Source organism: Scomber japonicus, chromosome 13 (genome assembly GCF_027409825.1).
Source record: "Scomber japonicus isolate fScoJap1 chromosome 13, fScoJap1.pri, whole genome shotgun sequence".
Lineage (NCBI taxonomy): Eukaryota > Metazoa > Chordata > Actinopteri > Scombriformes > Scombridae > Scomber > Scomber japonicus.
In genome coordinates, this window is record NC_070590.1 from 27,177,909 (window position 1) to 27,322,087 (window position 144,179).

Sequence of the window (144,179 nt, forward strand, 5' to 3'; positions counted from 1 at the left end):
GCAGCTTTTTTCTCTCCTTACACAATTCCCATATGGATCTTTTTCCAAATATAAACCCTTTCTATTATCTCTCTGCTTGGAACTCATCAGGATCAGTTTTATGTAAGGTAACATGAGGCGAGGGATTAATGGCACTAATCTGGCAGTGTGCCTTGATTATAATTGTAACTGATAGTGGACACCCTGAATTCTATAATGACATTGACGAGGCAGACCGGTAATGTGGATGTGGGTCATCACTCCTGGCCGATACCCAAATCCACTAGATGTGATGTGTGCGTCACTGCTACAAGATCTATGTTTTATATGTTGTGTTATTAAAGCGATAGACTTGAATGTTGCTTGAAGCATATTTCTGTGTTTACTGGTATTGAATCATTGTGTTATAAGGGAATACATGTTATGTTGGTTATGAGACCTTGCAGATTTCAGCTGTGGAACACATAAAGACTGATAAAAACTACTTTCAATGACATTTCTAACACTCTTCTGCTAGGATGAACTCAATTAACTCAAACTACTGTGCTCATGTTGAGACATCACAGTGTTTCCACTATCTACATTCAAATCTCAGCGCTTGTCATTAGTGTGGCTAGGTTACCAACACACAGCACCGCTGCTACAAAAATTTCTAGGGGAAACACTGCATCATATATACTACTCATGTATATATCAGTTCATTACAGTGGAGATCAAATCAGCCATTATCCCCGGTTATTGGAGTATTTCTAACAAAGCATCTTATTTCTTTCATTTTGCTTAAACTCCATTGAAAATAAAATGCCTTCACACAGTCTGGGGAATCTGTTGATTTTTATCGGTGGATGTTTTCAATGTGGAATTTTCATTTCAGTGCCTGCATGTCAACCTTAATCTGAAAGCAGCTTGTTGGAAACCACTTTGGAAACGACGTCACTTTAACAAAAAAAAAAAAAAAAAAAAAAAAAACTAAGATAAAGAAAACAGATTAAGAGATAGAAAAACACATCTGAGGGAAGGGAATTGCAACACATCTATAATTCAAAAAAGTGTTCTGTAAGAGGAAAAATTGCTCCAAAAAAGAGAGGTCAGGAGAGGTGAGGATGAGGTGAAGAGGAGTCGGGCGAGAGCTTTTTTTTTTTTTTATGACAGTCGGTGGACGAGAAACAACTGTTGTTTGCACACGGCTGTCGTTTCAATTGTTCACATACACTTTAATGCTTTGTGAGTTCACCTAAACCTAAAACACTCCAGGGGTTCAAAACTAGATGAAATATTGATTGAGTTTCTTTAATACTTTATGTCAGTGAAAGAGAGCATATATACTGTGTTTATGTATGCTTTTGTGTATGTGTGTGTGAGTGTGTGTGTGTGTGTGAATAACCCATAAGAAGCACCATCCAAATGCAGTTTGTGACTCCAATGTTATAATAACATTTATATCTTTTTTTTTGCCTCAGTCGCTTCTATTAAAAATCAATAACCCATGATGTAAAAGCAATAATTATTATAACCTATAATTATAATGAAGAGCCCACTGTTCATTGTATTATCATGTTGCAGTGGTTTGTGTTGCATGTTTCTGCAGCTCTGTAGAATATCATCTCCTACACAGTGCAACAGGGCATTGGTGTAACAGCTTACACTAAGTTGCTTAGCACTTCTCATCACCTCCTCAAACCACTGGAGAAATGCATAATGCATGGCCACTTCAGTACAGAGTCCCCCCCCCCCACCCTTTGTATCAAATATTGAACAAAGAATAGCAGACATGCAGTATCAAAAGCTCCGCCTCTATGATCAATATTCATTAGCCTAGTGAGATTGTTGTTTCTCTTTCTCTCCGTTGCCCGATCGAACTGAGCGCTGCTCGCGTTATGGCTCCAACCACGCGCCGACCACGGGTGGCTCGGCATGTTACCATGGAGACGGCCTCATTTTCACCGTGCTGTTGATGCAAGAAGGCGAGACCCGAACCGAAGACGGGAGAGGAAAGGAAATAATGAATGATGCTGTTCTGGTGAATGGGATGGGAGGAATAAACAGACAGACATCGTAGACACAGACACAGATGGCAGGTAGATGACTATCAATGCAAAAGAGTTTAAGAGACGCTGGGAGTCATCCGCATTAAACATGAATGTGAGGTAGTGTTTCAGGAGGTGCAGTTTGGATATAGAGAGAGTGAGAGAGAGAGGGAGAGAGACATCTGATCAATCCACCGGGTTTAAAACTGACACTGATAAGAACGCGGCAGGTGGGAGACAGGCTGATCAGTGCAGTGTGGTGTTATCAGTGGATCTGACAGGTCAGGAATGACAGCATGAGTTTCAGTTGGAGCTGAGATGAGAACAGGAAATTCATGAATGCACCTTATGTGAGTCACATACGCAAAAACAGAAAACCTCATAGAGAACGTGTGTGTTTGTTTGTGTGTGTGTGTGTGTGTGTCTGTCTCACCATGGCACTGATGGTTTCCTCCCAGTCTGGTCTCTCTCTGGGATGAATGTAAGCCAGTTCAGGCACAATGTCGTCCTCCTCCAGGTGACGTCCAGGCCTCAAGCCCCTATAGCCAACACACACACACACACACTAGTATCAGTATTTTAAGTCTACTTCTTATATATACTTATACTTATTATATATTAATACATTATTTATTGTTATTTCTAGCAAAGAATCCTTATTTCTAACTTCATATATATACATATAAATGTGTGCTTCTCTGTGTTATCTATAATATCACTGTAAATTAAGAATCTTTACAATCCAGACTGTTGATCAGACAAGCCTTTTTTTTTTTTTAAACTTTAAAAAAAGTATTGTATAAACCACGCAATCAATCGAGGATTAATGGATCATTAGCTGCCTTATTGGTGATATAGTTAAGACTCCACAGGGAGGAAGTGTAGAGTCTCCAGTGTCTGCAGGACATTTAAATATAATGTGATCAGCATCCAGGGAACAGCAACAGAAAAAAAGTCTAATCTGCTCTTGTTTACAGAAACACTGAGGGAAACATAAAAAATGGGGATGGAAATGAGCAGCAACCACAAAGTGACACACACACACAATATATGTACACACACACACACAAACACTACGTCAAGGACCATTTTAACCATCATCCTGAATGCAGCGGTGACTCTATACCTACATGAGTTTAATAAAGTGGAACAGACAGCAGAGAAGACGAGAGAGAGAGAGAGAGAGAGAGAGAGAGAGAGAGAGAGAGAGAGAGAGAGAGAGAGATGGAACAATGTGTAACAGCTGCAGGATGACAACGTCTAGCCAACGCTGAAACAACATCTCTGCATTATGATAATTGGACTTAAGGGCCGGAGAGTCTGAGTCAAGATTCAGGGCAGAAAAGTTTAGTAATAAGCTATTTTCTAGTCTGTGCTCTGCAAACCTCACTCAACTTACAGCATCATTCTGTCAAATGCTGCCAATGATGACACTTTTTTTCTCAGTAGAACAATTCTGTGCAAGACTTACTATATTTAAAGAGACTGTGAATAGAGTAGCTCTCAGAAAGATGAGACAAAATCCTTATTGTGATGCCAGTGATGGAGTTCAGGTTTCATTTAATTTAATTTATCAAAATGAAATCACCATTCTCATACAACACATTGATCCATAGACAGAAGAATAACATGCAGTGCAAATGCATCAATTTTATATAAAAAGTAGTAGATATGAGAGGCTAGTTTGCATTGCTTCCTGCCTTCTTCGCCAGATCCTCACAAGGTAACACACACACACACACACACACACAGACACACACACACACACACACACACACACACACACACACACACACACACACACACAGACTCCCGGTGGACCTTGTTAAGGTGTGCAGGTGAGCAAAGATCACTGAGAAGCTTTAGAAATGCTGCAGATACTTCACAGCGTTGGGAAGCAAAAGGTTATTAACATAACCTTGATCAGAAATGACTGAACAGCAGGTTCGGCAAGAAAACACTAACTCATATTCATCCTGATGAATCTTGGTTTTGACATCTGACGCTCTAAATTGTGGCTCTCCACTTAAAACCGTTTTATTATCATAACCTCCATGTAGATTGCAGTCAGTTAGGATTCAAATAATGACTCTTTTCAATTAAAGGGCATCACATCTAAGTGTTCAATATGACACATCAAACTGTAAGATTTGAAACCACGTAGCTTGTTGGAACTGTAGGCCAACTGTATTGGATTAGTAAAAAAAAGAAAAAAGGTGTTTCATTTGTCATTATGTGTTATATATGATATGAATATTTAGCAGCTTGACTGAACATCAGGGTGATTTGGTAATGAATGAACAGAAACATCTTTAAGCTTGGGTTTTCATTCTTAATAACTTGACCTGGATTCTCACTATTGCAAAACATGTTTATGGTATTAAACTTGTGCCTCAATTCTGAGCTCAAGATGAATTACACAAAGAAATAGTAAAAAAAAAAAATTTGGAATTTTAAAAAGACAAAAATCTCTTGGGCACGTCTCTCTCTCCCTCTCGCTCTTGTGTAACAACAATGTGCCATAACTTCAGCCAATCAGATAACTGGAGGAAGTCATTTCTGATCAGCTGTCATGTATCTAAATTGTTATGAAAGATTAATGGGGAGCACTGGCAGTGGCACAGTGGTAATACTAATGCATTTTTACCAAGAGACTGTGCAATACTGTCTATGTGCAATAATGTGGGTAGACTAGTACTGAACTAAGGGATTATGCAACACTGCAATGTATAAAACTGTGGTTAGATTAGAATTGAAATGAGTGGTTGTGTAATATTGTGATACACTGGTATCTGTGACTTGTCATGTCTTGATATCTTGATATGTGTATGTATGAATCTCACAGTTTCCCATGGTGACAATAAAATAACTAACTGCATCTAATGGATTACAATACTTACTAATAAACAACTGCTTTACAGACTAAAGGTTCATAAAACAACATACTACATTAACCAGTCAAAAGTTTGGAGCCACTTTCTCATTCAAATGAATGCGGAAAGAAATGTAACCACTCTCCCAGTGCTTCCTCATTTCCTTAGCAACCAATTCATTCTAGCCTTCTGATTGGAGAAAAAAAAAATCAGAATTAGCCTACTCTCATTTTCTAACTGGCTGCAATTATAGCTAATTGTGAAGCTCTGACAGGCTGAGTGATCACAAAGGAAACTGTGCGTGAGTGCACAGAGCAGAGATGTTGAGAGCATACTGATATTAATATCTGGATGTTTAAAAAAGAATTTTATAATGATATACAGACCCATTACATTTGTTTAATGAGCCAAGATGCATTCTTTTTTTAAGAGCTCTCACTATGTAAATTATCTGAAAGTATCTCTAGTTTGACGTTTCTCTACTGCAGTTTCTAGTTGTGCATCAGCCAACATATAGACCGATCCCGATATATAAGCTAATGCTGGCTGATATATGGAGTTATCAGTATGGCACTAACAGTTTGGGAGAAAATATGATGTACACGCTTCCAAATAGCATTTTATGTCTCATAATGCAGGCAGAAGAAGGGAGGCACAACTATAATAAAACACATGAAACAGTGATTTGAAATAACTTGTGACGAAGTATTAAGACCCTGGAGATAAAAACCAAAGCATCCACTTCCACACTGCATTTCACTGGCCGGGTATCACCTTCTCTGTTCTCAAGAGCGGTGCGCTCTCTGCATTCCTGGCATTCCTTGGTGAGGAGGAATGTAAGGAAAAGGAACTGCTCCTTCCAGCACCTGCTCCCAACACTCTTAATAACACTGCAGCCACAAAAACCTTGCTTTAACCTTGTGTTTAGCTGCACTCTGGCCTTCTAGAGCAGCAGATAAGAGAGAAAGTGACTTGAGGAATGAAGGAGGAAGACTTCCCTCATATTTTTTCTAAGCTTCAGGCCTGCTGAGTCTAGCTCTGTAATATGCAAAAGGGAAAACCTTTCAGTTGATACATTTCAATCTCGACTATTTCGAAAACATTTCTGACACCCTCTCAATTTTTGTGCAACAGCGGTTTCATTCGGCTCTGAAAATGAAGGCCATAAATGTCTCTCTGCATTTATCCTCAGCCACCATTTTCTCTAGCATTAGCCTGCCTCGCCACTGAATGCCTGACTCAACATAGGCTCAACCTGACACAGAAATCACAAGAGTTTCACACTTTAATGTTTCCACAATTGCTGAAGCCAGTTTAGTGCAGGTCTTCCCCTTACACAGATTAAGATATACTCTGCTATATAAATGTGCCTCAGGACGTCCCACTGTCGTACAACCTGTGATGCACAATGCTGTGGAGCAGAGTCACCTGTAGAAAGTCCAGTACACAGGTAATATGTGGAGGCTCATCACAACAGAGCCAAATACACTAATGAAGCTGTACTATTACAAGCTACTAAGATTGTCACTTGCAGTATACTGTAGCTACTACCCTTCAGGTTTAGTGTTAAGTCAATTTGCTTTGTATTACTCAATAGAACCATATTGTGTTATCATTTCACAAGATTATGTTGTCCAAACTTCAGATTACAAGCACATTGTAATTAAGAGCTTACAAAATGAGTTACATGTGTAAACAATAACAACTGATGTCAGTGACATTGTGGAAGATGTGGCAATGCACTTTGTTGTAGAGAGTTACATGAGAACATTGATACTATTCTCATGTACCGAGCGGCACAACAACCACAGCTTGAAACTGAAGCCAGTGCAGAAATCTCTTAGAGTGTAATACCACCAACAACCACTAGATGCCGGCTCCAATAGACTCACATTCAAAAAGCAGTAACTTCCCTGGAGAAATACTAAGTCGATAAATTCTTTCAATGAGTCATTCTGGTCTCACTCTCTCTAAGTTCAGGTCCTTTAATTAGCGTGCTGGGAGTCATTTTGGAAATGACTGGTTTCTGCCATGTGGGTGTTGTGACTGAAAGTTCACCCCGCAGGCTCCAGGACTCCCACTAAGTCGGACTATTGTCGCAGTATTTTTAATGATACTTGATATCAATAGCTGTCGTGTTAGTTAGTTAATGTTGGCACAAGTCTGCACTACCTCAGTGTTCCTGGTAAGTTAGCATTGGCTTGGGTCTGAGGTAGTGGGGTGTGAAAAAAAATACTCGCACTCCTTATTTGGAAAACAGAAAATATGGCACTGATCGTAAGTGGCAACTCTGGGCTTTAAACTGGATCCCATGCAAACCAATGGGACTTCCTGCTTGCTTGCTCTGTCCATCTTTATATACAGTGTATGGTCTGTAAGTTAAATATGAAGCTACAGTTAGAAACCGATTAGCTTAGCTTTGCATAAAGACTGCACGCAGAAGGAAACAGCTAGCCTGGCCCAAAAAAAAACAGCCTACCAGTTAACATGTTATATGTCATAAGAAATAGTTGTTCACGCTTACCTTATAGTTTTTTAACATACAAAACAATACAAATGTAACACCCACAATAGCAGCTGAAAAACAAACCTTTTTTTTCCCCTTAAAAATGATGATATGTGAAAGACTTAATTATATCATATTACTACCTTTTATCTGTAAATAAATAAACAGCTTGGATCCATTTCAGAGGCAAAAAGTGGATAAATTCAGCCAAACCAAGGCAACAAGTGCTGCCAGTTTGGGTGTCTGTGATCAATGTTTATGAGAGCAACTCTTAAGAGCATAGCATGTTTTCTGTACTAGACTGAACACACGTGGATACATTCCACTTTTAGAACTGCCAATAATACCCACTAGAGACTATCATGGCACTGGTCTGATGAAAGAGATATCCAGCAGGCAATGACAAGACACTGAGGGGAGAGAAGAGCCTCATGTTCAGCTCCACAACAATTAACTGCTGTTTTGGTTTGGTTCAAATTGTTCTTTGTAACCAATCATTTCTCCAAAAGGGAATAAAGTACTGAATGACTATCTTGGCCGTGTGAAGAATGAATCAGAATTTTTGCGTGCTATCCTGCCTTAAAAAAAAAAGATTGTAAGTACCAATCAGTTTTGGAAGAAGAACAAATCCATTCATCCACCCCCATTTGTGAGAAACATGCACTGCTTGTAGCATAAAGAGCTGTACAGTCGGCTGTGTGGAGATTGATTCAAAGACTATCACTACGACCATTGAAAGAACCTTTTTTTTACTTTGCAATGTGTTACTTTGTGAATTGAACACCTCAAATTAGCATAACCACCTGAAATGTCACAAAAGACCAGGAAAGACTACGAAGCCTAGGACTTACTGCCTTAACGAGCCATAGGTATGGTTCTGGTCAACACTGCAAAACAAAACAAAAAAAAACAATCAATGCACTCCCATAACTGTTTATCATGTTGGGCTTCCTGCTGGGATGGTGCTTTCCATTTGTACTTTGTACTGTTCCCAGTCAGAAATTTCATCTGGAATGCTCCCTGAAGTCAGATTTCTGACTCAGAAGGTTCTATGAACTTCTACCTGTGGACATGTTGCTATAATTGTTGTATGTGCAAGAAACAGCAAAATGCATTTTCATCAACTGGTTTTGCTATCAGTGTCAAACCTGGCAAGACCTGGTTTTCTGACTTCTTGAACTGGAGCACTTGAAACTGAGTGTGACATCATTCCCAGCTCTGATTTCCAACCTCCAAGGTGAATGGAATGCAGCATAACTTCACATTAATATTAGGTGTTGATGAGCAGTCAAGGCACAAATGCATCATTTTGAATCCACAACAGATTTGTGAGCAAACTGAACTATGGAATCATACTTCAACCTGACTGACTTTAATGAGCCACATAGAGTCTACATGCAGGACTGAAGCAGGCTGCTAATAACTAGAGTGTGGGGGTGGAAAAAGATATTCTAACAATGGATCAAACATCGTGCAAGAAGTCTCCCTTCTTGGTTGGACTAGACATCAGTGTTTTGGGGATTCAAGTTACATAATGCTACAGGCAAGATGTGTATAAGTTACATTTTTCAATCATTTTATATATTTGATCATAAAAAAAGCAGCTCCAAAAAGCACTGCCTGGACGTTGCTGTAATATAACCAGGTTTCTACTCACTGCCTCTGGCTGAAGCTATGACAGCAGAATTTTTGAGGGTGAAACCTAAGCTTGGTTTCAGCGGTCATTAAAGACAATCAGTGGCAAGAGAAGGCTGTACTTCCCTGCTAGAGACAGCAGTTAAGTTGATATAAATCAGTCACAGAGCACAGACTCTTCATGACTTTCATTGTCTGAAATCTCTGCTGCTGTGACCAAGTAGGAGGAAAGCTAAAAGGCAGATGCTTGTTAACTTTTGTCTGCACTGGCAGCAAAACCAATATAGTTCCATGTATATGTGAGAACAAAAAAGATGCTTCAGGTTGCAGCATGAGCCATTATGAGGCTGGCCCAGGCGGTTATTGTCTTCTTAAAAATGAACCTTGAAACATATCTCATGCTGACAGGTTATTACTGTGTTCTGAATGAAAGACTCAAACAATCTGCTGTACAAAATGTAGTAATGCCCATTACAGTGCCCAGTGTTTAAACTAGTGCTGCTCAATTTATTGTTTTAATACAGAATTACAATTAGAAAGAGAGCAATTTTCATATTTCAAGAGCCGCAATTTTAATTTAAACTCACATAATTAGCAGTCTTAATAAGCTGTATCATGTGAAAGATTTAGTGGACAACTACTGATTTCACCGGCTATAATGACTAATTAACATTCATTCTGTAGGCTGGTATTGGTATTGGTGATGTATTTGGGGATGTCAGTCCATATGTGAATTATTAACTTACCAAAATGCATCTGTTACCTTTATATATAACTAACTAAAACTTTTTGAATCATAGTATTTGAATATTGTTGAGTTCTATAGAAAACTAGGCTATTTTATTTATCCTTGAACCCTTGGAGTTCTACAATAAGCGACTGCATTATTTTATTAATGTAGACGCAAGTGGGTGATATGTGTTTAGTACAATTTTAACTTGTACAAACAAATACAGATTATACAATTAGATATAGATACTCCAATTGTTCAGCTCCACCAAAGAGTGACAAGTTTGAGCGCATAAGATAGAACGTATTACATTGTTTCTAAAGATACATGTGATGAGTTTCTTGTATCCTCTCTTGAGTAAATAATCAAAAGCCCCACAGCTCATTTCCACTGCGATGGAAAAAAAAATCTTGGAAAGCAACAAGCCTCAATAAACACACAGAGGGGGGGAGGGAGAGAGAGAGAGAGAGAGAGAGAGAGAGAGAGAGAGAGAGAGAGAGAGAGAGAGAGAGAGAGAGATGAGAGAGAGAGAGAGAGAGAGAGAGAGAGAGAGAGAGAGAGAGAGACGAGAGAGGAGAGAGATCGAGAGAGAGAGAGAGAGAGAGAGAGAGAGATGAGAGAGTGAGTGAGTGACGTGAGTGAGTGAGTGAGTGAGTGAGTGAGTGAGTGAGTGAGTGAGTGAGTGAGTGAGAGTGAGTGAGAGAGAGAGGAGAGAGAGAGAGAGAGAGAGAGAGAGAGAGAGAGAGAGAGAGAGACACTCTCTATGCATGTTCTGGATCTTGTCCACTGGCTGGAAGTCTCTCTAGTCAGCCAGCAGTTTAGCTTCTGTCCCACTGAGGCACTTTATCTGAACTGCATATGGCGTAGCAGACAAAACAGGGTCAACAGTCTATCTAGCCTTGTTTCTAGTCATTAACATTTACTCTAGTAACTTAATGAATTGATATCATCGTACAAGGGGAAACTGCCCAGGAAATCTGATCTGGTATATTGTGGTGTTCAAGTTGTACTTATGCTTAACTCAACTATGCCTTCATGTCTCCATAAATATCAGTACTGTTGATTCAAATTTACACAGAAGACTCAACATTTCCATGGTCACTCAGTAGTTATTTCTCCCTCAACAGAGCTCAGGCATGGATTTAATGAATCACTGAATTTGTAGCTGTTCATTGAAAAGCAGCATTGTGTCGCACTGATTGATAGAAAAGCAAATAGTGGAGGAGCTGCATTTTTGCAACAGTGCAGTGTGTGATGTGGCTGGAGAATACTGATGGACAGGACACATGCAAATATTAACTGTGAAGATGACATGCTCTGATTAGAAGTTCTGCTTTAAAAAGGTTTTGCATGCTTGTTGTCTCAATTTGTCTTACAAGGTTCAGTTAATGAAAAGAAGCATTTGGGTCAATACAAATGGGTAAAATACTGTATGAATCCTTGTGTAACTTGACATTCGAAGTGGTGACTTTGAAACCTTTCATTCTTCCGCAATGTGCAAAATCTATAGAACACCAAGCAACAATGAGCTACTGCTACAATATCCTTGGAATACTGCAGGAAGGATTTAACACCTCCGCAGTCAAATTAGACATCAGCAAATGTCATTGTTCCAAATGAAGTGACATTTTTCTTTCTCTGTAGACCTTAGTCTTAGACCTGCTTTAAAATGGAATGTCCAGAGGAAGAAGAAGCATTTTATTGATCCTATGGCATTTGACCCATCCTACCCAGCCACAGTGCAATGACCAGGGACTAACATACAGTTGTAGTCAAAAGTTTACATAGACTTGTAAAGAACATTGCAATCTTGAGTTTCCAAACAGTTCTACATCTCCAACTTGAATGAATTTTGGTTCTTTTATAAATGTATTATTGGTCTTCTGAAAATGTGACTAAATCTACTGAGTCATAAATATACATACAGCAATACTAATATTTGATTAAATGTCCCTTGGCCATTTTCACATCAGTTCGGTGTTTTTGGTCGCCATCCACAAGCTACTGGTAAGCTTCTGGTTGAATGTTTGACCACTCCTCTTGATAGAAGTGTTGCAGTTCAACTAAATTTGTCAGCTTTCTAACATGAACTTGTTTCTTCTTGTTCCTTCCACATGTTCTCTACGGGGTTTATATCAGGACTTTGGAAAAGGCCTTTCTCAAAACCTTAATTCTAGCCCAATTTAGCTACTCCTTCACCACTTTTGATGTGTGTTTGGAGTCATTACCCTGTTGGAACACCCAACTGTATCCAAGACCCAATCTTCTGGCTGATGATTTGAGGTTTTCCTGAGGAATTTGGAGGTAAGCTTCCTTTTTCATTATTATTTACTTTCTGTAAAGCAGCAGTTCCACTGGCAGAAAAACAGCCCTGGAGGGTAATTCTACCACCACAATGCTTAGTGGTAGGTCAAGGCCTTACCTCCTCTCCACCAAACATATTTCTGATCATAATGGCCAAATAGCTCCATTTTCTTTCTTCAGACCACAGAATTTTCCTCCAGAAGGCCTTTTCTTTGTCCATGTGCTCAACAGCAAATATCAGTCTAGTGTTAATGTGCTGCTCCTGGAATAAAGGCTTCCTTCTTATATGGAAGCCTCTGAGTTCATGGACATGTACAACATGCTTGATTGTTCACAGTGATGCCAGTGTTCCAGCACCTTCTAATTCATCACACACCTGCTTTCTGGTGATTCTTGGTTGACTAGTCTTTCAGCATCTAGTGCATTTCCTTCCTTATTGTTGCGTGTCACACAACTGTGCAATGCACCTTATAGTTGATCATGGGACCTGTAGCTGCTTTAAAAAATGCTCTAAGTGACTTTACCAACTTCAAATCAATGATCTGCTTTTTGAGATCCATGCTTAGCTCCTTAGACCTTCCCACTTTAGTGTTTGTGGCCAAGTCTAATAAGTGTATCAAACAACCCTGTTTAAACGGGCTTAGAGAAGTAATTCAGTTGTAGTCAATCATAATCACTCACAAGAAGTTAAAAGTTAAATGGCCATATCACAAATCACATTTGATTGAAACAACTTTCTACATCACAAAGATGATTATTTTTATGCAGCAGACTTGTAATAAATTTATAAAGGAACCAAAATACATGAATGCTTTTTGTGGCTGAGACATATGTGTTCAAATCATTCCATCACAGAAAAAGCAGCACTGCAGAAATGATTGGAAACTCAAGGCTCCTATAACGTACCTGTTCTGACCACTACTGTACATTTCTTTTAAAATTTAAAAAAAGAATAATCAAAATCAAACCAGCAGAGGCAGAGATATCCTGATTTTAAGATCCAAATATAGGTCAAGCTCCAAAAAAAAGCTACATTTCCCATAAAGCAGCCTAAAGGATGATTCAACAGACCCTCCCTTAAACTGGTACTATCAATTGAAAGATACCAAAAACATCAAATGACTAACCTTGAATGCTTGTACAAGTAAATGGAGCATGCACCCGGAGCAGCCTGCGTGTACCTCACAGCAGCTACATGATCTACTTTAGTTACAGATTGATGAGAGCTCGGTTGCTGCTGCGGTCCTCCTTCCACAGAGTACTGCTCTGCTGTTTGCTCACCTGTCTGACCGGATTAGCCAATCACAAACAGCATAATGTTTTACAGCTTTTTCAATCTGTTTCTCTATGTCACCTCCTGCGGGAGATTGTGTGTGTGTGTGTGTGTGTGTGTGTGTCCCCAATCCGCCCTGCTTGGTGCTGGCTACTGATCCTCTCATCCGCTCGCCCATCGGGATTCACCGGACAACTTTTATAATGCGCTAACCCCCCCGGCCAAACGCCCTCCCTGTCGTCTCTGATAGGACAAATAATCTGCTGCAATAAAGCACACTGAACAAATGCATCCTAATATGTATACAGCATATAACAATGATGATACATCGTTTGCATTGAAAAGAAGAACGTCTAATTTCCTTTATTGCTCGCTTGCTTCCCCTGTCTTTTCTTCATCGTCCTCTTTACCCTGTCTCTTTTTTATTTTTTCCCCCCCTTCTCTTCTTTTCACTCACTCACTCTCTGTAGTAATGTTGGACCGCTGTCTAATGTATGCTAAGCTGCTGCTGCCATGGTAACCTCAGTGCAGGATTTAGACCCAGTTCGGGACTGGAGGGGCGGTGTGCGAGGGGTAAGTGGAGGGGGGGCTGAGCAGCCTTAACTGTCAGCCACCATCCCAAAAAAAAAAAGATAATATACATTTGCAAAAATATACACATAAACACACACGCACATATACTGTAATCCAGCAGCGGGAATAAACCTGCCTCATGCCGCCTAAGCAATAATATGAGCACAGGAGCCATTGGCTACCTGGTTGGGTGACTTGAGGAACAGTTGTAGATGCAGAGGTATGATTTCACAGAGGCCTGCTGAAAATGAGTGGTGACTAACAGAGATAGTAAGTGAGTCAATGAGTCACGGCGAAAGCATTCATTTCCATCTCTGATTGTAGAGGATGTGTCAAAAAGGAGATCCCCAGCAGGACGAGGAGGAGATTAGTTATACCTCACTGGCTGAGAGAGGTAACAACTGTAATGTAGAGGAGATAAGTGATATCCAAACAGCACCTGCCAGGTGATGAAAGCGCTTGCCATGATGAGAGTGAGAGGGGGGGCATGCAGAGATGCCTCTAACAACAAACCCATTTGGGTGTTTGTTGTGTGTGTGTGCATGCGTGTTCATCAGTGACAGTGATGCTCGGCCTGAAACACCCCCGTGTGAAGCGTATATATATATATATGTGTGTGTGTCTGTGTGTAAGCTGGAGTCCATATATGTTCTTGTGAATGTACATGCTCGATGGTGGGTGTGTGTATGTGTATATGTGTGTGTATGATGACAGTGCACGGGCATGTGGGTGTGGGCGTACAGCTGTAGCGATGACGTAACTCGCTGAAAGCTGATACACTCGGCGGCAGCAGCAGCAGCGGTGGTGGTGCTGGTTGGAGCTGGGAGTTGACTAGCTACGTCAATAAAGGAAATCTCAATGAGGGGTTTCCAGCAGTGACGGTTAGTGATGGCTGTCGCCTAGTTGCTATGGGGTTGACAGGGGTGTGGGTGGGGGTTAAATAGGGGGTGGGATGGTGACTGTGCAAACTCGCCCTATCAGCTCAGCTGTAGCGCTCGGGCACATCTACCGTTGCCCCCCCCCCCCCCCATCCTCTCTCTCCTCCTCCTCCTCCCCTGCTTGCGCATACCCTGCTGTCATTTCTCCTTGAGGCATAGAAGCCGCCAAGTAACACCCCTCCTCTATCAACACACACACACACTCCAGCACATGCACATTCACACACACGCGCACACACAATCCAGCACACACCATATTCTCCCAACTGTCACCAGCTGAGCGTTTGAGTGCATTACAGTGAGTGTGATGACACAGAGGAACACACACACATACACATACACACACACACACACACACACTCACAGAGAGCATGTGATTTTTGTGTGCGAGTATGCACACGCACGCGCACACACACACACACGCGCGCTCACAGACATTCCATGCCCCCTACTCTGACTATAAACAAACTAGCATGCTCATCAAACCACAACCTTAGGTGTGGTTCCTCTCTCTCACACACACACTCTTCCTCCCCTCCTCACTCCGATGTGAAATGTTTGGGGGAGTTTGATCCTGAGGTGTGTGTGTGTACGCAGGCCTCGTCCTGTCCTCTTACCTGTCCAAGATGTCATGGCTGGACGAAGCTGTGGCTCCCAGCAGTCCTAGTGCTGCACTCCCCACCGCTGCGGCAGCCCCGCTGCCTGCCTCCATGATACTGACTCACTGCAATGAGCAGCCTGCCAGAGAAGTGGAGAGGGGAGGGAGGGTGAGAGAGAGAGTGAGAGTGAGAGATACAGAGAGAGAGAGGGAGAGAGGGAGGATGTGAAGGTAGATCGGATAGAGAGAAAGAAGAATGAGATAAAAGAAATCACATGTAGGAGCAAGAGGGAGGATGACGAGGCGGGGGGGGGGGGCAGAGGGAGAGAGAGGAATGTGCAGAATAATGAGAGGAGACAGGACTGTGAAAAAGACATGTGGTGAAAAGGGGGGTAAAAAAAAGGGAAGTGAGCGAGAAGATTGGCATGGGAGCAGCAGGATGAGAGAACGGGGTGGGGGTGAGGGCGAGGGGGGGAGAGAAAGGAGAAAAAAAATCATTAATTGTGTGTGGAGTCTGTAGATCAAATAAATGGTGCTGGTAGAGCTTTGCACAACGGGATTAGAGTTCAGTGTTAACACGTGGAGGCTCTGACACACACACACACACACACACACACACACACACACACACACACGCACACACACACAGCTATACTGTGGTGACTGAGCTCACTGAGAACTAACCTTAACTCTCTACTTCAATCTTCCAGCCAGCCCATTTCTTTTAAATCTCATTGTTTTGTGTAGACATTCTCAGCTTTCACAAAAAAACCCACTACACCACTTTCAAGTACATTAACTGTCCAATCGCAATTATTTCCCAACTAAGAACCACACCAACAACTGGACTACACCCGTCTTATGAACTCAAGCTTGTTGCAATATACGTTTTACAGTAAGAGACTTTAAAACATCCTGACAACCAAGGAGCACAACAGTTTGTTCCTAAAATACCTTTATGTCAGCAAATATAAGTGAAACTCCAGCAGAAAGTCAGTGAACCTTGTCCCAACATAACCAATGCTTGGAAAATATGTAGATTGGATTCACCCACAAACAAAGCATGCGGGTCAGATATGTGAGCATGCATAAAATCACACAACATATAGAGATCCTTGTATTACAGCTCACATTAAATATAGCAGTTAAAGTGTGATCTGAAGTTTGAATGATCTGAACCTTGCAGTGGTTTCACTTATCATTTCTGTGTTGTGAAATACTCAACTTTTCCAGAACTCAACACATCATGTGAATTTTCAAGCCGCTATTTAGGGAAGAGAGAGAACAGGTAATGAAAGACTCTAATATAACAGTACACCTGGACTGCCTGACAGTTATTGTATATTTGTGTTTTTTTTCCTTTTTTTATTTTTTCCATTATTCAGATATACAGATACAGATATAATTATCAGTGATTTTATTATGAAGGACAAAATAATAAGTCTCAATATTGGTGTGTATTTGCATTGTATTTGTAACTGACAATTATTGTCATCAAACTGCAAATATATTTTTGATTAGTTGTTTCATCTTTTAGTCTGTCAAGTGTCAGAAAATAGTGAAAACTTCCTCACCAGCTGACCTGAACCCTGAAGATTCAGTTTACAATCAGAAAAGTTTTTCTTAAAAAAAAGAGCAAATTCTCACATTAGAGAAGCTGAAATAATGATAAGTTATTGATCAAGCAAAAAAGCTAAGGAATTCACAGATTATTCAAACTGTTTGTCAATTAACTAATCAGTGAATTGAGTAAATTATTCAGTTTCAGTTCTTAATTCAGTTTCAGTTCCTCTGCTGTACCCATAATCCCAGCAGCAGACATCCTCTCAGGTATTACCTCCATAACACCACCCACCACCCACCACATGACAACCTCCCAATCAAGTCCACATGTAACGTTTTTTTCAGCCGACTAAAATAGACGACGGGAGGGGGAACGACCCAATAAAAATGGGGGAGAGGAGGGGAGAGTTGAGTCCTTCGCAGCCTTGTTTTCTGTGGCAGTCAATGCCGGGAGGGATGACGCCAAGAGGAGAGATGTGGAGGGAAAGGTGGGAGGAGGAGGAAGATGGGGGGGGGGGGGGGGGGAGAGCGGATCCTCACAGGCCACATTGAAGCAGCTGCTTGTATCTGAGGGGAGACTTGCTGGTCATATGTAATCCCCAGGGTTCTCTCTGCTGTGCAATTTAGCCAAGAAAGCATCATGCATACTGTCTAATATAGAAGACCTGAGGATAGAAGCAATCACACTGTAAAGCCCCATGAGAGAAATTTGTGATTTGTGATGTTGGGCTATAGTAATAAAATTGAATTGAATTATTGCTGTAGAGAGAAGACATTTAATAACAGACACAGCAAATATGATTTATGTTTTGTGTATTTATTTTAAACATTCGAGGAATTCCTCTAAATGCTCAAATTAAAAGTGAAAGTTTCTCCCTCAAAGTGATTCATGGATGTATGGTTCTAAAAAATAAACAGGGCAACAGTATGAATCACTGGTGATTAAGCTTCCCTATGGACCGATCATGTCACCTTGTTTTGCCCTGTGATTGTTCGCGGTGGTGGTGTAAGAACATCCAGGCGTTTCCCAGCAGCCTGTGAGTCTGGATGGAAAGAAGTTGCACGGCTGTGAAACGTGCTCTGGGTGAGATCTGGTCTATTTAAACCGGGCGGTGCAGTATTGAGCGGACAGCTGCAGGAGCGTGTGCTGATATGGACTGCTGGGGGGAAGAGTGTGTGGACGCTCACACAAGGCCGCAACGCTCAAATTCAGCTGGTGTCCTACCGTCCTACTGTAAACTGCTGCTCTTAAATAACACACACATAGCTGAGAGTCACGGCTCTGAGCTCCATCGATGTGACGTTAACACAGTGCATGTGAAAATACACACATCTCTTTTTATTATTGTGTGTAGAGGGAATGAAGCGGTGAGCATTGGTTAAAAGAGGAAGTGAGTTTGTGTTTGGTGGGCAGGCAGGCAGAGAGGCAGGCAGGCAAGCAGGCAGACAGGCAGGCAGGCTGGTAGGTAGGCAGACAGGAAGCAGGCAGGCAGGCAGGCAGGCAGGCAGGCAGGCAGGCAGGCAGGCAGGCAGGCAGACAGGAAGCAGACAGGCAGGCAGGCAGGCAGGCAGGGGGCAGGCAGGGAGCAGGCAGGCAGGCAGACAGGGGGCAGGCAAGGAGCAGGCAGGCAGGCAGGAAGCAGGCAGGCAGGCAGGCAGGCAGCAGGCAGGCAGGCAGACAGGGGGCAGGCAAAGGAGCAGGCAGGCAGGCAGACAGGAAGCAGGCAGGCAGGCAGGCAGGCAGGCAGCAGGCAGGCAGGCAGACAGGGAGCAGACAGGAAGCAGGCAGGCAGGCAGACAGGGAGCAGACAGGGGCAAAGCAGGCTGAGCTTCACACAAATACCTGATGCAGCACAAACCCATAAAATGGCCAACCTTGAGAGAGGACGAGGCCTCAGCTCCAAAGAGATTAAAAATCAAGGCTCAAGAGTCACTACACAGTAAACAGCCTTCATTTTCATCAGGATGGCACGATAAAAGATCCTGGTGTAAAGCAGGAGGATTTCAATTTGTTGAAATTCACAATGGCGTTTTCATTAAGAGCAAGAGATTTAAAGAAGAATCCAAACACTTAAGTTTTTCTTCAAATGATTCCCGTCAATGTGTCTGCTAATATTTGTATTGTAAGTGTGCTTCAGTGGAAATGATACCAAGCGTGATGAGAAGCTCCGGTTAGAAAACTCAACAGTTGACACACACACACACACACACACACACACACACACACACATTACACACATTAAGCTGATTGAGCTGTTGCATTAATAAGCAGCATCATGACTTTCAGTAACAGTAATGTTAGCTGAAGGAGAAAAGCATCACTCCCACTGAACTCTAGACAACAAGTGTATGAACTCATGCAGCATGTTGACACTTAGAAAAAGAAAGTAAGCTCATGTTAACTTTATCATGAGCCATAGTGTATATGGGTGTTACCCTGATTGAGCAAGAAGCTCTAATCAAACAGCATGAGTTCAGGAATAACAACTGGATATACTGAGGCTATTGTATTACTGCACAGCAAAGTGACGTAATGACTCTGAACCAGTGTGCTATTAAAAAAGTCAACCTCACAATAGATGAGAACACACCATCAACCAGGGGCTTTTAGAAGATTTCACTGACACAAACTAGACTGATATCTCTATTTTTAACTAACATGAAACACACACACACACAAATCTAATAACTAAAATGTGACTCAAGCTACATGTTTCAGTTCTCGCTGCTGTTGCTGGAGAATAAATCTGTTTTCCTCCCTCAGAAACAGAGCAGCTCTGAAGTCTTGGAGTGAGCCATGTAAATGCACACAGGTCTGTCTCTCTGTGTGTGTGTGCGTGTGCGTGTGAAATCAATACCAGGAAGGAGAAGTTCACTTTAAACGACCTCTTCCAGTTTAAGACACGGCAGCTAAGATTTACAGAGAGAATACTGACACGCGTGCTATAAACACGGCCTCGTGCCTACAGGGATGTTTTTCACCTCGCTATCTGGAGGTGGGCAGCTACTCCGCCATATTTGCTTTAATTCCCTGATGACATTGAAATTGAAAAACAATTTGAGATGGAAACATGTCACTACACCCAAACAACAGATGGTGTGTGACTTCTCTTAATTCCTGCTGTCCTAAGCATCAGTCTAAATGTAAGCTATTGCTGCTAGACAAATGATCACTATTAGTAACAATGATCAAACCTGTGATGTACAATTCATCAAATTAATATACTGCAGCGTTTCTAATGCAGTGTGCTTTACTGTTAAACTCCACCATGGCTTTGGATCATTTGGAGACTTTCCCGCTACACTTCCATCCATTCAGATGAACTATGGATTTTATTCTCAGACGCAAGAACATAAAAAGCAACCGATCAATAAGATGTTGTCTTAACACTACAGCTATTAAACCATTTGTGCTACTTGTTTGTCAAAAAAAAAAGCAGTGCATCCACTATAGTCAATCATGTTAGTGGCGACATGCCAGACCTTCATTTTCAAGTGGAACAGCAATCCTGTGCTTAATACTGCTTTATTTCATTTATCAATATGTTCCAGCTGTTATTCACAAGTGTAAAGAGTACTGCAATGTCCTACTCAAGTAGAAGTATTGTGACTTGAGTGAAATTGTACTTAAGTAAAAGTAAAAAAAAAAAACACTGTAAAAAATGACTCAAGTAAAAGTACTAGTGCAAAAAATGACTCAAATAATACTACAATGCACATAAGACATAATTAATGATTTAGATCCTTAAAGTACTTTTTGCTGAGATGGTGGTAAAGATGAATCATAAAGAGCATTTCTATATAAAAGACGATGAACTTTGAGTCAAACACCTGGAGGAACAAAAACAGCTCTGCTTTATGGTCAAACATAATATAAAAGGCTGCTCTGTTTGAAGTGACTCACTTTTCAATTATTATCAAAGATGCACTGCAGAGAAGATGGCAGCTACTGCACCACAACGTGTCACTGTGCCTTTTTAAAAAAAAAATCAGCCTCCTGTTGTTCAACATTAAGCAGGAACGTGTACAGAAAGCATGATGACTGCAGTGTAAAACCTTCTCCCCTTATTTGAAAGCACCAACTATTCAAACCTAAAAGCTATTGATATGTAAATTAAACTATGATGTCACCTGGGCAATAGTGGGACAGTTGATGGAGCAGCCAGCAACACAGTCCAACTTTCCATACAACGGCTCTCTCTCTCTCTCTCTGTGTGTGTGTGTGTGTGTTGCTGCCTGCTTAAATGTCAGCAGTGTGTGTAGATATTTCATGCTTTCTAATATTGATGGTGGTGAAGCAATTTGTAAAGCGTGTTCTGATTAAATAGCAAGAGACGGCTTGGAATCACATTACACATTTATTTACCATTTAACTGTGTCATATATTATTGTTCACTATCAGACTCAAAGTATATTATCAATCTCACAACAACAATATTACTCTTGTATATGTTGCTATTTTTTATTTTTATGACCAGTTTGTATTGTTTGTGTACTTACTTATTATTTATTCTTCTTCATTCCTTTTATTGATGCTCTTTCTATTTGTGCTATCCACTTGCTGCTGTAACACCGTCTATTTTTCCCAATCATGGGACTCATAAATCTTATTTTTCAAAAATGGGATTTAAGAACTACTAAGAATGATTGATTGCATTGTATTGTAGCTAATACCTTTGAATGCACACATCACTGATCCCCTTACAATCACAGTTCACAAATAACAGCTCATATTGAACCAGTAGATTCCACTAGTAGTAATCAGAGTATCTAAGCCTTCCAGCTAAAGTAACATATTCCATTGATTACTACGTTACTGTATGATTAGTCGATAATGTAACTATGGTGACAGGCCAAGTTATTATGCTCAAAGTCTAACCGAACATCACAACCCCACACACTCAACTGACGATTACACTTCATTGTAATAACGTGACTAAATCGTACCTGTATTAGCACGTGTAAGCTACATAGTGGATGAGTCATGTTGAGTCTCCATCCTCCTCGTTTTATTTCAAATCATTTGGAGAAACACATTTTTGGACTGAATTCTACTTAAGCAGATTGTTGGAACTGTACCGTTTTTTTCTTCTTCTTTAATGTTAAATGAGACTAGAGCATCACTCAACATCCCTCTAACTGTATCAAACCCTGAGCTCTGTAGCTTCTGCAGCCTCCTCAACATTTGCAACAACCCTGAAACGTTTCTGCTACAGTGTACAGAATACTAAATATGCTGAAATGTCTTCATTTGCTACAGTTAGTAAAGTTATCACACCAAACCATTGTGATGTTAGCTATCAAATGAACTTACAGTCTTACTCATTGTATCCTCTATCCGACTAGCTGTCTATATGCAATGCAGTAGTACAGCGAAGTAGTAACACATTAGAGAGAAACTGTGCAGTAAGGTCTCTCCACATAACTCAAAGGTTACTTGTTGAATCCTTGAGAAAACTGTTTGTTCTATCAAAGTGTCCCTGAGCAAGAAAATGAACCTGCACTCATCCATTCACTGCAAATCAAAGTACTAGCATCTAAAACTAGTGAAATACAGGTGAGCATAAGAAAGCTAAAGGAAGACGTGATTTGACATACGGTACACTGCGCTCCGTCTACCATGAAAATATGTGACTTAGCAATTCCTACTGTTTTTTTTCTTTCTTTTTTTTCATGACACCAGTCACGAGTTAGTAAGGAAGTGTGACCTGGAGCAGAAACTACTGAAGAGACTTTATGGAAAGAAAAGAGAGAGATGAAATGATATATTTGAGCAGAAGAAGCAGAAAAAAATCCTTGAAGTATGTTAACAATCTCTATAATGTGTCTTCATAGAGGAGAGTGTCTGATTCTTCTTCTGGTCTTCCACACTAGAAACAACAAAGAGATTCATGCAGAGTGGAATTGAATTGAATTAAGAGCATAGAATCTGGTGGAAAATCTAGACCATCACTTTTGTGCAGAAGTTTAGAAAAGCATGGCTGCGTTCTGCTTTGAAAACAATGGTCTTCCTCTGTGCGATGCCGTGCTTGGTTTGAAAGCCCCGGTTAGTCATAGAAGCCCGTTTAATACACTGGCATGTGGTTTGGTCTCGGGGGGATGAAGCAGAGGGATTTGACGAACTAGACTGCATTTGGGTTAGCATCGGGAGAGCTAATCTCACAGGCAGCGGAACATGAGAGGCTGCCAGCCAAACAAGTCTAGCATGAACATTTCAGTGCTGGTGTACAGAACACAGCCTCCATTCATTTGGCTCTGACTATTGATACGTTTGCATTGTTAAAAAGGAAAGATACACGCAAAAAAAGCCACTGGTTACATCAACTCACCAATGGATTCATTAAACCGAGGCGCATATTCAGGCTCTGAAAGTGAACTACGTGGCTTTTTTAATCTAGTCACAACCTTCTCTCAGTATGTTTTCAAAATTTCAACTTCTAAATCTTTAATTACAATACAGGATGAGCCAATAATCTCCACCTCACCTTCTTAAGGGCTCTTTCAAAAATTTCAATTAGATTCTGAGTTCCTCTCTGTTGGATCTGTTTACCAAATCAGAACAGAAATTTCACCAGTCTAAAATCATTAAATAAAAATGAACCATACTTTTCTTTTTGGATCAATGTAATGCAGCATCATAACTGCTCTCACAATCATATTCCATCTGTTACACTTATAACACAAGCCTTTGTCTTTGCATGCATTTCTTTATTCTTAAGTTTTTATGTTGTATGTCTTACAATAGGAGGACTACTTGACAAGGTCGTATTGGTTTTACTGGCTCCTCCTGCACATTTCTCTTCTGTTAGTTATTATTCTATTTTCCTACTCTCAATGCTCTGCATGTATTATGTGTGTTTCATTTATTATGTATTTATTTCTGTTTGTTTTGTGTGCAATAAATTAAAAATAATTAACTGTTTCCATATTTTTTAAGCAAGAATGCCAAACATTCTGTGGTTCTAGCTCTTTAATGACCAGTGTGTATGATTTAGTGGGATCAACAGTGTAGGAGCTAGCACACTAAACTACGCATGGTGTAGGGAGTCCTTTCAGGCGTGTAGGAGAAACAACATGAAAAACTTGGGTGGGGTATCAGTACTCTATACCTTTAAAAAGGTATCAACCAAAATAAATCAATGTCAAGTAGTATGGAAACGTCTTCTGTCAAAATATACCTGTAATCCAAATCCTTTTTGCACCCAGAGCTAGAAAATATGACTAATTGTATGGACTTGCTCACAGCCAATCAATGCAAGCGTTCGTCGATTACTAAATTTAATCATTTGAAGAATTTCAAAATGCATTTGTGTATAAATCTAGTCATTTTGATGTGGAGGAGTGGTGGCATTGTATGCAATGTAATGCTTTTATTCACATGATGGGTATGAAATGAAGTACTCTATTGGTATCAGTGTCACTTTAAGGATACTTGGATTGGTACAGGTATCATCATTTTTTAAACGATACCCAGTCCTACAAAAAACAAACTCTCTAGAGTCAGTGTTTGGTTTGTCCATTCTGGGCTACTGTAGAAATATGGTGGGCTCTGTGGAGGAGAACACACTTCCTGTGCAGCTCATTCTAAGGTCACAAAAACATAAACATTCTTATTTTCAGGTGAATATACACTAATTAAAACATGCTTATGAATATTATGTTCCATTTCTGCCAAGTCTGTTCCAATGATCAAAACATTTAAATCAACAGCTGATTAAACATCTTTTAGTTCTGGACGTTTGTTGGACAATGGAAGCAACTATTTTTTCACATATTATAAAAGCAAAAGATTAACTGAGAAAATTATCTGTAGATTAATCAATAATTTTTTTTAAATCATCCTAAATGAGGATGACCTCATTTGACTTCTAGCTAAGACACACACACACTTAGCACCTTACTGTGAATCATAGCTGGAGATGAGCTCATTAAAACATCATTTTGTGTGCAGCAGACATCAGTAATATCTCAACCCACCCACTTAAGTTTGCAGTGGGAGCATCAAAACAGATCCAAACCTTTTTTTAAAATATATATATATTGACCTCAGAGAATACAGGAGTTGAAAGAGAGAACATTTGGAAGATAAACAGGATGGAAGGCACTCAACAGGCAGAACACAGAGGCTCCCAAACAAGCCGTGAAGGACCTTGGAGCTGATCTAGCAGCTCCGGAGTTGGAGCACAGCAATAAAACTCATCTTGGTAATTATCGGGCTAAAATCTGATAAGGTACCCACTCGCAGCAGCACACTGATGAGGCCCAGTGAATCATCAGAGAACATCATCCAATAAAAAAAAGAAAAAAGAAAAGAGGTGAGGTGAGGTGAGGTGTGGAGCTGAATCTTCTAGAAAAGTTAGTTGGCGTGTGATCTGCACCTCTCTCTGTTTCTGAGTCTTTGCGTGCACACGAGTCACACGATGAAGCAAAGTTGCCGTGTTTGAAGAAAGATCAGCTTGGCGAGCGGTTCTGGAAAAATGACATATTTTTGGAGGAAATGGCAAAATCCTCCTTTCTTATTTAAATAAACAGTAAGAGGGCCTGAATCCATCAACACTAAATACATCCATCTTCTCTCCTTTTACACATTAGCTCACACAGGCTATTTAACATCCTAAAAACTAAAAGTCATGTTACAGGAGATGATGGGACAGATGTGTGGGGCAGATGTTGGGACAGTGCAACCTTTCGTAACATCTGAACTGAGCCATTTCCCACGATCTGGATATTCAACAGTCATCTGCTTTTGTTTTGTGTGTACACATGATAGAATAGGAATCATATTGAACATTATCTGACCAACCAAAGAGCAAAATCTGCTGACAGCATGTGTTTATCATTCTAGACGAGTGCAACAGCCAGCACAGGACACTGTTGACTGTAAACTGCAGCGAGCAGTGTCAGCATGCAGAGGAAAACAACTTCTTGACGCTATGAGAATAGAAAATGAAGCACGAAGTTGCTGCAAACTAAAAAAACTGAGCATTTTTAGATGTGCATTCCATCAGTGATACAGTGTTAAATCAGCGCTGTTGTAATGTTTTCGACAGTGCTGCATGGTGACTGAAAGCTGTTGAAACAGACAGTCTGTCCGTCACCACAGCTGAGAGGATTTTCACTGTGCTGTTCCACTTTTTGAGCCAATCCTCTTGAGGTTTTTCATTTTAAATGTGTTTTTTTTTATTATTAATATTATTTTTGCATCGTAAATACATCAAACCTTTCATCCCTCATCCCTGAGCCAATTGACTTCATTTCTCTAGTCCCCAGCTCAACCATCAGGTGTCAAGAAAGTAGAATGGGAAGCGATGTGAAGGCAGGTGAGCTCTTACTGGGGTCTAGAGGACAGAAGTTAAAGTTAAATGAGGACAGTTAACTCAGATTTACGACTGTTTCTATAAAACGGTGTAAAAACTATAAAGCTATGAATAACTGCTGGGGTTGGGGGGGAGGGGGGGGTTGTCACTTATATGAGCCTCTGGTCTCAGTCTACAAAGTGTAACTGCATGTTAACAAATCACTCAGTTCTTCAGGATGTCACTTAATGCTTGTAAGCTCCATGGAGTGGAACAGTAAAATGAAATAAATAAAGCTGTTTTTCTATCTGCTGTTTGAATTATTCAGACAGACTTATCATCCTCCATCCACTCACTGTGGCTTTCCTGGAAACTATTATTTTAATTGCGATGTTGACTTGGCAAAAGCTGTATGTTGTAATTACTCGGCACTCCGGAAACAAAACAGATAAGAATAAGAGGAGGGGTGAGAGAGAGAGAGAGAGAGGGAGGGAGAGACAGAGGGAGAGAGAGAGAGAGGACAGAGGAGCGGTGACTGAGTGAGGCCCGAGCATCACGTTAGCTATCTTTATGGCCTCTGCGGTCCATCTGTGTGAAGTCCTGCTGTGGAATAACTCCTGCCTGAGAGAGAGAAGTGTTTTGCTGAGGCGTGTCACCGGCACTGTGTGGAGGAGAGGGCGTCATCCTGCCCCCCCCACCACCACCACCACCACCACCACACCACCGCTGTGTGCTGACTCACTGTGACAAACACAAATAAATAAGTGATTTATCAGAGATCCTTCCACATAAATCTCCTGAAAAGCTGCGCTGGAAATACAAGCTGGGTTCCGACTCTAATCCTCTGTCCGAGTGGAGCGTCTTCACCCCTTTCCTCTCAATTAACTTTGACATGTTTGCAACAACAGGAAGACATGCTTGCACAGACACATGGCCTGTTGATTGGATGCTTTCCCTGCATGTCTTGTCTTCATTACCTTCCCTCCTGCTCTGATTAATGAGGCAGGATGGCTGTATGTTGTCACTCTGTCAGCACCAGTGCATCACTGACCAGCCTTTCACACCACCATCCATAACACACACCAGGTGCATGTTTTACTCCATTAACCTCAGACACTTCATCTGTATGGATTTACTAATGACACCATACAAACATCATCCATACAAACATCTCACATCTAAAACATGCAGAGAGTCAGCCTGAAGAGACTAAACTTTAAACTGTGATCAAACCTCATTAGTGAAACTCTTTGATAAAGCCCGACTGGACTAACACCGAGCCTCATGCAGCAACATTCTCTGACATTTCTGTTAAGAGAAAAAATAAGAGGAGTCAATTCCAGATGCACCAAACATTATTAACCAGCCACATCTGCTCTTACCCAGGTGTGCTGAATGATGTCATTTATTAGCATAGATACCACCATGTAAACACTAGGGGCAGGTGTGGTGGCACGTGCAGAAATCAGAGAGATGCCACCAAAAATAAGGTAGCAAGAAGAATTAGATGAACTTTAGCAGTAATTACACCAATGTACTTGCTAAATTAACTTATATGTATTATAGTCCTAATTGGCATCAATTGGCTAATAATATTTCTTTAACCCATGACTTTAATAATCTAATTATTATAATCACTCTGAAAAATAATCTAACTTTTATACTTTTCTACATCACATGATATTTGTGTGTTTTTTATGTATACATTTAAATGATGATGATGAATGATTTTTTTGACTAATGACTAATTTTTCTTATCTTGGTGTGAGTGCTCTTGACCTCTTCTAAAATCTTATAAAACGGAAAGAGGTGAATCCCAGAAATGTAATAAAAAATACTAATAAATAACTAAAATAAGCATAGATAAGAAGGGAATAGTTTATCTATATCTTCTTATATGAGGTTCATTGAGTGGGTGGGGATGAATGAGGTGATCCCTATCAATATTTTATACAAACGGGACTCCAAATGTATCAAAATGTCTTCTAAAAATCAAATCCTTTATAAATGAATACAGTCCATGCTTGATGTACTCCTGCTAATTTGGTTTGGGCTCCTACTACTACCAGTGATTTTCAAGAATAGGAACTTAGTATAAAAGGCATCAGCCATACAGGACATTACAACCAGAATGTCTTTTAAGCTATTTAAACAGAAATCTAGTTTTCTAATAAGCTATCAACAGTTGAGAGGCAACTTTAAAACTTAGTGGAACTTTATGACAGTGATCAACCTTTCTATAAAGCTATTTCTAGACTGTATAAAGCGCTGCTGTGTGTGACTCAGATTATCTGGGACAAGAAGATGGAGGAGAGATTGGAGAATAAATCTGGATGAGAAGTTATGGAGTGACCTGCACACAGACGGGGTCACATGTAGTCTGAACTTCAGCTTTACATGGCTCTGTGTAAGGTACACAAACATAACTCACATCTTATAGTCCTTCATCAAAAGTCTGGACACATTTTCTCATTCAAGTGAACAGTACTTTTTAATGGTACTGTATACAACTTTTAAGCAGATGTAAGAAATATTTATTTCCCAGTGGTTCCTGAATTTTGCATGCTGGGTAGTTATGGGAATCCTGTTAAGCTTTCAGAAATCATATTGATTACTGCCAAAACACTAGAAGCTAGAAAAATAAACACATGTTGGTTGAGAAACATAAGTGAAATGTTTTAAACATATGGCAGCCTTTTATTGATTATATGAAGCCAGACTTGCAGTGCCTCTGTGTTAATCTACATTTCATTATTTTGTTTCCCCATGAACAATCTCACCAATACATCTCTAATTGTTGTACTATTACTGTTATCTACATGGGTTTTTATTTCCATTTGAATATGTATCTTAGTTATATTAGTCTTTCTGTACTAAATCACACCAAATATCTATATTAATCAATTCATCACAGGCTTTCATTATTTCAATCTATCAGTGTCTCATATCCAGGTAAATTCCAAATGTGATTGAAGTCACACGTCATTTACACTTAATGACCTACCTGCTAATCAGGACCATCTCTAGTACAGTCCTGAGAGTGGTGTGAACCCCCCTGAATTGCCCCTCTGGGATAATAAAGATACCCTTGAACCTAATGAACCTGAACCTGTCTGATAGCTGCAAAAAAAAACAGAAGAAGAGTAACTTGTGTAAATTAGTAGTTAAGTTACAATAGCTGACAACTATCTATAAGTTACCAAAAACACACAAGGGACATGCAGGCGTTAACTTTAAGTAAAGTTTTGCTCTCTTAAATCAGAAAGTAGAATAGTAGCTGAACAGACAATAACAATTTTTACCTAGGATCCACATCCTGTTGCATTTTGGTGACTTTTGTTTAACCAATAAACCCCTGATATAATTATAGTGTTGGTGTTACAACGCTGTGGGTTACTATTATCCTGTGCAGTCACCTCCTGTCTGCCTGAATGTTACTGGTACAAGCCCTACAGAGGTCAGCCTCCTCTCAGGTCAAAGGTCAACGCTGGGTATTAAACCTGGCAGGTGCTGCGTGCCAGTTTCACTTGCACAGCTGTTGAGCGGAGCACAGCTGTTTTCTCCTCTATACAATGCTCTGCTTGTCACAACCTGGTAATGTTACATCCTCAACCAAACCTTCTAACTATGTTTAGTCATATATTTGCTTTGACCAAGTTACACTGGAAATCAAACTAAGAGCTGCCATGTAACTATGTGTAAAGAGGAGAGGTTCATATTCTCTCAAGTATGCTCTCATCTTCTTCATCAAGATGCAGCATGTAAGAGAGATGTGAGAAATGCCACTGTTAGCTTTTCAATGGATGATACTAGAAATGTAATTTATATTGCATTTATATCAAATGCATTCAAATCAGCTGCTCTAACATGCTCAAGGTTACAGAGAGCTGAAAAGATCTTGAAAAACAGACATGAGTTTCTAATCTTCTTTATAATACCTGCTGACAGAGGGCTTTGACCATAAAGTGTGTGTTTGGGTATAAAAATGGTTTCCTCTTCATAATATTCTTTCATTAGGCAATATAACGTTTTCTTCTAAACCTACTACAGTTAAAACATCATTGTTCTCACTAATAGGGACACATTTAAACTTTAACACTTACATACTGTTCATATTCTGACTCTCATCTATTATATTCATAACTTCCCCATCAGGCATTATTAATGGTTCATTAATCCTTAATAAACCTATCAGAGAGCAAAAAAAGACATTCAGGGTCACTATTGTGGTCCAGGAGAATATTTTTTAGAATATGAAGAATACATTCAAAAAGTTTTGAATTTTGTAGTCTAATTTGGACAATTGCATATATAAAAGTGTTTCATCTGCACAAAATTAAAACTAACAAACACAAATGATGCATTATAGTTCCATTTTTGTATATTTGGGGTGAAGAAATGTGTAGTGTGTTTTTACAACTGAACAGCATGTAAGGGCTAACTCTGTGACTGCATTAAGAGTTTTTCCTATGTCTTTTATATGAATAATTTATATGAGCTGAGTGTGACCAGCTCAGACTTTTGGTGAAAAAAAAAGAAGAAGAAAAAGATAGCTTGTCCTTTGCAGATGCACAAATGAAGAAGAGTTTGAATAAAGAAAAAAGAAAAAACAAGCTTTTCAGCAGTGTCACACTGAAGCAGGAGACTGCGGGAGATGTGACTTTACCTTCTAGACGAGCAGCAATTTTAAATTAGAGAGCGAGTGTGAAATATGCTGGCAGAGGGACGGCCTGTAAAATTAGAATCATTCAATCAAAGGATAAGTTTTAATGGTATGTAGACACAGCAGGTATCAACTTGCAATGCCTCAGAAACATACACTTTATATTCTATTAGTTAATCAGTTATTGTTATCCTTCTACATTTCAATCACTGAGTCTCATCACTAGTTACTTGTGCTGATTTTCTCCTGCACTACAGAGCAACCCCGCAGTGTTTGCTCATATGCTTTTCCTACTGTTGTTTTGTTCTCATGCTAACCAAACCCGGCTTGATATTGACCGTACTGACAGGCAATGACCCTAATTCCTCCAGTGGTGCATATTCATGAGGTAATTTGGAGCTTTACAGGAATTAGGCCGTGACAAGGCAGTCTGTCCTCAGCATCGTTCACTGACAACACCTTTTGTTGTTGGCTGCGGTTCGGGAACGTGTGCCGCAGTCCCGCGTCCAAGTTTGGGAAAAAAAGAAAATGCTGGTGAATGCAAAAGAAGTGTGATGTGTGATGTGTGTGTGTGTGTGTGTATATATATATATATATATATGATTGGGTATTAGCTGTAATGGCAGCTTGTAATCTGGGTTTACTCTCTCTGATGACTTCTCAGCTGCTAATTCATCTGGTGAGTGAAAAAAAAAGAAGTAAATCAGATGTGGTCATTAGGCCGAGGTGCCATATTGATGTCCACATGTCCGTGTGTCCCTGCTGGAGTCACACAGTCTGAGCTCTGCCGTCCCGGGACAAACTCGAGACAAAAATCAATGTGACGCAGCCTTTTTCTTTTTTAATGGTTCTTTTTTCTTCCCAGCGCTGCGTCTCCTTATGCTCGTCATCTGATACCTTCTCTAAAAGTCTACTGTCTTCAGGCCGCTGGGAACTGGATGTCATGACAGTGACCTTGTTAATTCAATTCACCTTCATTAGATGAATATAAAGTGTGTGTGCAGGGGGGGGGGGGGGGAGGATTGGGTATCACGTATCAGACACAGGCACCAAGCACTGCTGGAGACTAACAGCTCCACACCTTCTCTGCCTCATCCAGTAATCTAAGCTGACTAAAGCTATTTTGTATCATTATTATTATTATTAATATTGAAAGTGAATCATTGATATCAACTTTGAAATGACTCTCTGTGATGTTGAAAGCTTGGTAGTGCAGTCTATCCCACTGAGAATCAACAGCAGCTTTCACACAGTTCCAGCTCATTGTTCTGGTTTGTGGATGCAGCCAATAGTCCCAGCCAATAGCGTGCAGCCATTTCAGGTCACTATCTTACCCTGGTTACTTAGTATTGTATTATGTAGTATAGTATTATATTGTTAACTACCCAGCACACAAGGACAAAAAGCCAATGTAAATAACTGATGGCAAGAGGAGCGAGTCACACATCTAAAAAGAACCAGATGGACTGAGTTCATTTCCAATTATGTTGACTCATCTTAGTTTTGTTTGAACTAACCAATAAGAAGCATGTAAAAAAAATAAAAATCAGTCCCACCAACCCTTAAATCAGTGGACAACCACAGCTACTGGAACTGCTTAAAGAATGTGTTCACAGCATTTCAACTTTGTCTTAAAACAAAAATGTATTTAAAAGTTATGATATGAGGCTTCGGCCATCTGAGCTAAGTTTAATAAAGTGGATACCTTCCATAGGTAGTCTTTTTAGTATAAAGTCCCTTAGTGTTTCTCTGTTGAGCTGTGGTGGAAGTATAGTTACAAAAACTTTGCTACTAAAAACACTGTATCGTTGAAACATAGAAGACTTGAGCTGACTCACGGTCATTGCTGAAGCTTCATATTAGCTTCAGATCAACTTTAAATACATTTTAGCACAGAAGGAGGACTGTGGATTTTGTCTTCCATGACTTCCATTGTAAGTACACTATGAAAGGATCTTCTAATTGTCTGTATGAACAGGAGGAATCATTACAGCAAGAAAAACAGGTTTCAACTATTGTTATATGACGGCGTTAAAAAACTCTGTGCTCATCCTTTAACACTTTTTAAAGTTAATCTCAGAGGGATGATGTAAGAAGTAAAATAAGAGGGATTTTAAAGTTGAAACATCTGTAGCCATTCAGAGCTTCTCCTTTACAGACACACGAATGAATACAAAAAGCTAAGAGGAGCTTGAACAGTAAAGAAATGCTGGCTGTAGCGAGGCGGCTATAGCGATGTAGGTCAACTGCTTCTTCAGTCCTAACAAACAGCCGTCAATGAGCACATGAACAGCAGAACAGAAGAATTTAAACTGCTGAAAAAAAAACAAATGTGAGATGTGGTTTCTGAATCCAGACCAAACCATTGCTCTAAAAAAATGTTACATTCCTCCGGTGGCCGGGGGAAGCTAAATGGAATGACAATGTTGATTGAGAACACACAAGAACTGGATAATCTGATGGCATAATGCGGTTCTGCTGCTCCAAAAAAAACCAAAACAAAACTAATGCAGATTTGGTATGAAAGACGATGCAAGCTCCTCTTCTCCTCAGAAATGTGACCTTTAGTTCTGTCCAATTCTATTCTCATACACAAGACAGATGAGCTGTTCTTTAGTCAAGTTAACAGTTCATCTACAGTCTGAGTGCATCTCCATCTCCTTCTCTTATTCACAGATGTGGAGTCAAATGGAAATAACCAAACTACTTTTCTCGTCCTTTTGTCCTTAAATCACACTGACTAAATCTCTAACTTGGCAAAAAAAAGAAAAACATCCTTTATGAAGCCTTGTAGGTGTCAGAGAAGAAGAAAGTGGAGCTTTTCTGTCTTTGGCTCAGTACACACACAGATATCAAGGATGCGCACATTCAGACACGCTTGGAATTCAGAGCAGTGTGTGTCCTGAATAGTACCTGAATCTTGGCGAGAGATTTCAACCACAACAAGGAAAAAGCAATTAGGCAAGAGGACAGTCGGTTTCCACTCACATTTGCCAATTCTAAGCTATTCAACACCCACGTAAGACTGAGAGAGCTCATATTTAACAGCTTCTGGATTTTAAAAAAAGCAAAGATTGAAATCAGGAGCTAAAATCAAAGAATCAGACACTCTATTTTGAAAAGAAGCAGGAAATAATAAATGTATTAGGAGCTAGAGGCCTGCAGTATTACATAGAGTATAAAAAAACATCAGGCAGGGAGAGACACAATGTGCTTCACTGACCGGACAGTTTTAATGCGATGTGCCACATGATAAGGAAGTGAATGGCTCTGACTGCTGCCAACTGGCCGTCACTCTGTTGTTACAACCAAATCAGCTGCTGTTGAGCCGGAGCTGCTCGGCCTGTAAACATCACTCACATGGAATTTCCAGCACATGGGGGCTGTGCCGTCGCTGTCTAGGGATGAACGAGTTGCAAACTCAGTGAGTTAAAGTGAAGCTGATGCAGTGTGTCTCTGTTCAGCCAGCCAATGCACGCTGTCTATAAATACAACTGTTTGAGAAACAATGGGCCTGGAAGACATAGAACAACTCATTCTAACTGGATTATTAAATGGGTTAAAGTAATACTATTGGTCAATTGATCCCAATTAAGACTATAATAAGCAAGGCTGCATTAGTACCTCTGGGGGCCATGGGCTCTGAAGCTCATGTCCCCCTCTCATTTTAACCTTACTTTTACTTTATTGAGTGAATGACACTGCTATCGGGTGGAAACCTTGTATCTTCATCTTTGGTGTTTAGTGGGTGTTACCTATGCTAATAAATGATTGGCCACATGCCTCCAATTTAAGATCAAGTTGGATTTATCGTTCAGCAACCTGGGTAAGAGAAGATTTGGATTGGTTAAGACTAGGGATGGGCATGATTAATCGATGATCAATAATTGATCGTTAAGAATGTTGTCGATCGCATGAAATTTGTATCGATCAAACGCTGGTTTCAAATAGAAGTTGTGTTGCGTAGTGTGAGTTTTGAATTTCACTACGTGGCAACAATGAGACATCTTACCAACAGGGGGCGATATTTGACAGAGAAAACAGCTCAGCTACCTACTAGCTGCTGTAGATATCAAACGTAAACATGAAGAGGTCAAGGCTAAGTTTGGCGTGGGACTTTTTCAAACTACAAATGACGCAGTTCATTGTAAACCTGCACCTTGGCCAGGCGACCCAGGATAGCACCACAATGCCTCTGCATCCTGGCTACTCCAGTCCCGTCAGCTGCTCCACTGACTGTCACCAGGCTGCGCTCACTGATCCCTGAGCATGCTAACATGCTAACATGCTAATCAACAAGAGTCAGTAGGCTGGAGTTACTTTACTTTGTTAGCAGTGGACAGTCACTACTGTAGCCTTTAGGTGAGTCACTCTGGTTGTTTTATGAGGCTCTAGTCAAATAAGCAGAATTGTGAAGTAACACTATCTCTGTCACTCACTCTCCCTCTGTCTCTCTCGGCTCGGCTGGGTGCATTTTGGAGTCCTTTAACATTATATTTTGGTAAAAACTGTCAGTCGTAGGTAATATTCTGTTTTTTGATTAAGTTGTTATTAGATTTGATTATTTTTTTGGAAGTGTTTCTAAAAGAGGCTCAACAGTGTTTAAGAGCGCTGTATTGATTGATATGTGAAGAGGTTTGGCTCGTAGCTTCAGGCTCAGCTACTCTACAAGCGTCCTGTGTCATGGCATTTTTAAGATAAAAGATAATAATTAATCGATAATTGATGGTTAATTTTCCCGATGATCAATCAAGGAAATGTATTCAAATGCTCATCCCTAGTTAAGACTGTTTGGTGCATCTGGAGTTAACAGAAATGTAAGAGAGTGTTGCTGCATGAGGCTCACTGCTCAGTGTGAAACCTTCCTAACTGTAACTGAAAGAAGGTTGTGAGCCTGGACAAAGACACAAAAGGTCTACTTCCTACTACATTAGATCACATCTTAAAGGTTAAAGTGTTCATATCTGTTCAGAGTGGCCACACTGGAAGGCAGGCTGAAAATCCAGCTATCATACAAGGGAGAGAGACACAGGGCATTGCTCAAATTAGGTATACCTAAAACATTATGACTACATTTCAATGTAATAATAACAATTACATATAAAAAGGCTAAGTTCTCTAAGTCCCTCCCAAATTTCAACTTGTCTTTAGTTGAATTCAATGATTAAGATACAATAAGGTATTGATATTATATTTATTTTGTTTTCATTATCATTTATATTCAACCTCATTGTATTAATTAATTACTTACATAGCTGATGTGGTTATCTTCCTTTGCCTATACTGCTGCTGACTGTCTAAACTATTTTTTTTTTTTTTTTTAAATGTTCAAACTGTGGTGACAGATAGGACCGTATCTTAGTGAAAAACATGCTGTAAACTACAGCTAGTAAGATACTAGTTGTAGTTGTAGTTATAGCAGTAGTAGTACTAATAGTAGTACTAGTAGTCTTGGTTCATATACTCTCAAGCTCTCTGTGTGTTTTAATATCACAGACTCTCCACACTGCTGACAGCTCATTTCTATGACTTGGGGAGTCTCGTGCAATATACATTAAAGACTGAGAACAGCAGTGATAGATGGTGAAATAAACTGACTGTACATATTTACTAATTTACTAAATCAACTTACTCTTTCAACTTGATGTTAAAAAAAGAGAGAGAAGTAGAAAATGAAGGATTGGATGCTGTCAAAAAGTAGATTATAGGCCCTCTATCTGTCGCTGGCTCTCCTGTACAAGTGCTGTTAGGGACAAACTCAGATTTAAAATGAGCACAGAGAAATGTTCCTGAATAAAAAAACTAACTGCACAGTGCACACACATTCTGCACAGTGAAGAGAACATCGTTTAACTACAGGGACAAGAAGAGATTTTTTTTTTTTTTTCAGTGGAAGAAGACTTTAAACCCTCTTTCAACTTTAAACATCTGTCTAAATCTGTTGCATCAGGACTTGAAGTTACACAACTACATAAAAGCCTTTTGAAACAAGCCGTCCCTGCTCCAGTGAATGCAACACTAGGTTTTATATTCACAGGGCTCTTTTTAGGAGAAAATGGGCAGCACAGTACATCCAATGATCTTGTGACAATCTGACGGAGAGGAGAGAACACAGAGTTCATGTTCAGCAACAAGATAAGCCAGCACAGAAAATAACTGGTATTAAAAGCCAGGATTATGAAGGTAACATTCCTCATATCTACTGAGAGTACATCAATGATGCCTCAGAAAAGAGGGGATGGAAATCTAACCAGAAGATAAGAGCAGTGTATAAATTATGGCAATAGAGAAGAATAAACTCAATTTCTACACATATTTAAACATTTAAAAAAGCAATCATCCCTGTTTTTACTCTATTTTCTGCCTTCTTTTTTTTCTTTTTCTTGTCTCTGTGACTGAACCCCCCCCAAAAGGCTCCCTGGCGTTTTACATGAGCTCTACTCAGTAAATAATCCTGCAGCATAAACACGCACCAGGCATCTCTTGCTTGTACAAATAAGGTATTGACAGGCGTCTTGTTATGACACGATAGGTGAATTTGACCTTAATGCGCTCCGACAACTTGACACCCATCAACCTAATTAGTGGAATGGAGAAGAAGAGGAGGTCGGTGGGGGGGTTGGAAAAGTGGGTGTCCAATGAACGGTCTCAGCGAACGAGCAAGTGTGACCCACTAGACCCACTACGCTTTAGGGGGGGGGGGGGGGGGGGTTCGCTTTGACTGAGGCCTTTGGTGTCTGGAGCCTTCGGGGGGTTAAACGGCGCCCCTGGAGCTCGGAAGGAGTTCAGAAAAATAAATGAGGCGACGCCGTCAACACAACAGGAAACAGACATTGACAACTGTCTGCAATAATCTCCTTAATGGACAGATCTCATTCTTCTTCTAAAAAAACCCCACCCCCTATAACGCCTTTGTCATATATAAAAACAAGCAGCACTGGGGTCAACTGATGCAGGCCGACCCTCTCAGCGTGAACATGTGACCGCGCTGCCCTGTAAACCAATATACTCGACACCCTGGGTTTAAAGTTTAACTAGGGTGCTATTTTGTTTCACCTTTATCTTAACGGCTCAGGGGGGAAAAAAAGCTGGAGAAGAGGTGTGCTGGAGTGAAAGCTTGACCCCCACGCTCTCACTTATTAATGTATTCTGTGAGAGAAGCAGAGTAAATACACTGGAGTCCTCTGTGATGGATTTGTATATACAAATAAAACAAAAGGAATCTTAGAAGTAAGTCGTTATTTAAGGCTTTCTAATAATATGAATGAGCCTTTGTCTTTATGAGGAAAAAGAAAGGCACAGGAAAGTCACTGGAGACAAAGTGAAGGGGGGGGGGGGGGTGGCATGTGACTATATCTTAAATATTTCACTTTGTTATAATTTATTTATATCCTTTACCGCATTTGAGCTCTCGCCTCTATTCATATGCTATAGAACTTTTCTCTCTCTCTCTTTCTCGGCTTTGTACTTTGCTGCAGTGACTCAGTTTCCTCCTCTTGAGGATCGATGAAATTCCTGCTTGTCGTAAAGACTGGCAAATGAGGCTCATCTTACTTTTCTTTTTTTTCTTTTTTTTACTGCACCTTCCTCCTACAACTCCTGAGTAAATGCTGACACAAAAAAAAGGGAGAGAGAGAGAGAGAGAGAGAGAGAGAGAGAGATCACTGAGCTCAGGTACACTTTCTGTTGAATTGTGGTCGGCGGGCCTCGATTTTTCCCTCCAAAGCTTCCGAGTAGTTTCACACAACTTTGTTTGCCAGCGAAGTCTTGAATGAGCCGATGCCATCTCATTATCCTCCGCTGTGCCATTGTGGGAATACCCTGGCAACTCGCTAATCAGCGGCTGTGTCAATGCCAGGATTGTTTACGGGGGAATGGAATCTCCTTTGGGAATGTCGCCTGCGACTGCCGCGAGGAGCCAGGAGAGAGGAGAGAGGTGCTTTTTCACGCTTAGAATGGAGAGAATGAGTGTGTGTGTGTGTGTGTGTGTGTGTGTGTGTGTGTGTGTGTGTATAAGGCCTGAGGATAGCGGTGTATGCATTATGCATAATTAATGAACTTTTAGAGAAAGGGGGGGGGGGGCACAATGGATGCTCAGCCCCCGCGCAATGCGTCAGTATCTGAGACCGAAGGGGGGGTCAGAGGTCGACGTCTGGCTTTGTGTGTGTGGCCACAGAGGATGGAGACAAACAAGGAGAGCTTTGAGAGTGCAGGAGAGGTTTTCATGAGCACAACCAGAAAAACAAAAGAAAGCGGTTGGTTGCGTAACAGACCACTTACAATTCTGTTTGATTTCATCTCATAATACTTAATAAATGACTCAGAAGAAGAGCTGTCATAGTGCAAAAGTGTTTTACTATTAGTTTAAATACAACCTGGTTCTACTTTATAACTGCCTCTCTTATGTAAATGACTATATATCAGATATTAATGTCGAATCTAATCATGTCAAACCTACATCTTACTTTATCTTAAGGGTGATTTATACTTTATCTTAAGGGACATTGCAAAACACTGATGGAAAATGATCATTTCCAAGGAAATTCAAGTTATTGAACTGTGTCAAAGTATGATTCATCACTGAACGATGCACACGTTGCAAAATAAAAAATGATGACAGATGAATGATGAGTGGGAGCTCATGACACGCCTGATGCAACAGCTGTGAAAACAGCACATCAACAGACATGTGTAGTCCAGGACTTTTGGTTTTTCTGAGGAAAAGAGTGAGAGAAGAGAGCAGAAAAGAAACAAGCAGAGCTACCAGCTTCAAATTAAGGTCAAGATCACTGATGTTATTTAGAAACAAAGAGCATAACATCTGTGTGTGATCACTTACACAGTCCATACTACTTGGTATCCAGTCAAGCCTGGTGTGCTCCTCATTGGTTAGAATGAAAACCTGGAGCCACATGAACTCTTTATGGAATAGTGACATTCAGAGGATCGCCAGCAACAGTACAATTTATCATCTGAGGAGCAAGAACCAAACTTCATGGCCCCAGATACTATTTATCCATTCAATCCATTTAGTTCAGACTGACATGGACATGAAGTGTTTGAATAGGGTTACAAAAGTTCAAACTAGCTCACCAAGTCAACCCGAAAACACAAAGTCAAGGAGGATGTGACCACATCACTTTCTGCAGTTACTTCTACATTTTTCACTTTCACAGCCCTGCTCCTCTAGCTATCTCTTTTCTCTCTCTCCGTCTCTCTTCCCCTCTCATTTGTTCCTTTGACTTTTCCACAGCTACAGAATCTCAGACTCCGATAGAAACAGCTGAACCTGTGTGACAAACGTGCTGCAGCCTCGGAGATTTCCATCGGCCGTGCACAGCGACAACTCCTCGTCCCCTCTGTGTGTGAAGATAGGACTAATCCTGAAGTTACAGCTGCAGTAAATCTGAAATGGTTGAGTGTTATCTATTCCACCGCAGAGTGTGTTGTTATTTCAGCTGCAGCTGGCTGTCCAGACTTGTAACAGCGGCATCACTTTCCTCCTTCATTTCCATGTAATGAGAACAGTCCTGCTGAGAAAACTAGTTTAATCTCACAGATTTATGCTCACCAGGAATAAAATGGTGTAAATATATCTATAACTTATATTAGTTGTATGCAGGAGGGGTCAGAAAAGTGAGCAGAAGAGATATGACATGTATTCATTATGCAATGAGATAGAGTTTTGTGACTCGAGTCGAGCGTGTGTAGTTAAACTAAGAGGCTGTGGCTGCTTTTATGTGTCTCTCAGCTGTCATTTAAAACCAGTTCACATTCATCTGCTCCACCAGCCAGCACCAATACAGAGAGCAGGAGAGCCGGTTTGCTGGCTCTAATCACCTCATACAATGACAGACTGGGTCCAAAAGTCTGAGACCATGTTGAAAATCTCAAACAGTTTAAGGATTCAGAAATATTCAAAAATTAATGTTATGATGTAAAATGATGAAGAAGAAATATTCAAGATTCTGCACTATTTCTATGTCAGCAGTTAAAGTTCAACTAATTTGTGACACTGACCAACTGAACTCCTTTGAGTTGTGTCTCTTCCATTAAAGCGGTAAGATGAATTAGCTCATCACTTGCAGTGTTCACCTGTTATAAACACGGGTGTGCCTCACGTTTCCAGCAGGTTATTGCTCACTACGTAGCATTGTGATAGAAGAAACATGACATCACAACTAAGCAAGTGTCAGATTGTCATTCTAAGCAAAGAGGATCTATAAGGGAGCAAGGAGCTCTAAAGCTCTTTACAGAAACTGGATCAGGTGTATCCAAAGCATCAGGCAGACCATCAGAAGATTAATACATACTTATTAGTTTACTGAGAGATTGAAAGGCAACTTCAGAATTTGTTAAATAAAGAATGACTCTAATCACCAGACGTACTGTTTAAATGAAGGCTGGGTTGTTGTGGACTCGGGAGGATGAGTGGCAGCTTCTATACCACCTAACACTTAGAGTGGGCTCTAAGAGATACCAGCATTTCACAGTGGTTGACTGGGGACGGGGGGGGGGGTGTATACCTGATGAATCCAAGTCAGAGATGATGGCAGTAACATAAGGGTACATGTAATGTGATACTGCAGTGTATCAAACACACAATAATACATGACGGAGGGGATAATCAAGTATGGGGGTGTTTTGTCTGCTTTGGAGTTGGGACACCTTGCACCATATTGACTCCACCCTGAAGGAGAAACATGCTAGACCCTCTGGTTTGAAGTTATACTGCAACAGGACTATGACCCCAAGAACAAGGAGTCCTGACTGTCACCTGACCTTAACCCCACTGAGCATTTTATGCAGACACTTGAAGGAGGACTACAAATCTAAACTCTTTTTGTGTAATAATATAAAAGTGTGCCTTCAACTGTTTCAATTGTTTACGTATGGCCTGCTGTTACAACAAGTATTGCTTCTGTTTACACCTTTTTATATTGCACTTTATTGTCCTTATAGATTATCAATGTTTTATTTATGTCTTAAATTGTTTTTAATTGGCTCAGGGAGTGCTATCTAACTTCCGTTATATTGTTATCTGACCCTCAATATAATGACACTAAACTAAAGCACTAAAAAGCTGAGCAATCTGTGACTCATCAGGTTTTACACAGACCTGTGGTGTCTACGTCAGCTCCAGTGAATGACACATAACAAATATTAAAATACTATTCACAGTCAGCTTTTCACTCAAATTGTTAAACTGAGTATCTGACGTATTTTGACAAGTGGTCTGAGATGTTTGGAGCCTGCTGTAAATGTAACCATGTCTGTGCTTAATCACATTCATGATGTATGATATAATGAGTAATCAATGGTTAGTATTATGTCTACTATATGTATGTAACTCTAACAGTTCTCCTTTATAGTAGAAGAAACAATGAAAATTAATTGTGTGGCTTTAATGCTCGTCAGCTAACAACAGAATACTTATGATAATAGCTATTACAGCATCACTGAACATGAGTCATCAAAATCTCCAAAGAAAAGACATTTTTGTCTAAAAGCTGCAACAAAAGAAGAACTAAAAAAACGCAGCACAAGAGAAATGAAGTCGTGATTGAAATGGAAATTGATTGTTATGATAATTGTATGGCTGTGTAAGCGGTTACACATGACCTGATCTTTATGGAGGCCAACCGAGAGAGGTGTATATAATATGTAATATCCACACTGATCAATGTGTCATGTGATCAAAGGTCTCCACGCTGAAATGTCATATTTGATTAGAAATAACACTCATTTCTACCTGCTTACTCTCCTGCTGATCACATAGCAGCACGTTCATTCCTTCATATACAATGTGAAGAAACTACAATAGAAGGTTGAATCAAAATAGCATCAAGCAGCGACATGATAGGAATGCTAGCACAGATAAAATGTTGGTGTTTGTTTTTACAAATACGCAACAAAAAAAAAAAAAACTGGCTGGCACAGATGGACCATTCTGTGTCAAATCAGATTAGGATTGTTGCAGCATCGTCTCACATTCTGTTCAAGCCTTGTCTATATCATGAATGGATCCCAAAACCAACCTGTGAAAACACTTATTTCATTTTTATAGCCTCAAAAACACCTTAACTGTGAATGTTAGGGCATTCATATCATGACAAGTATTGTTCCTAGCCTCACCAAACTTTATAGGATGGAAGACAAACATTATTGTCATTGTATAATAAACCCATTTTTTTTACACCCATATGGTATCAATCATTCATTTTTCTTGGAATACAATCTGTTATTTTTTATGTGCCAATATTTGAACTTACTGCTACTAATGGACATGAAGATATTAGGAATAAAACAGGGCGTGGTAGCATATTTCGGTCATTTTCATAGGATTAAAATAGTATGTGGGGTCGCTAGTAGGAACATAGAAATGTACATGGACATTATTTGATGTTTGGTTAGTAAGTGCCAATGTCCTTCAGTGTTTCCTTCATACAAAAAAACAGACAGATATGAGAGGTATTTTACCAGTGGCAGAAAAACATCCATTTCAGGATTACATATCTCCATGATTACTGAATTTCTGAGTCACAGGGACTGGAAGAAATAAAAGATAAACATGTTTTCAGTATTGGATGGGAATTATGTCTCCAGTGATGTCCTGGATATTGAAAATAAGTGAAATATTTGGATAAAACCTCTGGTACACAGAGGAATAAAAGAGGCATACTAAATGGCCTCTCAAGCTCCTGTAGGAGTTTCCACATGAAAGGTTTGGATGTGTTTATACGTGTAATGTGTTTTACAGTGTGCATGTTAGAGAGCTATACACCCTGATAGTAAAGAACATAGGCTGCATTAATGACCTGTAATAAAATGAGCCTACAAAAAACATCAATACTTCTGAGGCTGGTAACACATCAGTACAGATAATAAGAGAAGACTCTGCTTCTACATTATGGATGTTTTTTCCTGGACTTAATACAAAGCCTTTAATATGTGTATTTATTTATGACTAGGACATAAAAGGACACTGTACTCTCAACACTATATGAACAAATATTAAGTTATTATCACTATTTTTTCATGTTCTTTCTAGCGACCCTATACCATTTTAGTCCTATGAAAATGACCGAACAATTCTACCACACCTCATTTATATTCCTAATATCTTCATCTCCATTAGTAGTAAAGACCTCAAATACGGGCACACAATTAGTAAAAGGTTGAATTTAAAGAAAAAAATAATGATTGATAACATATGGGTGCAAAAAATATGGGTTTATAATACTCTCAATACCACTCTCGCTTTGGACATTGTGCACTTTTTTTCCAAATCTAGAGTCTCATAGAAAATCAACATGCTTGCAGAAAACTTTGAATGCTTCAATCATGCTCAGAACATGTTTGTCTTCCATCCTACAAAGTTTGGTGAGGCTCGGATTCACAGTTTAAAGATATTAACGCCGCCCAAACATGACTTCCCAGAATTGGGTGTTTTTCGAGTGTCAAAATTTAAAAAATGGGCCAAAAAAATTATATAAAAACTTTGGAATCGAACAAAAATATTTGACAGAATATAACCTGAACATTACATAGGAAAACTTTTAACTAAATCTGAGACAGTGTGTTGCAACCACTTTCCTGGATTTGGTCTTGATTTGACACAGACTGACCCAGATATGTGTCCTCCCGCTGGACTGAAAACACACTGAACCGTGACCCTGGCACAGAAATCCATAATGAAGCATGACTTGTAAACTGTTCCTTCCCAATCATGGTGGAAGCAGCGATGTAATGTGGTTCAGAGGCGTGTTGCTTGAACTAATTCAGTCATGCTAACCGGGAAATGGTGCACGAGGGAGATGATAGGAAAATACTTCCTAAAAACTACACTCAACATGCCCACGAGCAATGCACCTACAACCAAAATCTTCCTTCGTTTGATGCTATAGCTGTATTGGGTGTATGTGCACATGCCTCCCTGTTTGTAGTCAGTGTGCATAGTTAGATAAGGATTAAAGGCATCCATGCATATCTGATTAAATCGGAACCTAATACAGGGAGATAGGCATCAGATGAGTCGACCATGGGAACTGTGGATCAAATGACTGGTGCGGGGAGTGGGTAGCTTTCACACAGTCTCTCGTGGATCACGCCTAATTTAGAATTCAACATTTAAGATGAAATCCTTTTAAAAGAGAATGCCAAAAAAGTAGACCCACTCCTCTCTGACAGATGCAGTCTCATCACTGAAACAGAGGCACTCAGTGGTTTCTGTTAGGGGACTTTAAAAAAGGTAAAGCAACACATAAAAATAAATGGTTTGAGACAGAATTAGACTTCATCATATCAGCTTGGGGAACGCCACAACCCAGACTCCATTTTAAAAAGAAGCATTTTAGTGTTTGCCATGGTTAACAGTTAACAACTAAAACACATGAGTATGAGTACATACAGTCACCAGGTGAATGCTGCATCATCTCATCCAACAAGCAGCATTGGAACATAGCAATTTAATATTTAGATCAAACTTTCAATATTAGCTATCCTGATTAGTAGGAGTTGCTTGTACAGCCGAATAAGAATAAAATATTAAATATTACTGAAATACCTTTTTGATGTGTGTGCTGGAGGAAGAGCGCAGAACTAAGGCAAAGCGGCGTTAAATTGACCCATTTTTGAATGAGGTTCTGCATATAATTATCTCACACTACACTGCCGGGGGATTAGCCAACTCCAAGCAAGCCATGACTAGCTGGTTAAACGTTACTGTCGCTTTGACTAATACCCCCTCTACAAACACACACACACACACACACACAGAGAGAGAGACAGAGAGAGAGACAGAGGGAGAGAGAGGGAGAGAGAGAGAGAGAGAGAGAGAGGCACACACATACACACAATACCCATGCCCGCCGTCTAACATTAGCAGATTTCACTGTCTACCCACTAAACACCGGCTACAGCTCCACACAACGTTATCTAGCAAAGTAATGCACAATTAGGCAGAGCATGCATCACTAGCATGTAACACGACTGTGCTAAGTTAAAGCGTGTGTACCTGTGTTTTTGTGGTCGAGGCTGTGGTCGCTTGGTTGGTGAGATAAGCCTTAGCTTTCGCTGTCTCCGTCTGGCGCTTCACCCCTGTTAAAGTCCCTCTTCATCACAGCTTAACCCGGCAGACTCACACACGTCAGGCAGAAAGTATTTGGGAATATTTTTCAATGACTCCCCAAACTGAAGATAACCGCGGCGACGGTTGCACTCACAGTTAGGTTCCCCCCAAACAAAAAGGCTCCCCACGGGACGGCAAGGCTGCCGAGCAGCGCTCAGTCAGTCTCTTTTTGCTCTTCAGGGGAAATAAAGACTACTATCTTCCCCGCGAACTGTTCCTCGCCTGTCGAAACAAAAGCCGGTTTACATTCGTCTTTTACCGGAGTCGCAGGACATTTATTTCCACGTTAAAACTTGTCTGGAGGCTCTCCTCCGTGTACAACTCAACGGAGAGGACACCTCGGAGTGGAGACTGGTTGCCGGAGCAGAGGAGAAGCGCTATCTCTGTGCTGCCTTCAAGGACTGCCGGAAATGTTTCAACCGTGTGATTCATACAACGGGGAAAAGAAGCAGCTCGCTATCATATTCCACTTGCCAAGGAGTGGAGGTTTATGGACACGTCTGTCTATTAATTAAAAGGGTTGAGACTATTAAATTCGAATCATTAATTGTATGGTTATCATTGCTCTCTATTATTATTCTTTTTTTTATTATTTCGTAGGTTTTTTACTGATCCATCCATTCACACATTTTTTGTAGATAATCCAATTTGCCATTTCCATTCAAATTTTCACATGTAGCCTACGGCGTATGAGCGTCATGGTGGCTATTTTCTTTTTGATGTCTGTTACATGGAGGCGATTAACATATTAATATTTTACTGTAGCCTACTCATTTTTGAATGAATGACTATGGGAGAGCGCTTATTCATTTAGGTTATATTTCAAATACTATACATGCTATAGTCCTAATACCCGGTACACAGGTGCTCCATGGCCATGTGTTAGTTATTAAGTATAACCTTTTGGTAATGACTCATGAACTTTGAGGCACAGAAGAAACTTTTTCGTTCAATAGGTTCCTTGGATGACGCTGATTTGAAAATAGGTCACGCCTATCTGCGCCTACACATTTTCCCGCCATTTTGGATTTTGTGGTAAACACATTTGTTGCCTCTTTTGACAAATATTTCATCGAATCTTCTCCAAATTTAGTACATATCATATTTAATAAAGAAATGTGATCACAATGTTATCCCATTTGATAAAATTGTACAAACAGGTCGCTACAATAACAATCAACATGATATTGCTCCAATTCTGTCGTTGCTTATTAAATGAAACTCGGTACACAGTTCTCCATGAGCATGTGCACGACATATTGAAGCATTGCATAAAACAGCTTCACCTTGTGGCCATTATTAAAACATCACCATAACTCTTAAAGGCAAGGATTCAATTACCACCAATATGAAGTGTTATCCTCAGATGTGAGCCATCAGCTCTTGCAGGGACTCTTTCAGAAGCTGGGCTGATGCAGCAATCACACACATTTTCTTCAAGTAATGCAAATATTATAGTTAATTTAACAGTGTTTAGATACATGAACTGAAGAGCATTTTTCTCCCTTTCATACCTTTCATCTGCTTCTGCTGGAGGAAGATAAAGGACTTTCAAAGACTTTTTTTTTTTTTAAATAATCAGGGTATCCGTTCTGTCATTGCCAGCATAAACAAAGAAAAGCGATTGGTTTTGAAATCCAAGCAGATTTGGCTGGTGCCATTTCCTAGTAATTGAAAAAAATATACAAATAAATGACAAAACCAGACCTGATTTGAGGTAGTAACTCCATAAAATAATATGAAATTATATATTAAATATACATATTTCACTGTATAAGAGGATAACATTTCATATCTTTGTCCCTAAAGGTTAGTTGTTGTGACAGTAATCCTTAGCTCCAGTCTACTCTGAAACTCTGTTTCATTAGTTAATGAGAGTCAATTCAATTCATCTAAATATAGAGTTGGATGAGCTTCCTTGGTCATATTAGCTAATTAGTATGCACATGTAGCAATGGTAGCAGTAACACGCTAGGCTAATGTGCAATGACTGGCCACTGATTTAGCTGTTGCCAACACACATTGTCTTTAATGCTAATTAAATACATCACCCAGACTATAAAAGCAAACAGTGCAGTTCCTGTGTTTTAAAAGCATGAGAGTTCAATGAAGCTTCCATTTGTGTTGAGACTGTCAGGAACCAGCCAGACACAGCACAGAAATCAAGCATGTGTAGACATAGACCTCGCCATCAAAGGCCTTGATGCATATGTATGATCGCTACTCCTCTCAGGCTTAACGGCCAAGAGCTGTGGACTTCCAATGTGGCTGCCGGAGGGCACATTACATCACCTGCAGGCTTTAGAAAGAGGAGAGATTTTATATTTGTTATAGAAGGCTGAACAGCAATATAACAAAGCTGCCATCTGCAACACCATGAAGTGGGGAACATACCATTAAAGTGTCTGAGATGAGCAAGGATCATACTTCTGTTGACAAGTTCCAGAATTTCAAGTAAGACTCTTGGTTTTCTTTAGTGAAGGCATCTCAGAGTCTTTTCTAAAGGCAAGCCAGTACAGAGCAGCAGAGCTTTATAATATAGAGCACAAGCGGTTAGTGTGATGGACAATCTGATAATGAAACATTACAAATATACAACAAAGCAAATTGAGACTAATGGCGGAATAAGTGGAATAATAAACAAAAAAATGATTAAACAACAGTACAATGGATAGATGATAAGATAACAAATAAAGCAGATAAAAAGGGATTAAAGGATTTTAAAACATGAAAATAAATAATGGCCGGAAAACATTCTAATCAAAAGTCAGGCCAGAGAGGTTTAAAATATCAACACATCAAGCTGCTCTCACATCCTCAGGCGCACTGCTCCAGCCGAGCATAAAAACTAAAAAGCTGTCTCACCAAAACATTTCGTCCTGCACTTTGGAACAACTACAGGACTGGTGCCAGAGGACCCGAGGGGCCGATCTGGTTCACACAAGTAGACGAGCAGGCTGATGCAAGACACACAAAGTGCTTTAAAAGTAGTATAAATGAGCCTGGGAAGCTCTGTTACATGGGTCAGTGTGTTGTGAATGGTGGTGATGATCAATGCAGATGCTGATATATCTTAAGTAGTTAACACAAAGTGAAGATGATGAGAAATGTGGGAAGATTTCACACAGATGCTACAAAGCTAGTGTGATGTGCTTCCCTGGAGAGGATTTAAAGCCACATCTGAGTCCAGCAGACAGATAAGAGAGATAAAAAAAGTAGCTTTTGGCCTCAATTTCACCTCACCAGACAGTGTCACTCACATCTCTCTTCTGTTCTACGACCCTCACAGCCTTTGTCTTTATTACAATACAGCCCCAGTGTCCCCAGCAACATTAAACCCAAAGCTCCTCTTACGTTTGAATCATAGCTGTATTTCTTTGAAAGAACAGAGGCCGTTCCACAGAAGTGAATCTACAACAGAGGAACGTTAAATAATCAAAATTCATATTTCAGTATAAGTCCAATCACCAGAAGCAGGCCATTCATGCAAGATGTTCCCAATTATCATTGATCTGAAACAGTGAGGGAAAGAGGAAAGGTCCAAAATAAGTTTCAGCTGTTGTGCAGGTCTGATAATCAAATACAGAGAATATAAACCCCACATGCACGCTATTAGTCATTTTTAGGTTATGCCCTTTGAAAATTATAACCTCATTTTGCACGGTGAAATACAGTTAGGTAGCTAGGACTTATAGTAATTCTACACGGCTGGAAAATAGTTCAACTATCTGGTGAGGTAGTTTCCCCTCAGAAAGATGGAGGATCATTAAAATCCCTCATATAGTTCCAGGGAGCTACTATAGGATCATCTAAAAAAAAAAAGAAGTAAGGAAGGAGTTTAAATCTCATCTCCCAGACGGGTTTAAAGTCACCGTCCACCTCGTAGGCTTCACCCAGAAGAATCTTAATGTTGCTTCTGTCAGCCCTGAGAGACGTTTCCCATGAGAGAGAAATGACCTGCTGCCACCAATAAAGGATTTCTGCATTTTATATGTATGAGTTTGGCCTTTAGCTCAAGATGCACAATCAACAAAACACCTAGAGTCACTAAGAACCTCTGCATGAGCATTGATTGGTTTAGAAGAGTGTCCTGCAGCAGATTGAGCCTCACAAGGGTTTGCAGGACTCTAGAAAGCCTCAATGACTACATAAATGTCCTGTTAAACACAAAAACGCTGCTATTCAGGAACACTTTCCTTAACTGCCAGCAGTAAAGTCCCAGATCATTACTGAGCATGCAAGGACCTCTGCCCTCTCTGTAAATTAAAGTCTATATATGGTTCAGTGTGGTAATCTACTTTGATTCGAGCAAATCTCCTCTTTCCCATTGTTCCTTCTGAGTCTCTAGTAGTTTTTCTTTGACTCTGACTATACTGCAAATGACTCATGATATTAAAATGTAAATCAGAAACAGAACATATTGCAGCTTCTTCTCCTGACCGAGGATAATTGTGTTCTCTGCCCCAGTTAAAGATATTTTTTGGTCAGCATTTCGTGACGTTGGTGAGGACGACACAACTCCCCCATCTCATGTTCCCTTCAGCAGTCCTCTGTGCACCTGCAGGAAGGAACTCATGGCTCCACTCTGGACAACATGACTGTCAGGAGGGTACCTTAAAAAAACACCCACACTCCTGCAGCACTGATTAAAGCAGAGCAATGACTGATTGTATGCTATCAACAACACCATGCACATCTATTATCATACAAGACAATGCAGATGCAGCACAATGTTGGAACTTTGTACTGTTTATATACAGGCTGAGTCAGTCACTTAATGTCAGTTACAATGTTATGAGTCATATTTCAATAAGCCTGCACGACATGATCTACTTCAATAACTGCACTGTATATTATCCACTCACTTTAATAGACATTCTACATCTAAGTTAATCGCTCCTCTGGCAGCTTAAAGACATGTTGTCATTAAATCTGTTAATATTCACGGCAAATATTATTACAAAGAGGTAATCATTTGGGTGTTATGATCCATGAGAGGACTAAAGACGTTTAGATATCACTGCTGAATTCAATCTATGACTACATCCATAACTGGCAGGTGTCACTTCAGTCTTGTGAACAAAGTCCAGCATGTAACTGTAACTACTCAGAGATTTTTATTCCAGCCCTGTCTGTCAAATAGAAGCAGTGTCTACCATCAGATAACCTTCACTTTGTATTCATTCAGGAACTTTTTTAAGCACTAAGGTTGTTTTTCACTTTCTAGATATGAAGGAGGCAATTTTTTACCACGTAATACCATTCCACAATATCATTCCTACAGAATCTGTTCAACTGCTTTTATAATAATTTTAAACTCTGAGCTGTCTGCACACCACAGAAAGGATTTCCTCCCCGTAGTGATGAGTTTTTGTAATATTTCAGAGGAAAAAAAGGTCTGTTTTGCACTCATATATTTCCTTGCAGATCTGTATTGCACATATTTTTCTAACTTACAATCCATTTCCCTTTAAATCATGCACGTTAATAACTGCCTTCACGTACAAAAAAGTACTATCTGTCCAGGTAATGTGAGAAACTTGATACAAGCCTGCCCTCTAGTGGCGGCATGTGCTTACCACAGTGAGAGTTATTTAACAGTCATGGGTGCTTTTTCAGCTGTAAAATAGCTAGTTTTAACGAAGGGGGTAAATTTCATATTAAAGGGTAAAAATGTAAGTTTAGAAATAGCTTTGAGTGCTTAAATACGATCTTTCAAAGATCCATGTATGTTTTGCTGCATGCCCAACTGAGCTCAGTTTGAGGACCTGTGTGTTGTCTCCCTGTATCTCTCTCCAAATTTACAGTAAAATGTTTAATAAAAGCAAAACCATTCCCTAAAACTTACACCCCTAATGAGCTTGTCACCATGGGGGAAGTGTGTCTCAACAGACTTTTGGTTATTATTGTAATTCTACATCTTATACTGTGAAATCAGATGCAAACAGTGCATTTGAAGCTGCCGTTTATGCCCAAGTCTGTTTCAATTATATCAAAATGTGAATTCCAATATTTATGATTTTGATGTTTCAGGGTTAAAAATATGCAAAAAAGCACAACATAATTGCATCCAGGTCACATTAGAGAACATTAACTTGTGAAATCTTGTTAAGTCCAGTGACTGAAACAAACACCCTCAGGAGGTTTTCAAATTCACTTTGTGCAGATCGGCATCAATTAAAAACAGAGTCAGTGTTTTTCACTTACTCCCTTTTAATTCAAAGAAAGAAAAAAAAACATGAATATAAAATGATTAAAATCAACATTTATAGATAGGAAGGAGAAAATGACATTAACATAACCAAAAAAGAAAAGAAAAGGAAAGAGGGTTGCATTTACATTGTGCATTTTATACTGTACATTTCATTATTCTTTCCTATTTTTTAATCTCATTTTACTCTCTATTACACACTGGGTTAGTTTAGCTACTGTTGTCTGTACCAGTACTGGCACATATTAAAATCACAGCCACATAAAAGAAAAACAAAAAACATGTACTGTATATTCTCCAGTTGCTTTGGGTTTGTTGAAAGGTGTAAGTGTAATTGTGTCAATAGAGGTAACTGCTAAATTAAAGGAGCAATGCAGGGAAATAATGCACAATACATTTTTATTGCAAATAAAGTTCCAGTTGAGACTGTAGAGCTTACAAGGCAGGGTTTTCTTTCTTCTTCTTCTTTTTTTTTAACAAGAAGCTTCATGAATCTAAATAAAAGCTTCTTATTGGCTCAAACACATGTCAGCCATCCTAAATGTTTTCCTATATTTTAGCAGTTACCTGAACAGCAGTCTGGTGACAGTTAGTTGCTTTAGTGCAACAACAGCATTCTAAAAACATACGACAGTAACTGTAAAGAAAAGTATGTAATATAAACTAGAATATGATACACAGTGATAGATTGAAAGCTTGTGGAGCAGGAAGCAGGCAACGCGATGCGAGGGCAGCAAGCTGAGTGCTGGGCTTCAGTTTCAGTGCTTCACACTTTATACTCAGTGTGCTTTTTTTAATTATTAACATGGAAAATATTACACTTTAGAACAGGAGACTAAATTAAAAGATGGCACAGGAACTTCATTATCTACTCAACATGATTATTAGAAAATATATTTAGTTTGGGATCCTTCAGATTTGAAACGTTTCCTAAAATTGAGATGTGTTTTTTTTATACATTCATATATTATTTTTTAACTGAACATTATTTAAACCCCATTTTTTATTTCATAAAACTGATGAGCACAGTCTATATGGGGAGAAAGGGGCGTGGCAGTGCACCAGCAGCTGTTCCCTTGTATTGCACTGAAACTATTTTGGCAACAAACCCTGTAGGCACACAGCTAACTAACCAACTGTGCAGTCAGTCCAGTCCCAGCCCAGCCGCCTACACACTGTTAACAGGCAGGACTCACAAGAATCTGTGTTGGCTTAGTCACTACACACAGGTGTAATACTGTCTATATTTGAAGTGATGCCTGGTGGGGTGGGGGGACTCTGCTCCTGAACCCTGCTGTGTTAGCGTCCAGTTCATGAGCAGCACCGAGAGCACGAGAAGCAGATCATAGTGCAAATAAGAAAAGCGAGCGGGGGACGTCCAGCTGTCAGAGAGCGCCGACTGGAATGAAAACATCTCACAGTGCTCAGGAGTAGAGCTGAAACTGAAGCTCACTTTCACAGATTCATCATTTGATCTGTGAAGTATCCAAAAAAAAAAAAGAGTGCAAAAATGAAGACTACAATTTCCTGGAGCTCAAGGTGACGCTATCAAACCACCTGTTTTGTCTTGTCTATTAAAATTTAAAAGATGAAACCAGTTGAACATTTTATTCTTGAAAAAATCCTTCACTGATTAAAATGATTGTGACAACAGATTACTGACTAATAGATGAATGGTTTCAGCTCTACTCACAAGTGCCACGTTTGTTTTAGCAGCAGTGGCAGTTGACACCCTAACCACAAGCAGCTGATGCATCTAACATGTAGGAAAAAAATGCTGATTAAACTGCAGTCTGTTAAAAATAAAAAATAAGCGTGCCTTTTTCTGATGAAAGCCTTGGAATGTGTGAAAAGATGTTAAGTATTTTCTTAAACAAATATGCACCTTTTTTTCATGTAGAGCATTTTTAAATTAAAACCAAATAGAGGACTCATTTCTTAGCTGAGAACATGATGGCAAATTAATCTTAAACCAATTCACGTCACCTTCCTGTGAGGAGACACAGAAATATACTGTAGGAGCTATTTGTTACTTTATAAACCTTCTGCACAACGCCATCTTCCGGCTGGATAAGTAGTTTGGAGGAAAGATCATGTTAGAAATACATACTGTACATTCATACACACACACACACACACACATGAATTCAAGATATTGGTCAAACAGCATTTGCAAATGATATTTAAGTGCATCTAATGGGTGAAGTTTGCCCCATTTAACTGTATAACAAATGCCAACGAATGTAAGTTAAGCACTTTTTTCAATTTTGTGACAAAAGCCAACACTGTCTAATCAGTCTTTATGTGGTAAACTCCACCCGGCTGGTACTTCAAGCTGGTTAAAACAAACACTCAGAATTACTTGCAAGTACGTTGAGCCTGGTCTGACTGTTTGTTCCCGACACACACACGCATACTGTCATATTTCAAAGCCTCGCTCATTCTCTCTCTCTCTTTCTCTTATACACACACACACACATATACGCACACACACACACACACCCTGAAAAACGCTGCAGCACAATCTATCTTGATGCAAACAGATGATATTCACATTCAGAAGTTACTGAAAATGTCTGCGCTGCCTTCGCTCCAACACACTAAAGTGGAGGGTGGAGTGCCTGCCAGGCTTTAGCTGTCGTCTTCCTCGGTCTGGGTCCTCTCTGGGTTAGAGGAACCCTCGAAACGCTGGGCGGCGATGACTGCTTGGTGAGACATGCTCTTCCTCACGATGTCGCCTTTCCTCCACAGGGTGATCTCCTGAAACACCATACAAGATGCATTACATACATATATCTACCCTGATACAATGTGGCTTTAGAAATGAATAAATATCAAACTTTCTAAAGTCTGAATAATATAACATGCTTGACTAAATAAAAGCCATGAGAGCTATTTTGTTTCAGTAAAATTTAAATTCCCCTTCCGCTCAGAAGAAAAGTTTCTCTGTGCTCGCTTTCCATTTAGTTTAAGCGTAGAGGACATGTTGTGTTAGGGCGATACATCGATATTATGATACGAGACTAGATGTCGTTAAAGTTTTGGATATCATAATATTGTGATGTGGTAAGTGTTGTCTTTTCCTGGTTTAAAAGGCTACATTACAGTAAATTGAGGTCATTTATGAATGTAACAGATAGTGTTGTAGCTGTTCTATTATTTGCTTGTACCCACTTAATCATTATATCCACATTACTGATGATTATCTATCAAAAATCTTATAGTTTAATATTTTGTGAAAGTCCAGTCCAGTAAAAATATTGTGGTATTTGATTTTGTCCATCTTGTCTGGCCCTATCTAGGCCTGTCACAATAATTACATTATAAGCTTAATGTACAATAATATAATTATTGACATCATCATGTCTATATATGGACTTATCATATGATACATGGACAAGACCTTAATCATTTTTTGACCTCAGTATTGCCATAATTCACATTAGCAGCTAAGAGGCCAATGTTACATTGGCTAAACAAGTAGTATCCTCCATTCCTCACTGTGTACGTCCTGAGTGGAGACTGTAGAAGAATTAAAAGGAAATAACTCTGTCCCCAACCATAATGACCCACTCTCCAATCCCACCATCTGCCCCCTTTCATTATTAAGCTATTACATCATCATTATATCAGTGGTATAAAATTATCTTAAAATGACAATAATATTGTTTATTGTGATTATTTCTGAGACAATGTATCATCCAACAAAGGTAGTTATTATGACAGACCTAGCTACATCTTCAAATATCTTGTTGTGTAAAATCCACCACCAGTCTAACACCTAAACATATTTCATTTACTATGTTATAAAACAGAGAAAAGCATCTTTACACTATAGAAGCTGCAGCCAAAGAGTGTTCTGTACTTCTACTTGAAAAATGACTGAAATGACCGAAGTGTATCATCCATTATCAGAATAGTCTGATGACTCATTTTCTGTTGATCAACTAATCTTTGCAGCTCCACAGGAATTAATGTGCATCTCATTCTGACAAATTGATAAATCATAACAAAACTGATGGAAAATACCCTTGAGAACATTCTGCAGATTAAAGTGGCACTCCAGCAGATTAGAACTGCACTTCCACAAAGACCAAAAAAAAGGCATCAAAACTGAAGCAGCACAGACACAGATATCCTTACTCAATAGGCCCTCCTGCCTCCTAATACCCCCCTCTATCAAAAGCTCACATCTCCAGTTTGTGATGCAGGCTTTCTGTTCAAATTTTCAGTCTCACTCTGACCTTACTGACATCAATTCCCTTCACAGTCACAGAAGACCATCATACAAGTGTTCTCCATTAAGGAAACTAAATGAAGCACCACCAGACTCTGTGTTACATGAGGTCATAATGCAGCATGTATACCTGCTGTTTGAAATAGCGTCTTTCCTCCTCGTCTATGAGGACCAGGTTGAGGTAGTACCGCACTGAGAACTTCTTGTTAATGTCCCTCATGGTGGGTGTCATCTCGTAGCCTGCTAGGAACAGCCTGATGGGGATGGACTCTCCTGTAGCACAACAAGCCACACACACATGTAGTCACAACATAGACGCAGCTAATTCCCCACTGCAGACAGTTCAACCCTTATTATTACCTCTGACTGGTGCACCGTCCATGATTTCATACTTTGCCATGGTGTCGTTCTCGTGGTAGACGTTGGGACCTGTCCCGGTTGTCTCCCGCTTGATGATGTCGATCTCCATGTGTTTGATTTTAATCCTCACCAGCAGGAAGTAAATCTTTCCTACTATCACATCTTTTAGGTGATACCTGCAAGCAAATAGTGTCATCTATCAAAACTCAGGGCAGTAAAATGTATCTTTTCAAACAAGCACAGTTCAGATTAAAGAGAAAATGAATACATTCAGGGTTATTGTACAAACAATATCATACTTGGACTTGTTGTACTCAAACTCTATGTGTAGACAGTCCTCTATCCCCACTTCCATCTTGATGGAGGAGTTGATGTCAGGGTAGGTGCTGAGTGTGTGGACCACTATGTCCAGCTCTTTGCTGATGTCATTCAGTCTCCGGCTTACTGTGGCCCTCAGAAAGTAGCTGCAAGCAAATAGAGAAGAAATAAGATCATATTATTATAGCCAGAGTGTGTCACTGATAGGCTGAACTGCTCAATACTAACGACAATTAATAGTAGTAGTAGCTCACCGTAATTTGACATTCTGGCCAGTGTAAGATTCGTAGGGTTTCTCCACATGCGTGAACTCAAAGTCAAACGTCTGGGACTGTGTGAGCTCTCCTGGCCGAGCCAAGTCTTTCACAAGAGACACAAACTCATGGTGGTTTCCTCTGTCGTAGTACAGCTCTGGAAAACACACATTAGTAGCATCAGACAGCTGCAAGAGGAGCCACTTTTATTCATTCTGTAACAGAGTCTTGACTACAGACTACACAAAGCCTTTAAGTGTTTTACCTGCACCATTAAGTTAATGATGGAGTGACATCATTGTTCCTCCACTGAAGCTCTAAACATTATAAACATGTTGATGACTTCAGTTGCTTTTTTAACATGGAAAACTCTCAGGCTGCCCTTTTAAAAGTACTTCTTGTAATTTAGAGACAAAGAGCTGGTTAAGACAGAAATGGGGAAAGGAGGGTTGCTAGGATAATTACATTTTTAAAATGCATTTATGCTGTTAGTGTTTGGCAAGGGCAGAGTAAGAGAAATTCCCAGAAGAATGTGTGTTTAAAGGACCAGTGTGTAGGATTTAGTGACATCTAGTGGTGAGGTTGCAGATTACAATCAACTGAATACAACTCATCTTTTCCTCCTTTTCCAAGTATGTAGGAGAAGCTACAGTGGTTAAGAAAACATGAAATCACTTCTCTAGAGTCAGTGTTTAGTTTGTCCATTCTGGGCTACTGTAGAAATATGGCTGTGCAACATGGCAGGCTCCGTTGAAGAGGACCCCCTCTCTATGTAGATATAAAGGTTATTTTAAGGTAACTAAAACACAATTATTCTTATGTTCAGGTGATTATACACTAAATAAAACATAAAATATTATCATCCATTTCTGCCAAGTCTGTTCCACTACATGCCACTAAATTCTACAGACTGCACCTTTAATCGATAACAACCTTAAACAGACTGACTGCATCTTTAAAAAAAGAAATAAAAGACATAGAATGCACGTATCCTTGAAAGGATTATCTTTTCTTAATCAAGTGGGCCCTCAAGCTGACTTTCCACACTGTGACCTTTGTGTAATTAGTTCCAGGTTTCAAATAAAACATTTACTGAAAGTGAAAGTTCACCATGTGAAGCCGACCTCATCCTTTAACAACACACAAAGTGACTTTGTAAGAGTTATGGCACTGTAACAAAGTCAAGGCAGGAATCAGTGCGTTTGTTTTATTTGACAGAAAGGTCAGATGTCTTATTCTAAAGGTGCAACCTGAATTATGCTGGTAGAAGAAGTATTTAGAGCCTTTACTGAAGTAAAAGTAGGTATATAACAAAGTCAAGTAAAGGTATGGAAGGATGATCAACAACCTGCACTTAAAGTACTATCAAAATAACAGTGCTTCTGTCAGTGGGGTTATTATAACTCATGCATAAACATGTATTAGGCATTTTAACACTGCAGGCTGTCATGGTGGAACTAGAATTACTTTATGTAATGTAGAGTAGAAAAAGTAAGAATCAGAGAATGGAAATACTCCAGTAAAGTACATGTACCTTAAAACTGAGCTTGAGTACAATACTTCAGTACATGTATGTAGCTGTATTCCCTACATGCGCCCCCTACCTACCAAATAGCCTGGAAATAAAAATGTGCTTTTATCAGCAATTTTGAAATTTTACATGAATAGCATGAATGTAAGGTATTAGTGTTGCCTGAACAGTTAAAACAAATAGAAATAAATTATTTATTTATATATCATTACTGTCCCTAAAACAATATTAGAGCCTCTCAGCCAAACAAACAATCTTCATTAGAAAAGTTAAAATGGGTTTTTATTTAGTAGTTTTTAAATACTGCTTGTAATGTGTTTTATGATGACCCTGATGAAGGCTGCAAGCTGAAATGATTTGGTCTATTAATAAAGCTCTTCTATACTACAAGTGTTGCTGGAGCTTTGACTTTTTCCCTTCTCCATGCACCTTGGAAGTAGGTGAAGTTGTGCCAGAAACCTCTACTCTGTTCCTAATGAGTAGAGTTTATAGAGTAGAGTTTGTGTTTACATCATCAGTCAGGCTGAGAGTGACAGCTGGTTCCTGTCTTTTCCGTTTTTATACCAGGCCTATTTTTTTTTTGGGTACTATATATTTAGTTTCTGTCTTTCAGTTCCTAAAATTTGATTATGTTACTTGATGTTGTAACGGATCACTGGAACCTGAGCCTGCCTCTGCTGCTTACACAATGAGGCTCAATCAATTTCCAGTGAAGTCTTTGATTTATGACACACAGTGATACAAACAAAGGTTATAGTACCAGCTGTGGTCGACCATAATCCTAATGCTTTGTCAGTGTAGGTAGTACAGTCACATGACTCCTCACCTCTGAACACCTAAAACAATAACACAGATCATTTTCTTGCACTCCTCCATTCCTGATCACCATGATATCTACCACACATGCGGGTGTTTACTTGTTGATTCAGCTTCTATCTGCAATCATGATGGATGTATTAACAATGAGAAGGGAGAGCATGTTTCTAACTGCAGCTCTCTTATCTGTAACCATCCAGGCTCAATCTGCTGAAAGAAAGCACAATAGCAACTTTTATTCCCAACCTCACACTATAATCACTATCATGTGTAACTCCAGCTTGGACTTCCATCTAGTCAACTCCTTGTTATATGACTGTATCTATTTTCAGTGTTACCTTCATTTGTTATAATAAGGGTGAAAGGTCAAACAGACGTGTAGCCAATGGCTGATGATGTGTCAGCTGATGTGTTAGCCGTGCACTCACATCTGTCACGAGACCTGACACTACTAACTGACACTTGTTACAACATAACAGAGCTGCTGTGGGCCGCTGCTGTTAACATGTTACTTCTATTCATATTAATAGTATAAACTCCACCGTGTAAGCTAGCTTCCTGACACCTCCTGTCACACTTTGTGCTGCTTCTGTCGGCGGGCTGAGAGTGAAGCGCAGGCCCGCCAGCCGCTCACCTATCTGGCCGATAAACTCAATCTTGATGCCGTTGTGCTCCAGCCTCTTCCCCGGGTATTTGAGCGTCACGTTCACCTTTCCCGACACCGTTTCACCGTCGTAGAAGAGGAAATATTTATCCTTCCTGCCGTCTTCGCTTTTATGCTCTGCTTTCTTTCTCGTTTCGGCGTCATTCAGAACTATATCTATCTCCGCACTTTGACCAAAACCGAAGAAGCTCATGGCTGCTCGCTGTTATTAAAAAAAAAACAACCCTCCGTCACCGGAACCTGCAGCAGCGGGAAAATGTGCCTCCGTTTGTGTGTGAAAGCAGCACGGTGGTAGAGTTTGTCCTGTTTCACTGTGAGATATCCAGGCAGAGCAAACCGTGCAAACTGCTTCCCAGATTAGTCAATATTTCGAGTTACAACCGGTTGACTGCGCATGCGTCCACAAGTCATGTGAATGAAAACTGTATTTATCGAACGACTTTTATTTCTTTTCCGTGTCTTTTTGCTTTTTATATACGCCACACTCTCATTAATAAGCTAAAACTACCACGTGGTTTATTATAATAATTTACAGTCATAATGTCGTTATAATGTGTCTGCGGTTTTAATGCGCAGTATCAACAGGCAGAACATGAGTGTGTGTGAGTGTGTGGGTGATTGCTACCCGGAGTGCAGTCTTTCAGGTGCTCCTCAATGTCTCCTTCTGTAGGCTACATACAGGGTAGATGAGGGTCATGAGGGACATTTCTTTTGCAATTCTGACTTGTTGACCTTATTTACATATGAATCCAATACATCATATCAATATATAATCAATATATATATCATTATGAAATCCCTGAGATGTTTGCTTGTTAAATCAGAAGACATTTTTTTGGATATTGGACTCAAAAGGAACATGGCACTTATATTAACATTCTCTTTTGTAGATTTAGTAATGTGGGAAATGTATAGAAAGCAGCCTTATATCTGCCAAAACTGCTATACATTCTACTTTTATGAAGTTTATACATTTTCAGTTTTTGTTGAGATTGTCAAGAAGTTAATAATTCTACTTTATGTTTATTATTGAGGTCATAGTGGGTGATGGTGGTGTACTAGGCTGTATTGTAGGCTATTGAGTGGTGTTCTTAATATTTTGTCCATTCCATTAACATAAATGAGAGTCAATGTCTCCATGTGAACCCCACATCACTGGATTTGGGGGACACTTAATCTTAATAGCAGTTCAACTGAGTCTTTTTTCTCTCTCAGATGTTTCATTAAAATGATTTCTAGAAGTTTGTAGAGGTGACTGCATCCAATAAAAAGCAAAAGCAAATATATAAAGGGAAAAAATAGTTCTTTCTTATCCAGTCAATTACCATGATTTATTTTAGGACCTCGTGGGGAGTCCTGGCCCTCCTATGCTGGGGGGCAGTGCACTACAGATAGCTCCCCTCCTGCTGATGTAAGAGCACTCTGCTGCTTGATTTATACAATACATTTTAATACATAAGAAGGGAAAGCAGTACCAGACACATGAAAAAGTGTATATGTAAGATACCAATAAAGAAAAGACTGCAGCTGTGTGACAGTGTGTGTTTTAGGATGTGTGTATCTCTCATGATGCTGCATACAATACTGCTTTATTTTGTTGTCTGGTTAAATGTATCAGTTATTATCGATCATTGCAAATCTAATAATACAAGTATATATTATATTGAGTTCTTCTCCTCTGAATGGTTAAAACTATGTCTAAACTAATTAGTTTTAAGCAAATTACCTCATTCAAACAGTATATCATCATCATCATCAGTGGAGGTTTTAAACACGGTGCCAGCAATACACTTTAAAAATACTACTTACACTCTTTGACATCAGACATAGAATATATGTTGTTATGATTTAGAAATATGAATGATCAACATTAGAAAAGGTGAAGCAACTTTCTCTGACTTCAGCTCACTTGTGTTCTTTATTTGTGACGTTTGTTGCATGTTCAGATCAGACTTCTCTATAGTAAGTATAGTATAGTGTAAAATATTCTGTAATATTTCATCATATCAGTGTCATGTCAGATCACCTTAAATATTTCTAGCACTCAGAAATGACCATGAGTTTTATTTTGTTAATTAAAATGATTTGACTCAACTAAACCTCTCCAAATTCTTTAAATTAAGTTGTAATGTAAATATCCTTGGATAAACTTGAAGAAATTAAGTTAAATCTTCTGACTTTGTGACTGAAGTGTATAAATGTACCTGGAAGTCTGTTTCTGACTTTGTTACTTGAGTTTGGGGTCCAGATGTTTCTGTATTGAGGGGTCCAGGTCTTTACAGCTCTTCATACATCCATTGTAGCTATACATGAATTCAAACTATTGTTACTGCCTATAATGATTTGAATACATGCGGAAAAACATAATGATTAGTTTTTTTTCTCCACACACTGACATCATGTTGTACTAGATATAAGCACAAGAGGTCAGGAGTGCACAGTGATACTCTCTCATACAAGCTCTATTAAGATCATTGTAGTGATATAACTACTGTGGAAAGATCATAATGTAAATGAATGCATGTGTTTACCAACAGTAACATGCAACTCATGAAATATTTCTTCTGCATTCACTTGAGCTCATTATGACAGAGAAGAGACAGTGAGAGCTGTGTGCTGGCAGCGCTGCGCCACTAGAGGGCAGAGTGCAACCACAGCAGGACACCATCAACCTGAGTGCCTTACTTACTTCAACTTGACTTAAGAGGGCTTTTACATTTAAGCTCCTGATATTTTTGTGCTATTATTCAGCATTTTAAAAAATGTCCATGTCAAAAATTAATCCTCACCCATGCAACTTTTTCTCTCTGTGTGTTTTTAAAACCTAACAGTGTAATTCTTGAGAGAAGGGGAAAAGCAGCTGAAACCTAAAAGTACAGTGTGTTTTATACAGTATGATACTGCACAGGGCTATATCACATGTTTACTGAAAAGCATGTGAATTATTATGTGTATGAAGGAAGAACTGTGTGTGTGTGTGTGTGTGTGTGTGTGTGTGTGTGTGTGTGTGTGTGTGTGTGTGTGTGTGTGTGTGTGTGTGTGTGAGTGTGTGTGTGTGTGTGTGTGTGTGATTTTACATCATTACAAGGCTCGTAAGGCTCGTCTGAGAACAGATGATTGTTTAAGTAATTGTGGTGATTTCCTCCATTTATGAGTGCTTTTATGATCAAACTTGACAACAATGAAATAACTATAACTCCTTCAGGCCTTTTTTTTTTTTTTTTACTTTCTCTTTTCAGAACACTGACTCACTTTTTTGTCCCTCAGTAGCGTACTGGGACATCTTGATAGTGTCATGTGGTGAACTCTTCATCTCCTTCTCATGTTAGGACCAATGACTTCAGAGTTTTTTAACAGGCAAGAAGCCTTCTAGATGTCCTGAAATGGCTGAAACCCAATTATTTATGTACAGTTGGGAGCAGTAGGGGCAGCTGTAGCCCTCCTCGGTTACAGACAGATATCTTGTCAATGTGTCAGTTCATCACATCATGCTGTGATATTTTCTAAATAGGCTTCATCCTTCTGTCAAGTACGATTTCCTCCCATCTGCTCTTCACCTCACTCTGGTGTCAGATACACTCAGGCTTCTGCTCAGGTTTCTCTGTTTGATATCATGTACTGCAGAAAAACCTGGGAAGTATTTATAAATGTCTATTCATAATATATTGATCATATTTTTTAATGTTATATTAAAATGTTGAAGCTACTCAAAACATACACAGTTTCAGTCAAATGTAATGAAGTGTAGCTGGTGTTTCCTACATGATGACAATGACATAAGTGACATATTGTTATTATCACTGAATTTATTTTTAGAAATCAGCTATTTCAAAGTAAGAAACTGTCATTTAAGTAGTGATGGTGATGGTTTAGGGTTTAAAACCAAAGAGTTAGTGATGTATTCGCTTCCATTCAACACCATAATGAAATATTTGAATAGGCTTGTGAGGATAAATATACAACTGACTGTTCAACACTGAAATATTTTACTTTGAAAAACACCTGTTTAAATTTACATGTTTGACACTTCCAATAGGTCATAATAGGTGCAAATTCAAAAACTTGATTTTAAATGTTTTTCATGGTTCTTTTGTGTGTGTGTGTGTGTGTGTGTGTGTGTGTGTGTGTGTGTGTGTGTGTGTTTGTGTGTGATGTTACATTTTTATTGAGGCACCACCCTAAAGTTTAAAACAAAAAATTGGAGTGTCCATTATTTACAAAAAATAAATAAATTAATAATAAAAAATATAAATATACACATATTCACCAAAATTCAACTCAATAATTCAGATTACCAAGCTTTACCAGCCGAGCCTGAGTGAAAGTGATCAGCCTGGACAGATGAGGTTCTATGTTCATATGATACACTGTCTAATATACAATGAACAATCCATTTTGGTCTCATCTGACCAGACTGCACTCTCCCAGTATATCATAGGCTTGTTCAAATGTTGCTTCTGAATGCTCTTTGGCTCTTGAGAGGAGCTCCTGGTGCATGGTTGATGTTAGTGGAGTGATGTTCCTCCTTTCACTTCCAGATAATGTTCCCAACAGTCCTTACTGGAAGATTCACAAGTTTTGAAATACATCTGTAACCAATTGAAATGTTTGGTTAATAAAAGCTTTTTATAGCTCATCAGCATGTACTAACATGTACATGTACTAACCCAGCTGATATTAATGTGCACAGATAGGAGGTAGAATTACTTTCTAACTACTCATGGCTTTCAGCTGGTTCCTTGCCTCTCCTTGCCTTGGTGTGCTGCTTTTTCTTAGTGTCATTCCACTTTATTACATATAACTATATTTATTTATGGGCTTTAATGTTTTGATTTCTTTATATATGTGGATTTTTTGAGATAATACAGAAGTCTGGTGAAAATGTCATGTGAATAGTCTCATTGGAAATATATTTACTGAAAATCCACTTGGCAAATTTGAATTTTTAGATCCGTAAATGACCGACTGAATTTATTATATTTTTTTACTTTTTGAACACTTAAGTTCACTAAACACTAAATTTGTGAGCCCTAAAAACATTGAAATTGCATGTTTTTAAATTACTTTTTGTAAATGTACAACTATTAGATATCCAGCTGCTGATTAGAGTGTAACTATTAACTCCATTGACTTCACACGGTGAGCATCATGCTGCCTCAGTGCTTTTATGAAGTATATTTTCAACTCTTCCAATATAGATATGAACAAGAAATGAATTCCTCACTACTTAACAGTTAGTGGAATTTACGCAACAGATCAACTCTGTTGTAAGACAGTAGGAGGATAGAGCAGAGGTAGCATATTACTGGCAGTATAAACTAACACAGCACAGATGTGACTGTTGATCAGAACTATGAGACACTCCTTATTTTATGTGATTAGCCAGCAGAAACATTGTGTAACTTTCAGAGGAACACCGTGCAGCTACAATGAGCCAGCGTCCTAAACTTTAACTTCCATCCAGCCAATAAAAATACTGACTCAAAAAGTTTGAAAATGTCCTTCATTTACTTAATGATAATCTGAGATGAGTCATCAGGCTCAGAGTCAAAAAGGTGTCTTTTCATCCCACATCCAGCGAAATAGTTGACCCATGCTCTAATTGATTTCTCTGTGAATGAAGTAAGTGTCCACAGGCTCTGCTGCAAACTACAATATATTATCCCTGCTGAGCTCATTGATTAGAATGCTCTTTATCCAGGAGCTCGCTGCCAGTTGGCACGGCTCGCCACAAAAAGGAACAAGAAAGCTGTTTTCGGTGTAGAAAGTAGAAATGGCTTTAACTGCCAATAATAGATTACAGCTTTAGATCAACAAAGATGCTGTCAGTGGGATACTTGATGGACTTCCATACCAAATAGGATTTTTCTGAAGTGGCAGCGGCAGCGGGAGACTCCGGGAGCGGGGTCGAGAAAGGATTTGAAGTGGCAGCACAGATCGCACCAAATCCCTCTCTTGACACACACACACATACACATACACACACACACATCAGCAAAAAATGTTTTAAAGAAAGAACAAAAGTCTTAAATAATATTAGAAGTGAGTTTTATTAATCACAAATAGAGTGGATCTAGAATTAACAAAAACAACCCCCAGCAGGCCATAAATGGACATTCTACTGTATGTGAGTTCAGTTCTTACATGATGATGCACCAGTCGTCAAGAGAATGAAAGATTATTGACACTTCTGGATCGATCCAGGTGAAAGACAACAGTGAGTTAGATCAGTTTAACTTGCCCCCACTCCCCCTCCCCCCTAATACAAAAACACTCTGGAAAGCATCTCTCAGTGAAAATATCATCTCTATCACCAGATTGCTGAAACACTGTGGGGGTTAATGTAGGCCTTCATGTTTTCTGGTTGACACAGTGTTTGAACTCTGGTTTAAATACTGAAGAGCTCATAGAACCCCCCCCCCCCCCACCCCTTTTTAAAACCAGAATCCTGCTTTTGGTACTCATCTTTTTGCCTAATAGTGCCATGTGTCTTTTACCAAAAAAATAATTCCCACTATATTTAGGCACTAATATATTTTCTACATCTACTTCAACGTGTCTAAACCTTCCAAATCTATGAAAAAAAAGAAGAAAGAAGCTATTTACAAAAATTTGCAGATATGTAAAGAAGGGAGGTGGATATTTTAGCAGTGTGACATCATTCCTCTCAAACGCCAGTGCTCGTGGGTAAATGAATGCGAAAAAACACACAAACCCTCAGACAGTATGTCAAGAAATGTAGGGGGTGAAAGAGAGAGAGAACTGGTCTATTTTAAAGGCAGAAGGCACTTAAGAGGAATGAAGTTTGTACAAATGAAGAGAGGGGGAAATGTTTATCTGTGTGATGCATGACTTGTGATTTAAATTCAGTTAGAAATGTTTGGATGCTCCTCTCGGTTCCTGAATGCAACATGTTAACCTGGAGGAAGAAAAAAAATAAAAAAATAAAATAAAGACTTGAGCGGTGTTGACAAAATTCCTATGTGCAAATGCCGGGCAGATCGTCTCTACCATGACTGATGTTCGGTTAACATTTCACCAGACCTGCCGATTAGAAAAACATTCACAACACCTGAACAAGCAGATTCAATCCAGCTGCTTTGGACACACATCAGATGTTATTTCATCTGGAAATCTTCAAAAAAAGATGACAAGAAACAGATAAAAAATGTCAAGCGGCTGTGGAGAAGCTCTCATTTCAGCGTTATGAATGATTGTTACCCTTTTTTTATGTCAGTCTTACAAATGGAAAGAGTTTCATATCAGCCTCAAATAGGAATTCTTTACATTTTTCAACACTTTACATAATCTTGAGAGAGAGAGAGAAAAAAATTCTATAACAAATCTCTATATACAATCAGTACAACTGTTAACCCTCCAGACCCCAGCTGTGTGTAACCGACTGAAGTGTAACATTGTTTTCTGTTTGCGTGGGCTTTGAGAACAATGTGAGCTTCAGTCACACCTAATTTCTGCTTTTTAAAAAAACATTTAGTTACAACTAAATATTAGAAATGTTAGATGGAGTCTACCTGCTAAAACTAAATGTAAACACACTGGACATTGGCAAATGTGTAGAATTGGAAAACTTTCACTGAGTTTGGTACCTTTAGTAATTATTTAAAAATAGGTGACTAAGCAGTTCAAATAACCAATTTAACTGTCACTCAATGACGCAGTCTTTCTATTTAGAATCTCAATAGAAGCTTTTGCACAGTGGAATCTGATAGTACCATATCTAGCTTCTTATCACATATCCTCTAGTTTAGTTTAGGTCTGGAAGGTTAACTTACAAACCCTGTAATATTATTATTATAATATAATAATAGTGTAATACTGAACGTATGTATGTATGACAGCAAAAAACTCTATCCTGGACAGTAAATTCAATATATACAAGATGAACAGCAAGCATAGAAGGACACTTAAAATCAAGAAAACGCACCACTGATTGTGTACAGTGTTTCACAGCATTTGACTGGCACTCTTCAAAGCCTCTTTACTAAGACTATCTACAAACATTAACATGGAAGTCAGTCACGACAGACAGACTGGGTGACGACCCCCAGCGGGAAAAAAAAACAAAAAAATTAAATATGTAAGACCGCTGATCAAGAAGCACGCCTTGATATGCTGACACAAGTCATGTTTGTCTTCCTTTTCCTTCTGATTGCAAAAGGTGTAAATGCTTACAGCTCGATGCAAAGTGGTTAAAGTGTTACATTTTTTTATCCACAACCAAATAAAAAAAAGAAGAAGAAACAAAAAAAAAAAACATATGTTAGTATTTTACAAATATTTAAAAAAGTAAACCTTTATCTATAGGCATTTTAAAATATATTCCATCAAAAATAGTCTGACAAATTTCAACAGTAGAAAAGAAATGTTATACAAATGACAAAAAGGTTTGAAGCAAAAAATGTTGACAGTAGAAACACGTCATGATAGACTGACTCTGGAGGAGGAGAGAGACTCCTCCTTTTTCTACCTGGCAGAACAAAGAAAGGTTTCATTTCCTCCACCTCCACTCCTTCATTTGTTTTGTTTTTTTAAAACCATGCAAGTAACTGTAAAGTAACAACTCCATAATTTAGCAAAAGAATTCGTAGGTGGTGATAAAAGTCGACGAATGTTTGTTTTTTCAGTCCGTAGGCGATGTGAGAGAAGTTTGTACATACTGTAGTCCTGTGTTATCTTTGTCACCTTTGGCAAACTTTGAGTAGCTGGATGTCACTCGTGATGAGAGCTGTGAGCATGAGCTGCGACCGCTCCGTGGTCAGACAGCGTTGGAGTGCAGTCCTGCGTCTCATGTCTCTTACTCGGCACGATGCCCACATCGTCCTCTTCTACCTTTTCAGATCACGAAGGAAGACTTGTGTCGGAAATCGCCCTGCGGAGAGCAGACGGGAGCAACGTTTAACAACTCTTCACTCGTGTAGTTACGTATTCACATAGTTGCTTTTCTTTACTGGAGAATTACAGCTCTACAAAATGAGAATAAGTAACAAGAGTTCTCAGCTATGTCTAGAATGGAAATCTGTGGAATTCTGCAGAATGTTGTTTTTTGCTTGTAATGTGATAATATTTATTTAAGATAAGAAAGATTGTTTGTAATGAGTTAGAGCCCAGACACATTGTTCTGAAATGAAAACAAGTTTTGGCTTACTGAAATTAAAACACATCTCTTCCTGTCTTTGTTCATATTTCTCTATATACTACTATGACTCACATTTGATTGGAGGAACTTTTGTAAATGCCTCTCTTCACTTAAAACTATTTTAAAGAAAAGACTTAATAATGTAGACATACTGATTTGATGACATATGTGGCATATTATAGAGATAAATAAGCAGTTAACACAGGGACACAGGATTAACTGTGGGAAAAAGTAAGTTTCATTTCATTGGGTGTTACAAACAGAATTTTTATTGGTGGAAAATCTGCGGGAAGATGTGTGGAAGTGTGGAAGATCTACAGATGGGATTCCATGTGAGCCTGGTGATGAGCCACAGCAAAGGGCCAGATGTGTTAAACACTGTGTAGATTGCCCACTTCCACTCTCTCTATACTGTTTTATAAATCCGTGGGTGCATGTTCCATTAATACAGCATGTGCCATTAATACGGTTAACCATAAATAGATGTCGACTCGCCCTTCATCAGCTGTTCCAGTATCAATACTTCTGTCTTTAGACCTGTCAATGAACGGCGAGGTTCTACAGCGACCACGCAGCAGTTGTCCTTAGTTAATCTGAGAATTTGTTTGTAGCACTGTTAATGAAACACCCTCATACTTAAAGATACAATTAAAAGAGTAATAACATTAGGAAATGAAAGGATGGCAAGTTAAACTCTGTATTTTGATTGTTTTCCAGTGAACTGTACACTTAGTATCAAAAAGAAGACGGCCATATTTGATCTTCTTGAAGCTAAACATACAATTGCTGTGTCATGGAAATCAATTCATAGACCAAGCAAGCACAGTTGGGTTGAAGGATTACTGCAGTGTCTTATATGGAAAACTTACATATATAGTAAAGGGAATATATAATACTTATAATACTTTATGGTATTTCTGGAGGGGCAAATTTGAACTGTGGCCCTATAGTCTACTGTTATTATTATTTTCATTATGATCATAGACTGATCAGATTATAGAAGATGCAAGCATTTTATATGTATGTATGTAGATGTACAAAATGTATATCCACATGTTTTTGTTTCATTTTTTACAGTTATGCCTTCCATCTTCTCTGTCCCCCCACCATGAGGAACAGTCTGTTGCAAGCCTGCTCAAAAGCAAAACTACCTTCAAGTGCTTAAATGTGATAGTTGATGTGCCATGTTCTGTTTAGTGTTTTTGTGTTATAACTGGAAAAGGAAAAATACATGTCCATAAATCAACAGAAACCTGAGTGAAGTGCACATTGTTGTCATATAGATTGTGTTTCTCACATTATTATCCATCTCCACCTCTTTCTATCACCTGCTCATCATTTTAGAAGACTATATGTATGCTGGTCATTCTTCTTCTATTAATACCACTTTGAAAGATGGCGTATGTGTGTGGTTTATACACATCTGGCCTCTGCTGTCTGGTAGCTGTAGACCAGGTGTGACTCATTAACTCATAATTTACACATTTTGCTCGACTGTTGACCGTATATTATATGCTTCAGACTGATGTGACTCACTCACATCAGACTGTCCTTCACCAATTTAAATGAGCTTTATTCCTATGTACAAACCTCGTCCTCCGTCCTGACGTAGTCCACTCCATCTCCTTTAGCTGGAACTTTGTAACTAAAACACACAAAGCAGGTGAAGGTTTTAGGGATGATGCAGTGGATCAGATTATCATGTTTTAGTTGAGAGGATGTGTTCATGTATCTTACTTGTTCCCCGTCTGTTTCTGGGTGGAGAAGTAACCTCGCTTGTACGCACAGCAGATCCCCACTGTTATACATAAAAGCACTACGACCACCACCAGCACTCCCAGTACGATCCCCACTATGTCGATATCATCTGTGGAGAACAAGCCAAACACTCATACTTAGTTGTTGTGATCTTTTAGAGACAGTGTGATGGAGAATAAGTGTGATGATTGACTGACACACTTACAGACTTCCATCTTCTGAGGTGGACACTCAGCGTATCCTGCGTCATTCTTTGCTCGACAGAAATAATTGCCTGCGTCTTCTTTTCTGACCGCGACGAACCTCTACATTTGGAGACATCACAAACAATTCTGTCAATGCTTACTCTCTTTTTTGTTTTATAAGAAATGTCAACAAATGAGCTAAGTCAGTGTCCAGATGTGACCTTCACTGATATGTGCTTTAATTCTCTGGCATACAGTGAAAAAAGGGAGGTGCATACAGTAAATATCTTTACACAGTAAATGAAAATGAAGTCTATTTATAGAGCTGTCAATCTTAAAGCAACATACCAGAGAAGTCTGTGGTGCTATATTACATTAGCTTTTAATAATGGCATAAAAACAGTGGCTATGCTGCTGCTCTGTGCAATGATCCACATTCAAATCTACTACACTCATACATTTAAGCAGAAATGTTCAAAAAAATACTTGAGAATGAGAGATTATTAGAACATTAAAACTATGAAAACCTGTTGATTAGAATTTATTCTTCTTGTTTTCTTTCTTGTAAAACCACAATTTTATAGGCTTTTTACATTTTATTATTTTTGCAGTTTTACCATATTTATACTCAATCACAAATTTACAGTTTTTCTACATTGTATTATTTGTGCAGTCAGAAATAAAAGAAGAAAAACATATACATGCATACTTTAAAACGATGGGAAAAAAGGAAGGAAACTCACAATAACAAGAATAAATTCATGAATCAGACTATTAAACTGTGCTCTGGGCTGTGTATGTGAAATGACAGACATGTCAAACAAGAAACTGCCTGGGTTTCCTAAAAGTTTCCCAAACATAGTGAAGCAGGAACTCCTGTCTGAATACTGTAACCTAATCTAATCTAAAATACAAATACATTCCAGTAAATTCCACTCTCTCATCTTTTGATGGACGTTATTTTTCCACATGAAAGCAGAGGGGAGTGAACGGTCTAAAAATAAGTCAAAATGAGATAACCCCAGGAGAGAAACACTCCCTAAAACATGTTCAGTTTACAGCTATGACTGTAAACTTGAACAGTTTGTTCTGATGAACTTGTACTAGACTTTTACGTGAAGACAAACAGTGTGCTGCGCTGTAGCGTGTCACATCTTTAGAGGCCGTCCTGAAGGTTGACAGGAGAGCGTTTGAGGCGAGCCACTGAGAGGACCGAGCCGTGCTGGAAAGCAAGTGAGAATTGAGGAATGTGCAAATGAGGACAGCAGATTCCCCTCGTGGCTCATGCCCTCTCGCACCATCAACTGTCTCCCCAAAATATCCGCCCCCACCCCTGGGCGTCAGGCCACCGTCCCCGCTGCCCCGCCCTTGCTACTCATGCGTGTCCTTGTCCAAATACATGTCTGCATATACTCACCAGCGTTCCTGATTCTGAGTTGAGCGTGTAGGAGGAATTGAAGAACTTGAGGCTGCTCTTTGGGTCTTCAGGGATCTCCTCTCTGTTCTTGAACCACTGGTACTGAGACTTGGGGAAGCCCTCGTCCTCCACGCAGCTCAGCTCAGCCGACTTCCCAAAAGGCACTGATTTGGGGACGCTGCATTTTGGCACCACTGGCTTTACTGCAGTGACACAAAACATATGAACACATTCATGATGCTGACTCTTCACAGGGAGCTTGAACACTTCAGATGTGATGTTCTGTTTGCAACAACACTGACACTGTTTCATGATGCTGCTGGGCCTATGATTGACCACGATGCTTTAAAAAACAATGTCACCCTGACCGCTTATGGTTCACCGGACTGTCAGCATTGACAGGACCGGGCGGGTACATGATTTTTGGGCCGTGCCAAAAAACGCCACCAAAACACGCGGCGCTTGCTTTCTTTAGCACTGCAATTCAGAGCAGATGCAGTTTCAGAGGTTTCCTCTTATAGCCTAGAACACGCCTTTGCAGCTGGGCAGGTCTGGTCACAACACATCCTCGCATGTATGCCAAAGGGTTGGTGCGACCTACAACACGGTGTCATCTTACTGCATCCAGAGTGTGAATCACTGAGCAAGGTCTCTCTTTTAAGGCCACAATAATAGCTTGTTTTTTAATCCCGCGTATCATATTGTCATTAATCGTTCTCGTATCTCTCACTCACATGTTTTCTCAGCCTAAAGCACACTCGCACAGATGAATCAATGATGCAGGCAGTTCAGTACCTCTTACAACAAGGTCAATTGTAATCTCATCAAAGGTCTTCTGGTCATTAGCGGCTGTGACCTCACAGCGGTATTTGGCTGTATCTGATCTTGTGGCGTTGGTTATGACTAGTGTGGCCGGTTCCCTGATCATCGCTCTGTTCTCCAAGTCACCTGTTGGAGGGAAAACATCAATCATCATTTATTTATTCATGTGTAGACTTAGACACACTTTGAATCTGTGGCTTCTACACTTTACCTGAGACCTTCTGGTTAAAGTACACATAACTCGGCCCCCCGTTTTTTATCTTCTTCCATTCGATTCTGGGATTGTTTGTGGAGATGGATTCGATCAAACATGATAACTCAATTTCTGCAAGATAGAGAAATAGGACAGGAAGTGAATTCAACACAGATGTGGAAACTACATGTCTTGTTCTTGCTTTATTTTTTTCTTGTGTGATGGTGTTTGCTGATTGGCTCTTACTGTCAAACTCGTCGGTCCACGGTGAGTTGTTGTTTGTTTTCAGCACCACCGCCAGCACGTTGAAGTAGCCTGTAAAACACCACAGAGAGGAGGACCATGCAACATGAGACTCTGCGTGCCATGAATTTTCATGATGCGCTGATGAACTCTATACACTATATGCACAATACTGGCTGACGTCCACTGATGTGCTGCGCTTGCTTTGACCCGTTCCTTAGTGATGTTTGTATCTCTGCTCACTCCTCTAACATTTACCCAAACTTCATTCAAGTCAAGTAAAAATGTCAACCTTACATCAACACTACATTTTAACATGTCGATGCTCTTTGGCTTTCTACTGTTACTGTCCATCTTCCATTTTTAGTTGTGTTGGTTAAACAATTGTGTGTGTGTGTGTGTGTGTGTGTGTGTTGAGGGTGGGGGAGCTGTTTCTATGCACAGTGGATAATTGCGCAGGGAGGCATGTGCCCTTTTCAGGGCAAGCTCACCATGCCAGTAGTTCAACTGCCTGCCGAGCCCTTTCCTCCCTCTCTCTCTCTCCTCTGTCTCGCTTTCCCTCACTCCCTCTCCCCTCTCCTCTTTCCCATCTCTCTCTCTCTCTCTCTCTCTCTCTCTCTTTCTCTCTCTATCTCTCTCTGAGCCTGATGCTGTTGCCCATGTGGGACTAATGGTGCAAAAGCACCCTGGAAAGATCTGTGTTGTGCGGTGGAGGGATAGGGCCTTGGGAGAGAGAGAGAGGGGGGGGCACTGCTGAATCATCCTGACAGCCATTAGTCCACGAACACATCTACGCAAAGTCACTTCCACATGACTGTTAAGACAGAACACGCTGGTGAACACTTCCACAGACATAAAATGATGGTGTGGCTCTTGGATGCAGGGTCGCTGGCACTGAAAATCTATTGAAGGCCTAATCTCCATTTGTGTAACTCCACTACTGCTGCCAACTCTGGACTGAGTCTTAAAAATGGACTTGTAGTTAATTATGATAAGATTTATGAGCTCCTGTCTTGAGGTTTTTTTTAAACTGAATGTAGACATCAGCAAGAATCTGCATCCACATTTATCTGCAATACAGCATACAGACCTCTAAAGTCATGCTACATCTCACTTACCCGTTATATTTTCACATATTTTCACTAATCCAACTGTGGAGCATATTCTCATGGCCTGAGCACCTGACGTCATGCTTCACAGAGCAGTATGGAGGTGAGGCCTGCTGCTAATTAGCGGTGGAAGTGTTATTGGGCCCCTCAGTTAAAGAAAATTGCTCAAACGGGGATAACCTGACCTCCACCAACTGTCATCTGGATCCACAGCAGTGTCTAAGGGTCACCTGCTAAAGCAGACAGGGTAAGCTGATTAGCCTGCAGTCTTTTCTGGAGATCATGACAAGACGGCAGCTTGTTTTGAGCCACTGCTTACAGTAATATAACGGTGTGTGAGGGTCAAAAGTAGGTCACAACCTTTAACAATAAGAGATCTATCCTCAGGAAGCTCATTAGAAAGAAGACTTTGTATCAGCTATAACACATTGTTTTCAAAAACTCATTCTACATGGGATTCTTCAGGTTAAACAGTAAATAGGAATATTTTCAATTAGAAATCTGGGACTGAAGCAGCCTTTTACACTAACATGTGGAATTCTTCTGTGAGCAGCTGAGGGGGTCTGTAGCTGACCCTGACCTCCCAGAGGAGGGGCAACACACTTTCTTCCTGCAAGCTAAATAATACAATATTAAGTACTGCATGACGTGTGAAGCTATTTGTGGGGAAATATAGTCTCTAGGGATGCACCAATGTATCACTCAAATATCCTATCTGCCCATATTCCTCCTTGGTGACTAACATCGGCCTATCAGTGAAAAGAAATAAATAAAACGGTATCAGTATATATATCTGTTATCGGCCAAATTCTTATTTTAAAAATTGGTATCAGCCCAGAATTTCACAATCGGTGCAGCTCTTATAGGGCTGGGCGATATAGATAAAATCAATTATTACAATATGTTTTACCAAATACCTAAATATCAATATCACAACAATACTGTAGGGATGGCTATTGGTGCTTTCACAACATATTTACATAATGAGATTTTTGACAAATAATCATCAATAATTTAGATATAATGACAAAGTGGGGGAAAACCAATAAACCAACCAAATAGAACAGCTGGAACAGTCTGGCAAGTACAGAAAATGGCAATACTTTACTCTAATGCAGCCTTTAAAAGCAAGAAAAGACACTTGATGATATCTAGTCTCATAGCACAATATCTATATAATATCAATATATTGGCAGCCCTAATCTCTATAATAGTTTCACTGTTGTTTGATTGTTCTGATTGCTGATGTTTATTCTGATAAATATTTTTAAATATATCCTGTGTGATACAAGCCAGATAATAAAGCTCAGTCCCATATGGATACAACTAAAACATGACTATTTTCTATATTTTACAAGTCATTTTTAAAGGAGTAGGGATAATTTCACAACTGAGACAGTAAAAAACCTTCAATACACTTATTTAGCTACTTCACAGTGTTACATGCACACACACACACACACACACACACACACACATACACACACACACACACACACACACACACACAGTTCTGTCAGAATCAAAAGCTCAGTAGAGAGAAGAGAGAGAAGTAAAGTTTGTGAGCTGTGTGCAGCAGTATAAATGTAAGCTGTCTTTTAATGCACGCTGACTGAAGGCTAATCTTTTCTTTCCACTAAAAGGCAGCAACATGACAGAATCCATGTTTACAGTGAGGTGAAGATACCTGCTATTCAACAACCTCAATTCATCTGTTTTCAGCGTTTGTGACAAAAGCTTAGTGTATGTGAGGCATGTCGCTGCTTACTTCTGCCTTCAGTTTCAACAGAACCTCATGTGCTGTGTAACTTTATACCATATCTAAAGTAGGCCAAGTATGCATAGAGTTCAAAATATATCAGAATACGCCGGGTTGAAAAAGAATCCAAAGTTGACGATAAATTATTCCTCATGATTGGTTGAGTGCTGCAGCTTTCCATTAAATGAACGCTTTAGTTTCTTTTCTTTTTTTTCTGTGTCTGTGTCTGAAAGAGCTGTAGGAGTTTTATTACCCCTGTCCCTGTCCTCCTCCTCCTCCTCCTCCTCATCCTTCGTTCTGGAGGGTATTAGTGCAGATTAGGTGCCTAAGTGAGCTTGACGTAGTGATAAAAAGCTTGAGAGGTCTAGCATGGAAACAGCTGTCCAGGAAAAAAAAAAAAAAAAAAAAAACCCACATGAAACCAGAACTGTAAAGGACTGAAGGCTGCCTACATCATAACTAACATAATAATAGGCTGCTGATGACTGACATCTAAAGTCATGTCCGTTTATTGTTTATTCCAGGGGAAAAATGGAAAAAAACCTTTAAAATGTGAACTGGAGAGTCAATATTTAAGCAGAGATACAAGACACAGTGTAACTTAACCACCATCTATCCATCTATCCATCTATCCATCTATCCATCTATCCATCTATCCATCTATCCATCTAAAAACACAATTACTACTTACTCTTAAAGCACACAGCCCACATATTGTGCAATTAAAGCAAAGACAAATGAAGCTTCAGGAGACATTTAATGATGCGTTCACAATCTTACTTAAGCTTCAAGTCGTGTGTTTGTTACTAAAAATGTCCTCACCTTTATGCTGTGTTGATCATTTTAATGTACACATTTATGATCGGGTTAAAAGAAGCATAAAATGTCATTATAATGGCGTTAACTGAGCCTACACACTGTGACACAAGGTCTTAGAACATGTGTGTATGTGTTTTAACCAACACTGCCATGACTCTGTATATATCTGTACTGTCTTCTTTCTGGATTGTGATTTAGTTTTCATTCTTCTATCATGTTTTATGTTTACTTTATTGATAAGGACCAGCAGATGTGTCTTCTAATTAAACTTATCCTTTCAATGATTTGCAGTATTTCATGTCAAATCATGACAAACAGATGTTAGTCATATATTCTCTGTTGACTTATTTCAAACTGTTAACCTCTACTTCAAACACACAAACAGTGGATTTAGATGACACCCCCCCCCCCCCCCCCCCCAAAGCACTCCTCTCCTAAACCATCTCTACATCGTTATCCAACTGGGCAACGAGAACAAACAGCTGGAGCGTCGTGGCCGGTAAAGTATCTGAGGCTTGATGGAAGTGTGGGGAAATGCTGACTGCGTGTTATGAGAGCGGACTTTCCCCATCTCTCCTCCAGTCTGTCTGACACATCCTTCCCTCCGCTCATCCTGTCTGCGTTCTTGTCTCCTTGAATAGCCTCTGAGGTCTCGCCCCTTCTCCATCCACACGCTCAATAATATAACTGTTTTTCATGACGGTTCTTACTCTGACACACTAGGACTAAAATGTTGCGTGACCAGATGTGTGAGGAAGATGATTCGCTTTTTTTTTTTTTTTTTTTAACTGTACAGGTGCTCAGTGGCCTACATATGGAGGGATTTTCCTCTCTCTTTCTGTTTTTTCCCCTTCTTCACTCAGTTGGACACAGCTGTGTGAGATGTGGCAATCTGCAAATCTGTATCAAAGTTTTTTTATTTTTTTAATCTTCCTTGACGGTTGCTGGGTATTCTCTGTAATCTTACAGTAATGCCCTCCTAAACTCCCTCCTCCTCCTCCTCCTCCTCCTCCTCTTCCTTAGGTTTAACATTACTGAATAACACAATAAGCAGAGAGGAGCTGGTTATTTCTTGATGCCTGCACTGTGTAATGAATCCCTTCTTTTTTTTCTCTCTCTTCTTTTCCCGTTGGGAGAGAGAGAGAGAGAGAGCGTTTTGTTTCCCTTGCTGCTGCTCGCTGAATCCAGAGAGGTGAGGCTCGTATCATAAATAGAAAGGTTCAATTAAGCAACCGCCGATGATATTCCCCTGTGGAGCACCTACGCCTCGTGCCTTTTGGAGACTATTCCCACGCCCCCTCGGAAGCTCAAACATCAAAGTACACACACACACACACACACATGCACACACACACACGCACACACACACACATGCAGCTTCACCAGTTGCTGTTTGGAAACCCGTCACGTATTCCGAGCCGCGGAAAGTCGACAAACATGAAGCTGTTAATATTCTTTTTTTTTTACTCTATTCATTTTGAACTACTTCTGTCAGCTGATTCCTCATAAAAAGGAGTGCTATCTGCTCCATAAGTGCAGATTGAGCAATTAATTTCCTTCCTCTAGTCCAACAGAAATGACCGGTCATCTCAATAAAACACCCCTGTCACATCAAAACCGCCCCTCACACCTCCAAGGCCACGTCCTCCAACTGCTTTTTAATACTTTATAAAAAATGACAACGTGACAGAATATACTGTGTGTGTGTGTGTGTGTGTCAAACTGTCTGTGTGCACACGTGTGTTGGGCCGGGGAACATACATGTTATATATTCACGCGTGTAGCTTGTGTTACATGAATAACGTGGCCTAGATACTCCTGATACTTATTCAGCGACGTGTTTTCCAATTTAAACCCGAGCAAACAAGAGGATGCAAACAACCGTGTGGAAACAACAGCATCATCCTGTGCTGCTTGTTCTCTCCATAACCTCTCCACAGATAACCAATGAGAAGCAAGCAAACAAACAGGTTGGCAGCAATATAGTCCTAATGACTTATGAGACTTATAATAATCAGATGAAAACAATCACAAGACAGCAAGTCTAGCATGAGTTAACATCACTGTCAACTCATAAACAAAGTCTACTTTTTAACACGTTTCAGCTTTCATTCATTAGATGTGTATTTGCCACCATTTTTAACAACATTACAGTAAATGTGCTGCAGCTGGTGAGAGACTAAAAACAGAACACTGGCTCCTAACGTTAATATAACACAAGCTAAACTCATTAGACTAGATTGTAATTAAAACTGTAAGACGTTCCAACAGCGTAACACTAATACGGTTATATTTATAAGTGTGTTCTCAAGACTTTTAGATGATAAGATTTACAGTTTAATACATTTCAGGTGGTGAACTTAAAAAAAAAAAAAAAAGCTGAATAGTTCAGAATTCTCAGTATTTGTTGGAAGTGAGGAGCTTCTTCACTGAGTGTAGATGATTGGATCATTACACAGTTAAAGCCTCTTGCTCTATGACTTTTAGTGCTTTCAAAGCCTCAGATGGGAGTGTGTGTTAAGAGGCTGCCAGGTCTCCTGTGGGCTTTCACTTGTACATCCTCGTTTTTATTTCTCTGCTAAAAGCAAACACAGCATCTTTTGAAGGGTGTAAATGTTTATTTTTTTCATACAAGCTGGGTTTTTTTCCAGCACTGCACACATGAGTTGCTGCAGCAACATGCTGAGTTTCTGGTTGCGGTATGCAAAAGTTCAATATGTGGCTGAGTCGGGAATTTCCAAAGCGTTGAAAGATACTCACACTTTAGCACACTTTTTTCACTGTTTTTTTATTTTCTATTATTATTAAAATTATTGAATTATATATTATTGTTGACAATGTGTTACTATAAGGTAAGGTACACTTTATTGATATAGGGGGAAATTCAAATTTGACAAACAGTAGCTGTGTAATGGTAAAGTGATAAAAAATAAAATAAAATGAAATATACAATAAACAATCTCTAAAATAATCTGTTATTACATGAATCTACAATATACATACATTCCTTATATTATATACAAGTGTGCAACGTTCCTGGGATTAAACAGTAAGGACAGCCTGTCTTATTAGTGGGAGTGGGAAGTACTGGGAGCCGTGGTGTTTTACAGTCTGATGGCTTATAATCAAGATTTATTATATTATTTTTATTGTTTAAAGGATGTACTGTACTGACATTGTTTCCTTTACTTTTGTATGCATGAAGTCTACCCTTGCAAAAACGTTATGAGGTATATTAAAAAAGTTAAAGGGACAAAAAAATTACAGAGCTGAGCGATTGCCTCTTCAACAATCAATATGATAGGTTTAGAGAATTATGTGACAAAGTTATATCACCAAGTTAAAAAAAACGGTTAAACTGCTGGTAATTGTTGTTTTACACATATTTATTGATTTGAATGTAATATAGTTAAGCATCTAGCAGTGTTCACGGAGAGTATCATGTTAAGACAGGGTTCTAAACTAAATGATATGATAGTGAATCATTAGTGAAGCGTCTGTGTAATTACACATATTACAGTGATGCGCTGTGACGCTGACAGGAAGCAAGTGAGAAGTTGAACAGTGTGTTGCTGCAGCGCTGCTTCTTCTCTTCTTCCCCCTGAGGAGATGCTAATTTCCATTTGATAAAAGTCTATGATGTCAGCCGGGACACAAAGCCTGACAAATTAATTCATAAGAGCATCGCCATATTACCATAAGCTTCTTTCTGAGAGACGATTAGATCCTAGACAAAGCATGCTCTGCTGCTCCCGTTCCCATAGCAATATTGCTGCTGATATTTCCATAGTAACTAGGTTCTTTCTGTCTTACTTGTTTTTTCCCCTCCCCTCCTTCCCCTCCCCCCTGACTGGTGACCGGGCACCAGACGGGGGCCCCACCTGTTTTTCTTGGTAGCTGTGGGAGAAAGTGACTGAAACAGACCTCAGAAGTCTTCTTCCATGAAAATAGTAACCTGGTGACACGATGACAGCGAGGAGAGAGGGGAGAGAGAGGGTTTTTAGGGCTGAGCTGGCAGGGAGGATGACCCCCGGGGGTTGTATTGTCACAGCTGTGGTCATCCCACTGTGTCAGACTCTTCCCATCCAACAAGTGTGTGTTCAACTTTCTTCTCCCAGCTCACACCTCCTTTAACCTCTGTGTGACGGGCGGCTCTGTACAGACTGCTGGTCATTCATTAGCTTTTCTACAAGTCATCTTCACACTGGTGTACTACTGCACTTTTTGGTCAGAAACTGCTTTATTTTTCTATTTATTTGTTGTTGTTTTTATATTTTTCCTTTTTGGTTTGTCACTATTTCTAATGGAGATGAAGAAAACAAGGACTTATGAAGTATTAGTTTTACTATTATTATTATTTTTCTCTTATATTACACTCATGTTTTTTTAACATTAGTGAATAACTGTAAAGCAAATCATTATTTTATGCTGCACTCTCATATTTTATGCTCTATTTTAGTCTTTTGTTTTCTTTCCCTCTTTTCTGTACTTTGTTTTCTTTTTTATTATAATTGGGTTTTCTTTTTTATTTGTATGTTTTAATGTTCCCAATTTGTACTATTTAATCGTCCCCTGATATTTAGTTTTTATGTAAAGCACACTGAGTTGGCCTGTCTGTGAAATGTGCTGTATAAATAAAGCTGCCTTGCCTTGCCTAACATTGTTTTATGCTCTTTGTACGTCCTTTTAATGCAAAGCTGTAATTTATTTGATTTTTTTGGGGCTACATTTTTTGTATGAAAGGTGCTATACAAATAAAGTTATGACTATTATTATTACCATTATTCCTTATCAAATCTGAAAGCATTGCAGAGGAAGGAGGTATAAAAAGCTGATCTTTGAGATGCTCTCATCTGCTGTTTTTTTAGTTTCTCTGATGGAGCTTGAGTAGACATTAAAGTGTGTCATGATTTATTCTCTAAACCTGTTTCCACTTGATTACATTTTAGCCGTCAGCCAATCAAAAAGCTGTTTTGGGAGATCTTTTCAAATATTCCACTAAGGTTATTTTTGATTTCAAACTGTGGATAAAAACCAGGTGGACAGAAACACACCTTATTCTATGACTACAGCTGCCTCTGGGTTTGCTGTCAAATCTGTTTAACAAACACTATGAAAAAAAAAAAACAAACCGAAAAGCATAAAGTGTGAGAAAACAAAGAAACTCCACAATAAACATGCGTCACTCGCTCCTTCAGCTGTCAAGCAAATGTCACTGTGTCTTGATCCGGCTGCAGCAGCGTGTCACTGCAGGAGGAGCAGCAAACTTTTGAGTGTATGTAAAATATGCAGCTATATTAAACCTACATATAAATGTATCACATGCTGAACAGGGGCGGAGTGGTCCACTGAATTCCTGCTTTGCTAAGTACAGCGTGTCGGTATTTGGGTCATAGTTTGATCAGTTTCCAGGAAAGTTTTCAGACAGCTTCTCTGCCTTCTGATTTCTTGCTTAAATGTGACTCATAGACATGAATCAGTGTGTGAAGAATAAGAGAATATGAGCTGATGAGTTAACACTAGCTGTTTTAATCTTGCTTCTTCCTGAAGCCAAGCAGCATACAGCCTGCAGAATTATAATGTTGAGAGATGAAAGTGGTCAAGTTAACACTGTGTTCAGAATACTAAGTGATCAGCATGCTTTAAACCAGCTTTAAACACAGAGGCAAAGTAAAGTATGGATGTTAGTAAGTCACATGAATACCAAACACTCCTTTTTTATCATCTTAAAGGTTACTTATAAGGTGAACTACCTCATAATGAAAGCAGCACACATCCTGTGTGTGTGTTTATTCTGAACTGAGGGTGATGTCAGCCACTCCGCCCCTGCTGGATAAACTAATTCTGTCTGACTACAACTTGTATTCTGGTATCAGGACTGAATTCAAAATGCGTCCTATCTTTTCCAGGTGTACTTAAACACGGTTCATCTTCACCCAGCAGGCCTGCTTGTGTATTCATTTATTCTGCATTTACATATGAAGGTGCTGCGGGCCGTTATCTGTGAGCCCGGTGAGGCCGGGGCCAGCCCATGTGCCTTACTGCTGGTGAAGCCCTCTGATCTGAGCAGGGTCAAAGACTAGGCCTGAGCCAATGAGAGGGTGCAGGAGGGTGGAACGGGGGTGAGTAGTGGTGGGTGGGTGGGGGGGACAAGCCGATGGTGTCACTGAATGCCTGGGAACCTGTCACTTTGTGTCAGTGTTAGCGTCTACATCTGGCCTGCTCTCACTTTGACCTCAAGCAAAGTACAACTAGCTCACAGGACTGGACCACAGAGGAGGAGAGAAGCAACTTTTACTCTTCCACCTTTTTCCACGCGTTCACTCGCCAAACACTGCGAGCCATCACTGCACATCAGGAGACTCACTAAAAATACTCACGCTTCACCAATCTCACTCAGGTCTTTTTAAGTAAGTTTAGTTCATCTAGTTCCCATCTAGGCCTTTTATTCATCACCACATCACAACAGGAAAATACAGTTGGCTAAACAATATCTTCTATATGAAAATAAATAATAAATGCAAACTAATGACTAATGACTAACAGTGCGAGCACAGTCACACAGTATGTAGTGACAGCACTGATGTGCATTTTGTTTACAGTCTATACAAACAGCCTGAGGCATTTCTATCAATTTGCACCAGTCATAAAACAAACGGATCAAAGGTGTCAAACTATATAACACACACTGAATTGATTGCGGATTATATAAGCATTTTATATTATATGCTGTTATATAACTATCATTCTTTGATTTTATTTATCATTATAGCACATTATTGACAAAGTGACAGACAGTCTGACTGCTGATGTATATTTTAAATGAATTTACTACTTTTACAATAGTGTCATCTACTGTAGATGAGTGTGCACTTTCTAAACATGAGGCTCCTGTATTCTCCCATGCTGCCAAAGTCCTTCCTGACAGTAAAGCATTTTCAAAGACCTGATGTTAACTGAATCGTCAATGATAATATTACTCATTCATGAAGTCATGTGAAACATCTTGGCAAACAGATAATCAGATGCTGGCTGCTGTATAAAAATAGTACTGTTGTTTGGAATCACACTGCCTCTTCACAAGCTCCGACCAATGGAGACCTTTGTTTAGTGACACAGTTTCAGGCAGTAGGAGTGAATGAATGCTTAATTAAACACAACAATGGTCGATGGCTATTGTGACTGAGGACGCACACAACACACAGTGACCATCGAGTGTGCACGTTGTGAAAAAGTGGAGCTAAAATCTAATACGCAAAAAAAATCTGGTAATGAGACCTCACGGAAAACATGATACGGCCAAGTTCTATTTGAGATGCTGTGCGGTGTCAGAGAAACACTGCGCCCACGCCTGCTGCTGTGTGCACGTGGATCATTAGGAACATGACTGGAACTCAAACTTCTGCTTTAAACAAATACAAAACAAAAACATACACTTTGAACTAAAAACTAAAGAATCTGTACAGTACATCCCCCGCTTACTGAGTCACTTGATGATGCTTTGAGTATTATATATATATGTTTAGTCTCAGAGTAGCCTAGTGCTATGTAAGTCAATAGGTTGAATCCACACAGATCACTTCCATAATCACATATAGTTGCCATATGGCCGCAAATCAATATAACTCATTCACAAAAATCACCAAACTGATTTTAATGATGATGATAGTTTGAAGGTATTTTTCCTAAATATTGAACAATTAGTCAACTCAAATCATGACTTACTTAGTGGAAAAAGGAGGTGCATTTCCTGCTAGTGTGTTGTAATCAATTATTTGTCCTATCAAAGTAAAAGACCTCCCTTTTTCACAACTACACAGTAAAACATGGATTTTAAATGACTGGCTTTTAGTAAAATTGAGATGCAATATAGAGGGTTAACTTTACTCAATCACTGATGGTATCCATACATCTCTGGAAAATGTAACACCCTCGCTTACTGTGTCACTTTATGATGCTTTGAATATTATAAACATAGTCTCAGAGTAGCCTAGTGCTATATAAGCCACTTACAGTCAAATAGGTTGAATGCACATAGGTCACTTCTGTTCTATCAAATGAATTCTGAAATGATTTTAATGATGAAAATTAAGAGTTTACTTAACCTAGATAATATTTACATTTTTTTCTTGAAGGTTATTTTGCCTAAATATTGAACAATTGGAAAACGGAGGTGCATTTCCTGTTAGTGTGATCAATAATTTGTCCTATCAAAGTAAAAGACCTCCCCTTTTTGACAACTTAACAATAAAACGTAACTGTAAAATTGAGATAAAGTGGACTAATTGTTACTCACTCAATCACTGATGGTATCCATACAAAATCTACAAGTGCTGAAGCCTACAGGTGGTATAACAACACCGACTTCTTCTTCCGTGTCACTTGGATGGTGATGTAGACGTCTCAGGTGATATCCTACAATTACGAGCAGCTCCTGGCTGGAGTGAGAACAGGTTAGCATTAAAATGCTCAGGCACTATTTATAGAGGCTGTCAGCACCAGCTAGAGCCCACTCAGCCCCCTAATTGGGATCCCTCCCAGGTAAGGAGTGTAAGCTGTGGTACCTCTCCCTGTCTTATACGGTTACCAGGGGAAACCTTGACAGTACTTCATGATGAAATAATTGGCTGCTGTTTTTTTTGTTTTTTTTCAAAGCTCAGGTCATCCTCGTGAGGGACACAATGAGAACGCCTTGTCAAAACAGATCCGAGCAGAAGGCCGAGAGGGTGAGCGGGCCTCCCCTGGCGCAGCATCTCTGTTATGCGAACAATCTGACATGCCACACATGTTGGATGTCCGCATGAATTGGGGGGGGTGGGGGGGGGGCTCCGTGGCGTCAGCTTAAAGGAGATCTAGCAGGAGGAGGGAGAGGAGGGAGGAGGGGAGCTAATTCAACTGCCTGCAACAGTTTTTTGGGGGGGGAAGAGGAAGGGGGGGCAGGGGGGGTTGCGCTCAAAGTCAAATCCCGCATTCGAATCGGAGCTGCTGCCATGAAAATCTGTGTTAAATCGCGCCACACTCAGTGCCAGAATTAGCTCCTCGCCGCACTCTGCACAGATGGCAGCGGCGGCGCTCGTTGCGAATGCTTCACATTCTAGTCCAGGCTGCCTGACCCCTTCCTTAATCCTAATTAGGAATGCAATTTCCACGCAGGCCTTTTCTGAGCACGATGAAAATAAACATTTGTGTGGCCCCGCCGTTGGATTATGGGTAATATTACTGCATGATTTGGAGAAGTCCGCTTGACCGGTGACGCCATTTTAAAACCGATCACAGGAGAAAAAGGGAGAGGCGGGGGCTTTTATAAATGACTATTGCTACTGTGAGCTAACCTATATCCTCCATGTGAGTCAACAATGAACTGGTCAGATAATAATACATGCTGATAAATCCCTGGATAACACACTGTCCCTCCAACACACACACACACACACACACACACACACACACACACACACACACACACAAACCTTCAACCTCCCCCACCCTGTACACACTCACACACACATTTCATCCTCAATAGAAATATTCACCCTTTTCTAAAGCTTTCCATCATCACGTCACACAGGATTAACCAATAATTCCTCTACTACATCTAAAGATCTGGAAACACTCACATCTGCACATATCTGGCTAATCTGGATGCTGGGATATTAACATGCCTCTTTTTTTTTTTTGACCAGCCAGCACTTCCTTTACCTAATAATGCCCTATTTGGCCAGCACACTGACAGAGAGAGGTGGTGGTGGTGGTGATGGGGGGGGGGGGGTTGTTTAGGGCCAGATGAGCCACACAGAGATAAGCGCTTATTGTTGAGTGCGTGGACAGCGAGCGTAGCCGGCTGCGATGAGCTAAGGCTCGACTGACAACTGAACAATAACGCGAGGCCGCGCGGCAGAGGCGTGTTGACTTAGCGGGTCCAAAAGGTTTAATCTGCCTCACTTCCTGCGTGCTCCAAGGCAAGGATGCCCCGCTGTGGGCTGAAAAGAGCCGAACTGAAAGGGTGCTTTTTTGTTTTTTGTGATGCAGCCTTTAGGGACACACAAAACTTTTTACACAACTGCTGACTTTTATTTCTCTTTTCACGAGTTGTGCATTCCTCCCACCTGCACGTCTCTACAGCACAGACAGGAGTCCAGTGTGTTTCTAATGCTCACCTAGTCTCATTGAAATGATCCCTTACATACTGTTCATATGCTACACCCTGGGTCCGTTCTGACGCAGTCTAAGAATCCCCTCATATAAAGTGATACCAAATGTTGAAGCACAGATGTGTTTAGAAAGCATCAATAATCGATCTGACTGATCAATAAATGTGATTCAACTTTGATTCATGTTTCAGAGAGCAGAGAGAGTGTATTTTTTAGCTAATTTTAGGAGAAAAAACAGCTCCTATCACACAATATCATGTTATAACATAGCAATAATGATGGAAATGTATTTTATGTTAAGTGAAAATGACAAGAACTTTATGGAGCCATCAGTCTTCACTGCACACATCATAAAAAGAAATCCTCATAACTACTATCTTATTAAACTATTAACTATTCACTTAACTAAAACACATGGCAATAGCTGAGGGTCAAATTGGACCCAGAACAGTATACAAGGGTTAAATGACACATACAAACTGAGCACGAGGGCCAACAAACAAATGTAACACAACTACAGTGCAGCCTTGTGTCTTGGAGCCGTGTAACTACATGAATGTGAGATATCAGCAGGAAGCCTATAAAGACCTCATCATGAGGCCTCCCAGCAAGCATTCGGCTCAGTCATCAAGATGCTATCAGCTCTCTAACAGCAGGCCCTGGACAAATCCCACTATTTCTAAAGTCACACTCTTACACTGGCTTCCCACAGTCCAGCCTATTAAAGTGCTCTTTTTGTTTCCCTCTTGAACAAAAGCCATGTTGTATACAGTGTCAGGCTGAGCGCTGGAGAAACACAGCAGTGAGATTGACATGATGTATGTCTGCTTTACTGACGGAGACGATTGTTCCCCAGCTTTAATAGATTTACTACATCAAATATTTTCTCATGCCTCCGAGCTGTTTTGCAACACTTAGCGTGAATTTTGCTTTTTTGACAGATGACTCACGACTCTTCCGCTAACCTGCTTGTGTTCGGAGAAAGGCCTGCATGCCGTTCCAGTTAACTGTTCTCCACGGTAACAGTATCCAGCTGATATAGAAACACATAAATCTGATTGTTGCTCACATTTTACATGAACCACAGCAGACAGAAAGCGCTGCCAGCCGACTGACCAAAAAAAAAGCATGGTCAAGCAAGAGGGCAGGAGGTCAAACACGTTACCGCTGTTAAGATCTACTCTTTGACAAAGATTTCCTTTAAAGCAGCCCCCTCGCAAACTATGTCCACCGGCCCCCCCTGTTTGTTGTATAATGCTGTGGGAAGCAATTCTGACTGTTTCATTGTTCCTTAGTAAGCACTGGTGTGGAGTACATGAAGAGGAGTGCAGAATGTGAGGTTGCCCAAAGTGTGTGACTGTGTGGGGGGACGACTGACCACAGGTGAAATAAGCTTTGACAGGCATGTGGTTGAGGGGACTTGGGGGGGAGGGGGGTCACTTCATGACCCCCACACTCCCTCTAAGGACACATAACTTTCTCCCCTGAGGAAACAATTGGTTTAAAATGATTAAAATGGTTTATTTATTTGAAGCAATTTGAATGAATGTGTAATAAAGCAAATATTTACTCAAAGTACGTTGGCGTCACAAACTGTAGATAACGTGAACGACATAAACAAAAAAAAGGTTGCCTCTTGAAATGTTGTTTATTCAAATGGCTGAAATAACTCCTAATTAAAAGGGTGGAGACGCCCTCTGTCATAACCCACAAACTGTTTTGCAACTCGCATAACTGAGAATAAATCACTGCTGCTGCTTGTTGTAAGAGTGAATTGTTTATGAACACTGTGCGATAAAATAAAAATAAGTATTGAGACGTCAAAGTGTGCGATTTCCCCACAAGAATTTGCAAACAGGCCCTAAACCCCCCCCCCCCATACCTCATAAGCCCCCCCTCCCCTCAGACAACAAATGTGCATAAAAGCATACTCTGGACTCAAATAGTTTGCACAGGCTGGCTGAGCTTGTGGGACAGGGAATGTTACTTGAACAACAGCTGGGGGTGGGAAACCATCTGAGGCTCTCGTCCTGACCCCCTCCACCGCCCCCCCCACCCCCCACCACCACACACACATACACACACCACCCCCACCAGCCCCCCACACTCTGCTGGAGCCGCACTTCTGTCACCTGCTCCGAGAGGAATCCTCGATGGGTTTCCGTGGGAAATACCAGACAAAGGCTTCAGACGGACCGAAACGGGGCGGCCGTTTTACGTGCCACCCATTCTGAGACGGGAGCTATGCAAACACGAGTACCCTCACTCACACAGGAAGTAAAGGTGTGCTTGTACGGCGCGGCCCGCCACTGTGGGTGAAATAATGGCCAAGCTCCAAAGTGCTTTCATGGTAAGAATAGAGGACAGCTGGCGACCTCGGTCACCTGCTGTCTGTATGCCTGCGTCACACATATCTGCTCTGCTGCGCTGTGCGTTCACCGCCTCAATTTAGGATACACGTGCTTCCCTCCGAAATATTTGCTTTATCACAGAGGTTTACATTTGAATAATGAACACAACCATCCTGTACATGTGCAATATAACTGAGTGCTTTCATAGCTCTGTTTTATACTGTTTATTGTATGTTTTCATTGATAATTCAGACTGTAATGTGTTACTGTGTGTAGTTATGTGCATGACACTTCACTTCATTTCAACACTGATGAAAACATGTTTCAGTTTAATCTTCCACTTATAGGTGAGAATACCAAAAATGTCCTACTGAGCAGATTATAATGCACTTTCTGCTGTTCACATGCAAACACAACAACAACAATCTGCACACATCTGTCGCCTGATTCAGGGAGGAAAGCCAAACCTCACCAAGTGTATTTCTCTCTTATTTTCCACTGCCCAAATGACAGACTACAGTCAGTGTCACAGTCTGCCTGAGTGTCCAGACTCTAGACTCCCACCCCTGATAAGCAAAACACCAGCCTTCAATCTTGGAGATGAAATGGAGCGGCCATAAATGGTCAAGTCCCATTCATAACGACCGTTACGCTCAAGATCTGACTAGGACCTTTATGTTGGATACGGAGCACATCACCATTCCCTTGGCCCCTTCCCTCTCCACGGAGTCGAGCTTCTTACTGAATGGCATTGCTGCGCTTGCTAACAATCGGCCCAAAGGAAAGCCGCCCACAGATGTGAGTGCTGATGATCTTGAGTGTTGATGATCTGAGATAAAACCGTGCAGTTGCTCAGTTCTGCATGAGTGATCCTCTGCGAAGGGAATGGAAGGGTAGAGGATGGAGGAGGGAGGGGGGCTGGAATACATTACAACCGAGCGCTGGCTGGCTGGACATAGGCCTTTTTTCGAGACACTCATCAGGACAGAGATACAGATTCCTTCTGAAAGTATGGCGGAAAGCTCATGAAACCATAAGATCATTGTTCTAGCTGAAACTAGATCGGACCAGAACACATGGCTGCGAGGGAGCTCCGGGTTCAACTTTAGGGTGGAGTGTGGCTGGTGTTAAAGGTTGGTGGCCTGTTGTGTGTTTTCCCTCTTGTCAGCCTCCCACAAATAAATAAAAAAATGTAAAAAAGCACCACACACATACACTGTTAACTTTACCCCTGCTGACTAAATGGCTTTTGTTCTCTTGTTTTCTTGCTGTTGGCGTTTTTTTTTTTTTATTTTCTCAATAAATAATTTGTTGGTTCTTTGGCTTTTGTATGCTGAATATTTTAGGAAGCACACATCTGTGCTCTCTGTGTTCTTTGGGTTCGAGAGAATAAGTATGAGATGGAGCTTAGGGGATGGACTAGACGAGCAGTGGACTGCAGCTAATTGAGAAGCACCTGGAGGACAAGGTACAAGTGTCAAAACTCTCTTAAACGAGATCACGGAGTACATTTTCATCTCAAATTTAATGGAGAACGTGCTCACTTTTCAAATGAAGGTACACACACTATGGTATTCTACACCTGTGCTGTTTTTGTGTCCAATTTCACTAGAAATCTGAGCTAAAAATGCAGCTTTTCATTCAAGTCCAAGCGAGCTCAAAAAAGGGCAGTTTCATTATCCAGCTTTCATTTTTATTTTCATTTCCTGACCTTTATACATCGTTTCAATATAAAAACTCACAAGGGACATGAATGCGGTCATATTACTGCAAACCTACTAAGTGCTTGTTCGTGTTTGAGTTCAATAAATACAGTTGTTATCCCAGAAATATCTCTGACAGTCGCTGTGGCTTAACTTTTTTTTCTTTTTCATCTGTTGTGGTATCTCTCCTCCCAGTGAGGAAATGGTTTAAGTCTTGGAAAATCCCCAGTAATAAGTCACTGTTATTATTAAGGCTCTGTGAATAATCTCTAAAGGTCTAGCTGGGTTCTCGTACGGTTACCTTGTGAGCTTTGATAATGAGCGTTGTATAAATATATAAGTGGAGTGGGTCTTGTGAAAGGAAATGGCCGAGTTAGATAAGGTTGCCCGTTTTGGGGGAATGACTCGACTCTCTTACAGGATATGAGCTTTAAATGTTGAGAAACTGACAATTAAGCTTCATTATAACCTTAACTGCATAAAATTCAGGAAGTCCCTCGACACAGATGGGCTGTGGAACATCCACCGACTCATCTTAAGGCTCCGCATCATTACATCCTCCCCTCCTTTCTTGTTTTCCATCATTTAAACCAAGTCAATAGAAATGATATTTTGAATGCTATGATTCACTAAGTGCTCCTGTTAGCTGGACAGTCTTTACTTTAGGCTTCTCTAACTTAAATGATAAGACAATCTCAACTTAATACTTCAGTCTGTGATCAGCTTTGAGACTGCAGTCTGGCCAGTTTGAATGACCTATTACAATGATGAGCAATGCCTGACAAAGCACTGACTCATGATGAAATCCACCCAAATTACTCTCCTCTTCTTTCACTCTGTTGCTTTCTATGGCACAGAGACTCACATGCAGAACCCCCCCTCCCTCCCTCCTATTGGAGCTCAGACAGGGGGGAGGGGGCCAGTCACCATGTTACAAACTCGTCGCCTATGTCTGGAATCCTGACAAATATCTGAGGCACTTACTTACCCAAAGTATGCCCTCACACACATGTGGCAACAGCCCCGTGTGCGAGCACTGTGTCCGAGTTTCTAGCATATGATTCACAGCAAAGCCTAAAAAGCAGAGGGCGTTGGGGCACCCGTGATCTTTTCTGACAGGATCAGGAAATTCCATTAATGCTCCTACATATCAACAGTTTCATCTCTTTAAATATTTATTCCTGTTCTGTCCCAACAACATTTTCCACACGGACGGTTTTTCAAAGAGCTGCTGGAGTTTTAGTGGACGCCCAGCTGTGGGTCTTCACAATCATCTTGTTGTCTGGACTTTTTCAACCACTGGTGGGAGAGATCAATACAACTCTGATCAATGCCATTTGGATTACGTTCTACCCAAATATATTTGGCAAACTCTGAAACAGCCCAACAGTGATATCAGTTCCAGTTCAATCCCATCATATTTACCACTGAGTCGTCCAGACGGGATAGCCCTCGCACCATATGACCAGATGGTCTGGTTACAGTCTGCCAGCTCTATCTGTCCAGTCAGCTGAATGCACGCTGTACTCCCAACCACACTGCTGGAGCGTCTGCAGCACTACAGCTCATCATGATTAGTGTTGAGTAGAGTTAGGATGTTATAGATACAGATATTGATACTGCTTACTGATAGTGAGACATGACCTGACAAAGTCTGAGATTCAACAATTATTGTTATTACTGTTAATTGACAACAGTGAAATTAAAAGAGCGTAAAAATAATGTAGTGTCCTCATTAATAACTACAGACTTACTGTTATAACCATTCAGGCTGTAGTCAACCAAAGAAAATATTTCTTGACTAAAATCATACCGACTCTTCAATCAATGGAGGTCAATGTGGAGAAAAAGAGACATCCACACAATATACTAAACAAGCCAAGCTAGCCCTCCAAGCTAATACGTGCTAACTACTTAGCAGGTGATATCATGTTGATATTTAGTGTCAGCAACATTTTTTTGCCTCCGTTTCAGACTCATCCTGGTTGCTGGCTGTGAGGTACTTTCTTCTTCTTTCTTCTTCCATTTTATGGCAAGTTAAGTTGCATTACAGCCTTCTATGCCAGCTACAATGAATTAATGTTACATAAATACAGACAGCAGCACTGTTTGTACAGGAGCTAATCAATATTCCACTACTGAACAGTAAGGAACTGGTACCAATTCAGTGCCAATACTCAATATCCATCCCTAATGATCATAGGTAAAATACAGCTTTTGTAATATATTTCTTGTACATCTGTTGTTCATTAGAATGTGTCTTTGAGGTCAAACAGGAACATCTTCCTGAGTGTTTTCTCTCGTAACAAACAGTGTAGTCAAAGGTTGTTAACACTCATGTATCAGACGGTGGAGCAGCTAAAACTGTTGCAGCAAACTCATTTGAACCAAAATCTAATTTATTTTTGCCTCAAGTCAGCAGTGTGTTATATTTTCTAAGCTGAACTTGAGATGGTGTTAAGAATGACTGGAGATGATGATGATGATGATGATGAGTGTGTCCCTCATTATGTCTCAACACTGAACGTTTCACTGAACTACCAAATTAAAATACAGTAGAACCAGCAGGAAACATTTCAATGAGTAAATACATTACAGCTGTTCAAATTAAAAAAGTTCATGTTCGCTCTTCTTCAGACTCGACATTGTCAAATTCCAGACTAGCAACTAATAGGCTATTCACATCACCTTGGCTAAGTAGTTGCCGCCATTGCTCTTTATGCACATACCGCTCATATGACATTAACCATAAATAACTCCGCCCTGGCCCGTGATAAGCATCTGGGTTTTAACACAGTCATAGTGCCCATGAGAGTTGGGCGATGTTATCCAGAGTCAGATCGTCCTATAATCACCCTGTGAGATCACCAGTGTCCAATGCAACCGCAGCCAATGTTTCTCAGTTATCTGTTTAGGGGCAGCTGAGACTGGCACTAAATGAGAATATCTGGTCCACCTTAACCATCAGTCCACCTTAAGTGAGCTTGAGTGTGGCACAGTGTCTGACAGAGATTTGAAATAAACAAACCTTTAGTATAGGTTTATGAAAGAAATACAAAGTTATTTAAAATATCCAAAACATACAAACTTCCATTCAATGGCAACGTCTCCTCTATTCAAACAGTGTCTCCCATTTGAAAGTTCATTGCTTTCTGAACTTGCATTATAATGCTATTATATCAGTGGCATAAAATGATCTTAAAATGACAATAATTCTGTATATTGCCATTATTTCTGGTACAATATATATATATATATATATATATATATATATATATATACAAAAGTAGTGAATGTGACGGGCCTGTTAATCTTGACTAATAACTCATATGAATGAGCAGCAGGATTTGTGTGTCATGTATAACCCCGAGCACTCTGAAACCTCCTCTCTGTACACTGTGCTGCCAAGTGTAGAGCTACTGACTCACTCATTCATTAATGACATCAAGTCTTAAGATTATGCTTTAACATGGATTTTTAACCACTAAGTAAATGATACGTTTGTCTTTGTCAATTAAAACAGTATTTTTAAAGATATAGTTCAGTGTCTAAAACTTGTTTTTCATGTCAATGCTGCACTCTGAAAGTACAGAGCTGGCCAGCATGTGATAAATAATTTCCTCATTTTATTTATTTTTAAGTTGAGGACATCAAGGTCCAAGTCTGCTGTGCTGACCGAGCCTCATCTATCATTTCTATGCTGTGCTGTTTTCAACTCATTCTGCACTCCCTCCCAGACGATGCCAGTAATTCAGATCCAGTCCTCTGTGTGACTCTTACTGTGTCTGCTAAACTGGCTGCATTAACGTACCCTCCTGTCAAACATCCTCACAGCATGTACTTGGACTTCTTTAACGACTACATGTTCTCTGCTTTTTCTTTTTAAAGCCACATGCCTGACAGGTGTGTCTACACCCACGACCGCCTCCGCAGTAACGCGCTGCGGGCCTGACATGAGCCTGGAGGTTGTGGATGGAGGTGTGGTAATTACAGGCTACCAGATGTAAGAAAAGGAAATGAGCTTCCAGCACAGCTGCTCCTGATTAACAGAGAGAGCTCTTGTTTTAATAATAACTGGTGTTACAGCAATCTGATTTGCATAATTGGTATCTGGAATAATTAATTTGGAATGACACAAACTGGGAGACTCCAAAAAATTCCACACTGACAACTACTGAAAGTCCTCAGCTTTCTTGACATGAGCTGGAGGCAGGACATAATGTTCGACATCTCTGGGAACTTTAGGTGGAGAGCGGAGGTCTTGTCTCCAAGGTAACACATGTACACAGTACACTGTTGTGTTTATCTCCCTATTATCACACCCATGTGTCATCAGATGAGCTGAATTCCATTTATTATAATCCTGAGAGTCGAGTTTTTTAATCCACATTTCATCATTCCTGATGAAGGGTCAAAAAGAATAGCAGTCGTATTTCCTCTTCACAAGAAATGTCTTTAACATCCTCCTTCATCCCCGAAGTCCTCCTGCTTTATTTCTTTTCATTAGTTAAACTCTGTCAACTCTGAGGAAAGGTAAAAGCCTTCCTCGTGTTCCTGACTCCTTCAGACTGCAGCAGCAAGGCTTTTAGCCAGACACTGACTACCCTTAGACTTGATTTTAATATTTTAGTTTGAAAGGCTCACCTGCTTCCTGTCTTTAGTAGGTCTTTAAAAGCCCCACAGGCTGAGCTGTAATCTTATCTTCTATCTATTGTTTTTGTTCTTACAGCTGCAATGATTAGTCATTTGATTGATTGATTGATAGACAGGAGATAAACTAGTCAAATACTTTAATAATCCAATATCTGTAAAAAGTCCAAATTCTCAAATTGCAGCTTCTGAAATGTGATAATTCCTGCTTTTTTCAGTCTTCTTTGACAGTAAAGTGATTATGTTTGGGTCGTGGGGACCTTTGAGGATGTCATGTTGGGCTTTAGGAAACACTGATTGACATTTTCTGACATTTAGACCAAACAACTAACGAGATAATAATCGACAGATAAATCAATAATGAAAATAATGGCGGCAGCAGCTCTGGTTGTAATTACCACACACGTCAACAAAGTTTTCTGGGACTTCAATAACAATCATATTATAAAACTGGTGTGGGCCCGATGGCTTGGAATGAACTGTGATCAAACACCTGAGGTCGTCATATGACTGTGTGCCTCGTGGCTATTTTTAGACAGTAATTGCCCTTTTGTTACAGCGGCGGTAAACAAAAGATGAATCCGGAGCGATTATCTGGTTATGACTCTCAGCAGGAGCACAGCCTCCAGCTTTCTCCCTCTCCGCCACAGCGGCTCAGCCACATGTAGTTCATTGCATGGGCCCAGTGTCATTAATGAAAGCCTAATTATTTCACTAAGCTGACAGCATCCCGATGTTTGATCGATGCCGCTCTCTTTTGACCTATTGACGTACTCCCCCGGTCAGTATCCAGTGGACACACGAGCCGGAGCAGGAGCAGTCAGGAGCAGGAGCGAGAGTGGGAGAGGGCTGCTGTGGCGCTTCCTCCCTCCAGGGACCATGTGACAACAGATAAAGATCATCAAACAGGAAGCAACTGTAGTGCTGCCCAGAGCTCAGCACAGCCAGTACACAGACATCTTGGAGGATTATCCTGTTGATCTAGAGTGGCCTAAAACATCCAATAATAATGTCTTGTCAAAACAAACAACCACTTTAGCCTGCTTAAAAAGCCGTCATTTCCATCTTGCTGTTGTCCAGACCTCTCATTGTCAATCTGTTTAGTTTATCAGAAAGAAAAGAAGAAAAAAAGAGACATTCCTCTTCCACACCAAGGCCTTTATAATATTTTCACATGGTGTTTTTTGGGCGGCTCAGCGCTGCCCGCAGGCTGCTTCTACTTTATGACCGATGGTTCTTTCACATGGTAATCTTATTGACATTTGAAGCATGCACATGCCGATGCCATTTCTGGAACGTGAGCGTGTTAGTAGTGTTTGCCTTTCAACCTCGGTGTCTGCTACAAGCTGAGAAGAAAGAAAAATAAAGATAAAAGCGGAATGAGGTGCTGAATCCTGGTCTGTGTTGAGTTAAAGTGGATTGGATGGATCGTCACACCCGGCATCCTGGTTGTGTGTGTGTTTTTTTTTATTATTTATATATTTCTGAATGCCTTCAACAAGCAACACTGCTGAGCTTTCTTCCCACCCCACCCCTCCTAAATCCTCCCATCCTTCCCTTTTTTTCCCCTGCTCTTGACCTCAGCCAACTCATCAACAGGGGTGCCTTTTATCTCTCAGGGAAAACAGGTGGTTATGATTGTTAGTCAGCGCGTGCATATGACCAGGAGGGAGCTCTCTCTGCCTCCATGTGTTTTCTGTTTGGAATGCTGCATTTGCTAACGTGTGCACGCTCAGGTTTTTTGGGGAAGGGGGACGCTGAGGATATTTCTGGCTACGCCCGCGATTGCTGCTCAACAGAAAGAAAAAAAAGAAAACAGGCCTCCGCCCACTCCTGCTCAGCTGTTTTTGGGGGGGCGGTGGAGGGGGTGGTCATTCCACAGTGAGGGCCATGTGCTACTTTGACTTCATCCCCACTGAGTGACTTCTGTTGCACAAATATTCACATAGCTAAACGGAATGATTACACAGCTCTGTGAGGCAATAAGCTAAAAACACGCCTTGCCCTCGCTGTTACGTCTGACACCGAAATGACAGCTATCGTCAAAGCGTGACGCTGCCGCTGCCTCTCACTCACAACCTCATGAAGAGAGGAACTACTCACTTGTAATAAATAAACGCTGGAGCATCAAGTGACTCCTTTTGCTTTGCTGTTTGTCTACCCCCGTCCCCCCGTCCTGTTCTACTCTGCCATTTACTGTCTCTGCGAGTAAAATGTCAGACTGTATGTGACTTGCCCACGGGGGCCGTACATGCCATTCAAGAGAGAGCGCTCCGAAACATTGGCTCGCAAATCTTTGGATGGGCAGGGGAACATCTGACAACGCATGGCTCCCTCTGGGGAGACGCTATCGGCACTTATCTCACACAGCAAGTGGAGTCCCACCGTGGCTGTTTTTTGGCGCGGCGGGCACATGCCAGACAATGAGAAAAAGTCATTTGGAAGAGAGAGCGTGCTGGGTAACGTTGACGTTCAAAGCTGTCCCATTATCTTATCAGCGGAGAACACAGAGAGAGGCTCAACAAGCATCTAGTGGACAGCTTCCCTCCTTATCTTTTTCATTCAGATAAACACTGACTATCTAATTTGATTAGGCCTGACAGCCATGAGAGAAAACACAGGACAATGTCAAGCTATAAAAACGCCAATTTTACAGGAAGGCGGTTTCGCCGCTCGAGCTGATTAATCGAGTCTGAAACATTATGAGAAGCATCTTTTTATAAAGTTGCTGCTAAAATATTCCTGAAACCAGCAGACGTCCACAGGTGTTTCCTATAACAAAAGTCAGAACGCTGATCTCAAAGTTTATATTTGCTCAGTCCTTAATCCACTTTGAGCATCTTCCAAGCTTTCCCGCATAACTTGGCGGCGCTCTTGGCAGGAGGAGGAGGAGGAGGAGGATTCTGGCAGACGTCCCTCTTCTTACTAATGCGTACCACTTTCTTTCTGGAATATTTTAGACTGGGAGAACGGCTCAGGTGAATGCCGACAATGGAAAATGTCAACCCTTTCCATTAGGTGGGATTGGAAAGTCTGTGCTGTGAGCGTAGTGCACTTAAAATAACAATGGCCCCCCGTTCTTCGGCAGATGACCGGGGCTGATATTTGCAGCTAGGTTCAGCTGCGCCTGGGTTTAGCCTTCACTTCACTAACCCGAAAGAATGCCGGGAATTGAAAATAACAGGCGCATCTCACAGATATACCAAAATAACAACATAGTGTGTGTGTGTGTGTGTGTGTGACCTACAGATGGAAAAAAAAAAAGCAAAACGACACATTCGTTTCTCTCTCTCAACCAAATTAGGAGCAGAGCTATTCCAAAAATACAGGAAGCATTCTAATTACAGTCAGTACATATTAGTAACCAGAGCCTATCAGCAGCAATTAGTAATTCATAACACAGCTTTTGGCCAGCTTCAGTCCAGCCAGATCTGTCCTGTTTCTAAAGACAGTGTCCACGCTGGCTGGGAGCCATTGGGCCACATGGCTAAACCCTGTCCAGGCAAGACAAAAGAAATTCTTCAATCTTTGCCAACTCACTGCCCCCAAAAACACCCCCTCCTCCTCCTCCTCCTCCTCCTCCTCCTCCACTAAAAATGTCAATTGTGCTGCTACCAAATGCCCTGTCACAGATTTACTGAGGGGAACATCATTAAGAGTACTGACTTTGAAATGTATCGCTATATTAAAAAAAAAAAAAAAAAAAAAGCACACACACACAGCCTCGAGGTATGTCAAGAGAGACAGCATGGAGAGGAGTGTGTGTACAGCAACAGATTTCAAACGAGCTTCCACTGCTATTCCTAATTAAAGCCAAAAAAAAGAGAGGAGAGAATGAGCCAATTGGCGCACACGTGAAAGATCACAGCAGGTTCTTATGTCTGTGCTTCCCTTTGATGTGAGCGTCGATCCTCTCTCTCACAACTCGCTTTATATCTGCGTCCGAGGGGAAATGCAAAGAGAAATGCAAGCGCCGCAATCTCGTGCCAGGCTGCTGTGCTGAAAGTGATTTCCACAGTGCAGCTTATTCATGCATGGATAGGAGGAGAAAAGAAAAACAAGTACAAAGTTTGTAAATGCATTCCTAACACTGTTTTATAAAGAAAATATGCATTACGCAAATAAAACACCTTGAGTTTCCCACAAACTAGGCCAAACCAACTACCTGCATTGCCCTAATTATGAGACTTATAAAACTTTATAAAAGGAAGATCCCTGCTGACCACCAGTTATTTAATTAGGATGAAAAGTTTCTCAAAATAAGCCATGTAAATATATGTAAATGCACAATGTGTAAAGTGAATTTAGAAATAATACATAATAATTAAGGGAGAAAATGAGTCTGAAGCTTAAAGAAAAAAAGAAACAGGATTGATTTGCCCAAAAAAATCTCTGCAACAAGTGGCTCCATTGCTTTCCTCTAAAACTGCGTCACTAAATCCAGCAGAGTAACTATACATTTTTATTGTTACACATAAACAATGGTTTAACTTTACTTTTCTTTCAAGTAGTTAACAGCGTGATGAGGAGACGCGAATAAAACAGCTGCCCCGCTCTTACAGGTGTGCGTTTATCGCTTCCAACGGTACGTTTTGATAAATAGACGATCTTTGATGCCGAAACCAATTGATTTTCCGAAGGCTGTTTCTGTTCACCAGCTCGGCACTGGTGAGGTTTTAGAGGGGGGGTCCAGCAGCAGAGGCAGCGGGTGGAAGAAGAGGAGAAGGAGGAGGTAGAAGAAGAGGAGGAGGAGGAGGTGGTGGAGGAGGACACTAGCTGGCCTGGCTCCTCCCGCGGACAGCCTGCTGAACTCCGCCGCAGGAAAAAAAGCCCGTTATCTCGCATCACTACTTTCAACATCTCTTCGCGGTTCCTAACCAAAGCTAAATAGTTAACTGCGCCAAACTGTAAACTGTAAGGAAACGACATGTATTCATATTTAATCCACGAACACACAAAGCCAGTCTGTAAAACTTCAGAAACTGAAACTTTTTTTTCACAAGTGAGCACACACACACGCAAACACACACAATAAAAATATGTGGTTTACCTCACTCTAAAAATGTACCGCTATGGATGCTAAAGCCCAAACAAGTCCCTGCTATGCTAATATGCGGCTACATAGAGACAGTTTATTTGACTTACGGCGGCATTATTCCCATTAAAACAGTGAGGGGGGGAGTTAGCGATGGATTTGATGAAACAATAGCTGCTTAAAAGCACTGCTCGACCCGCACATTTTACCAGTCGTGTTGACAGCAAGTTATACAAACAATGGCGACTATATTCATCATTTTGTTCATAAAAATAACAACTATATTTACTTCACGTCGAAGAGCCAGCGCTTGCTGTCAGTGTGGCAGTGTGTGAGTTTAACGCTAGTTGCGTCCACATACTTCTGAGCTAGAGCAGCGGTGGAACATTTCGACCAAACACATGCAGAAGTAAACAGCGTTTGACGGTTGTGTTCCTCTAGGGGAAAAATTGGGAAATTGTTGCCCGTTAGAATTATTTGAGTACTTACAGTGAGTTGAGAGGAGAGTCAGGAGGCAAGCCAGACGTGTTTTCGCCATCTTGGAGTCGATGCAATGCTCGGTTTGACTGGCTGTACATGCGCAAAGTAGCCTAAAGAGCTTTGGCGTGGATGGAGAGAGGGAGAGAGACGTAGGGAGAGACTGGGAGAGAGAGAGAGAGAGAGAGAGAGAGGGAGGGAGAGAGAGACAGAGAGGGAGGGACGGAGGGAGGGAGGGGGTGTCTATTATATTAGGTTACCATAGCTACCGAAAGCATCACTCACACGGACAAGAATTTATAGTTGACACGATGTGGGGGGCTTTTACTACCGTGGCCTTATACTGTAGGTAGAGAGCAGCTGGGAGCTCAGATAGGAAACCCCCAGTCTTTTTATGTGCTGTGGGATGGAAGTGAGATGAACAACAAAGTATATTTATAAGAACATATTCACAGTTTTTCCTATTGAAATGTGTCAAGAAGCAAAATTAACAGTTATTAAAAGATGTAGGCTGAAGTGAAAATCATAGTTTGTGTCATTGGTGTGAGGCAGACACATAGTCAGTGATAATCTTTTTGGGTTCTAGCACAGTAAATTAAAATGTATACTCTTGTGATGCATATTAGGTCATTTGAACTTCCATGTTAAAAAGTTGAGCATGGCAGCCTGTCACTACTGTGACCAATAGCATATGGCAGCCTTTCAATAAAATATTCATTTACCATTTTTCCCTGGCTGTAAATCATAGCCCCTGTCAGGGACTGTGGGCCCGCTCATATCTCTGAACCCTTTGACAGGCTCTACAGCCATGTCAGCCCAGAGCTCTCTTACCTTATTCACATGACTGCCACTGAGAGAACATCATCACAGCAGTTACGGTCATCTCTTTAGGCGTCCACCTCCACTGACATGCATCACTTACATCAAGCGGTTTTCTCCCACTGAGCCCTGTTATAACTCTGTAATGACAGCTGATGCTGCGTGAAATATACATGTGGCTCAGAACATGCCTGTGACATAGGCCTACTATTCAAGCCCCTTCAGACACATTCACAACAAGCAGAATTACACCTGTGTGGAGCAGAAATACACAATATCCATGATTGTTAGACATAATCAGTAAGTGTGCATCAATCCTGCATTACTAAAAGTTACATCTGATATTGCAATACTCTCTGCATGCTTCATTATTGCTGTAATTATATCTAAATATAGGACTCTGTCTAATTATGCTAGCATGCCTATGAACTGTATTACATAAGACATCAAAATCTGTAATTCAAGCGAGATTTTAATATGAATCAGGTGTAGTTATTTTAACCACACTGTTGCCTTAAGGCCCTGCTCTCTAGGTTTGTATTACAAGTCAGTATGCAGCAGTCTCTTGCGTGGAAGCAGCAAAAGTGTGTTATTGATCCTTAAAAAAATCACTGGAATATTATATTATAAGATATCAGGCCTTTTTTATTTCCATTAGCAGGCTAAATTTCATAGGGCAAATATGTGCAAACAGGATGTGTAAACACTTGTAACAACCTGATTACAAAGAATACATTTGAATTTAATCTGAATATATTACTTGATAAATCCAGTGAGTGGATGTTTACTTTAAGGTGTGCCCTTATTACACTAAAAACATCTCATAACTATGAGGTTACATAAAATCAGAGAAATGTTTTTTTGCATCATTTTCAATTATTAATGCATCAGACTATGCATTTGTCTGTATGTTTCTCATGAATGCAAAGCTGAAATACCACAACAGGTAAAGAATAAAGTGTCACACAGTTCTTCAGGTATACCTTTTGATCAAAATTGGGTCACAAAGGTTTGTAACTTTATGTTACAGAGCACTGCCAATCAGAAATGATTCTGCCATTGTAGCAGTCAGCAGGATAAAGCAGGGTTTAGCTTTGACTGTTCTACTTCTCCACGGCACACAGTTTATTTTTACTTTTTAATATTTATTTATGAGCTCTTAATCCTGTCACTTGTAACAGCATTTAAAATGAATTTCAAAAAAACACACTAATCAATCATTATCTGTTGTTACTACAAAATAACTTTTTAGTCATTATACATTACATAAACAGCCTAACATACAGTATAATCACAACATAAACATGTGAGATTATACATGTGTGCAGTTACATATGCTCACACACACTTTTCCCATGTCTTTATACTGGTAAAATATTGTTAATGATCTCAAACTCCATATTCTCCTATAGAGAAGTATTGTAATTTAATTGTGGGTTAGGATTATGAATTTATAAGTACACTCCATATAAGCTGTCATTATGATCCTAAAGCATTATAATCCTATTAATAATACTAGCAGGTGACTTATCTTATTATCTACAGTACACCTGTGATTTTTCTGCTACTGTATATGTTAAAAGTGGTTAAAACAACACACTAAAAACACCAAAGAAGAAATGTTTGATTTGGAAGAGAAGTTCATGTCTGTTCTTCATTAAAAACAACTGTCTTATATAATCAGACAGTAAATCCTTCCAGTGACATTGGCACTGTGTATCATGGAGAACTGAGGTTTATTACTGACACTGAACATCCCAAGCACTGTTGCACCTTGTAAACTCAAAGACTGGAACATTTTCCACTGGGTCTGCCTCTTTAGGCCTTCTATCTGTACTGTTGTATGTCAAGAAAACCTGATGGAAAATAATTGTGTATAAGATCATAGAAGCTTTTTTATTTTCTTTTTACTTTTCCTTTTTGTCTTGTAGAGGCAAACTGAATTAGACCAAAAGGCTTTCATGTACTCTCTACTCCCACAGCCCATGGGGGAATGATGTAAAACTGAAAGAGCTGGTCCCTTTGTGTCAGTTGAAGATGATTATGCAGGATTTCAAGGCAGATATTCAATGAGAAACTGATTATTCTTTGTTTAGTGAGCTTAAATCTATTTCGGCTCGTCTCCTGCTCCTTTGCTGATGTGCTGTAAAACTACTTGCTCTTTGACTGCTTGCATAATGACTTTTGACTGAGCATTTACCTGTGTGGGACTTTAATTGTGCTTCTGTTCATGAATATTTATGTCATTACACTAAGCGTGCACAGCTGTGGCATTTGTCATGACGTTTATTGCTTGGCAAAGTCTTTCATCAACCATTGAAAGACTTTGCCTTACATTGTGCAAACTTTTAATCCTAATGAATCTACCTTGTTAAATAAATCTGAGAAGAGTACATTGAAACAAACACCTACAGCCAAATTGTATTTATGTTAAATTATACTACATGGATGCTCATTTCTCCACTCAGCCTTTAGTTGTTATGATTCCTGCATGGTTGATATATTATTAGTACAATGACAGTTATCCATGGATCCAGCAGCCAGATGGTAATATCTAATGGCATCCCAATGGACCTGAAATTCTAACCTTATCTTTTATTGCTGTCATGCCAAGTTAATCCTGCACTATGAACCAAACATGGCTGCAGCTTCAGTATGACCAAATTACTATTCATCGTGCAATAATAAATGCTTAGTCTTTAATACGCTCCTGGAAAAATACACTCAACATCCCATTGTGAGGGTCAATCAGATGTAAATGTAGTTGTTTTTTCTTGCATGTAAAAAAAAAAAGAAAAATATCTAATTTTTTTAACTGCTGGAAGCATGAACTCCCCCCAGGTTATTGTTGTGCAAATGAACCATGGCTAAAAGTCAAGAGACCTTGTACAGCTATTTAGACTGGCTGCTATCACCGCTGCCAGATGCAGGCATCACTGCCATCAGGTCAGGCAATTATAAGGCCCAGCAAAGCCCTCTAAAGCATGTTTTCCTTTTAGTGAGTAATGGTTCAAACTGTTTTTAGCAGGAAGACTTTGTTTTACACATGCACCATGAGTTAGATAACCATGCAGCAAAAATAATTAAAATGCAAGCGCCACAAAATGAGGTGACAATGAAGTGATGATAACATGTACTGTAAATTATGCACATAAATAATTTTGCCAACTCAAATATTTAAAGAGAAAAATGGACTTCATCATTCAGCACCTGATACATTATAAAAAGTACACAATGTATCAGTATTTCTATAAATAATTGGATGTATTTTCTATACATTGCCCTTTTAAAACCGTTCTGCCTCCCACACGTCTTTCAGCGCATCTTAATTGGATTGTAGTGTTACATCCTGCAGCAGTGCAGAATATGCGTGTCATATGCCTGCCGTTCCAAGACCTGGAAATGAATATCTTAAAGTACAGAAGTGCACTAGGGTATTCTTTCTCCACTGACTTCTCAGACTTTACATATTAGGTTCTACTAAGATGACCTGGTATATCTGTCAACTTTCTGAAAATGACCATCTGAAATGTAGTACACACAAACTTCATGTTGTAATTGGTCAGCAGTGTGTAGGTGAGAAAGCAGGAAAACCTCTCCAGAAAGTCTGAAAATGTGTATTTAAAAGGACAAGTTCACAACTTTTCAAGTCTGTCTTAAAACAACAGTCAGCTGTCTATATGAACACAGAGAGGTTTTTCTTGCCCTAATCATTCCTCCTGTTCATACTGACCATTAGAAGATCCCTTCATAGTGTACTTACAATGGAAGTGATGGAGGACTAAATCCACAATCCACAGTCCTCCTTCTGTGTAAAAATGTATCTAAAAGTTTATCTGAAGTTAATATGAAGCTTCAGCTGTCACTTTGATTTCCAATGTGGCTATAGACAACACATCATATGAAGTATCTCTCTTCTACTATTGATCTCCAGCCATGCCAGCAGCCCTGTGAGGCTATACTTAAAGCACAGCAGTGCTTTGAGCTAAATGCTAAAGTTAGCACTAAACACACAGTACATGCGTTTTGGAGTCATTTTGCAGGGATTTGGTAAAGAATTGAATGTACTTCAACATGAACTTCATCACTATTTCTTGATTATTTAATAATTCATTTACTTATGATTTGCCATGTATTTTGGGCACTGCATGTTGAAACTGTATTTTACTGTATGTACACATACTGTAGACACTGTCCAGACAGCAAAATTTACATTGTATGGAACTGATCGGATGAAATTTTAATGCACATGACAATAAAAAAATCTTGGAACAAACTGAAATTATGAGCTGATAATGATTCTGAATGGAAGGCTGAGGGATCACCAAAGTTATTACAATTCATCCCGAGGGAAATGAAAGTATGTAACTCATTTCATGGCAATCCATCCAACAGCTGTCCAGACATTTCACTCAAAACCACAAATGCCAACCTCATGGTGGCGCTAGAGGAAGAGTCAGGGGATATATGCTGGTCCAAAATATTTGGCAATCCATTTAGATGTAGGAAAAGCCAGGGGATGTCCAAAGTCATTCTCTTACTCTCTAGGGACCTTAATGTCAGCAATCCATCCAAAAGTTGTTGAGATATTTCAGTCTGGACCAAAGTGGTGAACTGATTGACTGTAAACTCTAAAGATTAAACCAGTAAGCTATTAAACAAACTCATCAGTGAAATAATCTTGAATAAACATTTTCCTTTTTTGTACTTAGAGATCATTCTGCAAAGTAATTATCCAGCAAGTATATTTTTAGCTACTGTAGTTTTATGACAAAACAAAGTATGCCATAAGCTGAGTAAGAACTGTGGCGGTGGGAACAAACAGACCATGATGAGACATATACCCTAAAAGAAACATAACTCCACGTGTTCTTCATACAGTTCACTTATTTCCATAGAACAATGATGTAATGTCCCACATAGTGGAGACAGATACAACACAGCTAAATTATGCACTAAATGCATCAAGCTTTTTAGTGTTGATGTGGATGAGAAGAAGTACAATCCTGCAACAAACACACACATCTCCTACGTGCACGCACATACACAATACATTGTCTCTTTTGTTTTCATTGTGCTCCTTGTGTCTTTTGAATAATAGAAGTGGCAGGAGACTTATTGAATTCTCAGATTTACTTCCAGCACTTAGAACAACACTACCCCTTTTTTCCATTCACTCAAAGCCCGAGCTGCTGGCACTAAGCCTACACTGTATTCGCAAATCTTTTTTTTCCTTTCTTTTACTCTTTTAACGCTGACGGACAGGGGGAGCAAGAGCTGACGAGCAACGCATTAACCCCCACATTGAATAAAACAAGAGCGAGGTTATTTGACGGTCATCTCTTGAATCTTTTCAACAAAAATACACAAATATGTTTAGTTAATGCAGTCTGTCAGCAAACTATAATACAAGGATATTTTACGTCAAGTAGAATAACTTTTTTACTTGTTTATTTCTACTTAAAATATTTTTAACTACTGTAACTGTAACCCACTTAAAGGTGCAGTGTGTATAATTTAGAGGCATCAAGCTGAATGGACTGGGCAGAAATAAATAAAATATTCATAAGTATGTTTTAATTAGTGTGTAACTGTCTGAAAATAAGAATTGTAGTGTTTTATCTTAAAATGAAGCCTATATATCTACATAGGGAGGGGGTCCTCTTCCATGGAACCAGCCATGTTGCAACATCATGTTTCTACAATAGCCCAGAATGGACAAACCAAATAGTGGCTCTAGAAAGGAAGGTTGGGGGACAGGCTATTTAGTTGGTTGCACCTCACCAATGGATGCAATTAAATTATACACACTGCACCTTTAACACCAGGAAGTACACCTTCAAAACTTTCTTTCTTTCTTCTGTAACTCCCACACTTCTCTCTGGCTGGTTTTGAGTCAACAACACTGGATGGATTGTCTTGAAATTGAGTGCACATGATACTGACAGTCATTTTTAGGGTGAATTGTAATAATTTTAGTGAACCCTGGACTTTTCCCCGGTGCACCATTGGATCAACATTTGACTTTGTCACATACTTTATGATGAAATACCTGCAAAAATATTCCATTACCATCATCCTCAACTGTACGGTAGATCATTGCATTGTGGGACATGCAGTGCATTTGTCATGGACACTACTTTTTTCTTCCCATGGTGGAATATTCAAGGGCTCTTCATAGTGCTTATATTTACACACTAAACATTCAGGTACTCAAATAAAATGGTGGAGGGTAAATGTAGTGCAATATATAGTAAATTTTGGACACAGCATTTGTTGTGCATGTTGACATTAGCTACATGCGTCTCTAAATACAGTTGTACATAGCTGCTAGTACAGCTGTTAGATCCTTAGTTTGACTTTTTAGCATTTCTGATTAAAAGTGTATGACCATGATCCCATCAACAACCAAATTCACCAATTATTTGTCTAGTCACCCATAATTACAAACCTATGCATACACCTTAAAAGGAAAGGAACACATTCACAACTGTTCACTGGAGAAAAATCATTACATTCAGTGTCTTCCACATTTCCAATTGCCTGCTTTATCTCTTTGTAACCTTGAGGTGCACCAGCCTCTGTAAACACCACAAACTGTGACTCTGCGGTGTCCTCTTTACAGTCAAAGTGAGGCATGTATACCACCAGACTGCACACAAGCAAAGCCTTCTGCTGTTTTCTTCACCCCAGGCAAGCCATTTGTTTCTCCTCTCACACTAGCCTACATCTCAAGTCTCCACTTGGAAGTTCCCACAGTGATCGAACACATTGCAATATTGTGATTGGACCGACAGCTCTTGATGTGATGCTTTCCAAATAGCAGATGGATATGTTGGCCCCATTTGCAGGGAGAAGAATAAGAAGGAGAGAACACAAGATCAGGGCCTTCATCAGTGAGTATATCTAATTTATCATTTTCCATACAAAGCTGAAGTACATACAACCTTTAATCAACCCAAAAAGCATGTGTACAGACAGAATTCAATTCTCAGACAGAAATCAATAGCGTAATAGAGTAATTCAATAAAAATGACAAGCATACAAAAGATTCTACAGCCACTCAGCTGTTTCACTGTACTTTGGCACAGTGGTACGGGGCATTTATATGAAGTACCACCATGACACCATCGACCCTCCAAGTAACATACAGACTTGTTGAAGCTGCCAGAATCCATTGTATTCTCAGGAAACAAGTGAAGCAGAATAAGAATAAGAATAAAAAAGAAGGAAACACCTCTGCATCTCAGTAAGTCTGACCTGGTTTCAGTGGATGCATCTTATACAAGTTGGATTCCTTTTTCTCTTTTTGCCAACAGTCTATGGCAGGAATGTTATTAAGCATCATATATATGTAGAGAAGATAGCACTGACATTACATTTTTGTCTTATCTACATAGTACATTTATAATATCAAAAGTAGGAGTATCTAAAGCACTTGTTGGCAAATGAAACAGCATTTTAGATATTTTCTACAGACACAAGTCATCTCTCTTTTATCTTGCAACATGATTCATTGAACCATCTTTCCTCTAAAGTACAAGCTCTGAAACACGCTTTCAAATAAGAATTATTGAGAGGACAAGTTGTCATCTTTAACTCTTGCTAGGGGCATGGCTCTAGGAATGTCAATGCTGTAGAAACAGTGTGGAAGTTTCTGGCACAACTTCACCTCCTAACAAGGTGCACGGAGAAGGAAAAAAAGTCTGAAGAAAGTCAAAGGTCCAGCAGCACTTGTGGTACAGGAGAACTTTATTAATAGTGTTGCCGGAGCTTTGACATTCTAGGGATATCAATGTCGGACTGAAATATCTCAACAACTATCAGAGGGATTTCATTTTATAGAGACATTCATGTTTCCCAGAGGATGAAACCTACTGACTTCAGTGAGCCCCTGACTTTTCCTCTAGCATCACCATGAGGTTAAAAATCTTGGTTTAAATTGAGTTTAAACCTGTGTTTATATGTCTTCATGACTGTAAACACTTTGAAAGCAGTGAACAAACACCAGATACACAGCGAGCAGCTACACAACAGCTATGTTGTAGGTTACGTTAGCACGCTGCTAACGTTAGCCGTGAAGCTAACGTGCAGAGCGTCAAACAGCTGTAGTAACAACTCTGCTACTTTACAAATAACATCACAACAACAACATATCATGACTAACTAGACAGTGAGCTGAATGTCAGCAGGTAACGTTACAGTTTATGTGAAGCAGAGCTAATGTTAGCTCACCTGTCCTGCAGAGCAGTGTCTGCCTTCACTCTCCGGTCCTCCGCCGGGTCTTCGTCGGTCCCTCAGTCGGGCCTCCGCCCGGTCTCCGTCTGTCCCTCCGGCGTAATAAAACCACACTGATGTGTCTGCGGGTCCTTGTCTGGTCAAAATTCTTCTTTTATATTAAATGTTCTTCTAACCTTCTCCTCTCTGGATGTTTCTTGGTCACCTCTCATTCTCCACTATGTTTGTACCAGACGTTTCTCGCTCCGACTGCGTACACTATGTACCACCCTTCCTCATCTATCTGACCGTGAACGCGCATGAATGGTCCCTGTCTCTGATTGGCTGGAGCATTGTTGTAGTGGCTCGGTCCGAGCCACATGTTTATCAGCTGAATCTCAGAGAAAGGCTGTGTATTGAGACCGGACTTTTTTTTCAGCACGCACTTAAAAGGGACAGCTAGCGGATAATGAGGAGAGATTTTGACAAAAAATGTATTGGATTATTATCGCTTACTACACCTTTAACATCTGTGGTTTTGGGTGAGCTGTCTCAACAAAATCTGCACATTCATGTTCCCCTGAGGATGACCTGTGGTGTCTTTTTTAACTTTTCCTCTGGCACCATCATCTGATCAACTGGACTAAACACAGCAAAAAACTTGAACATTTTGTAAATACTCACTGCGCAATATCCATTTGAATCTTGCAATACCTGTAGAATGTGAATGTTTTATGTGTGGTATGTGTATTCTTTTTTGTTTTCTTTTCGTTTTAGAAGCAATTATTTATTTATTACTGTTTTTCTTGCACTTTTAAGAACTGCATTTCAATTTCATTGTACTTGTAGAATGACAATAAGGACATATTCTATATTCTATAACCATCAGCCTCAGCTTTGTTTATCTTGTTCACCTATTGCTACCAACTTCTCTGGAGTGTGCACCTATGTCATTTTCTTTGGATAAATAGCTGACTGTATGGTTGATCCTTCAGTTAAAGTGTCTTTTCTATTTAAAGGTATGCAGGAAATGTATTTCTACAGATATAAACAACATTGCAGAGGAAGAGGCTGAGACTAATACGTGCCTCTAAAGTTTAGTTGTTATTGATTGCTCCTGCTGTGAAGTCATTGCAGCTGTAATAAAGGAGCAGGCAGGAGCGCAGCCTGTCAAAACCCTGTGGACTCTGCTGATCCAGCTCTTCAACACAGCCAGAAAACATCCTGATTGATAAAGATTCAGCAGCTGAGAGATTCAGTCACATGTTAATTCAAGCTGACATGCGTTTTCACATGATGCAGTCGCACTCCATCTCTCCTGCCCTCAGAGGTATAGTATGATATGTGTACTCTGTAGTCCTACACCCAATGTGCCAGTCATCTAACACATCGAGCCAATGTGCTAGATGGCTTGTTTCATTCTCAAAATGTTTGGCTTGCTCCTCTGACTCTGAGAGCATACCGTTTCTTTTTTTTTTTTTGCACCACACATTAATACTTTAAGACTTTTTGCACTTAGCAAGCACATTTTCGTGAAAAATGAAACCTTTCCTCTAGGTTTATGCCTGAGGGGGCAAAGTTGTCAGTTATCCAGGCGTGCGTCAGCCCAATCTCAATTTCATTTAATTTTTTTGCTCCTCTTGTGGTTTGTTGGGGATTGTGTTGCGAGGCGTATTGAAAAATTGATAGTTTTAGATATCATGTATCTCCTTTTTTTCTACTTGTATTGTGTCATGATGTTTTGAAGTAATTTGACTAAGGACAGGCACAGACAGGCTCAGAGAGACACTTGAGGGGTTTCAGCTCACCAGACAGCAGAGGAAGAACTAGAACGAGTGAAAACATTTAGCTGCATGGATATAATAAACTAGAATATGCTTTTTTAAAGGACAGTTACAAACAACCCATTTTATATAACTATTTTTATTTAATTTGGAGAACTTGTTGTGAGCATACTAACATGTGCCCTTTGATAACATGCTGAAATTTGCTGTTGACTGATGATGATCATGATAACAATATACTGTACATGATATGAGGACAACAACAAGCAATGCAAAACACAAGAAACATAAGGGACAGATTAACAGTAGAAGATATCAAAAAGTGTTATAATAATAAGTGTGATATGCTAGAGCTGTGCAGAGTTGGGCAAGAATGTTTTCAGGAACATTTTGTCAGGGAATGTGCAAAAGTTTACAGTGTAAAGTATAAGGATATGCGCAAGATGTGCATTAATATATGTGTAGTGTCAGTGGTGGGTCAGACACAATCTCTCCACCAGCATCTGTGTCAGTCTGGCTCACTGCTGCAACTGTGTACCAGATGGTGTTGGAGTAGCGCACCATCATTCATCATTGGCAGATTGATCTTCTTCAGCTGCCGCAGGAAGTACGTTCTCTACTGAGCCTTCTTGGTGAGGGTGCTGATGTTCTGCTCCCACTTGAGGTCCTGGGTGAAGCAGAAGAACTCCAGTGTCGACTGGGGGACTCACACAAAGTCGATAGGGGCAGGTGGGACTGCGTTATTCCATTCTCTCCTTATTCTCAAGGTGAATTGCAGCAAATTTCGGTAAAAAGGAAGCGAAACAGACTCTCTGTAGAATGACTCTGACACTCCTTTTCTCATTCCATGGTGGAATATTATTATACATATGCTGAAATCCACAACCATCTCCACTGTCTTTAGAGCAGTGAGGTCATGTCATGATGTCATCCTCTTCATTTCTGCAATCCTAAATATCCCATGTGTATTCAGATTAATTGGGATCTGGTGACCGTGATTATAACATGATTCACACCCTCACACCCATATATGAGAGAATATACACTCTTTATATAACTCATTTATTTCCTTCAATCTGTCACCTCCACTTGAAGTAATAACAATATATGTGTGGATGTGCTGTACGAAGCTGTGTGGGTTAACTGCAAACACACAAATCCACTTCATGACATTCATATCAGCACAAACAGCTTTGCATTTTTAAATCGCACCACAGAGGTCTGTTTCCTGCTCTGTCATTCATCCATTCTGTCTAAAAATATTGAAAATGAATAAAACAATTGGTACAAACAAACATCACAGAAATAGCAGCTGATGGTTGTACAGTGGGTGAGCTCTGATTACAAAATAGCATTTAGTCACCTTATAATGGTCTAAAAATCACAATCAATTATTGGCAGCATCCTTTAAAAACGTGTCTTATCTTGAGAAATAAAATGGACAGTATAAGAAATCATAAAATGGACAGTTTATAAAACCTTTCCCCCCTCTCTTTATAGAAGAGACATTTTTTTCCAGTGTGTAGTCTTTTGCCCTCTGGCCCCAGGTGTTTGATCTGGGTCACTGCTTCAATGTGCGCAGCTTAGCTCGTCTGTCTACACAGCCAAGACATTTGTTTGACCAGCAAACTAGACACGGCTTCAGCTCAGTGACCCAACTGAACAACTCTACGCTGCCAGGTCATGTCTCTACTGAAAGGTATAATTTCTATAATCAATCAAATTAATCTGCCGGTGCACCTGCTGGCCTGGAGTTTTTACAGTCACGTCTCAGCATAAGTCTCTTCACAAAAATGAAGACGGAAAAGAAGACAAGCCTAATACAATAAAAGGGCCCAATCAGTCGCGACAGTGGTCTTGCTCATTACATTGCAGTGGTTTGCCAATTTGAGAATGATGGAGGCTTTTGCTATTTTGAGGTCCTTATCAGAGTCGTGGAGGGCAAAGCACTCCCAGCACTCAGATGGACCTCCAGCCTACACGAGGGGCCGTGGGAGGCGGGCGGTGTGCAATGAGAGGGACCACGTGAGGGAGGATTGGCGAAGGATGGAGACAAGGGTATCTAGGCAGTGTATTTATATCCCTCATGTCTCACATCTTACAAAGTGATAGACAGGCAAACTGAAAGCTTCTGTCACACAAAATTCTCCATGGCAGCATCTTGCCCCATGCCCCCCTTTCTGTCAGAGTAAAAAACAGAAAAATAATCTGCAGAATAGGGAGAGGACTTTCATGTTCCTCCCCATTCTTTCATTTATGGGTTAATAATAGTTTTTCTCCAGTCTTAGTAATTCCTACTCAGGCCCGTAATGTCAGGCTTGGGGGAATCAAAAGCTTGGGTCAGGAAAATAAATAGAACATATAGAAGAAAATTCAGATCAAAGAAATAGGACAGTTTTTCTCAGGGGGACACAATATGTCTCAAGTAATCATTTCTAATGCTTAGCAAATCTGTCATGGAAACATCAAGTATGATGCTGCCATTCCATTATGATACAGTAGTTAAACTACTGTATTAAACACTATTTATACTCCCTTCACCCCCTAAGGCAAAACCTTGATCCTCAAGGGGGAAAAAGCAAGTCAGTGCTAAAATTAGATCTGCAAACTGAGTGTGAAGAGGTAGACCTTAACACAACAGCCGTGTCTGTATTGTGTAAAGGTTATTTTCATGCTGGATTGAGATTACGCCCACAAACCAAAGCACATCAGGGTTTGTTAGTACTTGAAATATTTACTGGAACAAAACCATAGCTGGATATGTTTCTAATTTATCATCAGGGGGTGATCCCAGATAATCACCAGTGAATATTTATAGACCTATTAAAGATCCAATAACACATATCTGTGAGTGTATGATATGATATTACATGGGAAACAAATAGAAACATTGTTTCCTTGGCTGTGGAGGTTTTCCCACGTTTGTTTACCTGTCAGAATAAATCAACAAATGAATAAATAGTCGTAGGTGGAAAATGTGCACCCCCGGATCACTGGAGCGTTCAGGTTGCTGCCGTGAGATAAAAGGTGAGATCAATAAATCACACCGTAGCTGTGTTTACATGTATAATACTGCTTGGTTCACCGCACACATGCTCACACACACTCGCTCAAATAAACAAGCGAGCACATCCAGAGTGAGGCCTCTGTCGTCTGAAAAAAGGGTGCCAGATGGCACTGTGGGAGGTGGTCAGCGAGGATGAAGCGGGTGAAGCCCCCTCGGTGGGCTTACGTGAGATCATCCATGCGCACAGACATTCACCCTCTCGCGCAAGACGAGTCATTACGACAGAGGAAGAGGGAGAAGCGTGTTAAAGTGAAGCACAGCTGCATCTTCAGGAGTCTGTAAATCAGGTTTTATTTCAGAAGAGACCTTCATGTTCATGTTCATGTGACACAGCCTGTCATCCAGCAGCAAATGACTCGAGGTGGACAAACAGTAAAAAAAAAAAAACTACCAAAACTTAATCAGCAACCACTCCCTGTAGCGTTTTATCACTCTGCACATTTCCTCCCCACATCTCACCATACATATAAACGCACAGAAAGCCATTCCCTGTGTAAACCGTACAGGAAATTGAATTTGACACATGTAAAAAAAAAAGTATGGACAGATTGGAGGTAATGAATTTTTTAGCTGCCAGTTTAGAAAACGTGCGAGTAGTGAGTGGTTCCTAACCCACCGAATCTACATTAATCAAATGTGTGTTTCAAGCAAAGTTACCCTCACCTCACACTATAAGGTGCACCCAGACAGTAATGCAGTAAAGCCTCTCTAAATCTCACACAGAGCTGGCAGTGACTGAGTCAGGCATCAGGTAATGATGTGCTGCTTGCTGTCCATGGGCTCCAACAGGACACATTACAGCGATAACCGGTGAGAAAATGGAAACTTAGGCCTTGCCTCTCGAGAAATGGATTTCTCTGACAGAAACCAGAGGTGGAGAGAGTCCCAAAATAACCTGCAGCAGTTAAAGTGCTCGGCTGAAGTTTGACTCACTTACTTTGCTCAACTCTTTTTAATATCTTGTAGAGATGAGATTATAAATGTGTCTCTTATTTTACTATAGGATGACAACGTTTGCATAGTTGGAGCTTACATGTAAAGGACTTCTACACAAAGCTCATGAACAAAGAATGTATGAGTCAGAGGAACATTTCAGTGATGTATTAAACATACTATGTGCTTTGATGTAATGACCTTTTGTTGCTATAATATATGAAGCTTTGGAAAAAGTACAATAAGGAACATCATTCCTCTCACACTCTGAATATTCCTCATGCTGGTGAATTTATTCTTTTCCTCCTATTCTAATTGTCTCCATCACTTCCGCTTTCTCATGCTGTCACAGTCTCCACATGAATAATTCAGCAGATGTCACCACATCTAAACAATGATTTTTCTTCAGCCAAACAGTCCCTGGATGCTGCTCATTAAATATCATTACAATTATGCCATTCTGTCTTTCATACTCAATATTACGCAACTTACTGCTTCTCCATCACCACCATGACCTCCTGGATGTTCACGGAGACTCAGCTGAAAGTTCCCATCAACCACCTGCTGGTTTTACTCCACCAGCAGCAACATCTGAGCTCCACAGAGATCCTGTCCTATCTCCTATCTTCATACAGGCACACGCTTAACGAAGATGCTTCACACTGATGCCTTCAGGTTTCTCTGTTGCTAACCTCAATAAATATTGTAGTACTTTGAACTGTTTTGTTCATATGTTGTTTGTTTACTGTAACTGAGGAGGCACTTATGTGCACTATGTGGACAATAAAGTATATCGTATCATATCATACCGTATCGTATTGTACCGTATAGTATCATACCATTTTGTATTGTATCATACCATATCATATCGTATCATATCGTATCATACCGTATTGATTCGTATCATCAGGCTCGGGGAATAACGGAATACATGTAACAGCGTTACGTAATTAGGATACAATAAAAGGGTAACTGTATTCCACTACAGTTACAAAAAAAATAGATGTAATCTAATTACAGGTACATTTAAAAAAAAATGGGGCTTATTTGTCAGGATTACAATTTTAAAACACATTTTACAATAAAGAACTTTATACTACCATGCACTGTAAAAGTGAGCAGAGCAAAGGGGAAATTATCTCTCTGATCCACGATGGTCTGAGTAGAGGATGATACTGCATGACGAGTGCAACGTGCGCACCTACACACACTTCACACACACATTTAATTTAAAAGTTAGCAGGGATGTTTGTTACACCCAGTGTCACTTCCAAAGACTCGTAGTTATAATAGAGCTAGTATAGTATTGTATCATATCATACCGTATTGTATCGTATCATACTGTATCGTATCATATCATACTGTATCCTATCATACCGTATTGTATCGTATCATACTGTATCGTATCATACTGTATCGTACCATACTGTATCCTATCATACCATATTGTATCGCATCATACCGTATCGTATTATATCATTGTAAGAATGTGTTGAATTGACCAACATGATAATTCCATGCTGTCTTCATGTTAACCAGTGATGTGGGTAATGATATCCAACAAGAATACTACTGTAAAATGAGGATAATTATAGTTCCTTTATACGATTTCTCTTAAATATGAAAGTCATTAATTTACTCCTGCTGAGACTGTCAGTATTCATGTCTAATCAGACTGGGCTTTCTTTGTGATGTACTCATTAATCACTTCATCAAAAGTTATTTTCTCTGTGTGTGTGTCTGCTTAATATGGTCTCTAATATTACAGTAGGTCAAGTAAACAGTTTATTTGTGCAAGAGACAGATTCCAGCTTATTAAAAACAGTCATTATAAAATCATTGGGTCATGCTGAGGTACTGTGATGCATGTCAGTGTCTTAGTCCAGCTTTAATGTGCATTATCTCTACAGATTAGTCCAGAAATCATGCCACTGCCGCTGTGAACTGGGAAACGTTAAGCTTTTCTGAGGGCCCGACTGAATGCCGTTCAGCCCTTTTTTGTGTCGGATAAATTATGTTGGTCTTTTGGGCTCATCGCAGACGGGCTACACATTTGTTCTCAGTGAAAATGAAAGTCAGATATCTGCTCTGCCTCTCTTGCTCCTTCAGCATATCACTCCCAGGACTGAAGACCTTTCAGTATTCAAGGCAAGGCTGTAAATCTCACTAAAGCTGGCTGTATCACAGCTTGTTCATTGTGCAAGCTATTTTAGGCTCTTTTATGCTAAAAGAAATGGGTAAAACTGCTACCTCAGGGATCTTGGAGAATCAAACTATCTGCCTTTTTTATGCAACCTTTACTTTACTTTGAGCAGTCTCAAACCGGACCGACAGAAAAGATCTAGACGCTTAGAAAAGCCAATGAGTGTAATGAAGAGGAATAGTAGAAGAGGACAAACTCTGTAACCTCTAATCACAGCTTCTGCATCGCTTCTTAAATAACAAGGACTTTAAGAACTAATCTAGCCCAGCCAGCGAATGATTTCCTTTTAGCTGTTAATGAATCTCTTTCACATTAAACACCATTTGCATATGAGTGAAAAACATGTGGAATGATTACTGAACACGAGGGACAAAGTGAGGAGTGGAACAAAGTTATCTCTCACAATTAACACTATCCCTTTTGTTTCAGAGCTCTCATTTTCCGACAAAAGGCTGGTCCTCAAACGCTTTCAAATTTGGGTCATTTGCTTGTAGTTTCTGTCCCAAGTTAATGGATATTAATGAAGCATAATCCATTTGATGCGACAGGCGACTTATATTTCCCAACAGGGAAGGAGATATCACTCTTCCTGGGCTATGGGGAAGGAAAAAAATAAATCACTATCAATAATGTGATTTTCATGCCTGGTGATACGGCACATCATCCAGCATCATGATGCTTAATGCTGCGCTGGATATAAATGCGGCAGTACAAATGTTGTTCTGGAGCCGGGGACACAAGGTCACTGATCCTGACAGATAAAGAGTTTGAAGTGCAGAAGCTGCTGTAATTTTTTTTTTAACCAACAGTGAAGTTGAAGCCACTGTAGCATGACAGATCTCATGAATTAAACAGTGCTCTTATTAACTCTAGTGAACCACAGGAGTTGCCTTCCTGCAGTCTGCTGTGATCTGCTCTGTACCATATCTAATTTTTTTTTTTTTTTTTGTGGAAGCCGTGTAAACGACTGTTTGACCACACATCAGGGGGAAAGAAAGCCTCTCCCAGCAGGACGGCATGAATAAGAGTCAGAGGGCGGGGGAGGGTGGTGGTGGTGGTGGTGGAGTGAGGGAGGGAGGGGGGGTGAGGCTATCTCCACCAGGAGTGCAGCGCAGACAAAAACGCAGGCCAGATGCATCTCAATTCCAATTAGGTAATGGGAGCTGACAGCAGGCATGAGTGAGCCACACGTGGACTCAGAGCCAGAGCGAGGAGGGCTGGATGCATCTTTACAAGCTGCATTTCAGAGGCTCCTTGACCCAGGGTCTCTGGGACAGGGAGGCAGGTGGTTACACCACAATCAAAAATTAATAGCAAGCGAAGAGAGTCGGGTGAGTTGGAGAGTAGAGGAATGTTAAAGAGATGTAAGAGCATTTTTTAAAAAAGGTGTGGAGAGAGCGATGATGTAGTTGTATGAATGAGAAAGAGGCTGCTGAAGTGAATTGATTGTCAGATGGCAAGTCAGGCAGGATTTTTTTTTTTTTACCTTTTATTCAGCAAAAACTTCACCAAAGGGGGGGGGGGGCACATGTCAAAAAAGTTCTATTAATCCCTAAAGTAGTTGAGGATGAATGTGCCTCTGCAGCCCAATAGCTTCAATTTATTAAGGTGTCAAACCAACACCAGCTGTGAACAGGCTATTATATGTTTAAAATTTAGTGTCATAGATAAAATGTCAGTCATGCTGCAGCAGAACTAGCCCCCCCCCCACTCTCTCTCTCTCTCTCTCTCTCTCTCTCTCTCTCTCTCTCTCACTCACTCCCACACACACTAGCACACACAGCCCTGAACTGACAGGCTGAATGAACCCTGCTAATCTGCTCATAATTTAAGTCATTCAGGCCGACTAGCCGACTTTTGCACATCTGTCATCTCTGCATCTTGTCCAATCTGTTTGCATGATGTTACAGTGTAACTATGCTCCTCTCTTTCTCACCATAGAGTCTGTTAACTCTGCTGTCAGGATGCATGTTGTCAACCCCAACATGTGAAGTTTAGCTTGTCCTGCACCTACAGTAATGTGTCACTCTGGATATGTTGCACTCAAACATGTCAACACTGATTAACAAGGCCGGAACCTGTGAAAATTGAAGATGTAATACGGTGTATTATCATCAGTCTGATTCTGCTGGAAGGCCTATTCCCCCTTTAATTAACATACATAGACAATTATGTTAAATCAACACATATGAATAAATCCATTTGTCGACGATATGCTGTTGTACCATTCAAAATAATACACCAATTTCATTGATTGAAGGTGAGGTAGTCCAGCATTACACTGAAGCTGGACCCTACATGTGATCGATGTAAGCAAGCTAATGTCTACTACATGGGTCAAAGATGACATGTAAATTTAGTGTCCGAAGGCCATGCATTTAAAAAAAAAAAGAAAAGGAAAATATGTATAAATATAATATGACAACACTCAACTCTTATCTTTCTTTTCACCCAGAAGTATGTGTGTGTGTCAAAGTATTAAATTAAAGGAGTTATTGAGCTCTAAAGTGTCAAAATGTCCTTCAGTGTGACTGTCCCAATTAAAATTCTAATGACAAAAATGTATGTAAAATGCAGAAAATCATCCTGAAATGTAAATAAACATCCATTCCATCATTATGTAAGTGTTTGCAAGTAAATATAGAATAATGGGCAACATATTTTATCTTAAAAATATTTAAAACGTGATAAACTTCTGTCTCATCTTTTATGCATTTTAAAGCATATCACGTCATGCTGATCATGTGACAATGCAGTGTGTGACATCACGAAAAGGAACCTTAAGTTTTTGCTACTTTGAAAACCTTTGACCCACATATGTTCTGGACGTGGCCAACATGAAATCATTTCTGTCTTCAAAACTTTTGTTAAAATGTAAGAGGAGCCAGTGGATCCATCTCCTTTTATTGCTTTATTTTCATTGGATCAAAGAGGTTATACAGAGAAGGTAAGATATTCTCTCCAAGGGTGAATTGCAACCAAATAATAATATGTATAAACTTCTGACTCATTATGTTGTTGTGTATTTGTGGGTTTTTTGCTTGTATGTTTCTCCTCTTCTGCAAGTGTGAAAAAAGTTAAGTTAGTGGTGCAGGTGTGTTGGGTTTGTACTTTGTACACTGTAAAAAAAAAAAGTGCAATAAGACAAAAATTCACATAACATCAGCACATATAGATGTTTGGGCTGGAGGAGGGAGCTGCTGCAACACACTGTGTTAGCAATCATTGGAGTAATAGTGAGTCAGGTTAAAAGTGTAACATTAGACATGCTGCTGTGTACACCCCCACTGCATGAATGTGATTGGATGTTACTTGTCAGCTGATAAACATACATGTGAATGAGCCAGTGATTGGGAAGCATAAATGAAACAGCTGATTCCATTCAGTTATTACAAGCACGGTTTGAGTGCTCCGCCTGAAATAACACTATGCTTCAATAATACATACCACAGTGACATGCCCAGGTGTTAGTTATTAATAGTATTTCGTGCAAAGTTTGTATCTAAACAACTTTTTATGTTAGAATGAAGCAAACTGTCTGACAAACCTTCATTTTCTCACTCAGTTAAGAATATGAACCTTAAACTTAACCCTAAAAATGGGATGATATTTAATTTTTACTGGAGACCTGCGCTGACTAAATGTTTCTCAACCTTTCTGATAATGAAAGCTAGCACCTCAAGGATTAAGTGGAATGGAAATGGATTAATTAAATACTTTTTGATGCACCGCCCAAGGTCAGTTTTAATCAGATGTGCAGCACGTTTGAATACAAAGTATGTTTCCTGTGTATACGCTGGTTTAATGCATAGGTGGAATGATAACGATGTGTCTGTTCTGCAAAGACACATGCAAAAAGCTGCAACACATTTATTTTATTTTCCTAGTTGGTAAAAAAAAGGGAACTAATTGTGATATTCTTGTATTTTCCAACTTTTGCAACATATCCACACTGCTTGAAGACTGTAGATAACAATAATCTTGCAGTGTGTCCTCACCAGTCTGTGTTTTTCCAGTACGTTTACTCTTTTCAGGCACCAACAAGCAGCCCTGATAGGGGTCATGTGCTGGATTTCTGCATGATGATGATAATAATATAGGGCTTTGGCTGACTCAACCCCCTCACGCATGCAAGACTCAATCGGATGAGCCCTGCTCCACCTGTCCCTCCTTTCCAGTTGCCAAGACTTACCGAATGTCTCTACTCTGTGCCCACAGCTGTCACAAATCCCAGCATGCCTGGCGTGCATGGTACACAGCACACTCAGGCCAACAAATTGCCTGGTCGGTTGGGTCGGAGGGAGCACGTCTCAGCAGCATGAGCGCTCCCTTGACACCTCCAATGTGGCGCAAAGCCAGAATAAGTCCTGATTTGGTTCCCCTGCTTCTGCCTGTTGGCCTCACTTATGTGTTTCTAATGTGCTAACATCTGTAGAAAAAAAAATGAGTCAGCTTCAAATATAAATGGAAAAAGAGAGAGATAGACTGGATGTGCGCCAGCCTTCCAGATGTTTTTACACCACAGTGTACTAGGCTCAGTATCACCTCGATGCGCTCCGCTGCTTCAGCTTTGCCCCCCTCTGTTTACTCCTGATGAGGCGAGACGCTCACCGAGCTAATGCTAATTAACATGGATTGGGATTTGATTGCATCTGGCTCGTGCTGCTGCTGTTGTTGATTTCATCAAGCACACTCACCTTCTCCACCAAGGTGATCTACACAGATAATCCTGTCAGGTATTTCTTGAATTCTCCAGCTGTAATTTCAACATGCTGTCTTAGTGATAAAACAGATATGATGATATTAAGGCTGATAGTCATCTGCAAAATGTCTCTGTGGGCGATGTGTTTGATCTCAGTGTATCTGTAGATCGTATTAGACGTTGTGATGTTTTCAGGGAGAGTTTGAAAGAAAACATTGTGACCCCTCAGTGACTCAAAGAAACAGTGTAAAAGTTTTATCCAATATTTAAACAGCATTTAAGTATTTAATATTGGCAAATTCATTAATAATAGTAACTTCAAACAACAATCCCTTTAATCTAAAAATCTTACACTTAACTACTGATCAGTATTTAAATACAATTTCACTAAGAAAGACCACGGCAAGTTAGATATGAGTTTAAAGATTTATTGCAACAATAGTAGAAAGGATGAGGGATGCGGGTCAAATGGTTGAGGATGAAGGGATGAGGGATGAAGGGTAAGGTTAGGGGGATGAGAGGATGAAGGGATGGGATTGTAGGATAAGGGATGAAGGAATGAGGTCAGAATAGACTAGAATAGAACTTTATTGGACAAACTTTCCAAAATACATAAATGCATAAAAATATGTAAAGTATAAAATAGAAGTGCATATCAGTTCCTGTGTACATTGATAACTTGGCAGTGGAATCACAGTGCTAGTTAGATGGATGGAGGTATGGGATGCAGATAGTGACTTAAATACTACTTGTGTGGAAATAAAGGAGGTAAAAGGTGTGGTTTTTGTTCCCAAACTTAGTTATGAAACATAATTTGGAGGATCTTGTACTTTACTGGAGTCATTTCAGGCTAATTTGAGAGAGCTGATGTTCTTATCACTCTACTACAGGTATAATTAGAGCATATTGCACATAAACAACTGATCAGCTTACAGAATATGACGCACTTTAATAGAATAAACTACCCACACTATATAAATTTAATCGAATTAGCTTGATTTTATACTGTGGTATTGCCATGTGTACTTAATAAACAATCTCATTACATCGTTCAGCACTGGAAATAACATTAATGAGGACTTATGTAAATATGTTGACATATTTCTCTCCATATCTCTCAGTATGATGAATCTGAACATTCCATTGGATAGAAGCACAAAACAACATAAAAATAATAATAATAATAATTACAATAAAAATAAAAAGGGAATATTATTTATATAAAGCGAGCGAGACGATAAACAAAACTGTAACTGAACAGCGAGAGTGCGAGAGTTCAGCTCAGCACTTGTTTCATGTTTACTAAAGATGGAAATGATATGCGCCTGTTCAAAAAAAAAAGAAGAAGAAAAAAAGTCAAGCAGCACAAGAAATCTCCAGCCTAATTAAAAGCCACAGACGTACAGTATTTAAACTGCTTCAAGTGCAAAGCTGACACACACACTCTCTGTCTCTGTCTGCATCCATGTGTTCAAATTTCATTAGTTCTTGAAGCCTGGAAGACTCTGTGTGTCTCACAGAGCTGCACAATCATGAAAGTACATAATAATTACAGTTACTTAGAATTACAAGCTCAGGCCATTTCAGAAGCACTTTCTGTTTTACATGTTGCACATACAGACAAGTGACAAACCTGAATAAATAACTGGAGAAAGATAACGAATGCAGATGCTTCCACAAAAGTGCACAGCATGGTGCAATTAAGCAATTAACATCCAATCATGCTCTGTGGCTTGTGTACAAATGCTGAGCAGGCCCAAGTTGAGCCTGATCTTGTATCAAGACTGCAAGAGGACAAGATCTAAGTCAGCCATTGTGTCAATGCCAATAACAGTCCGTTGGCAATTACATAGAGAGGCATATTATAGTAGGGCTGCATAAACCCTTTACTACAAAGATGAATGCACATTTGGAAGTTCAGTGATGCAAAAAACATATACACTGGTCTACAGAAGTGGTGTGCAAGGGCATGTGAGGCATACACTAAGAGAAGGGTACAGGCCCCTACAGTGAAAGGGGTCTGGTGGCTCTGTTATGCTGTGGGGGGCATTTTTTCTGGCATGGTTTGGGATTACATAAAGGGAAGGGTCACTGAAAATCAATACAAAAATTGTCCTGAGTGATCACCGTTATCTTAAACTGTTCTATCCTGATGGGAGTGTTCTCTTACACTCTTACAGGATGACAATGCTCCCATCCATAGAGCATGAGGCGGGGGGGGGGGGGGGGGGGGGGGGGGGGGGTCACTGAATGGTTTGATGAGTACGAAAATGAATGATGTGCTATGGCCTTCACAGTCACCACATCTCAACCCAATTGAACACCTATGGTAGATTTTGGACCGATGTGCTAGACAGCGCTCTCCACTACTATCATCACAACTCCAGTAGAATCAATGCCAAGGCAGCCAAACACCTTCCTAAGACACTTTAAGTAGTTTTTTCCTTTAATTTGTCACCCATCTACAGTTCTTCCATTGTCATGGTAAATATTGTGACAGTAAATACTTGTCTGGAACTAAAAAGCCCTTTCCAGACCAATGAAAACTCTTCTGTTACATTCATTCCTCTGTAGAGAGTGAGATTCATGAATGTGTGAACCACTTTTTTTTTTTTTCAATTGCTCCTTTGAGACATATTTTCATATATTCCGCACGCGCTCTGTTGGATATTTAATGACTTGGAGCTGTATCTTAGGGCCCAGACACGACACTGAAAGATCACATTTGCATGACACTGATTTTCTTCATTTTTAAGTAACAGTACGTCTCAGTTTGTAGAATGTCTCAGCAAAAAAATTAAATGATTCCATTGACCTTCTCAGTACCAAATCTGTATTTTGAGTCTGCAGTCACTAGTTGTGTTTTCAGGCTTTGCTATAGATGCCAATGTATATATAAGTAATTTAATTACAAATACACTGAGTTGCAAACATCTGTGCACAGAGAGAAAACCACTCAGACTAGATTCTCATTGAACCTGCTGGTTATATAAGCTGATTTATTACTACAACCCCCTATATATATATCTATACATCATTAACATTATGAACGGGAGGCTTTCATCTGTCCATACAAATGTTAAGCTATATGAGATCTGATATGCAACATACACTTCAATAAAGAACCTGATGGAGCACAGTTGGTGTCACCTCAGGCTCATTTGCATCTTTAATTACAAGTTGAAAGAGACTAATAAATGTAGTTTGAACACATGTGGTACGGTTAGCTAGTCCACCTTAATAGTCAGTCTACCTTAAAAGCTAATTAGGCTATATCCTCACACTCCCTTATACTGTATATACAATATACTGCATTTTATAACAGTCACGTATCTGATAAATAGTTTCTATATTCATGAATACCAATTTAGTGGCTCTGTCCATTCCAGCGTAACTACGTTCTTTCTTTTCTTGCTGCACACACGGCCTCCGTTTGATCTATATATACATATATATTTAATACCAGTGCTTGGTTTTAAGAGGATTCTTGTTGGTCGTGTTGAGATTAGTTCTTGGGCCATCTGCCAAACCTAACATGCGTCTTTCTCTTTTGTCCTATAGTCCTGAGCTCAATCCAGAATGGAGGGATTGTCTTCCTGCTCAAGCCTGGGTCCAAGTAAGATGATTAGATCAGTCCTGTCACTGCACGGCCCAGTGTTGTTGTCACCATGCACCTTTAGAGAGTGTGTGTGTGTGTGTGTGTGTGTGTGTGTGAATGTTGCATTTGCTTCGGTGGGTTTTAAGATTACCCCCCAGCCTGGTGGTCAGTATACTGTAGCTCCTACTCTTGTTTTCCCACCAGCTGATTTAACATGATTTTTTCTTATTCCATATTAAAGTATTGGATCTTTTGGAGTTGTTTGGAGTCTTGATTGTAACACTGAATAGCAGCTTTGTGTTATTCCTTTGTGTTGTGAAGGGTATAAATCCCTAACCTCTAAGCTCACAGGTGTTTGACTGAATTTACACTTAACTGAGCTTAGCTTGACTTAATTTGACCTGCTTATCTCTTCAGCTTCAGTTCACTGTGAGAATCTGCAAGATACAGAAATAATTTAAAGTTTAGGGAAGATATATTTCCCCCAAAACTCACCTGAAAAGAATAGTGCATTCATGCATTCTTACATTTCATATGAATAAGCCAAAATAGTAAAAACACAATTTCATCTTTAGCCTCTTGCATTATATGTAATTACTTTATTTTTTTGTTTTATAGAATTCTGCTATAGACTGAACTATAAATAGAAATCAAACTTATTTATGTGGACAAATCATGTAAACAGTTACATTCATAGTAAATCATAGCTCTAGAGATGCTCGAACTTGAATAATACAGACTGGAAACAACAATATGAAAGAGTGTTTCAATCCTCTGAGGTGTTACACTTCTTTTTATTGAGCTCTCTCCTCTTTGTGGAAGTTTAAACATCTCTGAAGGGTTTTCCTTCACACACCCACCTCTCTCCATTCCTTTCTATTTCTGTCCACACATATCTTCCCCCGCTTCACGATGACAGCAAAAATATTGCTCTTGCTTAGTTTGGAAATCTATCACAACATATAACATCTTAGAAAGAGCAATAACCTGAATCAGAATCAGCGACCTGCCCCGTGTTTTATTCTGCTCAATGTTAGCGGAGAGGAAGGCAAGATTAGAGATGTGTGAAAGGATAAGAAAGAGGAGAGAGTGAATGTGAACAAATGTTGAGGGTGTGTGCAGGGTTGAGATTATGGAGGAATGCCAGCGGTCCAGGCCAGTCTCCATTGTGGATCTTGAGAGGATTTTCTGCACAATTTTTAGCTCCAGACAATTTGAAGTGAGGCTCCATGATCAACATGTTACTACACGTTTCTCTGCTTTTTCTGCTATGTCAGTATCCAACAGGTACCATAAAGATGCATGTTTGATTCATTTCAAATTAATTTAAGTCTTTGTTGTTCATTTCAATCACCTCTCATAATAGACTTATAAATATGTGTGCATGTAGTTTGACATTTTATTAAATTGTTCTTACTAACTATGATGAACAGTGACAGTCCTATGCACTATAGGAATATGATATTCACACCATATGAGACAAATTACATTATATACAAAATGATATTATAATGTAGCCTAGTATAATGTCCTATAAGAATATTGCTTGTTGAAACTTTTTGACAAATTAAACTATTATTTTTTTCTATTATATAGCAATCAGATGATGAAAATCTTTCTCTGTAAATATTGAAGTTACCTGATGATGAAGTGATGATCAAATTCATTCAACACTTTATGTGTTTCTTAATATTAAAATTCTTTAGAAAAAATAACATCATTTAAAAATACCTGATTCATAGTAAAAGTCCTGCATTAAAAATGAGAAAGTGAAGTAAATGTATTTAAATGATAAAAAATAAAAGTACTGAATAAGCAGAATGGCACCTGCTAGCATCAGGTATTATACTGTATGATAATAATGAATATATGGATATGCATTAATATGTAATCAGCATTTAGTGTTGTATCTGGTCAAGGTGGAGCTGACTTTAACTATTCACCAGCTCTTCTACTATTGGGTAATTTATTCTAAAGCAGTGTATTTTATTGTAGAAGCTGATGCTACAGTTTGTATGTAAAATATTAATTTGTAAAGTAACTACAGCTGTTAGATAGAAAGTGCAATATTTATCCAAAATTCTGCCAATAGGCCTTTAACACACTGTGAAATCACATCACTCCTATTCTTATATCTTTGCACTCGCTCCCGCTGACTTTTAAAATGGATTTTAAGACTTTAAGGCTTTACGTGGTTAAGCCCCGGGTTTTATTGTTGATATGTGAATCCCTTTTGAGCCCCAGAGTCTGAGCTATATGATACAGTGAAACACAAAGTACCGTAAAATTGAAATGATCAAGTAAAAGCACAAGTACCTCAAAACTGTTCTTTGGTGCAGATCTTGAGTAAGTGTAATTAAATAGCATCCTCACTCCTATACTGGAATTGAGTTCAGCCTTTAGAGTGCTGCATGGTCTTTATGTTGCATGGAAGTCAGCTCATAATGTTTATATGTCGTCCAATCTTGATATGATGAGGATAAGTCACATAAAGAAAATTCACTCAGTTTTCTAGCAGTTTCCATGTGAACGTAAATGTATATCTATAAGATCCATGGATTATCTGCTGTCACATGGTGCCACGCTGCAGCTTTACATCTCACATCAGTATTAAATATAGACGATAGATCAAGAGGTGCGGGGGGGTTGTGATGGAGGCTAAAGCTCTGGTGGTTCCAGTGAACTGAAGCCTTAAGCTCAGTTTATCCTCCTTTTAATTTATAAAATCAAGTTTACTCACCTTTTTTCAAGCTGCTATAAAACTCAATGGCCTGTGAAAGGAAACTGGAAATTTGATATTTGAGGGTTAAAGTATTGAGATTGGAAGTTAATTCAATTAATGTTGTTGTTGGTGGTTGTTTGGTAGTCTTCACACACACACACACACACACACACACACACACAATCATTATTTCCCATGTATTGGCAGGAAGACTCATTATCACTCCCATTCCCAGCAGTGATTGTGTTATTTCCCACACTGGCAGATAATTTGTCACAATTTAGTCATCCAGATTTTGTAACTGTGTAATACATTTGTTTTTATTTCTAATCTCCATTCTTTAACGCTCGACCAAAACAAACGTCAGAATACAGGAAACATTCCCTACTAAGTGGGTTTTAAAATGTCTCAAACAATGCTGTCCTCCACTGTTAATAATGCACCCGTGATGTCTAACATTTATTTATATATTTAGAAGGAAAACACTACTCTAGGGCATGGCTATATTTTCAGAAAAATCCCGTCAGCAAGGCCATGACCCTTCCCTTAATCCACTGTTTTCAGCCACTCGCAGCCTGAACGCCAGAGAGAAAAAACCATGCCGCCGCTCCCCTCCCCTCCTCCCCTCCCCTCTCAGCAAAGACTACAAACTCTCCTTTTGCTAAATGCTCAAATGACATTCTTAGCCTGTGGGTGCACACAGCAAAAACCCTGTGAAAGTGATTTAATTGCTCTGTCAGGTCAGTCGAGGCTCACAGGCTACCTATTAGTGCAATACACCTGCCCACAGCCAAATCACTGGCGGTCAGTCCTCTTCCCAAATGAAATGAGGGCACCGGGGTCCGTGTAAATTGGCCATGACAGCGGGAAGAATTGTTGAAGAAAAGAGCCGGGCTGCAGTTTACTGGCAGCCAGCAGTTGACACTGTGTAATATCCCTCCAGATTTACTGCCTCTCTCTGTTCTTTTTTTTCTTCTTCCCCCTTTAGTGTTATTGCTCCTGCTCCTATAAAACACTGTCTCACTTTAAAGCTATGTGATGAGGCAGGTGAGCCATATGTATCAGAAGGATTGCTCTTTTTCTCACTCAAATACACTCCAATGTAAGGTCAACTGCTAACCTCAGAAGGACAAATACACAATAGTCATTTATTTATATGGCTTTGAGTTGACACTTGAAATAAAGAAAATGTATGTTTCCTGCTGGGCTCGTGTGTTTTTTTGTGAAGAGAGCACACACACACACACACACACACATATATATATAAATATATTATTATTATTATTATTATTATTATTATTATTATTATTATTATATACAGTATGGTGGTAAGTGTATATGCATCATATATTATAATCTCCTACAAATGCGTATTATATTGTCACATGGTAACATATGATTCTTTATAATGTTTCTCTGTAAGTGTCGATTTCAGAGGTGTGTAATTATTGTTATTATATAGCAGGTTTACGTCTGACCACAGGGTGCAGCGGGTTTGACCTGTTTGTAGTGAAATGCTGCTCTCTAGTGGTTAGTTAAAGTCTGACACTGAGTTAGTGCAACATCCCAACAAGATGGGGTACCAGTACCAGAGGTTTGCAATAATTAAAGTAAATTGTGTCTAGTCTTCTGTCACATTTATTCTAACATCTGTTGTTGCACTATAACAGAGCAGAGATGCTGCTTGTGTTCTTAAAATGTCTGAAAATTTGATTCAGACCTTTAATAAGACATAAAAAAGGGAGTTTTTTTCTTGCCACTGTCGCCAAGTGCTTGCTCATGTGGGAATGTTGGGTCTCTTTAAAATTAAACCTGAAGAGTATGGTTTAGACCTGCTCCACGTGTAAAGTGCCTTGAGATGACTTTGTTGTGATTTTCAGTCTCCCAAGAGTCCATTTTAAAAAGCACAATAAAAACACTTCCAGAAATACTATACACACATGCATACACATGCAGTTACACTGCATATACACTTACCACCACAGTGTATATACATGTTCATTAAACTATATCTAAACCAATGCACACATTTACAGTACATTAGTATGTTGACAGTCAAAATCCATAAATTACAAGTATGTTATTATTAGTCATCTTAATCATATATGTCATTTAAAAATACATTCTCTGCCTACCTTTTCATATATAAGTAGTGAAATGTGTGCAGACTGGAGGTATGAAGCTGGCTGTTTTAATACAGCCAACACAATGACTTTACTGTTGGCTGTAGTTGTAGTGGACACTTGATTAAAGTGAAGCCTGGCTGTTGCATTAAGTGAAGTAATGATCACTGTGCGAAAATCCACGATGAAATTGGAATGAGCAAATTGAGATAATGACATTTTTAACAAGCATCCTTGTCCCTTCTCAGTAGATTTCAGTTTTGGGAAGTAACAAAGTATATTCACTCAATAATGAGGTGCTTGTTTCAGGTGTTTACATTTTATGTTACTTTACACTTCTACTCCATTAGTTACAGCAAAGGAGCTACATCAGAAAAATTGTCAGTAGGCATATTTTTATCTTGTGTTTTGCATAAAAATGGACGTCAAACTGCTACAACTTTTACATCTAACTGTGTTCTGGCTTTAAATGGCACAAAACTTTTAACTAAAGTAAAAAGACAATGAATGGTTTCCACATTACAACAAAACAGGGTTTTTCTCTGTTTCGCTCACTCACATTTCTCAGTTTGCACTTTGACCCAAATTGACCTGCAAACCCACACTGTGGAAAACAACCTCAATTGGAGAGAAGCTGGAAAGAGAATCTACTGGAAATCAGATCTTGTTGGAAAACAACAATTTGATTATGGAACAACTGTAGAAAGCGGAACATCTTGATAAGAGACTTCAGTAGACCATCAACAAATGAGGACCACCTATGGACTGGAGCCACCTATGGACTGCAGCCACCTGTTGAGCTGAACAGATGTGCAGGTAAGACAACTTTTAAATGTATCTTAAAGATACTGGCAGATATTGCTGATGTTCATGACTTGAATTTATTTAATCAAAGGGGACAACCATCTCATTTTTAGAGTAAAAAATAATTGACTAGGTACATTAGCTTTAGTGTGAGGTGCAATGCAGTCATCAGGCCAGGATGCCCTTAGGTCCTTATATTCCTTGTGAAACCCCTGGATACTTTCTTTCTCTCTACTTCTAGTGTGTCACACAAACAAAACACCTCTGTATCACCACGCTCTTCATCCAGTAGTCCCTCAGGCGACCTACACCAGCTTTGGCGTGTGGTGCAATGAAGTCATCAGTGCAACGGAGAACTCTGCTGGAGGGCACTGAAAACAGGGTGACTCTACCAGAGGAGGCATATGATAGTCTGTTACTATGAAACTGACACTCCATGTTCCCTATGGACACACGCAACAGAAACAGATATGGATAGATGATGGAGTTAGACAGTTAGAGAGGTATGCAAGCTGGCAGTGAATTCAGTCAAGAGATATACTGCTGTGTTAGATTATCCTAATTGGCTGTCCTAAAGAAACAGTAGACTATTAGGTTGTATTATCTGTTTGAATGTTTAATGATAAAGCATAAATTCAGCAAGTGCTAGACATTTTTTGGAGGATAAACAACACTGATATTCATGTACTTACAGACATCGCACCACTATGTTCTGGGGTTAAAGTGAACTGTCAGTTTCTTTGACTGCTGTTTCATCAGCATCTATCCTTGCCATTGCCAAGTAGAGGCTGAAGGAGAGGGAGAAATAGAGATAGAAAATGAGCATGGTGATAAATTTGGTGAGGATATCATATTCAATGGTTCACTGGTTAATTCACCATCATTTTTTTGTACTTTGTAATAATGAAAAACATTAGTTGACGTATTGCCAGAGACAGGAGGTGGTAAACAAAAAAGCAGCCAAAACAGGAATCTTCATGCACTAAATATTATACAGCAATAGTGATGATATCCATTAGAAATATGTTAACCTAATTGAGAAAGGCTCCAGCAGGTCTAGAGGTCAGCTGTGCTCGAATGCTGAGGGGCTTCACATGCCGTTTCATCAGCAGATCTTCTTCCCTTTACCAGCAATGACCTTACATAACTTTGTGGCTTGACCTGCTGTAATGGTGCATGCCATTACATTTCAGAAAGCCAGGTTGGAAAGTCTGCTTATAGCAAGGGAGTTTCTTTTGACAGTAAGAATGTCATTTGTGCTACTGAACGCTCACTCACATTCAGTGGTAGACACAGCAGTGGTGTGGACAGCTTGAAGTAGAGGCTTCAGGGCAGCTGGGTTCCTTGTATTTCCGAACTCCTTGGATACTTCTTCTCTCTACTTTTAGTGTGTCACACAATCAAAGAACCTCTGCATCAAAATGCTGTACAGTATGTCCAGTTTTCCTTCAGGCCAAGTGTCTGGTTGAAGAACCTTCATTGCTGTCATCAGTTGGTTTCCACCTCTATCTGAGGAGCTTTATTGTGTGTTGACATGAGAGAAAGATGTTGGAGCCATCCTGCATTTCATATTTTCAGCCATGCTGCAAAGGAACTGTTCTGCATTGATGTTCATGATCTTTTGATTGTCATACAGGGCTACATTCTTGAAAGACTTCTGTTTGAACTTGAAGAACAGTTTTTGTGTATGGGCCAGGTGATGAGGCAGTATTGTGCCTCTCTTTTGGCACATCTTTGACAGATCAATGAGTTATATTAGGGCATCATAACTCCAAGAATGAAAACACAGGGCACATAGGTGAGAACATCATGAAATTCCTTGTATTTTGCTCTCTCTGTTCAATCCCTGGTGATATCACTGGCAGCATTAGAAAAGTGCACCTGAAGCATTCTGTAGAAAACAGCTTTGACAGTCTTCTTACTTGAAGCCCCCCAAGCAGATTGACAAAACACGTCCAATGACAAAAAAGTGCTGCCGGACACTGTGCACACTGAACCAATTCTCTCTGGAATTTGGGTGAGGTCTGGGAACCTAGCACAAAGCTGTGTAGCAACCCCTGTTCTTCTGCCAAGCATTACTGATGCTCCATCACATGCAAAGGCCACAAAATATCCACCCAGTAAGTGGTCAACAAAGCCATATTTGTGAAGACATGCCAGCAATGACTCTATGATATCATTTGCTGTGATCCCCTCCAACTCAAGCAGCTCAAAACATGTCGTGTCTGGCTCCATGTTGGCAATAGCTGCCCGCAAACAGACCACCAACACAGACTCCTCACTGAATGTGGTGGATTGTTCAAACAACACACTCAATTTTCATCTGTTTTTGGTTATGTTCTTGACCATTTTTTCTTCATCGCTTTTGCAATGTGGTCGATGATATCAGCACACATTTTGTCTGAGTGGAAAATTCGGCCCATATTCACTCCATTTAACTCTTGCACACACTTACATCAGTTGGTATATCTGTAAATCGGTGCACATTCTTACTGATTTTGTAGACTGTTGAGAACACTTGGCAACCTGTATCGTGTTCAGCCCCCTAAGTGTTGACTTATCTTGTGAATTTCATCACGACATTATCTTTTCAATCTCTGCTGCTTTTAAGGGGGATCTGTAATCTCTGTATTCCTTGATTTTATTATGCAATTAATTGTGTTGCACTTGGAGATATAGTTGTTTTTGTTGTTACAAAGCATTGGATATTATGGATAAAACCCAACAAAAACATCTGAATAATAGTTGCCTGCAATAATGGCAGTGGCCACCAGTGTTTCTGATGATGCTAACATTACATAAAGTGGGTCTTTGCAGATAGGAGCGGCACCAATGTTAGCTTGCTTTCTTCATTTAGTTGGGTTGCATTTGACTTTCGAAGAATCTAAGCAGGTGAGCGTCACATAGTGCCCCCTGGGTAATGCTGTTTATTTAGAGCCACTATGAGTCGCCCAGAGAAAGTGATATAGAGATGGCAGAAAAGAATACTGACAGCTTGTGAGAAGTGCTGGTTAGCAAGAAAAAGTCAGGGCACATCAAAGACTACAATGTAGACTGTAACTGGTGAATATCAGCCCACTTCAAGCACCGAGTTGGAAAAAATACAGACTTGGTGATAATAAATGTAGAATGTAGACTGTATATAAAGATGGACAGAGCAAGGCATGACCTATTGGTTTGTATTGGGACCAGAGCTACAGGGACACAGCTACTTCAACAACAGGCCTCAACTCCACCAAACAGGAAATACTGATTGAGTCATATTGAGTGCCCGAGGTGGTGCTTACTTTCTTCTTCAAGTCCTAATATCACTTCACAGTTTACTGACTCTTTTATACTTTTTATGTTTTTTCTCAGTGTAATGTAGAAGACTAAACCAGACAAAGTTAATAGCTCATCAGTCACATCATACATTTTTAACCAAAATGCACTGTAACTTTTCATTTTAAATAATTCAAATTAGATTTATTTTACTCAGTTTGTTACACTTTGAATTGACTTTACTCAGGTATAGGGCTGTACAAGATAAAGACATTCTTTACTTAGAATTCATTCTTTGACTTGTCACGGATGCTCCTTCCACATCTGGTGTTTCCTAGAGTTTTCTTGTGTTTCCCCTTTCCCAATGTTTCTGTGTCCTTCCCTGTCAGTTTCTGTGTGTCATGTGTCAGGCTGCTGCTGTGTGCTTCCGCCTCCGTTCACCTGTCACATTCCACTCCCAGTCAATTATACTCACCTGCTCCTCATCTACTCATCAAGCTGCAAGTGTATACAGTATATACACCGGATCTCCAACCACTCATCACCAAATTGTTGTACTTGCCACAGTGGTATAGTAGATTTTGGCCAACTTAATCTTGTTTCTTGTATTTGTGTTATTTGAAGCATTATCTTACCTCTTCTTCCTTGTGCCCCAGGATCATCTGCATGCCATATTGTCTGCTAGCCACCAGAGAACTTGAGACTAAACTGAAGAGACCTCAGAGCAGTAGTGAGCCCCAGTGGTGTGGTGTGCTCCACTACTGTGTGAATAAGCCAGATATCACTCCAACCACATCCATGGGTAACAAGGAAGTCTGAGGATGCAGGTCTGTCTCTCAGTTCAGTTCTGGTTCAGAGGATAAAACCCACCGGGCAACCCACTGCTTCACACATATGTGACATGTGAAAGGTTCTTTGTGCTTTACCCCATTCTTCATATTCAATCATCCATGGTGTCCATCAAAGATTTTTGATGGTTGTTGTGACAGGTGGAGGCTGTAGCCCTTCCTCTGAGCTGAGGGCAGTTAGAGACTCAACATCCAGGGTTTCCTTGACGACAGAGAAGGATCAGAAGGATGGAGGACCACAGGACAAGCTGGAGAGACATTGTCACCTGTCTTTCAGTGGACTAAGTAAATAATCTCCTCACATAAATCTAAAAAGTAGCATTAGTAAGTAGTAGCATCTCATAGGATCATTCTTGAATATTCAACCAAGCAGTTATCTCAGAGCTGAATTGAGTACAATCATGCAACCCTGCCTCTAAATCGCCACTCTCTTTCCTCCACTCCTCTCCAAACAAACACCAATCATGAGGATGAAGAGTATCCCAGTCCTCCCTGCACAGAGGAAGGTGTCACCATCTGTCTCTTCTGTGCTGGTGGGTTTAGGGAACTCCTTACACACACACAGGAAGCTGTCACCATCTGTTTACATCTATGTACACGGCAGTCAAGAGAGGCATGTTCAGTTCAGGAAAAATGAGAAAAATCATTAGAGGTTAAACTCTTCATTAAAATTGATAAACTACAGAATGTAGAAGACTCTAGCCGTCCCATTTAGTACATCATGCTACTGTATGTGTACTGTCTAACTCCTGAATAGTACAAGCAATACATTTTAAGACAGATGTATGTTGCATAATCTTTCATATATAATGTATAAATCTGATACAATGTAACATCTTGAGCAAAATAAATATGAAAATTATGATTTAGTTTGTTTTCATTTTAATTTTTACTGTGGCATTTTAAATACTGGTGTGTGTATATATACAGTACATATGATATAATTATGCATGTGACATGTTGACATCAAAGTAATACTGTAATACTGATCAGTATATCAAATGTGTCCATATCATCCACACTGGTAGCTTATTGTTTGTTAGTCAAGCATTTGATGACATGATTTAAAATATACTGTGTGTTTTTATGGTTAAATATACAACAAAAACTGCTGATATTGTCAGCACACACCATCAGACCCACAACTTCAGATTTCTCTCACTTTAACTCGGATAAAATGATGCAGGGTTCAATTAACTAATTACTAATAACAATGTTCTCATGGTAAAGAAACGCAAAAGGAGAGGGTGTGTAGACTTATTATCACCAAGACATAGCATTAATACATACATTAAAGGTATGACATATGACATGTAGTGTATATATACTTGCAGAAATGTGCACAGACTGTATGTGTTGAATATGTTTCAATGATCACCAATCCATCGCTGGATCATGAGCTCTTCAACCAACTAACAGGAAAGGAGCCACATTCAGCAAGGAGCAGTGGGAGCCACACAGCTTCAGGAGGAGCATCTGAATATGAAGAGATTCAAACAGAGTGAAAAAGTAGCTTGTCTTCTCAGAAAAATCCAAACAACAAGCTTTCTCACATAGGAAAGCTTTGAACAAACACACAAGCAAGAAACATGATTCAACATATTATATGTATGTTTCAAATATGCATCAAGTACTTGAAGTACACTCACACACGCACACATGCACACACACACACACACACACACACACACACACACACACACACACACACACACACACACACACACACACACACACACACACACACTTGTGCACTTTGTTTTCTCTATCAACCTCTGCTGGTGTCTAGTATGAACTGCATCAATTTTGGCAGAACTTGGTAATTTTAGGATATTTTTCAACCTTAATTATATTTTCTCATTATTTTGGGTCTAAATGACAAATGAGGATCCATTTTTTTGGACCCATACATGCAAACAAATCAGCACAGGCAGATGAATATGTGGATGATTCAGTTTCCAGGAAGCTGTCCCAGATAAAGATCCCTATGCAGTTAGCTATAATGTTGCTACATTTCCTGTGTTTACTTTCATTGTCAGACACTTATAATAACAATCTGAGCGTATCAGTGGCAAAAGCAGGCATTTCTAATGGGCGTACATTGATGGGCACAATTGCCCCCAAGGATTACATAGCTGCCAATTGAAGCATTCACTCAGTTTTGTACCAATTCCAAAAATATTTATCCCCATAAGTCACTCAGACTCAAAACGATAGGAAAGTAGGGTCCAGGTTACTGGAAGTACCAGAATGTCCCTTTAAACTCTTAAAAATACTGTATATGTACAGTATTTTTTGGCAGTATTTTTTCTTTACATCAATATTTCCATTTTATGCTACCTCACATGTTTCTAGTTCAGCATTAGTCAAGAATGTATTTATTAATGAGTTAGTTGAATCATATTTTACAAATGACAAGCTGAACAAATATGAGAGAGACTTAGCTTCCCAGCGGTACAGGCTATAAAATTGCTAAAACACATTGGCTCCCCAACACATTTAAATACTGCTAATAATAACAGCACATAGCAATGATAGCAACGTTTTAACCCAGCTGGTGATGAACAGAATTGCCATACAGTATCTTTAGTAACTCACTTTAACTGTAACTCAGTGTGCATCCATGATACATATTCAATTGTGTTTTTTCTGTATGAAATAATTCAAATTAAACATAATTACAACACTATAAATTACTTAATCTAATTTAACCTCATCCACACATAGTAAATAACTATCTGCTTTTTATTGTTCTCATTAAAAATCAATGATTAAACTACATGCTATCTTTACATGCTGTGGATACTTGTGGAGAAAGTTCATCTCAGGTTATAACTGCTGCCAAACACTTTCTCATGATCTCATTCATTGTTTGAGTTTAATGAACAAAAGTGAAGCAGCAGCGCCCCCTTGTGACAAGATGACATGCTCACATTAGAGATTTCAGCTGCATTTAAAAGTCTGAAGGGTGAATTACTTTAAGGTGGAAATGTTTTAAACTGAGTCAGTTTCCATACAGACATTCTTCATTACTCAGCAGTGTAAACAGCAGAGTTCAGACTATATGGGATGTTTATGAATAGACCTGTCTTCAGTGAACAATACATGACAATCCTACTAGTTCTGTGTCAGATTTTCAGAAATATATAAATAAACGCTAACCTCCCAATCCTAATGTCTGTATTAATCTTTGTGCAGTGCTCTGCTAGTGATTTCATTTTTATTCCCCTCGCCTCGGGCAGCCACCAGTGCTTTATGATTATGACTATCTGCTGGAATGTATGAGCTCATTTTAAAACAGCCTTAATACTCTAAACTCTGTGTGAATTGACATGTCTTGTGTGATCAACTTATATATATATATATATATATATATATAAAAAAAAGTTGCACTCACACTTACACACACATGCAATTCTATATATTGATGGGTTTAGACAGTATGAGCTGTACACTGCAAATGAAAAACATCCTTCTCTGTCTTGGTCCACATCTAATATGGATTGTTTAAATAACTTATTTGCAGCTGTGTGTTATTAATGAGTCTGCCAATAGAAACTTAATGAAATGAGCATATCCAAAGCAGACTAGCTTAAATATTTATCAGCATGAGCCAGACATTTTAGTTTATTCATGTTTTAGTATACTTAAAAAGCTCAGCAAAGATGACTTTATGTGATAAAAGTAGACATTTTGAACCAAAACAGCAAAAAAACCTCCACAACACATCCACCTGCTTTTTCCCATAACCTCAGAAAAATCCAGCCATTCATTTAACAGCTCTCTCTCCCCCTCACAGCTAATTAGACACTAATCTCTGCTCCACTGACAGCCAATTTGAGGCTGACATTATGGACTCACTGCTTGAATTAGCGTTTGAACTTGTGCACCAGCATTAGTTTTATCAGCTTTTCTGACGGCGGCCTTCTCCTTTATTCGCTGTGTAAACATGAAAAGCAGCTGATGGCGTTTTCAGTCTTGATGATAGAATGATGATTCCATTAAACACACATTTCAACTCTTCTGAACTATGTTAATGCACCTTCCCATTACTGTCAAATATGAAATCATCAAAACGACTGAAGAATCACTTTTGTCCAGCTTCAGAGAAATCACTTCTTACATCTCTTTGGGAATCACTTTGAACTGCATTAGCCTGTCAATTCTGCTTATCATCTGCACAACAATGAGAATTTATGGAGTGTTTCCTTATAATATTACTTGTGTAGTTTTCAACAATATAAATCAAGTTTGACTGATCGGTTGATGACAGACAAATTCAGATTCACAAGTGAATCAGTGCTGCAAAAATGAGTTGATTAACTGTTTAGTCAGTGGAGAGAAAATTAATCTGCAACAGATCAAATATTTTAGATTAGATTAGATTAGATTAGATTAGATAGACTTTACATGTCATTCAGATTATACACCATAAAGTGGATATCAGAATGAGATTCCATTGCAGTAGCTCAAAAATAGTGTGCTGAATATTAAAAATCATAGAACAGGGGAAATAAAATATAACTATGTATAAAGATACAGAATATATTGTACATTTGCATAAATATATAATATATATTAGTAAATTGTTGAGCAAAATGTCCCAAATTAGCTGGTTTTAGGTTCTCAAATGTGATAATTGAATGCTTTTTCTTGGCCATACATGAGAGTTAACTGAATATCTTTAGGTTTTGAATTGTAAGTCGGACAAAACAAGACATTTAAAGTCACAATGGACTGCAGGGAACTATAATGGATATTTTTCTGTTATGTAAGGGAGCGAAACAGGTGGATTCAATAGCAAGATACTGAAGGTATAGGTACTGAAAAAGTATCCAACAAAGTTACTGAACTGAACTTAAAACCATGACTTAAATACAAATCAAACTAATCAAACAACACAGAACAGGTGGCACAACACAAAGGCAGACTGGGAGCTGATTGGCCAGGGCAGGGCTATGGGGAACACAAGGAAGAACAAGGAGCAAACTGAAAACCAAAAACCCAGAAAACACTTATAAAACTCACATAGCCAACTCACAAAGCCTAATAACTGAACACACAAAGAGTCCAAAAAACATGAGGCCATGACACCTTCACTACTTTCTGACTAAACAATGAATCTATAATTGAGAGAATCATCAGTAGGTTAATGGAGTTAGTTGCAGTCCTAATGTTAGTGATTGTATCATCCCATTAAAATAACAGTTTGCTCATTTGCTTTCAGGGGAGAGTTAGATGCCACTCTCTTATGTGTCCTGTGAGTATAAAACTAAAGCTAGCAGCCTGTTGGTTTAGTTTAATTTAAAGTCCATGTAAAGTAAGAATAAATAAGTGTTCTGAGTTTGACATATCACAGAAAATGTGTGTTGTTACCCACCCTGCCAAATTTGAATTAAAAAATCACCAAAAATATGAAATTAGGCTTCAAAGTGTAAAGTGTAAAAATCTGCCTCTATCTCTGCTCCCAAACGCTGTGGGAGTGCCTGCTGAATTAGCTGAAACCCCGCCCCCTACCAAGTGTCACCTGTCAATCAAAGTCACCACTTCTACCAGAAACATGGATGCTACGTCTGAGAGCTTTCTGCTGCTAACTCAGCTGCTAACTAAGCTACTAGCTCAGCGGCTAACTCGGCGGGTAACTAAGCGGCTAGCTCAGCAGCTAACTCGGCTAACTGGCTAACTGTAGACTGTAGTAGTAGTAGTGTGCGCTGAATGTATTTATACCTCTACAGCAGCAGGGGCGGGTAACGGGGTGGTGATTTTCAGACCCGCCCACTAAATCCTGAACACAGATATCTTGAAACACAGTTTGTGAAGCCTAGCTCCACAATTCAAATCTAAATGGTTGAAATGCTTTTTACACCTTTTTTAGAAATACATTTATGACCTATTTAATGTGTTTAGAAGAAAATGACTGAATTCACTTTACATGTTCTTTAAAGACTAGTGTCTGTCCAAAGGCGACTAATTCCACCTATCTAACACCTCATTTTACATTGGTTTATGTGTCAGATTATCTCTTGGCTGTGAGTAGTACTGTATCTTCCTGGAGTCTTGGCTGGTCGCCTGGCTCCCAGACAAGCTCTGGCACATCACCTCCTGTAAAATGGCCCTTTTACCTCACAGAGCCAGAAGAGCTATTTCCCCTCTGTTTCCAGCCCTGAACTAACCAGCTATTGGCTGTAGTATTGCATGTTAGGACTCATTTTAAGGTCTGCAAAGCTACTTATAGCATTTAATCCCAGCAACCTGGTTTAACTCATCTCACAAACCTCTGTCACTTTGCAACAGCAGGACAATTTGTTCCACTTCAAAGTGACTCAAACAAAGTAAAACACATACTCAACAGACGTCAGAGAAATTAGCTCCGAAAAACTGTGATTACATGACAGAGTGATAGTCCTCTGCGTCACTTCTCACCTAACACGAACCAAAGTGCGTAGGTACTGGAGCTGTGAACACACGCTGGCACCCGCGCAACCTTTACCTCTGGTGTCAAAACACTGACCACGTCCACCTGGCAACAACTAACACTGATACTGAACCACGAAAGAGAGTCACAGCTTCATTCTGAGACTCTTGGAAACGTTCCTCTGTGTCTTTACGGGCTCTCCGCTGCAAGTTGGCTCCGTCTTTTGGGCACCACAGAGCTTGCAGTGAGCGCCGCCAACAGGAGCTAATGAATTAATATGAGGGTCAATCCAAGCTCAGCTGGCTTGGTCTCAAACTGAATTATGGCACTAAATTATGCTCCACCTCCCAATTATGAACCAGTAAATTGTTTGGG

At 39.7% G+C, this 144,179-nt stretch overlaps 2 protein-coding genes across 2 annotated transcripts; both read right to left on the reverse strand.

Annotated features, from left to right (window-relative positions):
• Nucleotides 1–52,759: 52,759 nt before the first annotated feature.
• vps26bl (vacuolar protein sorting 26 homolog B, like) lies at nt 52,760–60,844 on the reverse strand. The gene is made up of 6 exons (XM_053331840.1): nt 60,450–60,844; nt 57,469–57,625; nt 57,196–57,360; nt 56,897–57,072; nt 56,667–56,809; nt 52,760–55,059 (listed from the first exon to the last, which is right to left on the reverse strand). The coding sequence occupies exons 1-6, from the start codon at nt 60,670–60,672 to the stop codon at nt 54,931–54,933; spliced, it is 993 nt and encodes a 330-aa protein (XP_053187815.1). The 5' UTR covers nt 60,673–60,844; the 3' UTR covers nt 52,760–54,930.
• An 8,148-nt stretch (nt 60,845–68,992) lies between these two features.
• Nucleotides 68,993–102,392, reverse strand: jam3b (junctional adhesion molecule 3b). Its single transcript, XM_053331841.1, has 9 exons — nt 102,321–102,392; nt 74,258–74,326; nt 74,030–74,143; nt 73,792–73,944; nt 72,997–73,199; nt 71,600–71,699; nt 71,374–71,503; nt 71,227–71,281; nt 68,993–69,369 (listed from the first exon to the last, which is right to left on the reverse strand). Exons 1-9 carry the CDS (start codon nt 102,367–102,369, stop codon nt 69,334–69,336), a joined length of 909 nt encoding a protein of 302 aa, XP_053187816.1. The 5' UTR covers nt 102,370–102,392; the 3' UTR covers nt 68,993–69,333.
• Nucleotides 102,393–144,179: the final 41,787 nt, after the last annotated feature.

Bases quoted from the DNA above. Each gene is read 5' to 3' on its own strand.
- vps26bl (XM_053331840.1), bottom strand. From the start codon at position 60,672: ATGAGCTTCTTCGGTTTTGGTCAAAGTGCGGAGATAGATATAGTTCTG. The intron at 57,073-57,195 runs GTATGATATTGT...ATTTGCTTGCAG, and splicing joins TTTGAGTACAACAAGTCCAA to GTATCACCTAAAAGATGTGA. The intron at 56,810-56,896 runs GTAATAATAAGG...GTTGTGCTACAG, and splicing joins GGACGGTGCACCAGTCAGAG to GAGAGTCCATCCCCATCAGG.
- jam3b (XM_053331841.1), bottom strand. From the start codon at position 102,369: ATGGCGAAAACACGTCTGGCTTGCCTCCTGACTCTCCTCTCAACTCAC. The intron at 74,327-102,320 runs GTAAGTACTCAA...GGTGTTTTACAG, and splicing joins GACTCTCCTCTCAACTCACT to GCTACTTCAACGTGCTGGCG. The intron at 73,200-73,791 runs GTACTGAACTGC...GTGTCACTGCAG, and splicing joins AATTGACCTTGTTGTAAGAG to TAAAGCCAGTGGTGCCAAAA.